This window comes from Carassius carassius, chromosome 21 (assembly GCF_963082965.1).
Source record: "Carassius carassius chromosome 21, fCarCar2.1, whole genome shotgun sequence".
NCBI classification, from domain to species: Eukaryota; Metazoa; Chordata; class Actinopteri; order Cypriniformes; family Cyprinidae; genus Carassius; species Carassius carassius.
Genome location: NC_081775.1, coordinates 25,477,171 through 25,592,220, shown reverse-complemented (window position 1 = coordinate 25,592,220; position 115,050 = coordinate 25,477,171). Strand labels below are relative to the sequence as shown.

General features: G+C 37.7%; 4 protein-coding genes across 6 annotated transcripts; 2 read left to right on the top strand and 2 right to left on the bottom strand.

Annotated features, from left to right (window-relative positions):
* Positions 1-1,329: 1,329 nt before the first annotated feature.
* LOC132097987 (small conductance calcium-activated potassium channel protein 2-like) lies at positions 1,330-34,261 on the bottom strand. Of its 3 annotated transcripts, none has more exons than XM_059504045.1 (9): positions 33,203-34,253; positions 25,453-25,905; positions 20,640-20,735; positions 19,353-19,771; positions 12,785-12,926; positions 12,477-12,587; positions 11,553-11,680; positions 5,455-5,524; positions 1,330-4,329 (listed from the first exon to the last, which is right to left on the bottom strand). In XM_059504045.1, exons 1-9 carry the CDS (start codon positions 33,941-33,943, stop codon positions 4,030-4,032), a joined length of 2,460 nt encoding a protein of 819 aa, XP_059360028.1. In that variant the 5' UTR covers positions 33,944-34,253; the 3' UTR covers positions 1,330-4,029. The 3 variants fall into 3 exon arrangements, with proteins under 3 accessions (XP_059360028.1, XP_059360030.1, XP_059360029.1); XM_059504047.1 differs by lacking the exon at positions 33,203-34,253 and adding an exon at positions 26,872-27,138; XM_059504046.1 differs by lacking the exons at positions 1,330-4,329; positions 5,455-5,524 and adding an exon at positions 8,449-9,028 and having other exon boundaries at positions 33,203-34,261.
* A 6,456-nt stretch (positions 34,262-40,717) lies between these two features.
* LOC132097986 (coiled-coil domain-containing protein 124-like) lies at positions 40,718-47,246 on the bottom strand. Its single transcript, XM_059504044.1, has 5 exons — positions 47,108-47,246; positions 45,971-46,142; positions 42,584-42,767; positions 41,766-41,871; positions 40,718-41,122 (listed from the first exon to the last, which is right to left on the bottom strand). The coding sequence occupies exons 1-5, from the start codon at positions 47,173-47,175 to the stop codon at positions 40,921-40,923; spliced, it is 732 nt and encodes a 243-aa protein (XP_059360027.1). The 5' UTR covers positions 47,176-47,246; the 3' UTR covers positions 40,718-40,920.
* Positions 47,247-49,417: 2,171 nt separating this feature from the next.
* On the top strand, positions 49,418-56,104 carry slc5a5 (solute carrier family 5 member 5). Its single transcript, XM_059504043.1, has 16 exons — positions 49,418-49,536; positions 49,747-50,167; positions 50,665-50,730; positions 50,959-51,010; positions 51,165-51,232; positions 51,366-51,520; positions 51,606-51,746; positions 51,914-52,043; positions 52,943-53,031; positions 53,113-53,225; positions 53,844-53,914; positions 54,014-54,100; positions 54,188-54,390; positions 54,510-54,604; positions 54,712-54,797; positions 55,124-56,104. Exons 2-16 carry the CDS (start codon positions 49,814-49,816, stop codon positions 55,172-55,174), a joined length of 1,761 nt encoding a protein of 586 aa, XP_059360026.1. The 5' UTR covers positions 49,418-49,536; positions 49,747-49,813; the 3' UTR covers positions 55,175-56,104.
* Positions 56,105-56,309: 205 nt separating this feature from the next.
* Positions 56,310-88,686, top strand: LOC132097983 (tyrosine-protein kinase JAK2-like). Its single transcript, XM_059504042.1, has 24 exons — positions 56,310-56,643; positions 58,382-58,583; positions 58,842-58,959; positions 59,944-60,061; positions 60,267-60,412; positions 60,547-60,847; positions 69,461-69,583; positions 69,797-69,954; positions 70,047-70,158; positions 70,422-70,602; positions 78,853-78,977; positions 79,135-79,266; positions 79,532-79,619; positions 79,853-79,977; positions 80,730-80,868; positions 81,059-81,207; positions 81,383-81,533; positions 86,117-86,250; positions 86,500-86,689; positions 86,921-87,045; positions 87,160-87,332; positions 87,807-87,924; positions 88,126-88,239; positions 88,406-88,686. The coding sequence occupies exons 2-24, from the start codon at positions 58,397-58,399 to the stop codon at positions 88,535-88,537; spliced, it is 3,339 nt and encodes a 1,112-aa protein (XP_059360025.1). The 5' UTR covers positions 56,310-56,643; positions 58,382-58,396; the 3' UTR covers positions 88,538-88,686.
* The last annotated feature ends 26,364 nt before the right edge of the window (positions 88,687-115,050 follow it).

Below are 115,050 nucleotides of genomic sequence, written 5' to 3'. Positions count from 1 at the left end.
TGTATAGTTACTAACTTTTTTATAGTTATTTGAATGTCAGAATGACAGCAGGGGCAAGTTGCATAGCCACTGTATTAAGTCAGTCTTAAGAACTACAGTAGTTTGACCAACTAGCATTTAACTTAAGGAAATCAGTTTTACTTTAATAATAATATAACCAATCTGACTTTAAAAAGTTATGAAACAGATGACGAACTTGCAATTGAAATGCATCAGGCTATAGTTCTAACCTCACTTTACAATAATAAAAAGTTGCAAAAAAAAAAAAAAAAACAACTGATTCTTTGTTCTCATAACTCTTAATATTTTTTTTTAATAAGATGGGGATACTGAAAATAGTACCTTTTGATCTTGAGAAATTATAATGAGCTTAACAGCAACATGACCAAGCGTGGTGTTTTATATGGACAAAAAGCACTCAATTTTTAAAGTAAAAAATAAAGTAATAAATAATTTATCAATCCATTTATTCACATCACTTCTGTGCCCTTGGCGGTACTAAGAGTGTCCCCTTTTAGACAAGGGGGAAAACAAACCGGCATGAACAATGTGCCAGGTTTATTTGTTTTGGTTCTTAAATATTAATAAATACTCACTGAGCAAAGCTACTGGACCTGGAAGGAGTGTTGAGTAGAGACTTGCAAGGGGGCAAAGCAGAAAGTGCTTTTTTTTCTTTCTTTTTTAAATATTAATGCAAATGGAATTTGCAGTGAAAGTACAGAGCACTTTTGGAGGAAAACAACTTTGTGACAGAAAAAATTCAGTGTAAAACAGCTTTGTGGCAGAGAAAGTGTGAACAGATAGGGGAAGTTGGGATAAGATGAACCAACAAACTAAACTAACGAAAGTGTAATGTGTGTAAAAAAAAAAAAGTGCTTAGTCAGTTTTCTCCAAATCATCCGAACTCATGACATGACTGGAACGTAGGTATGGAAAGGGATGAATACCTTTTTTAAATGTAATATCACCCCATGCAACCCTTCACTGCATATAAAAAGAAGAAAAAAATCTGTCACAAAGTTTATTTTGTGTTTAGCAGCCTGAAACAAAGAATCATCTTACCTTGCCTTCCCTATGTTTTTGAGAGAGAAAAATTAGGTCAGTTGAATGAGGATAAAAGAGGCAGGGAGAAAAATATAGCTTTTTGATACATTAAATTAATCCCATCAAAAAAATATTTTTTCTTTTCTTTCATTTTTATAAATATTTATCTTTCATTTCTTAATGTACTGTAAGATTACACCACTACTAGGCGGAGCCTGTTATTGTACAATCATTTGAGAAAGTGATCTTAATTCTGAATAGCTATTAATCTAAATAGCATTTAACTGTATTTTGATCATGTTTATGCATGCTGTGCATGTCACTGAAGCGCTTTGTAGCACTAAATTACTAAAACAAGACATAATACAAGTAAGAATATCAATGAGGGTGAGATGAGACACGTTTATCCAGATCACAGCACCCTCTCCTTTGACTGAATATATCAACTTTCACAACTGCATACGTGAGAGATAATGTACAGTTAGAGGGCCATTACAGCAATGTTATTCGCTGTATTTTGCGTGACATTAAATGTCAGAATATCCAAAATGTAGATTAGTTTCTCCTTCAACAGAACAGATTTGGAGAAATTTAGCATTAGATCACTTGCTCAGCATTGGCTCCTCTGCAGTGCAGTGAAAAGACGAATGAGTGAACAATGAGAGAAATAAATGCACTTGTGTTACAGGCTTTAAAGGGCCTTGTACAGAGTGGCCTAAAAATACTGTCCATTTTCTTCAACACAAATGTTCAATACATGGTTAACTGGGAGTAATCCAGGAACTGCTATTCTTAGGTTGTGCACCACATTCTGCGTCATTACTACTGTTGTTGTCTTAAAATGGACCAAGTTAAAGGTTAGTGGATTTGAAACAGTGAAGAATCCATTTAAGAAGTATATAACATGTTCAACGCATACACGACTGATAAAAATACAATGTGACCAGGTAGTTGATTTGTTCATTTATTTCTTTATGTTGGAGCCCAGCATTATGTAGATCAGCTACGGCTTGGTCAACAAGGCCAAAGACACAAAGGCAGTTTGCTGTTTTTCAAACCCGTAATGACAATCACATCTTGATGCTTTCATTCTAAACCTAGAACTGGGAACCAAATTGGTTAATGTAAGTGGTAATGATATCCAAGTGTGGGGTTCACATTTTGTTTAGGTGAATTTCTGGAAGTCTTTGATCAAGGAATGCATGTTTTCATATATGCTGCCACTCAACATTTTGTATATCCTCTACAAGCTATAAAAAATCTAGGTAAATAATAAAAAAGGAATCTCTGTAAAAAATGAGAAGAGAAAAGAAAAAGGAAAAATTAAGAGAAAATCATCCTATAGGTCAGCTCCATCGTCATTTGCATTGAAACGTGTGAGGATACAGTATTCCCTTCCCATCACATCCCCAGACTGTTTTACTGATTGCCCGAGCTTTAAAGACCTTTGGAAGCTCTGCTGGAATCATATTTAATGTTATTCAGCTCCTGTAAAGCACTGAACAGCCTTTCACACCTGCTGGTGGAAAACGTGTGCTGAATATTGTTTATTCCTAAACATCGAATGCATATTATTTTATTAGACCTTGAATGTGGTCAGTTTAATATAAAGAAAATATGCAATGTGGAAACATTTATCAGCTGAATTGGACTAGCTTAAATTTTTAGTCTGAAAAATATCCATTTGACAATACATTTAATCTTTTTGGCCTGTTTTTTTTCTTAATATCTGGCTAATTGTTTATATACCAGTCTTCCAAAGGCCCTTCTCCAGCTTCTGTGAGCTGGACAATTCAACAACAATTCTATGAGCCTTTATTTAATGGATTAGAATACCAGCGTAGTACTTACTTCATACTGTGCAGTATATACTGTTTACAGTACTACTTCTTCCATTGAATTTGCAAACGTGTAGCTGTCGCCACGTGATCTTATAGCACTGAATGTTTAATCCCTTAATATTTAGTATTTTGAGGGTATTTTGGACAAAATTTACCTCTAAATTATTCATTTATTTCTATATAATTAATACAATTATTACAAATAATATTTCATATTATTCTTAAATAAAGTGTTTAATGGCATTTTAACCCAATGATGATTTGGAGATTATATCCCCTCCAAAAAGCTCTGTAGGTTCATATTTTTGGCATTTCCCATTCATTTCCTTTGGCAAAGATCATAAATGTGAATTTTCATTTAATTATGTCTTTTTTTTCATATTGTAAGTGCCACAAAAGTCACCAAGTTTTATACCGTTCTGAAATTCAAACATTTCAAAACATAATATGTTTTTGGTCTGAAATGACCAAGGACCACATGAGGGTTAATAGAATTTTGGGAAAAAAAAATTGTCTTGTTTTAATGTCAAAATGTTTTATGCTAAGAAATACTGCTTAAAATAATGCTGAAAAAGAAAAGTCGAACACATTGCATTGTGGGATATGTTATTCAATGCAATGTTCTCTAACAAATGTCATAGGGCATTTTAATGCATACAGAAAACTTGCATACTGTACACTGTATACAAATATATACTGCAGTAAGAAGTAGTAGCATGCTGGTAAGCTATTCAGAACATAGCTCATATCTGTAATCACTGCCTGTCTGGTGACTTCCTCTCCCTCGCATTTTTTCTTCCTTCTCAGTCCTCGTTGTGTCCCATGGGTTTAGCTCCATTGAATTCTGTTTCCAAACAATCTCTCTCTATATAAATCCATTCCACCCCCTGCAGTCTGAATCCAGTTCATACTATACAAGGGCTTTACAAAAAAGCTAACTTTAAACAGCCATACAATGGCTAAACATAAACCATATCTCTACCATGATGTGTTAATTAATTACATTTTATTCCAGTGTGTTGGAGTTGTCATTCTTGTTAACGTTTTAGTACTAAAAGTATATTTAGCAGTGTTAGTTGATGACGGAGGTGTGTTGGAGTGTGTGTGTAGGTTTAGAGTATGGTTTGGAGTGTGTGAGAGCGTGCTAGCCGCTATCAGAGGACGTGTGTGGTGCAGTAGAGGGTGATCTCCGTCGGTGTACGGATGACGCCCAGGAGCGTTCGGAGGTCTGTGAGGAGGGTCGCGTGAGAGTGAACCCACGCTGGGTCAGCCCGTCCAGCAGGTGGTGCTGTTGCTGCTGTATGGCTTGTGAGAGCAGGCCAGGCAGAGCCTGCAGACTGCTGTTTATGGAGTCCAGTTTTGCCTCTAGGTGACCGATCCGCTTTTCTAGGTCCTCACTGCGCTCCTGAAGTTCTGAGACAAGGTCGTACATCACATTCTGTGTCTGAAGAAGTGAAAAGCACAATAAGTACACACAAAAAAAACTCCACAAATCCTGTGTTGTCCACTGGCATGGAAAGTAAGCATATTTTCTGACTACAAAATTTTTTAAATATTAAGATTTTAACATTTATAATACAATTTTACAAATTAAAAGACACAAAATATGTATTTACACAAGTATGTTGTCAAATAAATAAAACTATGGACCATAAAACTAGTGTCATTTTTTTTCGAAATTGAGATTTATACATCATCTAAAAGCTGAATAAATAAGGATTATTAGGATTGGACAATATTTGGTCAAGATACAACTATCTGAAAATCTGGAATTTGAGGGTGAAAAAAAAAAAAAAAAAAAATCTAAATACTGAGGAAATCACCTTTAAAGTTGACCAAATTAAGTTCTTAGCAATGTATATTACTAATCAAAAATTAAGTTTTAATATATTTACTGTAGGAAAATTACAATATATATTCCTGGAACATGATCTTTACTTAATATCCTAATGATTTTTAGCATATGTTTTATTTGGCTATTGCTAAAAATATACTCCAGCGACTTAAGACTGGTTTTGTGATCCAGGGTCACATACCAGTATATGCAAAGTTGAATTTTCAGTAGCCATTACAGATGATATAATATTAGACGGTACAGTATTTGGTGCTCAAGAAACATTTCTTTTTATTAACCATGTTGAAAACAGCTGTGCTGCTTCATTATTCTGTGGAAACTGTTCATGGAAAAAAAATTATTTCAGGGTTCTTTGATGAATATAAAGTTAAAAAAGGGTTTATTTGAAATACAAATATTGTTATAAGTAACAATATAAATGTCTTTCATTTTACATTTGATCAGTTTAATGCATCCATGCTAATTAAAAGTATAATTTATAAAAAAAACAACAACAACCTTTTGCTGTTCCCAATCTTTTGCAATTTGGTGAACATAATATATAGCTTACAATCATAGTCTACTAAAAAATATACAATTTAAAACAAACCAAATCTAAATTCCATAAAATAAGCACACAGTCCTTTCTATACATGACCTTATTACAAAACAACCAGCATGTACTGTACTTCAAATGTACTAAGGCTTACAAGCAATAAGGAACACTGTACACACCTTTGCTAAGTCCACCAGTGTATTTGCTTGATCATTCAGCTTTCTTTGCTCCATCTTCACACTTCGCAATCTGGCAAAAAAAATAAGGGAGCAGGTGGACAGGCAAAGAGAAAGAGATGGGCCACAAGGAAAGAAGACACACAGATATACAAGGGAGGCAGGAGTTTACAGAGTAAGGAGTGCAAAAGCAAGTGCAAGAGGTTGTGATGGAGTGTCAACGGAAAGAGCAGGGGAGAAGAGGAAGAAACAGAGTTTGGTAATTAGGCTAAAATCTAGGAGGTAAAAAGTGTTCTTCCATTATATGATGTGCCCACATGCAAACATTTACATTCCAGTTCGGTTCAGTCAGACATGCAAACTTATTCAGCCACAGGAAGTAAAATAAAAAAGAAGGGGTCGAAAAGAACAACAATTGAGACATTGTCCTAAAACTCCGTAAGCATACCGTACTACCCCCAAAGTCAAGAAACTGTGCTGCAGAATTTTTTGGATGGTGATCTGATGCATATAGAAACTCTCAACAAAATGTAACGGAAAGGAAGGAAATGCAGTTACATATTATATAGTAATAAAAACATACTGTAAAAAAAAAAAAAAAAGATTTTTAAAAACACATTAGTTTGAGATTTTTGTTGGTTGATTTTAATTTTGTAGAAATGTTTTTATTTATATTTACATGTATATACAATATAACCCAAATTAATTCAATTATTCAATTCATATATATATATATATATATATATATATATATATATATATATATATATATATACATTTATATTTAATATTAAAGGCTTGATTCAGAACTTTTTTTTTTTTATGTAAACTCTCATGCTTGTGGTCAGGGGCTGATTGCATAAAAGGTTTAGACTGGTCTTAAAAGTAAGTAATCTAATTTTGTTCTTTAAGACTGGTCAAAATTGTAAAAATTCAGGTACATTAAAATTTTGATTAGTCTAAATAAAGATAAAATATAAGACTGATTACCCCTTGGTTAACTGCTAGTTGGTTAAACTAGTTTTTAAGACACTGTCTTAATATAGAGGCTGATTTTTGCAACTGGCCCCAGAATTCATGTTTGAATTTATATTGTCAAACAAAACCTGAAAGTCAAACAAGCTTGTTAATCACAGACAAATTTAATTGTAAATCATAAACCATTAACTATAATTTGCTATTTTAAAAACCCATTGTGTTTTTTTTTTTTTGCAGCTGGCAGACAGGCCTACAAATTGACGTCATAAAAAGCTTTATTGTAGCAAGAACGCTGTAAAATGTGTGGAATCACACCCTAAACACTTTGTCAACAGTGTGATGGCATACATTGAAACTCAATAGGATGTAGCAGAAAACATTCATGATATCGTGTCAGACTGGAGCCGGTGTTACTTGGAAACAGATGAACTGATAAAGACACAGAATGGGTGGACACATGGTATGTGGTCCATGGTAATGACAGATGTGCTAGCAGTGATGCATTAGCATTAACCTAATTTCAGAGCCTAATGAATACAGAAAGCGAACACCAGAAACTCTCTAGATACACATAGCTGGGCTTTCCACTATAGGAAGGCTCAAACAAAACCCGGAAAGGAAAGGGGAGATGTCAATGACAGTTTTGTAACTGTAGAACAAGGAATTTTGGCAGATCTTACAACAATTTCTTGACAAAATGCTTGTCAATGATACTCACATGCAGAATATAAAATAACATGATGGCTTATTCAAACATACGTTCTTCTCCAAAGTTATCCAAGCAACCTAAACCAACCCCAACCAGCCATTTGACCCAAACTCTCCCCCTCCCATCGAAAAACAAAAAACAAGTGTGAAAAAACTCAAGTGTGCAAGCTTTATGGAAAATAAAAGGTGGACACTTTGTACTCTTTCACATGTGCTTGAACTGTTTCAAAGATGAACTCTCAATTTTGGGAGGGCCAAAATTGGTCTGTTTGTTTCTGTACCCAGACCTCCATAGTTCCCTGCACTCCAGATGCAACGGTTACCTTCTCCAGAACACAGGTCGATTTGTTGAGTTTATGAAGCATTTCATGTGCAGATATTTTTAGAATTTTATGATTGTTTGCATTAGGCAAGGGAATGTTTACGTGGTCTTGTAAAAGTGTAGGCCAAATACATTATAAATGAATTGTTGTGCTCAGCAGTTGCGCTTTCACTTTGACCGCATACCAAACAGAGGCAGGACAGGCGATTCACATCAGAGAACCTATAACATGGCCAGAAAATGTTACTGCACTTAAAGGATTAGTTCAGCTAAAAATTGTAATTCTCTTCAGCAGTTAATAAGCCTGATGTTGTTCCAAAACTACATGACTGACTTTTTTCTGTGGAACACAAAATGAAACATCTGTATAATGCACTGTTTTTGCACACTCTTTTTGCTACTAATGTATTAATTCCAGTTATTTAAATTCTATAACTAATTAATTAATTTTGAACTGAGGTACAAAAAACATTTTTATTTATGATTGTATATTTAAAAAATAAATAATATTAATAATTTAATAATATTAATAATTTAAATAAAATAATATTAATAATTTAAATAAAATAATTTAGATTTGAACTTGAATTGAGAAACATGAATCAGTCCTGAGTTTTTTGTTGTTAATTTTGATTATGAAGATAAATGTAGATAATATTATGCAGTATTATTATTAAAAAAATTACCTTTTTAAATAAATGTAAATAAATACTTGAACTGAGGTACATAATTAATTTATTTGAGGACTTTTGTCCAGTTAATTTTGTTTGTCAATATAAATGTAGCTAGTATTTTATTTAATGATTTATATTCACTTTAACTTATTAAATGGTCAACCAGTTCATTCAACTCAATTCAGTCTGATTAAAATGAACAATTCACTAATTAAACATCAGTATTTTTCTCATAAACTTTCACGTTCTTGACAAAACAAAAAACAAAAAAACTGTTAAATTAAATATGTCATATGGATTTGGAACAACACAATGTTGAGTAAATGACAAAATTGATTTCTTTTCTTTTCTTTGGTGATTTGTCCCTTTTTAAAGCGAACCTACCAAGGGAAAGAAAATGAGTACTAAATGCTGAAGTTTGTGTCTAAACTTCCCATGCAGTCTAATAACATTCACTTTTGGTATTTCTCTGAAAGTATTTCCATAAGAATGATTTGCAATAGATTTGTGTTTGCAAGAAAACACTGCAGACCAGCAGATTGTATACAGTGGTACGACTAAAAGACTCTAAAAGACTAAAAGTGCTGTGCGAGGTTCTGTGGAAATCTGGTACAGGCTAGATGCATGAATTTCTGACATTGTGGCATCTGATAAATTTGAAGCTGAGAAGATGTGAAGAACCTTTCCCTCCAAGTACCTTAACAGGTTAGTAAACCATTTAAATGCAATTCATCCAAACACCATTAATGAATATCAAAGCTAAATAAAAATGGGGCCCAGCTTCAAACGTTTTCAATGTTCATCATGTTGGTTGATATTGCTGAATAAGACTTATAAAAATGAAAAAGGGTTCCAATGGTAAGGAAAAAGAGAAGACATGACTTACTTCTGAGCTCTGCAGTGATTTAAGGCAAAGCAAATGGAACACAGAATACATTTTTTTTTAAAAACCTCAAGTTGCACACCACACCAAAAGACTTTCAAACTTTTATGACTGACTTAAAAGAAACTAATTCAATTTGCATCGCCAGACCATTTAGGAAAATTTTTGTCATGTCATTTTTTCATAATACTGAACAGCATATATAAAAAACAACTTCTCTATCATTCATCCAGGTTACTGTCTACACTAGGGATGTCACAAAACCAAAGTAATTTCATTGTGCTCCATAAAAGTTTCAAAGCATTAACTAATATGCTATGAAACACACTCTTTTATTTTTCAAAGTGAAATATTTATATAAATATAAACAAATTAAATGAAAGCAATGGCATGTAGCCTTTGAGTATATCTCAATTAAGTAAACAAATAGACAGTGACCAATAAAGAACAAAGAAATAATTAATTAACAGCAGTGAATGGGTTCTCTCTTCTTCTTTGCCAGTATTACGGTTTGATCAATAATAACATGATAATAGGCAGTGGTGCTGCATTTACACTTTAAAGGGATAGTTCATTTTCAAATTAAATTTTGGTATGTTTTAGCTTACCTCAAGGACATCCAAGATGTAGGTTTCTCTGTTTCCTCAGTATTTCCCATTTTGATATTTTTAGGTCCAACCGTTCTTGTCTGTGACTCACATAATGGATGTCTATGGTCACCACCTCAAAGAGCAGGCACAGAGGAGTCAAAATTAAACAATTCCCCATCGTAAGTACACATTGATGACCTAATACACAAAACGAGCGGATTGTGTAAGAAAACGAAGAGTATTTATATCGTTTTTACCTCTTGTACACAACCACGTCCAACTGATCTGAGTTCGCGAGTGCTTCCTGATATGACGTGCGTGCGCGCTCTGGCTTTAGTCTGTGCAAGCGCGGAAAGCGCCGGAAGCGATCTCTCGCGCGTGTACATCACTCATTGTTTACACTTACTGCCTATGGTTTACACAGATTTCGGAAGTATTACCTTTCACTGTGAAGATCTAAACATATTTAGACGTACAGGAAATTGCAATGGAAGACGATTTCAATATATATCAACAGACAACGTTGAATTTTTTTCACAACCATATTTATTTGAAACAGAATACACAGACCAAGTACTCAGGAGCGATCCGCTGCAGCAGCACGTCTTCAAGCCTCAGAGACAGAGATCTCTTCAAAATTGGTGGTGTTTTAGTAGCAAGTGTTGTGAGATGCCAACAGAAGTAGAGAGCATATGTTGTCACGAATGGAACAACTACAAGATGACGAGAGGACATTGACAGTATCACATCACACACCTGCCTGACTGAAGATCCTGATTTTTCTCCGCTGTTGAGACGCAGCGTTTTGCACGTTGTGTTTAGTTTGCCACGTATAAACTGGAGGCGACGTCCAATGCCAGAGGGACCCAATGGCACGCTGTCAATAGAGTGAGTAATGTGTTGTATTTTTATTATAAATGCAACGATTATAGGGTGCATTATAAGCATTAATTTATTACAATTACTGCATTATATTTCAGACAGTGCAGATTAAAAGCGTAGCGTGTGGTAAACAATGAGTGATGTGCATGCGCGAGACATCACATCCGGGGCTTTCCGCGCTTGCACAGACTAAAGCCAAAGCGCGCAAGCACGTCATATCAGGAAGCACTCGCGAACTCAGATCAGTTGGACGTGGTTGTGTACAAAAGGTAAAAAATATATAAACACTGTTCGTTTTCTTACACAATCCGCTCGTTTCTTGTATTAGGTCATCAATGTGTACTTATGATGGGGAATTGTTTAATTTTGACTCCTCTTTGCATGCTCTTTGAGGTGGTGACCATAGACATCCATTATGTGAGTCACAGACAAGAACGGTTGGACCTAAAAATATCAAAATGGGAAATACTGAGGAAACAAAGAAACCTACATCTTGGATGTCCTTGAGGTAAGCTAAAACATATCAAAATTTAATTTGAAAGTGAACTATCCCTTTAAGTTCCAAAGCACTGGACTGATAGTGTAAGAAAAATCTTTTTTAAATCTAGATTTGTTTTTTTGTTTTTTTTTTACATTTACTTAAGTATAATTTACATGAACATCTCACCAAGTCATTTTTAACCAAAAAGTGCATTCAGTCATTTATGCACAAAATTTTTTCTGATGTACTATTTGTGTCCCTAACTTCTTTTATTTTCGGCATCATCAGCATCAAGATTTCATTCCATGATCTGACAGTTAAAACAAGATCCTAAAATTATTTAAAAAGGAAATATGAGGTTGAGTCTATTCAGTCTAAAAGGTTCAATTCTGTTTCCAAAACTCCTTATAAAAAACTTTATGTGAGTAGATTCCCTAAAATTGGAAAGCGAGACCTTGAACTAAATCCAGTTTTATGCACCATAAAATGTAGATTTACATCTCATCTCATATAAAATACAAATGCAGACAGCACACATTGCAAAAGAAAGATGACAAAGATTAAATGTTGCAAAAATACGTACTGGTGAATGGCCTGCAGAAACTTGCGCTGATGTTTCCGGACCTTGGCATGGTCAATCTTTTTCACAAGCTTTGTGTGTTTGTAGATTAGCCATGTTTCCCTGAGTACATTAGCAGCCGTGTTTTTCACCTGTGAACAAATGAAGTCCAGATAAGAAACTTATATTAAATATTAATCTTGAAGGGACAGTTTGCCCAAAAATGAAATTTCTGTCATTAATTACTCACCTTCATGTGAATTAAGATATTTTTTGATGAAACTCGAGAGCTTTCTGACCCTCCATAGACAGCAATGCAACTGACATGAAGAAAATGTTGAATGAAGTCAATATTTTGGTTTTCTTAGTTGAACCACTGACATCACATGAAGCATTTTAATGATGTCCTTACTACCTTTTTGGGTCTTGAAAGTGTCAGTTGCGTTGCTGTCTATGCAGGGTCAGAAAGTTCTCAGATTGCATCAAAAATATCTTAATCTGTGTTTTAATGAAGGATAAAAAAAAAGATCTTACAGGTTTGGAACAACAGTAATTAATGACCGAATTTTCATTTTTGGGTGAAATATCCCTTTATAACATCACTACAGCTAGTGCAGACAGAAAGACGTACAGTATGTTTGGTAACTCACTAAGCCATAAAAAATATTAAAAGTGAATTCTCTTGAAATACAGCCTTAAGTGCTACTACTGTAGTTGTAGACTCTGGAAGGTTCAGGTGAATTAGCGATATGGGTGAGATGTGCTTGCCAGGTTTTGCCTAGAAAATGATCTCATCAAGGGACTGTTGGCTAGTTTCCACAGTTTATGCAGCATCATCATTTGGCCCAAAGTACTTTTTGCAGCGAGTTTGACTGCTCTTTTTAACACTTATTTTATACTTACTTCGTTTTCACTTAGCTACAATTCTGTACATTAAAACATGCTCACTCTTTTGCAGAGTTGAGTGTCCATCATAAAGTTATGGACATGCTTTTCAGCCTTGGTGAGCTCTAGCTTCCTGGCTACGACAGCCACCACTAGGGCAGTGCAACCGGCCCCCTGAAAATACACACAAACACAACCCAAATCATAGCAAAATCACTTTTTAAATGCAGTTCCTCTATAAAATGGCTTCACAGCTTGATTATGTTATGGCTGAGTCGACACTAATAACTGTAAAAATATATGCAGATAAACTTAAATGTAAGACTTGTGTATCATTTGTACATAATTAATCGGGTAAAAGATAGACGCACCATGATTCCAGTAAGGAGACACACTCCTTTCCCACAGTATGTGTTAGGCACCATGTCTCCATAACCAATAGACAGGAAGGTTATGGAGATCAGCCACATGGCTCCCAAGAAGTTACTGGTGACTTCTACTTTATCATGGTATCTGATGAGATAAAATCACAAGAAAATACTGGGATTAATTTGATAAGAAGGGCTAATCAATACCTTACAGGACACATTTTCGAAAAAGAAAAGTCTTCAAAGGTGCCTCCAGTACGAGTTTGTAAAAAAAAAAATTTTTTTTACTACATTTAATTAATATGAATTATGAGGGGGAAAAAAGGTTTCTTTTAGATTCAGGTTAAAATTCAAATTAATTAACTTTATTTACATTTTTTTTTTTTAATTTTGCTACATTTATGTTGACAAACAAAATTAACTAAAGCAAAATACTTTAATTGATTCTTTTACCTCAGTTCAGGTTCAAATGTAAATGAATGAATGACTTAAATTATTTAAGGTCTATAATTTCAACAATGAGAAATAAATATATAACATTACATATAATAAAAGTTAAGTTTACATAAAATGAAATAAAAAAAATACATGTGCATCTTGTATATCAGTTTAGGTTATAATCGAAATTAATTAATTACATATATATACCCATACTATAGTTATAACACTTAAGCTGCGTCCCAAATGACACACTATACACTATGCACTCATACACTATGTACTTATGTACTATGTACTCAACCATGTAGTGTATGAATTATATAAGGTTGTTTTGTCATTCATAATTGTCATTCATAATTGGAGTTTGATAGCCCCTTCCCCTTCATTCTGTAATTAAAGCTGTGTCAGTTGAGTGCATGAAGTGTCCAACATTCCACACTTAGTTTTTACAGTTATTTTAGTGCATCATCCGGGTGTTTAAAGTGTTTTTTTTTTTTTTTGACTTTTCAGTGTGAACGCACTATTCACACTATTTATACTACAAAACATCATAGAATAGTGCATAAGTACGCGATTTGGGGCGCACCTGTAAATACAAACAGTCCCTTTGATTTTTGAGCAGAACTGCACATTGACAGTGTTGCACAGCTCAAATATACAGGAACACTTTGCATTAGGGGTTTTTGAGAAGCCCAATCACATATGAAGGGTAATCTTAAAGGCGACCTAAAGTGCAATATCAAGTATTAAATTCAGCAGCATACATCAATATTCAGGCCTTACCGCACTGGATAAAAAGGTGGACAGCCCAAATATAAAATCTTTGTATACGTAATTTCTAATTTCTAAGTACTGTCCATATTCTGCTCGTAGGAACGAGAGGGCAGCCAGGGCCTATTAGATGGCTTGCTCTTGTTCCCCAGTGTTCTAGCTCAGTCTGGTGTGGAGAATGCGTCTCTGTAAAACTATTGTGGGAGTCACATTCCATTACACGAGCATAAAAAGGGTAAAAACATGCTGGCAGTGTAACCAAATCCAAAGCTGCCATGAACTCAGATGATGCACTGCTCGGACAATATGGGGCACATAAGAGCATTCAGGCAGTCGATTTCAACCAAGTCACTTTAGCATTGTCTCAAATCAAAACACTTCAAAGAGCTTCACTTGCACATAATCACAGAATCTTAAACATAGATTGGACCCATACAGAAATTTACTACGGAAACTGCCAGTTACTACAGTAACTGCTACTAGAATAAATCTGTGATGACTTGGTATTTTCAGGTAAAAGACACTTTAGAAAGTTACCCTTGCAAATTTCTGTAAAGGGAACAGCATACCATCTATGTTGATTCTTCCAGCATTCATAACAAAATGGTCCACTCAGTTCCAGAAACACTTAACTCCAAACACAGAATGGAAAGAATAAAACAATTTTACGAAATTACGAAGATGTCAAAGTTTCAGAACCAGGTCTTCTCTTGGCCTCAAATCCATGTTCAATCAGCATGAACAATATGCCCATGTGCTGACTACGGAGTAACTCTACATTAATGTTCAAATTAATCTATCAGTGAGCGTCCAGCTTCTATGCCCATGAATTTAACTGAGGACTCATTAGCTTGAGTGCTATTAAATAAGGCCAGTCGACTAGCCTGCCGACAAATGATTTAAAGTGAAGAAGTAGCTGCGGCCATTTAGGGGTGAAGCAAAGGGTTCTTAAGGTGCTGATAAAGCACCTCTGCCTACCTCTGATGGATTCATCCACTGTAACTCTTACACAAGACATGAGAATACAGAAAAATAACAAGCTAGCATGACACCTGACTAGCACATTAGCTTAGTTGGTGTCCTCAACACTTTTTCCTCAACCACACTGCAAAAAAATAATTTCTAAATCTGTCTTTCTAGTAACAGTAGATAACAAGATAAATTTATCTGAAAAACAAACACTGTATAAACCACATAAATTTTGTTGGTTTCATTTTTAAAGGAAAATGGGCCATGAAAAATAAACTTCATTGAAGATATGGGCGTTTCAACAACTACGGACAATTTTGTAAGAGTTTTTAAATACACAATTAAAAAGTTAATGGAATTAAAATTAATGTAAAAATATGCCAGTCTGCAGCTGCAGCATTATTTGCATCATGACCAACTAATGCTGCATAACATAAAGTTTAACATAAAGTTTTTACTTAGTGAAGTTATTACCATGTAAAACAAATAAAAATCACTAACACAACCATGCTTTAAATATTGTGAGGAAAAAAAGTGTGAGAAATTAAAGTGCAAAAAGAAAAAGATAATTAAAGGGGTGATTGTGTACTTCAGGTTCATTTTTTAGATTATTTAAATAATTTAAATAATTATTTTCAGGTCATAAAATATGTAAAAAGCATAATAAAAATATCGCATTTAAAAATCTATAATCAAACATTTGTATTTTTCATATGTCAATATCTATTATTTAACAGTTTTCATATTTTTATTTCATTATTATTTTGTTAATTTGTGTATATCTATATATCTATACACCAGTCCTACGCATCATGACCAACTGACAAAAATGTACCTTAGTGAAACAGAAAAAAAAAATCACTATCAACACAAACATGCTGTAATTTTGTGTGGGGAAAAATGTTTAGAATATAATGTTATTAAACTCTATGGTGAAAAAAGAAAAAAACCTGTGATGCATTTATTTCAGCTGTTAAACTTTTTGTTAGTACACAAATTAAACTGTATGCTATAAGTCAGGGTTAAATGTGGCCGTAGTTGAAGAAAACCCATATATACTGTACACTATAGACAATTGTTGTGGTGCAGTGCAGTGAAGAAATAGCAGGTGGATGACGTAGGACATATAGTCTAATGGGTAAGAAGTGGGCGCAGAACCTGGCTAAAGGGCTCAGGATGACCTGATTAGCATAGCTGTGCAGCTCTCTCTATGTTTATGGGTCATGACAACATACTGGATCTTTACTCTCCCCCGAGGTCTAGGTCAAGATGCTATCTTGGTAAGAATAGCACTTTAGAGCACCAGAAATGGTCAAATATTTGACAGCGCTTTAGGAAAAGAACAGGCTGCCATGAACATGATGACCACCATGATGACACATGGCGTCATCGGTGTGAAAATCCCAAAATCCAAAGAATGACTCAAAAACGTAATTACCCAATGCGAAGACCACTCTTTATCAGAGGCTATAAGATGACAGACAATTTAAAGGAGAAAACACATGGAACTGAATTTGGATATAAACAGAATTTGGGATTTCCAGGATGCCAGCAATTTGCCGTTTTGCCAGTATAGCTCATCAAGAGAGATGAACAGAAGCTCAGAGCCAAGTGATAGTTTTTCCTTGCAGATCACAGACTCACTTTGGACCCCTATCCAGAAGCAGCCATGTGGGAGAAACATAGAATAAAACCATGAATAATGAAACACGCACACATCTGCTTGCCACTGATATCACATTTAAAAGCAACAACATTGACCAACTGCGTTGGAAGGAAAGAACTACATAAAGGAATTATTCACTCAAAAAAGAAAAATCTTTCATTATTAACACAATTTCTTCTTTATTTTGAACCCATTAGATGTTCTCTTTTCTGTGGAAGCATATCCTGAGTTCTCGTTATAATATAATAAAAGTAAATGGGGACAAAAACAGCCTGTCAGCTTTTTGGCTCTAGGTTATAATTTTGATCTGTTCATCACTCAACTTATTGAAAGACTTCACAAGACATAGAAATAGTACATGAGTGAAATGAGGCACTTTAATGGTGCTTGTTTTGTCATTTGACGGCCTCATTCACTTACAATATATATAAAAGAACTTCACATATTGGGCCCTATCATACACCCGGCGCAATGCGACGCAAGGCAAGTGTGTTTGCTAGTTTCAGTCCAGCGCCATGTCATTTAAATAGCAAATGCATTTGCGCCCATTTGTGCACCCATGGGCGTGCTGGTCTAAAAAAGAGGTGTGTTCTGGCGCATTGCTATTATAAGGAGCTGAAAATAGACTGTGCCATAGACCAACTCAAACCTGGTCTAAAATCTAAAGTCAATGGCACAATATTTTTTTGTTATTTAAAGAGCGTGTTGGTAGAAAACGAGCAGATCGGTTTCTTCGCTTGAGAAGCGTTCAGCTTTTCCACCAACAAATTCCGCTATCGCGCGAACGCATCTCGCTCTTGAAGGGAATGGGAGGTCACACTCTGATTGGTTTATTGAACGTTATGCCCATTACTTATTAAGAGAATAGGGACAACCCATTCCAAAAATGTGCCCCAGCGCATGGACCGTTTTTCCGTCGTTAAAATAGCAAAAGTGGATTTGGACACGCCCTGAGTGCACCTGCACCGTGCGCTTTACACTTTGTGTTTAGATCGTTAAAATAGGGCCCATTGTGTTCCACACACTGAAAAATATGGTGTAGGATTTATTTAGAAACAAATTTTACCCATTTACTTTTTTTATATACATTTTGATTGAGACATTAACGAGCAATTTCTAAGAGATGGCAAGTAAAACAATAAATTAAACATGAAATGTTAAAGTAGAAAGACTGATATAGAATTTCTTGTAAAAACTACTCCAATAATCTTTGCAACTTCAAATAAAACAAATTAAATAAATAAAAATCTGTAGCACTTTACAATAAAGTTCCAATTGTTAACTATATTTAATGCATTAACTAACATTATACTACGGGGCCATTGAATGCTTGAATCTGATTGGCTTACGAGTTACGAACGTTCTGAGGTGTGCAATTATTTTCTGGGAAATGCATGGCAAACATAGTTCCAGGCAGCTCTCCTGACCGCATTACAGTTCCATATCACTTCACATAGTTAACTGTAATAATGGTCGTGCAGTTTGCACAAAAAGGTGTTGTCAGCGCTGCCCTGACGATTTTATCAGTAATCCTATATAGTGTAGCAACTTAAAGGCTACACATGACATTTCTCGCTAGTGAGGTAATAACAGCGCTGTTTAGAGACGCACAGAGTTAACATTAGCCAAATTCACACAAGCTCTCTCTTTCTCTTTCTAATAACTTCATTAATAACTGCATTAGAATGCTATCATGGCTCAAGCCTCCATTACCAGCTTTAAAATGACGCTTTGGAACTAGCAAAAGAGGCATTGGATAAGATGCGGAAGAAATAGTCCTTCTCACAATAGCTATTTAAGTACAAAAAATGGACGAATCCCTTTAAATATATCATCTGATCGATGTCTTGAGGTGTGGTAACTGTAGAATAAGCGGAATAATTGACTCTGGGCTGTTAAATTATTAGAAAAATAGTTGTCCATGTTAGCTCAGGTCAATAAAATATTAATAGACACAACTTTTGATTTTAATAATGTATAAGCAAATGTTGAAATCAACATGAACTAAGATTAATAAATGCTTTAGAAGTATTTTTCATTGTCAGTTAATGTTAACTAATGTACGTAGTTAACTAATGTTTAAAATTGGGACCTTACCGTGAAGTTTTTTTCAGTGTAGAATGAAAAAAGTGAGTTCATTTTTAGTGGAATATTCCTTTACTTCTCCTAGGGCTGGGATGATAAAAACATGCAGAATCGATTTGTTGATCGATTTTTAGATTTTAAGAATGCATCACGATTCCTCTGGAATCGATTCTGAGCTTAGATTTTAACAGCAGATGGCGCTCTAATCTAGTTTTTATCCGCACACTCAAATGCTCATAAAGAAGAGTGCTAAAGAGTGCTTGTGCGTTCGGCTGAGTCATGTAATTTCACTTCATTTTAGAATGCTTTTATGATGCAAGATTGATGTAAACACAGCCCACTGTGAACACCTTTGTAATTCGCTACAACCTTTATGAATTTTATGAATGATTATTTTAGGTTCAAGTGTGTGTAATGATTTGGAAACGAGCAGAGTACGGGTGTTTCTAAAGCATGCAGTGCCATCTGCTGTTCAAAACTAATCTCAGAATTGGTTCAAGAAAGAATCGCTATGCATTCGGAAAATCTCAGAATCGATGCTGAATCATTTTTCGATTCGCGATGCATCGATTTATTTTCCCAGCCCTAACTACTCCAGGCTCAAACAGTGTTTCTTCAGAAATCAAAGGTTTATCTCACCTCTCACAGACGTGCACAGTCCAGGCAGCAATGATCCATGATGATATACTGAAAACCAGCAGGACTGTGCCTGGGCAGATAGTCATCAAAGTCTTCATGACAAAGCGTGTGTCAAAGTTGATCTTATTGAGGGCTCCGATACTGCGTGACGAGGCGTCCGTAAAGAGCTTACTGTGCAGGAGCATGACCCGGCCAATCAGATACAGCCGCAGGAACATGGGGATGGAGAGGATGATGTCCACGTCTGCATCCGCCACAGACGGGGTGTAGGTGAAGGCCAGGCGGGCGGTCCAGGTGAAGACGTACTGACCTGGAATGGGGTGGATGGCACACACTAGCAGCTCCAAAACGATGAACAGGATACGCTCGTACGTCATGGCTATCCGCCAGTCGTCTGCTCCATTGTCAACCATAAAGAGCTAAACGTTAGACAGAGACAACAAATTTAAAGGGATTGAATGGTGCACACATATATACACACACACACACAAACTATACAGTTCTATCAGGTATATTTACCTCGTTTTAAACACGTTTAGATGCTATTTAATAGTCTAAACTTATGTTATATAGTAAGTACTAGAATATATCATTATATAATAATTACAAAAATATATAAACAAATAAATGTTAATTTAAAATGACAAAATATATATGTCTGTATGTGTGTATATACTCACACACACACACACACACACACACACACACACACGCACACACACACACACACACACATACATACATACAGTATACAGATATATGAACAAATAATATATAAACTGACATAATATAATATAAAGAATATATTATCTGAAAGCATTCTCTGTGGTTTTAGTATTATGACTATAATAGGGATTTCTTTTCTTTTGTTTCAACGAATGCAATGTAAAAAACCTGCAATCAGGAATAAAGGTATTTTAATTGTTCATTCATTCAAGTAATTTGACCATTATCTGATGTTCCAAGTTATTAAATATTGCTCACAAAGCAACTGATTGACAGGCCTGTATTAAATTACATCTCCTATTTGCCATAAGCTCCACTTGTAATACCATCATTAATCAAAATCAGTGTCTTCTCTATAAAGAACTCTTAATGGATAGGTAAAAAAAAAAGCACAGACACTGAATGCAGATATCAGGAAATACAAAAGCCAGGGCAAGTTTCCATTCTGCTGCTACTATAAGTCATTAGGATTTGGCATAAGTGCTTCCTCTGTAATCTTTTAGGCTTGTGTCTCAGTCTCTGCTCTTGTTTATGGCTTCCAAAGCTGAGTCTGCTTCTTACCTGAATCTCTCGTGCGTGGTACATAATGATCAGACAGAGCAGAATTACAGTGGAGAGGCTAATAAGGCATTTCAGTGCAAATGAATATGAGGATTCCTGCAGAGACATTGAAAAAACAACAACAGCGACATTAGTTTACATTTTTATGTTCCTGCAGCTCACTTGTTTTTTGTGAACTTAATTCACCAGAGAACATGCATACTAAGAAAACATTTGCCTTTACTGCACTGTATGTTGCTTTGGATAAGTGTCGGCCATAAGAGTAAATATATGTATAACAAGTGACAGATAAACACCATTTTTTTATGTCTACTGTGGGTAAGAGTCTTGCAAACATGCTCGATGAAGCATACAGCAGTTTGAGGAGTTTGAACTTTGCAGTTGTGATGCATGAAAGCTACCTCTATATAGCATTTCAGTTTTTAGCGGTCAGCATTAGCATTTTCAAGTTATGGAGTCTTTCAAGACTGGGAATAGAAGCACTTGATTTAAGAGTAAAAAACAGGGTTTGTGGTTACTATTACTTGTTCTATATAACCAAAACCACACAGTCCCACTTTCAAACTGGATTTTAAGCATTTTTAAGAAGACTACAACAGTTTAACTGATCCCTTACAAAAATCAACCATGGGTTTATTATAGTAAATGTATAGTAGCCATGTTTTTAGCATACTGATAGATTAACATTTGTGTAACCACAGTTTTACTACACTAAAAATTGCTGGGTTCAGCCCATTGGGTCGTTTTTAGCACCTTTACCCAGGTGCTGGGTAGTTTTTCTGTACTCTAATAGTGCTGTAGAGTTGTGACGTTCGCGAACGAACCGATTCTTTTGAACGGCTCATAAACATGAACGATGGGAGCCGAGTCGCGGCTGGAGGGGAGCCGTTCTTTCTGTCGTTCTTTTTTCCTATGCGTATTTCACACAGATGCACACAAATGAGCTCCTCCGCGAGACAGAACAGTTATAGGGGGAGGGGCGCACCCAGCGCAGGCCAACCCTTTATAGCGTGATGATATTAGTTATTAGTTGTGCATGTTCATTGCAGCCCACTTTGGTATTGTTCATTGACTTGAAGGGGCTGATGTCCTATTTGCAAAGTTTACAGTAGTAATAGTATGTAGTATGTAGACATTTCCATTTTATTTATTCTAATTTTATCTACTTTAAATATTTTTTGTTTTCTATCAAAATGTTCTTGTGTGATAACAATGTTCTTGTGTGAAAGTGTTTGTAGTAAAAGCTGTTTTGCACAGAAATTCATTGCAGCTGGCTTTGTTTTTGATGTTTATTTGAGTAGGTATTGTATGAATAACATAAGTCAACGTAGCTTTACACACACACACACACACACACACACACACACACACACACACACACACTTTGTACTAAAGGTAAATCCAAAATAGTGATGTCACTGGCTAAGCAGAGGGATTTGTGCAACCCTATGGAATATAGTCCACACATGACAAATGAGGTAATAATCAATATTTCAGAATAATTCAAACTCAGATATTGGTGTGTGATATCTGAGTTTTAATTATTTGGCTACAAATCTCACCTCATCATTCCTCCCAGTGATTATTTCCAGGATAAACTGAGATGCCCCCAAGCTGGCTTCTTAAAACTGACTAAATATTTAAAAAGAGCCAAAAGAGCCGTTCTTTTGAACGGCTCTTTGAAAGGAATGGATCGCGAAGATCCGGATCCCCTCAAAGAGCCATAAATCCCATCACTATAGTGCTGGGTTATTTTATTGTTTTACCTCGGAACCTCGGTCTGAGGTTCACAGTTCCTCCGGCATACAGCAGCCCCTTTTCGGTGAAAAGGCATTCAAGAGAACGGTTGAATACACGTAAATTAAAATGCTTATTTTGAATGTTTGTTTTAATATTGTAATATTTTTGTTCAAATGTGTTCTTGCTTATTAATAAATGTTAATCTTTTTATTACTGCTGTTGCCTCTAGTAATTCTGTGTGTGATTATTTGTTTCAATTTAAGCCAGCAATATAGTAATTTTTAAACAATAGTTGACTTCAATAAAACAACCCAGTATAGTAGGTTTTAAAATATTTATCCCATCCAGCTGGGTCAAAAATAACCCAGCATGTGTTCGGTCCAATATTTACCCAGTGCAGGGTTGCCAAATAACCCAAGTTTTTTTGTTGTTTTTAACCCAGCATTTTGCGCTTACAAATACCATAGCTGAACTATGGTTAGTGTAGCATAACCATGGATGATTTGTGGTTACCATGGGTTAACTGTATTAATGTTTTTTGGTTTTATTTGTAGTTAAAGCCATGGCTCATTTCCATAACAGATTAGTCAAGCATGTAAACTCATAGTATTGTGGAAGCTGTAGTTTTTATGTTATAACTTAGGCTTTTTACGTACTTTTACTCATATAATATAAAAAAATAAATAAGACAAAACTAAATACAAGCCTCAAACAGCACGTTTAAGGTGATCTAGTTGCCTGGAGCTCCAACAGCAAAGTTCCCAAAATCCCTCTATAACCAGACGACAGACCAGGCCAGGTTTACATCTTAACCTGGTCTGTTTGGTTATAGATGGATTTTGGCACTTTTCAGTAAGTCAGTCTAGGAGCTCCAAGCCAACTAGACCAAAGGTGCACAATCCTGTTCCTGGAGAACTACATTCCTGCAAAGTTCAGTTCCAACCCTGATCAAATATGACTGAACCAGCCAATTAAGATCTTCAGCAGCACTTCATAATTACAGACAGTTGTTTTTGAGCAGAGCTGAAACTGAACTATGCAGGTAATTAGATCTCCAGCAACGGTATTGAGCATCCCTGAGCTAGACTTTAACCAGCTGGTTCAGACTGAGATTTTTTTTCAGATGGGAAACATAGCTTGTGCTTTTAACTAAATCCAACAGATGTAGCCAATAGGCTACTGATATAACACAAAGTGTACCCTTAAGTCCAGTCCAGTCCCTTTTTCCCCCACACACAATCATGACTAGAAGAGGAAATAACAACAATCCGGTTTCTGTCTTTCAACCTTAGCTCTGGTTCTTACTCTCTGTATGACAATCCTCATTATGAGATCAGTGCAATTGGAGCTCATTAAACCTGACTCTGCTGATACACTGGAACAGGATGTGCTGGCTAAGGCATAAAACTATGCTTTATGGAAAGTTAAAAAAGAAAGCGCCACTCCAGGGATCATCTAACTAACTTCAGGGCCAGCAATTCGCTTAGGCCAAAAGAATCAACAAACAGATATACTGTAGAATCATATGAGAATGACAACTTGTAGTCAATGATTTTAAATGTCAAACCAGCAATTTTAACAAATTTAAGCATTTGTTTTTTTCTAGAACCATATTTTGCACAGATGGCCTACTGTTGTGCCAATATGTCGTTAGTGATAATATACTATCACCATCTTTACTATATGGCAAAAAAAAAAAAAACGTGGCTTGTGAGTACAACTCTAAGTGGAGATCTCTTGCTCTTACCATATAGCTGAGCCATTTAAGGTCCCTAAAAAAATTAAGGGTAAAGCCTAGTAGCTTGTCATTTCCTTTCTGTATAGAAGCTATAGCTTGGTATAAAAGAGTACTTATCTAAAAAATTACACATGATGATATTGTCAAGAGCATGCTATAAAGATTTCATTGATTGATGCTCTCTGATGCCTATATCCATTAAGGAAGTGCACACAAAGAAGCCGATGTCAATGATGAATTTATCCTTTGGTGTCTTTAAACGGTCATACAGTAAATAGATCACTCTTGGACTTTAATATTCTGCAGCATTTAATTAAATGGTATGAATCAAAGTGTTAAGGATGAAGTATGATGTATACATCTAATCTAGCATAGGTTATCTAGCATGAAATCTTGTGATGCATCACTGCCCTGTTGAAAAAGACCATCTTACACAAGCATGAATTTTAATAGCGGTTCAGGTGCTGGTCAAACGTGTGGATAGCATATCCATCTTATTAACTTCTTCCACCTTCTTAACTACAAGTATATGTATGCTGTTTGAAAACACAAACACAACGGCCTCAAAGTATTGGACACTTGGTCTTAAATTGAATAGAATGTCTAAATCCTAATTATATAACCAAACAGTGTTATTTTACAACTAATGTTATTTATATAAAAAAGAGAGAATAGAGCATGACACTTTAAGCAAACACTTCAAGATACAATATAAGCTTCAAAGAGTGTTGTTTTAGTATTATTTACATATGTTTATAGTATTTATTAATGAGTTCACGTTCATATTTATATTCTCAGTTTGCATCTTTTAGTTTAAGTAGTTTGTTCTGTGCTTTTTGCAGTTTCTATTATTATTATTTCAAGCAGAAAAGTGTAACCCATTATTATTTTTTAAAAGATAATACATTTTCAATTGATTTTATTTGGTTAGATATTTTAATATATACTGCAATGAAATAAGACATTTTTGTGTGTGATAATCTGCAAAAAAAAAAAAAAGTAGAATTCTGTCATCATTTACTCACCCACATCGTTCCAAACCTGTATGACTAATTTCTTCTGTGGAACACAAAATAAAATATTTTTAAACATTTTGGTAACTAAATAATTTCCCACTGATTTCCATTGTATGGACAAAAATAAAATGGAAGTCGAAGGGAACCAAAACATTTTTCAATATATCAACTAAATATCATCATCATCTACAGCAGGAGGAAATGAATGCAGGCTTGGTAAAACATGAGGGTGAGTAAGTGATGACTCAATGTTTGTTTTTTGGGTGGATTATCCTTTTAAATGTCCAGAAAACTCTTTGAAGTCATTTAAAACTTTTACCTTTGTATAAACTCCCCAGGAGAGTTCAGTCTCCGTCACCATGACAACAATTCCAAACATTCCAAAAATCAGGGCATAGTCGCTAAGGCGCTTGCGTTTCTCAAACAGCGCCCTCCGGTGCCCAAGCTTATACCCAATGTCCTTGTTCTTCTTATGCGGAGCACTGCATGGTCTTTTCCTCACAAGGTTCTCACTGGACTGCTTAGTAGGGTCTTCCCCGTTCCCTTTGGAGACCACCACCTCCAGGCCGGAAGTGTGCAGGGTCTGCAAAGGCTGTGTCTCAGAGTCCAGCTCTGCTAGGTTCCTCCGGGACGCCCCCAGACTGCCGAGTGGTCTGACTATGCCCCCATTGTACTTGCAGCTGTTCATGGCTATCTGAGGATACTGTGGGCCGCCGTGGGACAGGGAAGGCCGCGATCCAGCATGGCTCAGCCTTTTGGCATCCGGATTCACCTGCCAGAAATGAAAAGATATTTTATAGATTTTATCATTGTCTTTTGTGTCCAGGTCCTTCTGTGCTGGCTGAGGGGCAGAGCACTGCCGATTCGCAGCAATGCTGATTTAGTGGACATTTCTCCATAAAATTAAATGCATAATGCATGTGGGAGGAGCATCGTCTACTGACTGTAACTCCTGAAAAAGCTTTCGGTTAGGTGAAATCAACTATTTACAGTTTCATTTATATAAAAAGCATCACTGGGAAATAATAAGAAAAAATGTAATTGAACAGTGATTTAAAAAAATATACATTTTAATGGAAACACTGAAATTTTCAATTAGAAAAACAGCTGATGGCCAATATATGCAATCATTTCAAAAGATAAAAAAAACTAATACTGTCATTCAGTAAAGATTGCATTAAATTAATCAAAAGTTATAACATTACAAAATATTTCTATTTCAAATAAATTACTGTTTTTACTGTATTTTTGATCCAATAAATGCAGCCTTGGATCCCAGTGTTTGGAATTAGTGAATATTTTATTTAATTGTATTACTGATTAGTAAATGAGACAAAATACTGGCGATAATGCTTGTGAAGATGACGCAAAAAGCCTGCTCACAATAATCTCACATTATTAAATTATTTCTGAATTGAATTTTTATTCTGAATTTATACTGTTCTAATTTTCATGGCAATAAGGATCAGTTTCTGTTATCTAGCTGCTGCTGCTGGGCTGACACAATGCCAACTCATTTGCAGAGACCTACTTCTGTTCTGTAATGTCATTTTCTGATAGGCAGCGCACAACACAGACCCACAGTCTAACCGACTAAAGAGACACCAATGGATTAGAAATGAGAGTAATGACAGCTGTTTGAAAATATATATGCAAACATATCCAACATACACTGCTTATAGCCATAGTTAACCAAAGCTAGTTGTGGGACCACCTGGAAACCTTTTCTGTCAAATACCTGGTTCTGCTGGTTTAGCTGTACCTTGGTAGAGATCATGTTGAATCCAAAATCACTGCTAGAACCTCCAGCATCCTCAGCATAACTCTTTTTTTTATTGGAAAAATTCTGTTTATCCATGTTACTGCACTGGGCTGTACTGACTAGATCTATGCAGAAACTGCTACTAGATACTTAAACTGAGGTTACAAATAATACCATTTAGGATTAGAAAACTAGAAACTATTCTGGTCCCCCAAAAGTAAATTTCTACCAAGGTCCCTCGTGTGAGACATTTCTCTTGGAGTCTTTCACATGGCTTTCTGCTGCCATGGCAACAGATCATTTATATTCGATACAGCTTTTTGTTGGTCTCCCTTTTTATGTGTGTTTTCCACAAACAGACTGTGGGAACATGTCCAAAAGTACAGTCTTGTACTGTCTGTATCCTTTAAGGAACACTGAATATAATTTAATATACTATAATAAACACAAAAAAAGGGCTAAGAATTTGTTTAAAGAAAGTCTAATCTATAAAATATATGTTTTATATCATCTATATTTTTTTGCATATATTGTGTTACTTCAATGTCAATATGATTTCATAAAAAGTAAAAAAAAAAAAAAAAAAAAAAAGAATACAGTACATGGCTAATTGTATGAAAAAAGTAACCTAACCATCAATGCAATAGGAAGTCTTGATCAAAAACCAGGTCTTAACTCCATTACACACAATGTCATTATGTTCTATGAATTATTATGGATTTGTAATGACAGTGGGTTGGAAAAGCAACCATGCAAAAGGACAAAAAGGCCCATTCACACCAAAAAATAATTATATTAGTGTTCAAAGTGTGATACCATTAACAGGCATGTGCTGCAGTTACGTCGTCTGCCACTTTAAAAGCTCATGCTCTTTAAAGCAGGATGGATTCTGATGTTTTTATCATTCATCAGCAGGAAAAACTGTTCTGAAAATGATTCCAATGATATTGTTCCTCTATGCTGTTATCGTTGTAATTGTGTTGTGGAATCTCAGGCTTTTACTGTAGGAAAATACACACACACACACACTGGAGTATATTTGGAGACCTTCTACTTCAACATATTCAACCCTGTAGGCTATTTCAGCTAGAGAGAAAAATATATCTATTGTCCTTGTAACCACTTATGTGTACCTATACTACTTTAAAATACAATGGAGTAATAGACATAATAAAACAGACCCAGAGGTTCAGAACTGATTTCCAACAAGCAGCTGCTGTCTCTCTGATGAAAGAGCTCCAGGGATCAATTGCAATACACAGCAAAGCTCCTGTCAAACTTCCACTCTTTCCAAGGCCAGCATGGACTGCCAGTTGCCAAATGAGCTCTTTTTTTCTATCAATGTCCTGAGAGAGCCAGTAGTCAATTGTGTTATTAGTCTTTCTTCCTGGAAATGTTAAAAAGGTACAATATACTAACATCTGCTCCCAAAAAAATAACATTGAATATTGACATTATCCTAAGGTTTAAATCTATTGTAATTTGCCATTTATTCCTGTGAAGGTAAAGCTGAATTTTCAATAGCATTTATTCCAGTCTTCAATATCACATGATCCTTCAGAGATAATTCTAATATGACTTGCTGCTCAAAAATATATAGAAATATGTTTTTTTTTTGTTTTTGTTTTTGTTTTTTGGAACAATGTAAAAGTCTTTACTGTCACTTTTGATCAATTTCAAAAAGTTGGAAAAAATATATATATTACTGACCCCATACAGATAGATCGATAGTTCTAGTCACATTTATTTAAAAATATATCAGCACAGTTAGTGACACTGATCTATTCTGAAACTCCAGAGGAGGCACATTGATTACTGCATTTTTTAAGCAAAAGTCTCCATTTGCTCTCTATTTAATCACATTGCTGTCAAGAGAACGAATTGGGATATTACAGGGATCTCATTTGTGATTTTTCTTTTCAATGGGATGCACCACAATGTCACTTCCAACATAAATGACAGCACAGCTGCTATATCAACAAAGACGCACAAAGCTAGAAATTCTTTGCATGACCTTATAACTGAAGGCAGTTAAAACACACAGCTGCATGCTCTGAGTGCAATTTTATGCTGATTTGGGATACGTCTACAAAACTGATCATATATCAGTCACAAAAACAACATCTGCTCATCTCCATTTTGATGCAACAGGCTAGGCCTGTACAACGTTGGAATGACATTTTCATTGTCTCAGCCTCTCAATTTCACATTTCGCTTATTTTCCATATTAACCATTATTCTCTTCTGTGCGTGTCAAAGCTGAAGGGCCCTTAGACTTCCCCCTTCCCTGCTCCTTCATTCCCCTCTCTGCACGCTTTGGTCCGTACAAATCCAATTCAGCAAATCTATTTTGACATTGAATTTGCACTCATTCAGATGTGGCATCGGACTCTCTTTTCCTCAGGTCTCTTTCTGTAATGAAATGTCTGCAGCAGACCTGAGAGCTGATTACAGATCCCGCTATTCAAGAATATCTTTTCTAACTGCTCTTCCCTATCAAAATGTGATCTTTACAACCAGACATCTTCCCTCATCGTTTTGCATAAATTTGCACCTCAGGGCCTGTATCATGTAAGAGACAAAATAAGAAAGAATTGTGTGTGATTTGTTTCAGCCGTTGTGATTTTTATGTCAGTTAGCATCTCAAAGCCAGTTGCCTGGCTGATGCAGGACCATGAGAGGTTTGTGATTAGAAATCTACAATCCTTGCTAATGAAAACCACAGAACTTTTTGAACATATCAAAGGAGTTGTAAATGGCATGTGACTAATCATTCTTAACTCCAAAAAATATTTAAGCATGATGGACCCAGTCCCGAAGCCTTCATTAGCAACTTCCCTGAAATTTAAGAAAAAAAAAAAAAAAAGTCAGTTTCACTATTATTATTGCTCTCATCCCAAAACTCATCCTGCAACTTATCCTGCTACAGTACAAACATAAATGATAAATCAAACCTACTACATTTCTTAGTGAATGGACATGTTTTCAGCACAGCAGATGATGGAAAAATAATGTGAGCCTATCTTCTTTGAAAAGATGATTTTATCATTTCTGTCTGTGGAAAAAATAATTAAAGAAATTTAGCATTATAGCAGTAAGCAATAGCATAGGAACAACTTTGTGGCCAATTAGCAATAACATAACAATTGTGCTGAAACTGGGAATACTGGCAAAATTGTCCGTCCAACTCCAGCATCAAAGTAGCAAATAAACTTGATTTTTTACAATGTTTCACATTTAGAACAGATTCCTGCATTATAGGTTAACAAGACTGCATTTACGTCCTCAACCAACTGACTTCATAGCATCATTTTTATCATTTCCCAAGTGAAATTTAGTGTGTGCTATCACATAAATAACTGCAGGGGCACTCATGGGCTAAAAGACAACAAGAACAAAAGCACCGGAGTCAAGATAATTGTTTCAGAATCAAAGTTTTTGGTCACACTATATTTTACAGTGTCCTTGTTGCACGTCAGGTACATATGTAATCATAATAATAAATTCTGTATAATTACATGCAACTAACAATAAACCAACCGTCTTCCTAACTCTAACCCCTGAATCATTGTTAGTTAATATTACTCAGTACCTAAATATATACCGGTAATTACACCGCAACAAGGGCACTTAAAATAAAGTGTAACCAAGTTTGTTGTAGTTGTTTTCATCAGACTATAGAAAACTATAGATATTTAAAAATAGATGAATTATACCTGAAATAGCATAATGTGTTTTAACTGGTAGCATCAATAATTAAAAATAATGTATGTTAGTTTCAGAGCAAACCAAATGGAATAGTTCACCCAGAAAATGAAAAATTGCTTAACATTTACTCACTCGCAGGTCATCAAAGATTTAAAGTTGTTTTTTTAGCATCACATGTGAGCCGTCAGAATAAGATTCCAAACAGCTGATAAAAACCATAACAATAATCCACACAACTCCAGTTCATCAGTTAACATCTTGTTAAGTGAAAAGATGCATGTTTGTAATAAATGAATCTGTTATGAGTCTGGGTCTCCCCTCTGACTTCTCCTTTCCTTTTCCTCCCTCTGCTGGTCATTACCTCACTCTTTCCCTTTCCCTCTTCAGCTGTTTCTCATTTGTAGCCTTTTCGCTGATCCGTTCCACCTGTTCCCTCTCTAACTCGCTTGCTATTTAATGTCCTCTGTTTTCTTGCCAGTTGTCGGATTATCTCATCGGAGTATGATGCTGGTGGCTTTCTACAAACCCTGCTGTATCCGTCTTGTCTTGTCACAGTCCTGTCAGGTTCAGGTCAGCTACACCTTATCACTGCCTATTAACCTCTCTTCTACTGTGTCCAGCCCTCCCGCTGTCGAGGATCTACCTGAGCAGCGCTCAGAGCATAGCAGCCGCCCAATACGTGGGGACGAGAGGTCAAGGCTCCGCTAGCCGGTCTCCCCGTTAACCTGCTGCATTCCAGCCGTTCACTAAATCAAGAGAGAGCCACTGACCCATTCATCGAGGACCCTCTACGGAGACCGTCCCGTGATCTATCCTTTGTTCTTAGCTATTTGCCGTTTCTGTTATGAGTGACCGTTTCCCTGCATAACCTGCAGCAACCTGTGTTCCCGTTTACAGAGACTTGTGTCGTCGCTCTCTCAATAAACTCTTTCATTGCACTTGGATCCTAGCTCTTCGTTATTACAGAATCCATCATTATTAGTATAAACACACAGTTTTTCACTTTAGAAGATGTTAATTGATAGACTAGAGTCTTGTGGATTATTGTGATGATTTTATCAGCTGTTTGCACTCATTCTGATGGCACCCATTCACTGCAGAGAATCCAAATGATGTAAAAAATAATTTCTCCAAATCTGTTTACAGATGAAGAAACAAACTAGTCTACATCTTGGGTGGCCTGAGGGGCGAGGACATTTTCAGCCTTTTTCTTTTTTGCGTGAACTATTTCTTTTATAACCTATACTAGGGTTTGACCTAGTCTGACATAGTTCCAGTAGACACAAACACACTTCATAGGCATTGCAGAGCTCTCGGCCAATTTCAGTTCAAATACACAGAGACGAGAGAACTCAGAGAACTCCGGCCAATTATACTCCCCACAAATTACCCTTGATTAAGCAGCAGAATGCCAGCTGCAGAGCAACAACACTGAGATTCTCTCCTCTGCCTGCTCGCTCATACTGATCCAGTCACTCCCTCAGCATCCACAGCACATCCCAGTGCTTTCACTCCCTCTCATGCACAATCAAGAAGAAGCCTAACTGTAAACTCTGCGTAAATATTTACATAATTACAACCCCCTGTGGAAGGAATTCTGCATAAATATGGTTTTCCTAAAAGAGTGATTTGTACAAACAGCTAAATGTGTTTTCGAGCTCCCAGGGTAATATTACTTCCTAACAATGCTGTGCATCAAACAATGAATACAATTACAAATTAATCCAATGCCACAGGTAGAACAATCACTTATTTTTTTCTTTTCTGTTTTAGAACAAACACAATGCAGTCAAACACAAGAACCAGTCAAGCAGAGAAAGAAACAGAGACTGACGCAAACAACGGGAAAGACTTATGCGAGATTTCATGGGAAGAGATCGCTGATGGGTTTTACCTCCATCTGCTGTGCATTGTGAACTAAACTGATACTAATGTCTCTCCGTTCTGGCAGTGATGTCTAAACCATCATGAATAATACAGGCCTGAAGTACATGTTAGTGCCACTCAGGGGGGCTTTCCCTTGGCTTGCACAGGCAGAAAATGGAACAGCAATGCAGAAACAGGGTCGACTCTCCCACAAGGAATGAATGACACTGATTTGCCTTTCTGCCTTGCTTTTCTGGCCCCTGCTCCTTTCAGGCGACGAATGCGTAGGCATACAGATAGATAGATAGATAGATAGATAGATAGATAGATAGATAGACTCATTTTAATCTGTGACACATAATGAGGCAGGTTAGAAATATTCAGGTAGACTACATATAAATGAATGAATGATGCAGGTGCAGGAATGAATGAACGTTTCATAATGCTTACTATTAAACGCCATCATGGGAATCATAGACAGCCTGTTGCAAGCATGCCCCCCTTTCCATGCTTTCGAGATTAAGACGAATACCAACACCTAGCAACTAAAAGGAAGCTCTCTGCATCCACATGGCCGAAATTTGGTGTTAAAAACGGCAAGCATTTTCAAACATGACCTCCCAGTATTGCGCTGCCTGCGTAATCGGGCGCATTGCTATAACTGGCCACCTGTTAAGCATAAACTTCATAGAGTGCATGCATAAACGATGCGCATTTCAACGAGTCGGCTTACCTTACAGCCTTCGTGTCCGTGTTTATTCTCCTCGAGCCATAAGCGACTGTCAGAAGACAGCGGGCTGCTTTTACTCCGCGGAGAAACGGAGTTCCTGGCTCCCTGGCATCTATCAGGCGTCCACGCTAGATTCCGCTGCTCGCCTGATTTCAAGCTGTCGTTGTCACGGTGCTGCTGCAGCAAAGACGACTGCTGGCTTCTCGGTTCCGCGGATGCCCTCACACAGCAGTTGGGTAGGCTGTTCCTCAGCAGCCGCTGCTGCTGAACCTGTAGCTGGAGGGAAGGTGGAGGGCTGTGATGCTGCTGCTGCTGCTGCTGTTTCTGCAACAGCTGTTGTTGCTCTAGCGATCCGCTGCTGCACGAACACTGATCTTGTTGGCAATTCGCAGTTTTGGCAGACCCTCCAACACTCTGCTGCCGACTTAGGGAGGGTTTGGAACAGTCTGCGAGACTTGGGATGCTCCTTTGGCTTTTGACTGGTGCTTCCTGACTGAAAGGGCTGGGCAGGGTCTCTTGGCTCTGCTTTGACAAGGGGTGTGCAGTCTGTCTAGGGCCACCCCTGTGCTCCGCGTGGTGGTGGTGGTGATGGACGGCACCCGAGTAGCGATGCTGCATACCCGCCTCACCTGCGGCGGAGTGCCGCTTTGCGTTGCAATGATCCTGCACTCTTTCGCTGCGCGCATCGCCGGTGGAGTCAAGAAGGCCCGTTTCATTGGTAGGTTTGACCAAGACAAGCCTCATCACGTCACTATGGAGTTACAGGGAGCCCCGCCTTCATGTGACAGTCCAAGTGTTTATATGAATGAGTATATTAACAAAAGTGCTCAGTACGCGGTTGCGACTTGAGGCGGGTGTGGGCAACGCATGCGCGCCGCATTAGGGCTAAAACCCTCCTAAAAGAAATCGAAACAAAATATTAGAGCGTCTTAGTTCAAGCACATCGTCTTATAACTGGGTGTGCAGCGAACAAACGCTAACAAATAAAAGTTGTGTTCGCCTGAAAGTGTAACTATGGCAACAGCAAGCAGCTCGAGCGATTCCACTGCGGTAGATTTGACGCATGTAAAGGGTGAGAAGAACTCATCACTTTAAGATTTAGATATCACTGAAAACATTTGTGTTTGTTAAAAAAAGAAAAAAAAAACGGAAAAAAGGAATCTCGGTCGAATACGTCAAGATCTATTTCAATTAATTCAAAATCGTCGATCATGGTGCCCATCTAAAACGTCCATCTACTTGGGTGGTAATGGCTTAACGGTGAAGGATCTAAGTTGCTAACACAAGTAACACAAGTAGCACTAAAGGTGACTCGGGAATTGGAGAATTACTGAAATCACAATCCTGATCTGGCAACATGTTACTCATGGCTTTTATATGAAGTTGGTCAAGGTGAATTGTCAATGCAGTAATTGTTTTGCATGAGATGTATCGGCAACTTTGGGCATTTTAATAACATAAAATTGAAACACTTCGTGTAGAAATTAAATTGTAATCAGTTTAAAAAAATTGAAATTAAAATCCCATATAATATCATTTTTGCAATAATGAAAAAAAGCCTTCTAATTATTAAGTTTTTTTTAAGAACAAGTTTGTTACAACTTTCTGTGAGCTGATCACATATCTAATCTTAATAGCCAGGTCAATTTGATGGTCAGGTTGTCATGCATCTCCAAGTGACCTGCAAAAAGATCAGAGAATAATTACACATCGGTTGAAATGAAATTATTCTGTGTTCTCAAACTATAAGCTATGCTTGTATTCTATTTTATTCATTCTGTTAGCACGTGCACCTAAACCAATATTTAAAAAGCCTTGAAACTCAAGAGTAAAGTTGTTTAGATTTCAGGATAGTAGTGTTGGTTTTCACAGGACTGAGTGCTGATGTCAGTGAGGGTGATGCCAAAGTTTGGAGCCGAACTTTGGAGTGGATCTGGGGCACAGATGAAGCAAGCTGGTAATTTGATCTTTTTCATTAAGTAATTAGTCCTAGAGACCTGTATGGGATCCTGGGCAGAATGAAGTATCATTTGCTTGCTGGTTTTAGAGACAATGTTGCTTACAACCACATTAATTATTCATTTCCCTTTCACACTCCATGTTCAGAGATGTAAGTGTGTGGGATTGCCTGCTGAAATGACCCCAGTGAGTCATTTGGAAACAACATTTAAATTAAGCTAAGAAAAAAAAAATCATCTTGTTCCAGTTGTCAATGCCAGAGTCAGTTGTTAAGTGAGGTTACAGGCTGAATATTTCTGGCTGAACACCAGAAAGGTATATTTGATAATGTGTTTAACCATTAAACAAATTTTACATCTATATTCAAATGATGAATAAATAACACTTAAGGTTTAATTTGTTAATAGTCATACCCGGTTAATAAAAAAATACTTAAACACTTATAAGGTCCTGTTTATTAACATTAACAACCAATAAGCAATATTTTACTGCATTTATTAATCTTTGTTAATTAAAATCAGTTCCTTGTTTGTTCATACTGCATACACTTTTGATAAAAAAATATATTTCTAAATGCAGTTAACTAATATTAAAAAATGCTTTAAAAGCGGTTTTACTTATTGTGAAATGTTATTAAAATACTTATAAAGCATTTACTAATGTTAATATCTGCACATACAAATACATTTGCACTCCTTCAAGTTATACATCTTAAGACTAGTCAATGCAAACAGTACATTATAGTTATAAATGCTGTTAAAAATGTAGTTTGTTATTAGTGCATGATACATAATGCATGTAAACACACTGAACCTGACTGTAAGATGTTAACGAAGTACTACTTGTCATTTTCAGCAGACAGAATCAGTAGAACTGTCCACAGTCATTTCTGTTAAATTAAATAAAACAATCTCAACACATTTCTGTAGTCTGATATCAGAATCAAACCTCCCCGGAGGGACCAGATTGAAATTTGTAAAATCACTCAGGGCCTGGAAACGGCACACCATACAAACAGAGCAATTTTATGGGCCATCAGGTATTAATCCTGGTATCACTTTTACAACAGTAAGGCCATCTGTTTTCTATTTTAACCTGTACAAGAGAGTGAACATAAGTAATTATTTTAGCAATCAAGCTGACAGCTTTTATATGAAGGCCTCTCAGTGTGCATTATTTATGCATCTCCTCCTGCCGTTCCACCTGTTCATTAAACTGCATTTGAATGTCTCGCCCACAGCTACGAGGAGGTTACACACACTCTAAATATAGATTTTTTACCTTTAATTGCCTTTCTGCTGATCTTGGATAATTTTCTTGGGAAAAGAAAAATCCAGGCCTGAAGAAAAGCAACACTGCCTTAAGAACAGTGGCACAAATTAATAGTTGTAAACACACTAGAACGGTTTGTGTTAATGCAGATTCATTTGCATAAAGCATACATGTCTGTAAATGGAAATGTGTTATTATATTCGATATCAGGAACATAGAAATCAATTTACAGTTTAAATAAATTTATTTAGAGTCAATTTGAACAATTAAATGTGTAATCTCAAGTCAGCCTATCAAACTGATTAATACATTTCTGAGAACTACTCTGGAAAACATGTTGGTTTTCTGTTTGCGCTAGGCTAACTGTGTTGCCATTGCAGATGCTCCTTTGTATGAAGAAACACATGTTCCTGTCTAACAGTGAGAGAGAGATGGAGAGGCCCTGTCACAAGCAGATGAGTGGTTATTACTTTACCCTTGAAGGGGGGGGGGGGGGGGGGGAGCGGGAAAAAGATTTCACGCTAATTTGTGGGATGACACCTTAGCCATTTACAATATATATAAAACAAACAGACCATAACACCCTTGATAACACTTTGGCCCTTTTAAAACACAATTTTGAGGTAGCTTGTGATTTAATATCTCTCTGTATACCATAAAACAGATCAAAATTGGTGGATAATAAAACTAAATAAGAGTGAATGGCTTGCGTGTCATAAAAATTAAATATATTTGTTCCCCACACGTCATATATAATAAAACACAGCTGTTAGTTAATACAGTTATTGTGATCTGCTTCGGGCAAACAGTTTGTTGAAATACTGAAATAAGAGTAAAACCTTCCATTTAAAGACAATGTCTAAAATAAATGACTCAGAATGTAATTTTATTTTTTTCTAGCATTTCCTCAGGAATAACACCTGTTGATTAGAACTGTAATTGCTGAATTATCTTTCCAAAAAGCTCAATCTCAAAAAGCCCAATAATTGTAAACGGAGATATCCTTACCTTAAAGCAGTGTCTTTGTTTCCTTCGGCAAGCATGTTAGACTTGGGTCCCCTAACATATGTGAGCTTTGAGTGATGGGCGCTTTTTCGAGAAAACGGGATGTAGTTATCAGACATGCAGCTTTTTCCTCAGACGCTTGTCAGATGTAGGGGGCCGACCGGTCTCTCTTTGAGACGCATAATTAGGATGCAAGCTGAAGAAAGGACAACCCAGCTTGATAAGGGTTGGCATGCAAATGGATAAAGAGACAAAGAATCAAGCAGCTCCGAAAGAGAGGGAGAGCAAAACACTATAGGTTACACAGACAACACACTTTCTGCTTTAAGTGTTGGGTATCATTATTGCTTCCACTGCTTGGGTTGGCTGAGGTAATCCAATACATTGAGGTCCGCAGATGAGGAAATAGAGGGGAGAGAAATTTGCGATTGATGCTCAGCAGTTCAAAGGCCTTCCCAAACCCTCTTATCTTTCCCGCCACAGAGGCAGCTTAGATAAAAGAGCAACCAAGTGTTGGATGGAAACATGGATCCGTGAGATGTACATGTACACAACCAGCAGGGTTCAGTGTGTTAAAGATTGTGTACGGTCCTTCATTCATGCTTAATTTTAAGACTGCAGTGAGGAGGATTGATTTTAGATTGATAGAGGGTTATTTTAAGGTTCTTTTTAGAAATGCTAGAAGGACACCATACAAAATGTGAGAAAAATACAGTGGGGTACAAAAGTCTACTAAAAAGGGTTACAAATTAAAATGCTTCTGTTTTGCCCTTTTCTTCTAATTTTAATTATAAAATATGAACTGACATTTTTGGTTAATGTTTGTCACTAAATAATTATATTAAAACAGTATTATTAAAATTATATTAAAACACTAAACTTAGCAATGCCAATGGGACATACTAACAATTTTTCTAAAAAATATATTTTCTATTTTAAATGTAGGAAGTATTTATTAGTTTTGGTTAATATTTATCATTAAATAACTTAGCAATGTTAGAGGGTTATGGCAAAAGATTTGGGTTTGGGGTTGGGTTTGGATTCGTTTAGGTGCATCAATCCATTAAATCACTTATTGTACAAAACCAAAATCTTTTCATTTTATTCTACATTTATGACCAATAGGACAAGGACACGTGCATTAACTGTGCAAAATCGCTTCTGATAATTACTACCTTGATCTAGAAAGAATATCGGCAGACTTTGCATTTTGTGGTAGGCAGATGCAGACTGTCATCAATCAGTGATGCTCTGAGACCCTGCAGATAAGGGAACTCCGTGCTATTTTAGGCCTGATGCTCTCTAAGACAGCAGGGTCTCTCCCTCTTAGATTCATCATGCTGAGTATCAGCTATTTTATTCAGTTTGATCTTGCGAGAAGACCACTCATTCAGCAAAGAATTTTGCACTTAAGAAGCCCGTTCTCTGAAACGATCTTAATAAAACTATCATGATGAACCAGTGCTGCTAATAAAGATTAGCCAAATATAGTCACTGCCCTTGAGTGCAGGAAGGGCATGTTTTTTAATTAACACTCTCAGTGGGTCACAACTAATAATGTGCAAATAGGCTTAAAAATAAAACGCTATTCTTACGTGATTAATATATTCGCTTTCAATCACCCTCGCTCTGAGATATTTAGGTTGATTTAACCGCTATTGTTTCACAATTGTGTTTGAAGTCTTCAGAAATTGCCATTATTGTTGTTTAACAGGCAGTTATGTTAGAGCTATGAAAAGGACACATTTATTAAAACATTCTATGGGGGAGTGATGTTTTAATGGAAGGCAAGTAAACGAAAGAGGTTATCGTGTAGCACAATCTCCAGATGACCTACAGTTCTTTTATTCTGACACTGCTTGATGACACATTATTGCCATAAATTACCTAAAGAGTGTTCCTGCCGAGGATAAAGGTGGCCACTGGAAATTATCCAGCCTGCAGGCTAATTTCCTTTCCTTCCGGAACGTCCCACAGGGGTTAGTGACCGTTTATGTCCGTTGTTGTGAATCTGAAGACTTTATTAAAAGCAAATCAACCTTCATTGTGTCTGAAGTATCAGTAAGCTGCATGGACCTTTTGAATATGGTTGAACAAGGGAAAATATGTCATCAAGGATTGCCAGTTTCAATGAACATGGTATAAATGATGACCTGCAACCCTAAATATTACATTTTATTTTTAATGCATTTTCTATTTTTGCAACCATGTTAACAAAATTTTGCTATTATAGCTGCATGATATTTATAATTATCTAGTAATATATTTATCTAAATGATAAAAAATTTAAAAACAATATATTAAATAAACAATTACATATATAATTACAATTTTATATTTCATAAAATTAAATAATGTAAAATATCAATTTTAAATAAATTATATCATATAAGTAAATAAATAAATATAATATGTAAAATGCTTATATATAACATGGGATCAAGTACTCATTTGGTGCAACATATTAGCTGGTTTGGGACCAAATGTTGGTTTGTGGTTCTTAGTTCCTTGTCTTATCAGTTTTTTTTTCTTACCATAACTTGGGTATCGGGGTTGAGCTCAGCTTGCTTTTGCAGTCAGCACAACAATATTTGTTTAAGAGCAACAAACTTCTTCCTGAAAATAAATGAAATAAGAGACCACAAAAGTAAACTGCAGCCACAACTGCCTTCCACTGTACAAGGACTTTTCTTTTAAAGGAAAATACCAGCAAATGTAATGATAGCTGTTTCTTCCTTCCTTTTTATTAGATTTTTTCCCCCCAAGAGACCACTGAGAGTGTTTGTTCTGATGCAAAGCACAGCACAGAGTATGTTGGCACTGGCGGACATGTGTGTATGGGAATCCAACAACTATTAATCCACTCAGCTTTGGGATGTGGAGACATTGTCCCATACGAGGTCCAAAAGTGTATTTCCAAAAACAAAGGGCCATGTAAAATTAAATCAAGCAAACAAATCTCTATCCATATTATCTTAATTTAGAGAATTTATCAGATTATCTTTCTCTTCTCCATAAATATCAACCCAGAAGCTGAACCCTAATGATCATCACACAGACACTAAATAAATAAAAAAATACTTGCCTCAGGTTAACCACACTCCAGCTCATGTTCCATATATTAGATGGAGATATTAATAAATGAACTCAACACAGCAGTAAAACATGTCGTGGAGGAAGCATGTTCTAGTTGAGATTCCACTCTTCGTTCACTCAAAACCAAACCGAGAAACTTCCCAGCAGCTCTTGAAAGGCCATTGTCTAGCAGATAAGCGAAATAGGTTGTATGCTGTTCATAAATCATCAGATATTTATTGAATAATTAGTTAAATAATTCAAGTTTGTCTGTGAGTTCATGTATGGTGAGGGGTGTGAATAGATCAGCAGTTCATTTGTTAATTTTGTGTCCAATTTTATTCGTGGTGCATTTTTGTATTTGTTAGGATCTGCACCGAGGGTCAGTCATTAAGTGCCATTGTGATGGTTCACTTGGAGTTGTAGGCAGCCACTCGCTGGTTGAGGGGGTTTTCTGGAGACTTTGTCCACTCCTTCTTGAGCTGTTGTTTTAGCTGGGAAAGACGCATATTGGGGTTCTCCATTTTAAGGCGCGCCATGTTTGCTTCTTCAAATGCAGCATAGGCAGCTTTCATACGACGCTCAGGGTGTCGATCCAGGTCTTCCTTAGTGCTGAAAAACAAAGACATGAACCAAATGTAGAACAACATGCATCTTTAAGAAAAGGCAAAAAAATTATTTCTGCGCCAGAACCGGTCAAATCTATATAGTGAATGTGTTAAATTATGTTCTTAGCCTTTGCTTTATGTGACTGGGTGGCCCAGAGAGAAAATTATTTTTTTGCACAACATGGGATTTTTAATTATAAATCTCCCCCAAAACACACTGGGACCCTGATTTGGAAATGTTTTATACTTCCAACAGCTCATTCAAAGGGTTAAGGCTAGAAGGGACAGAGCAAAAACTACTGGGTATGTGCACATCAATACAGCAGAATTTGTACATATTACAACATAAAATCATTGCCATAATTCCTCAACAATAAATCACAAGAAGTCGCTTGTGTAAATAAATAAATAAACGCCTGGTATTAACTGATTGCAAACTGCTCTGAAACGGCGGGCCTATAGAACGTGCACTACATACATTAAGACATTTTCTAAGATGTTTTTAGATCAGCACTTAAGAGCACAACAATCTGAGAATTGTGACTCTTACAAATGTAGATTTTTTTCAAATGTATACTGTATGTAATGTTTGTAAACAAGAGTCTCCTAATCAGTCCAAACATGTCTTTCTCTAGAGAACAGAATACCTGAGAACTGCGATGGCATCTTCAATGGTTCGGGCCTCAACCGTGCCTTCTTCTGGAACTATCTGATTGACATTCTCCTCAAGCGGCATCTCCAAGTGGCTTTTCTCTGTAGATTCGAAAGGAAACAGAAGACTAAATGACAAAACCAAAAAGGCTTAAATCAAAACAGCAAAACAAATGACACACTTTTACGCTAGTGGAATCTCATCGTGTTTTATTCATCAAATAAACAAAACGAACACTGAACATAAAAATGGCATCGAACACAAAAACGGCACTGTATTAGGTAGGAATTTTGACCAGCAATACAATTTATTTTGTTGTGACTCCTGTTGTAAATTCTCTTCGATGTTCTGAAGAAAAATGACAGCCTTCCCTCAAGAGTTAAACCCTACCCTTTTCTTAAAATCAACTACCAGCATTCACCTTCATCCAATGAACCATCAGTGGATTGAACCAAGTCCATGCTTGTCAATTTTTCCTTTTTCAATAATCTGTTTTATTCATTATAATATGAACTACGTTTCACTGCGACTTTAACTTGTCAGGGTTTCCTTAACAATTGAAATGATACAGTATGATAAACAAATAGTATAACAATAAAACATGGTATAAAATATGTTAAAAAAATAAAAATAATGTTTTTATGCTTATTAAGCGTTAATTTATCAACATGCATATGTAGTTAAAATATATAGATGGCTTTTTTTATAACACAGGGTCACTGCCTAAAGCATTGAAATCTGCCACTTATGAGGTTTTGTGATGGTTAGCATGTTGCCTTTGTAGGAAGCGCTCTACATTGGATTGGACCTTACCTTTTTCCTTGGTTTCCTTAACATTTTGCCCACTTTGTAGGGTCTCCTCTATCTGGGCTCGAGTCACTTTACTGGGGGCTTCTTTTGTCTGTTTACCCTTTATCATGGCATCTTCTTCCTCTAAGAGCCTTTGCTTTTCTCTCTTCCTCTCCAGAGCCTCCAAACGCTTTCTCTCCTTATCATCCTGTACACACACGCGCACACACACACACACACACACTCTTTTAAATTACAACTGGGCCGATGTTATCGAAGCAGCCTGATGGTCATTAAGCAAATGTAAGTGTAAACTACAGAGCAGAGTAAAGAAATTAGAGATCTCTCCGGCGCGCTCAGAGTCACTGTGTCAGCGCGGCAGGTAAGTAATGGTTACTAGGATCAGACATGGTCTTAACTGTCCACAGCCTAACCACCCAGCCACCTTCCTGTTGATAACATCCGCAGAAATGGTGACACAACAGTAAGGAGAGACGCATATTGAGATGACACCTTCAGATGTCGAGCAGAGGCTGAAATGTCATTCGCGTGACACAGATAAGCCGCACGACAGGCCGCGCTCAAGAGCAAACCAAGATACGCTCCTCTCTCTTGACATTCTCACATATCTACCGGTGATAAATTATATTCACCGAGCCCGATCTTCACAGAGTCCCTGGCAGTGGCTGATCTCTAGAAGATGTAAAGGATAAATCAGTGTTTCCAGTGCAGGTGAGCTTGCTTGAACACACACAGCGGCCCCAGTGATATGAGGTATAATTAGCAGAATGGCTGCAGTAGGATAACAGCAGCATGGGTCTGATAGGCCGGCGGGGATCAGATGGCAGCAATGGGAGGAAACAGGAGGAAAGGAACAGGGTGTGAGGAGCTCTTTTCCAGAGCGCATTACCAAGTAGGCAGGCACATCATGCCAGCGTTGTGGATGCTCAATACATATGCCAACACCGGCTAAATAATGTATGAAAAAGAGGCAGGAGAGAGCCGGGGAGGGAGAAAAAAGGCACCAGTGGCCACCAGAGACCTTTCAAATATTTAGACTACCAAAATATATTCTAATAATTAAAGTGTTGAAATAAAATCATTTTAACATATAACTCATATATAAATACACACACACACAGCACTTTGCCATAAGCTTCTCCCCAATAATATCCAAAGAAACAGTTTAAACAAACAAACAAAAAAAAAAAACATCAACAATTACTTACATGTCATTCAAACCTATATGCATTTCTTTAATCTGTGGAACACAAAATAATTTTGAATAATATTAATAACCACACAGTTTCAGTTCCCACTGACTTCCTTCTTTTGTTGCCTATTTGATGGAAGCTAGTGTAAACCAAAACAGGTTTTTTTGTTTGTTTTTTTTACATTGCCCAGAAAAAAAAAGTCAAACAGGTTTAGAACAACATGAGGGTGAGTAAATAACTATTCTTTTTTGGGGAACCTGTTATTTTAACAAAACATTAATGCGAGAACTGAGTCATTATGATGCAGTGCAGCTTGCAAATGTGTAGTTCACCCAAAAATAAAAATATTCTGGCACCATATATTTACCTTTATGTCATTCCAAGTCTTTCTTTCAGCAGAACAAAGAGCAGATATTTTTTGGGAAGGAAGGGAGGTATTTTTATCCAGACAATAAATAAACAACATCAAACCCAGCTGACTTACTGTATGGACAAATTTGTCAGAATATCTGAAGATAACAGAAGAAAACATCATACAAGTTTGGAACGAGATGAAGGTAAGCGAATGATGCCAAAATATTTGTATTTTTGTATGAACTATTCCTTTTAACACATTTGCAAGCTGCATTGCATCGTACTGATTCAGTTCTCAAAGTAATTGTTCAATTTGTTGGCAACTGTTAAATCGTTTATATTATTCTAATTAAGATTATGATTAAGATGATTAAGAGATATGATTATGATGATTTATTACAACAGGGCAGTCAATAAATTAAACAACACTTTCTTTCACTCGAAACCTTTATTACATGTAGACCAGTTGCAATCTGGTCTGCTGACACTGAACATGGCATAAAATAGCTTAAGAGACATAATAAACAGCCAATCACTGCATATCAGTCAATACATTCTCACATGGACCTTATCCAGGCCTAATGTCAAGATCAAGCTCCATTACTGACAACGAACGCTCATCAGTATGGGGCATAATTGATAGAGGATATCAGAACTTGCTTGACGGTGTTACTTTAACCCAGTCGGCTTCGGCTTTCGTTTTGTTCGTGGGGAGCTCATTTCCTGAGCAACCCTAAACCTGACTTGCAAAGTATTAATCTGTGTGCTACTCAGACTCACATGTCGGCAGCTTTAGTGAGGAAGACAGCTGTGTCATTTAGATACAAGATTAGCAGCCAACGGCGGGCATGTTAGACAACATATCATGGAAAACATGGGCGTGGACAGAATCAATTTTCTGTATGTTTAGTACAGAACTCAAAAATATTTCCATATTATCATGTCAGTTAGGACCAGGAGGCAAAGATTGTCTTTTTAACATGGGAAGTAGCATCGTTCCACTTTGATGCTTTGCATGCTTTATATGCTACAAAATGGATTTATAATGTTACAAAAGTTTTCTATTTTAAATAAATGCTTTACTTTTGAGCTTTTTGTTCCTCAAAGAATCCTAAATAACAATGTATTACAGTTTTCACAAAAATAATAAGCAGCATAGCTGTTCTGAACACGGATAATAATACGAAATGTTTCTTGAGCACAAAATTAACATACAGGAATGATTTCTAGAATGGTTGCTGAAAATTCAGCTGTCATCACAGGAATAAAATGTATTTTAAAATGTAAAAAAAAAACATGTTTGCTGATCAAATAAATGCAGCCTGTGTGCACAAGAGCCTTAAAAAAACATTTAAAATTTTTACAAAGCCCTTATTTTTTACTTTAGTATATAAATGCAAAATATTTTATATATTTTCATAAGAGATTTTTTTTTTACAGAGACAAATTTTATTTTGAAGAACTCAAAATGACCTTGAGTTGCTGTCATTTACCTGTGGCTTCTAACAGACCAGGTACTTCTCTCACCAGGTACCACTGACTAATTCAATTACAAATTTTTCTTTTTTTTAATGGAATGGAGGAGCGGTCTGCAAAGAGAAAGATCTTTACTGCCACCTTGTGTTTATGCTAAACTCCATACACAAGGCACTATTGTACTTTATTTCACCTCTGATTTCCTAGAAGGTACTGCTAAATTGCTGTGGTCAATAGAGACAAAAATCTAAATCACAGTACTGATACATTTCATGAAATAATATTGAAGGCCTGCTGGAATTATTTTATCATTTGACCCTGAAAACATATCAGTTGTCATGCTCTTAAGAACATAAATTGACCCTACCCTCCTCTGCTCTTTCTTCATGACATGTTTGTTATCATCTTGCCAGAGCGCGTCCTCCAGCTCCTTCTGTTTGAGTGCATCAGCGACTGCTTTGGCCTCAGCCTTCCGGGCCTTCGCCGTGGCCGATTTGGAATTCTCACCCTGGAATTTCTTCGGCATTCCTGGGACTTCCCTGCGGAGGTAAGGTTGAGTTAATGACCATAATGAAAGTGTCAGAATAGGTGCTGAGATCACATAGGATAATGATGTGTAGTGTATAAACAGATTCTAATGAGAGAAAGACAAAAACTAAACGGGTGGTAATAAATGACCAGAGACTGAATCATAATTTTCATTCAGGACTAGATTGAGGATTATTGGACTCTCTATTGGGGTTTGAGTATCTTTTGTTACATAGTTTTCGAGAAATGTATGTTCATGAGTAATACATTTCACAGTAAAACACAGACCTCAAATAACAGAAAAATTAAGGAATTCAGAAGGCCCTTGTTCTAACAGTATTAACATAACCTGGTATTATTGGAGGGAGTTAAACCCCAAATATTTATTTTACAGTAACTTTACTTCCAAAAGAGAAGGAAATTTTGGAAAACAGTTTCCTTCCAGCAACAAGCAAAGAAAAAGAACGTGTGATACCAATAAAAATCTGTCAATGTCTATTTATCTATCTATCTTATGTCTGTCCAGCTATTTATTTATCTATCTATATAGATAGCTACAATTTTAATAATTATGATTATAATTGCGTGTATATATGTCTATACAGATATAATACACAAATTCACAACTGATGTTGATGTTGTTGTTGTTTTTAGTCCTGACAGCACACGTATAATTTGACTCGTGGCTAGAAGATTTAATTCTCTGAATTCCATAAAATAAAGTCTTTTTAAGGGAAAATTCTGGATCTGCAGCAACATTTTAATTCTACTTTCCCTTTTCAGGAACATTCTCGTTAGCTTTTTTGCTAATCACTCTGGATTCAGAGAATGACCGTTTTACGTTCAAACTTGTATCTGACACAGTCATTTGAACATTGAAAGCAGATATAGAGGAGGATGTCTTAAAAAATCTCGTTTTTTTTGTTCAAAGTCATTTTCATACACCGAATCTAATATATAATGTAATAGCACGAACCTTTTCCTGTGCCAGCCTGCTGGGGTGTTGTTCTCTCTTCTTCTCAAGCTGCCGCGACGCAGTTGCATGGTTTCTTTTAGCACCACCTGGAGGCTCGACGGTCATCGTGCAAGTATAGGTCCGTGCACGCGGTAAACAGCGAACGGCACGCATCACACTTGTGGCCCGTTTTTTCGTACGTAGGCTAGAGAAAAATCGAAATATGTGTGATACCACACAGAGACACTGTTATCAGGTTATTTACTAGTGATGGCGAGATGAATCCTTATGAAGCATTGGCGTTTTTCATCCAAGTGGTCCACAAAAGGGTTAATTTCTCGAGGCTTCGTTTGTTCACAATAGCACCTGGTGGCCAAAGAGTATAAAAACAAGCAGATACATTACAGATGACCTGATGTGATCTATGATTACATTGTTTTGCGCCAGAAATAACGGTGAAAAAAAAAGCATGGACTAATCTATTTATATGAATATAATGTGTATTTCTTAACGGTTTAAAAACATAATATAACATAACTGTGTAATAAACGCATTGGCTTGAAATCAAGTCTTTGCTCATAATAGGCAAAAGGGCCAGTATTATATGTCTAAAACTGGAAAGTGGCTGAGTTTAACAGGGCAGATCGAGGACTGTGAATTTACAAGATTCGAACCGCTTCCTGGCCAAGCGAGACTCCGGACGTCATCAATTACATCATTGCTCTAAGTCTAAAGAGATACAAGCCTCGATACGCAACCCTGTTAAATCAATAATTTCAAGATACTCTGATATTGATGATTTATGTTCTTTTTGTAAAAATGAGAAAGAGGCGTTAACACATTTGTTTTTTGATTGTAAAATTTCCCAAAAGTTTTGGAAGGAATTGGCGGATTTCATTTTTTTCTCTTGTAAAGGATAAATACTATTTTTCTTTAAAGGATATTATTATGTACTATGAAAATAATGTAAACAAAGGTCTTGAATACATTGTTAATTTATTCATATTGCTGGCGTAATTTTATATACATAAACAAAAATGTTTAAACTCATCCCCAATATTTAAAGTATTTTTAGTTGAATTTGATTGTTTTATATCTTCATTGAAATTGATAAAAAAACAAAGTCATTAACATGTTTAAAATATTATGAAACTTTCTTTAGATCCCCTGTAACTAATTAATGCCATTTTATATTACACTGACTGTCCTATGCTGTGCTCTGTACTATGTATGTTATTTGTTCTGTTCAATAAAAAAAAAGCAAGCTACAAAAAAAGCCTCGATACGCAAAAAATAAAATAAAAAATAAAATAAAAATAATAATAATAAACCAAGCCTCGATACGCGCTTTATATGCCATAAGGTGAACTAGGAAAAAGAGGCTATAAGGGATTTTTATAAAGTTACGTTCATTTTTATTGAACCAAATGTAATTCCATAGGGTACTACTTTTTAAATGCATTTTTGCATAGACAGCACCATATTGGACTTTATGTTAAAAGTTCTCCAAAAATATTGTGCAGTTTTTTGTCACTATCCAGAAATGTGTATAATTGTGAATTTAAAAAAAAAAAAAAAAAAAAAAGGAAAATCTTACGGTGCTGGTTTTGATTATAACTATATTTATATTCATTACTGAAAGATATTGGGATTCTCGAAACACGGTCCGAAGTCTCGGCGGTCGGCACAGAACATAACTGGGGTCCAAAAGTCTTAGTGTTACTGGAATCAAATTCAATATGCCTTCAATGATTTATTTTAATAGAATTTGCAAAACAATTTCAGTGTAACTTTTTTATTTATTTAAAAATGTATCTTAAGAGCATAACATTTAGTTTGGACTTGTTATCCAGCATTATTTGAGAATTTTTAATTTCAGTGGACTCAACAAAATCTTGACTTTTAGTTCAGACATATTTTTTTTACTTGTTTGACCTAGAAATAGTACAAAATCTCAAATATTTAGTCTATTTTTTTTTAGCTACATTGAAAAATAAGATTTTCAATAAGAAGTCTATTAGTCTATTTTTTTAGCTACATTGAAAAATAGGATTTCAATGTGATCTCAGACATTAAAAGATAATAAAAATAGAATAGTTATATATACAGTATTGATACTTTGCTAAATTATATTAAGGTACATCTCTATGGTGTTGAATAACTCCGCCTCTGCTATGTCAATCCCAAAACCCCTCCTTTCATATACTGTATTACTTTAATTCCTAATTCCCCTCCCTTCAGACTGCCTTCGATTATCCAAATTATGAGCCCAGAAAAAAAAATCCAGCTCTGCTTGAATGCTCAACTCACTTTCCACACTTATGAGTGATAGTAATATTTAAGCCAATACTGTTTTCTATCATGGATGAGTTTATTATGTGTTGGCCTGTGGAATTTGGTCTTTTCAAACACTCATAAACTAATTTTGCAGGTTTTTGTTTTGGTCAAAGGTAAGTTTTTTTTATATTGAAATATTGTGTAAAGAGATAGAAAAATTGATATCTTTCATTTTGTACTATTTCTGTTTCTATTTTGTCGGTTCATCTGTTCTTACCTTAAATGACACCGTGCACTGCATGAGCCTCAGTGTTTGAAAGTCAAGAGAACATAACAGGGGGCTGATTGAGAATGCATTGTGATTTCTGGGTTTGTTGTTACAGCTGAAAGCATCTTGAAGAGAAGGACTCCACTCATTTAAGCTCTGACTGAGTCCAAACAGACAGCACTATGGCTTCAGACTCTGATAGACCGGGCTTCTGTTTGGTGGACTATGTAGTATTTGCTGCTATGCTGGTGGTGTCGGTGGGCATCGGGCTATTCCAGTCTCTGAGAAAGACCCCAGGACGCTCCAACGTCGACAGCTTCTTCACAGGGGGAAGGGGTTTCTCTGCTGTGCCGGTTGGACTGTCACTCTGTGCCAGCTTTATGTCAGCCGTCCAAGTGCTTGGTGTGCCATCAGAGGCATATTTATATGGCTTTAAGTTCCTCTATATGTGCCTGGGACAAGCGCTCAACTCCCTCATTACTGCAGTTCTGTTTGTTCCCGTGTTTTATCGGCTCAAAATCACCAGCTCATGTCAGGTTTGGCTTTTGTACATTATGTTCTTCTAGTAGTTCAGCTGAATAATTTTATATAAATTCTTGCATACACACACACGCACATATATATATATACATACTGTATATAAACACAAACATGTTGTACATACATGTTGTTTATACATACATTTTACTGTATCACACTTCAAAATGTGTCTATACAGTATTTTAGTTTTATTAGTTTTAATTATTTTAAGGGAAATGTTGCTTTGGCAGCTAGCTGAAATTATTATTTTTATATTTTATTTTATTTCAGATTTTTACTACGTATAATAACTCTGATACAGTGGGGTCCAAAAGTTGAGATCACTAATGAATCTCATTCTATTTTCTAATTTAATATGCATTTAATATGCATTTTCTGTTTTTAGTATGTATAGCATGTGCTTTTGCATGTACGATGTACCCCACTGTGTGTGTGTGTGTGTGAGAGAGAGAGAACACCAGGTTCTAATACTGTAAATGTATTTGTGTCTCAGTATTTAGGAATGAGGTTTGGCAGAGGGATGCAGCTCTTGGGAAGTTTACAGTTCATTGTAGCCACAGTAAGAGCAACTCATCATCCAAATTTAAATGTAAATAAATATAATATTTTTAATAATATTAAAACAATACCATAAAATGTATTTGTAGAGTACTGATCAACAAAGCTATGAATATCACTTGTATACTTTCAATTCTAATATTTAGTTTGCACAAAATGAGCATATTATTTTTATTAAATTTTAGTTTTAGATTTGTGTAAGACTAAGATTGTTTGGTTCTTTCTGTAGCTCCTCTATACTGGAATAGTGATCTTTGCTCCTGCAGTTATCTTGAATCAGGGTTAGTGAAACTTTTTAAAAATGGTTCATTGCTTCACATACCTATTGCATCTCAGTTCATCAGTGAACAATTTGGAACCCATACGAGTGAATGCAAGGTTTTTTTTGCACTTTTGTACTGTTCTCCACAATCTTTTCTTCTTTTCTGAATCAAGCCTCAGGCCTAAATATGTGGGCATCTCTCTTCTCAACTGGACTCATCTGCACATTTTACACGACAGTGGTAGGTGAAATCTTTCCAGATCTGAATATATACATAAAAAAAATCAGTGCCAATTTTGCTCAGTGATTTGAATTTATGATTATGACCATGCAAATATTTGTAAACACAACATTACACTTGTGTTTGTCTGCAGGGTGGTATGAAAGCTGTAATCTGGACAGATGTGTTTCAGATTGTAGTCATGCTATCTGGGTTCATTGCAGTCTTCATTCAGGGCACCATTTTGGCAGGAGGGCCTGCCAGAGTTTTGGAGATCGCCAACAATGGATCCCGCATCAATTTTAATGAGTATGAACAATATCAAATGTTTGGAAATCGGTTAAATACTCAAGTTAACTAAATGTTTATTTATCATTCTTCTTCTGTGTGTTAGTTTTGTTATAGACCCTCAGAAGCGCTACTCGTTCTGGAGTTTCACAGTGGGTGGCACTATGGTCTGGTTATCCATGTACGGAGCCAATCAAGCTCAAGTGCAGCGCTACATATCATGTCGCACTGAGAAACAAGCTCAACTGTGAGAGAATAAATCAGTAAAATCTTTTTACCATCTAAAAATAACTTCCAGTTTTTTTTTACCATTAAATTTCTCCTAATAATGATAAGATATAGTAATGGTCTGACATGTTTTCAGTTCTCACTCACTGAGATACAGATCCACTGAGTGTCACTCTTGTGCTGCAGGGCGCTGCTGGTTAATCAGGTGGGTCTGTGTTTGATTGTGAGCAGTGCAGCCACATGTGGCATTGTGATGTTTGCTTTATACTCCAGCTGTGACCCACTGAAGACCGGCAGGATATCTGCTCCTGACCAGGTAAATCAAAACCTACATAAACAGAATTACCTATACCTACTACTACTAACAACTATTTGTATGTTTTTTAAATAAATTTATATTATAATTCTTACTGGTTTATTTGTGGCTGGAACAAACCTTTTCTGTTTTAAATTCTTTTGTTATTGATCTATTGAAATTTAAGAAAAGAAAAAAAATTTGCTGAATATTTTAGTAACCCCTTCAGGGCATTCAAGATGTACGTAAATAAGTTTTTTTCAACCGATTTGGAGAAATGTAGCATTTCCACATTTGCTCAACAATCTTCTGCAGTGAATGGGTGCTGTCAGAATGGCTGTCCACACAACTTCGGTTAACATCTTGTAAAGTGAAAAGCTGCTTGTTTTTAAGAAACAATTCCATAATTAAGGTTTTTAACTTTAACCCATAACTTCTGGACAAAATACCAGTCATTAATCCATAATAACATTTTAGTTAGCAGTTAAAAAGTCCATCCCCTGTTAAAAATCCATCAAAATATTTGTTTACAACTGTTGTCAGAGTCCTGATTCAGATTTTTTTCTGAGACACATTTTTCACTAGAGAAACAAAGTTGGAATTGCCTTTAATATTGGATTTATTTACTGCAAACATGCAGCTTTTTACTTTACAAGAAATTAACTGACTGGAGTCGTGTGGATTGCTTGTGGATTATTGTGATGTTTTTGTAATCTGTTTGGACTCACATTCTGACGGCACCCATTCACTACAGAGGATCCACTGCTGAGCAAATGATGTAATGCTAAATCTTTTCTGACTAAGAAACAAACTCATCTATATCTTGGGTGGCATGAGGGTGAGTAAAATTTCAACAAAAATGTCCACCTTTGGGTGAAGTTATCGTTTTAAGCAACCCAGTTGTCTTATTATTTTCACAGTATATGCCGTACCTGGTTTTGGACATTTTCCGTAATCATCCAGGCTTTCCAGGTCTTTTTCTAGCCTGTGCCTACAGTGGAACTTTAAGGTGCTTGAAACTATCAGAACCTTCAGTGAGATGTTGATTACTGGTACAAGTGGAATAAACCACCCGCTTCTGTTTCCACAGTACTGTCTCCACCAGCATTAACGCCATGGCAGCTGTTACTATGGAGGATGTAATGAAGCCATGGCTAATCACTGTTTCACAGAGAAAACAGCTCTTGCTCTCCAAGTTATTATGTATGGTCAAAAGCAACAACTTCTTCCCTGTGGTGCAAGTAAACATTAGTAACTTACATAGCCCCCAAAGTGCTAGCAATGGCTTACATTGCATGTATTCAGATCAAATATTGCTTTTCACTTAATTATAGATCAAATCTGAAATATATTTATTTGAAAGTAAGATGAAAATAAGATCTTTCATATTATTCACTTTTTCATCTTTCATACGTGCTTTTGTCATTTTTATTCGCTTTTTTAATATTACGATTTAGCGTTGTTTTATTTTACAATTTCAATCTAATATATTTATGTAATATATTATATAATTTTATTTATATTAAAATATAATTATGTAATGTCAGTATTTGTTGTGCTGCCTTCATATAAAAAAGGTCTCATTAAAAAAGGTATAATTTCTTCATGCTAAATAATTCTCTTTATTTGAATTCATGAATTCAAATTGTAATGCATCAAAACTATTGGTGAGACTTGTTTTTCATACATAGCTGTAACTACATATTAAAGTATAAGATGATTCTGTTTTTCTGCAAGTATCTGCTGATATCAATTTGATAATGTTTAAAAATATGACTACAATAACAACTCATTTCACAATTGTTTGCTTGTGTAAATCAGCACTGTTGTATGGGCTTGGCTGCATTACAATGGCTGCGCTCTCCTCCCTGTTGGACTGGGGGGTCCTTCAGGTAAAATATGAACTACTGGAATAACTGTGGCATTTTAGGCAGAATGCATTTCAGTCTATGTGCCTGTGCTCTAACCAGCTTTTTCTCTAATAACCTCAGGGTTCATTCACAGTCATGGGGGTAGTGAACGGTCCACTCCTGGGAGCATTTGTGCTGGGCATGTTTGTTCCAGCCACAAATAAACCAGTAAGACTCCATAAACATAACAGTCCACCATGTAATTCTATTGCTCCACTCGATGAATAGCAGTTTGATATTTCTCATATCTTATAGGGGGTGTTCTCAGGTGTGGCTGTGGGATTCTGTCTGTCTCTATGGCTTGCTGTTGGAAGCACAATTTATCCTCCTACACCAGAAATGATGGGTGTTTTACCCACCAGTGCTGGTAACTGTCTGGCAAGTAATGCAATGCTTAACAGCACCATTACAGTCACTGAATCTTCTATCTTGCCATCATCAGTCCCTCAGGATTATGGGTGAGAGTCAAAGTTGTATTACATTTTATAATGACTAAATTTTTGTGTGACTTTAATGACTGACAGAATGTTTATGTAAAATATAGCACAGCTTTCTTTTTTCAACTTAATTCATACAGCCTTCAAAATATCTATTCGATATCCTACCTGTACTTTGGAGCCCTGTCAACTAGTGCAGTCGTGCTGGTAGGTGTGGTGGTTAGTTACATTACAGGTGAGAGAAACTCACTTACACTATTGCAAATACAATAATTAAAAGGAATTAAAATGTTGACAGATGTTATACTTTACCTTCAAATGACAATGTGTCATATTATACAGGACCCACCAAGAAGGATTCTATCAGTCCTGGTTTGTTAAGATGGAACTTGGAACAAAAGACATGCAATGCATCCGGTCATAACTTGGTAAGTTTCATGTTCGTAACAATTAATTTACTTTTACTTGCATCCCTGTTCCTACCAGGTATTTTAGCATTATTTTAATACAATTATAGTATTTATTAATATTTTATTATTTCAGGTTTTATTTTAATTTTAGTTTTTTTGTGCTGTTGTAATTTGTATTAGTTATTTGTGTTTTAGTTGTAATTTTATTACTTTAAGTTATTTCTGTTAGTTGCCAAAGCATATTTCTAATTGTATTTTTAATTTCAGTCTTTATTTCAGTCTACAAAAACTATTTTTTAGATAACAATAAGAACACTGCTGAAATCATATTCTTGTCTCTACAGAATGAAGCTACGACAAACAATCCCACAGAAATCCTTCTCAGTCCGAAATAACTTTTTGCCACTGCTGATAAACATGATATATTACTGAACAAAGGTGATGTTTAGACAGGTGCGGGATTGGCAAGTTACAAGTTAGGTTTCTATTTTCAAACTAAATTTTAAAGAAATACTGCATTAATTGATGAAATGTTGAACAACTTTACTGACATCATGCAGACTCTCATATCAAAAATGTTATCTCTGTTTTGATTGACCTTACTGAATACCTAGCCGTCATCACCTGATTCGAAAGATGATCCATTGACCTATTAAACAATAGTGCCTTCTTTCATAGTGCAAAATCATGCACAATAGGTTTCTGTTCATCATACACCTGCATCGCACCTGTATGTCAGTTCACTTTCATTCCTGGCCAAGTATAGAAGAGAAGAAAGCATAAGCATGCACACTAAAGAGATCTGAAAGTAACTTAATTAACTGAATGCTTTTAATAGAGATTTATCCTTATGATTCTTTTCTAAATTATTAACTGTGAAAGTATGTTTGATTATTAGTTTTAGAGAATACGTAGCCTGAAATGATTTAACAGTCTACAAAGATCCTTTTTATTGACCATTTATTGAACAGATTTTAACTATACCACAAAAATAAATAATGCATTTCATTTGTTTGTGGCAGACAGGGATATTATTTATGTGTCTAAAGCTATAAAACAAGGCTCATTATTGGTATATTAATTCTTAGCATTTCTTAGCTCTCGGTTATGACCTAGAAAAGTCACCTGAATGTGCCAGAAAGCCCTAAAGAAAAAAACTGAAAGTCATCAGAATCCAGATGAATTTTTGTCAGTGTTTGTTTTAAACCAGTACAATTCATGCATATTTTAAATATTTGTATAATTTTTACCTGTATCGCATAGAAAAGCTGTTTAATGATGGAGTGCCCCATCACATTCACAATAAACTGAAATGTTAACACTAATATCAGGTGCGCATAACACTTTCTGATGAAAATGTTTTAAATAAAAGTTTCATATAGCACTTGGTTGTATTATGCCAAACGGAAGAAAACCTACTCGGTTTTTCTCTGCAGGCGGAAATAACAAACCCGCTGCTCACTAGCAGAGAAAGAGGAAACCACAGTTTCACCCTTCACACGTAAAGAAAGCAACAAAACCAGCAGCTCCAGCAAACACCCTCCCTCTTTTGCTCTTACACACTTAGAAATACACTATGCTTGCACTTCATGCAGAGATGGGCCTGTGTTCAGTTTATGACCTGGTCACAGGTCTAGAAACCGAGATGCCAGATGAGGCCGACCAGTAAAGAAACATCAAGAGGTGTTGATCTAGCTAAAGCAGTCTGGAAATTAGGTTTTTCTGTGGTTTGTCTCTTGCCGGAAACTAGTCTCATTTGACCCCTCCCACCAGAGGTTCACAACAGCCAAGCCTGGACGAAATTTACGCAGCACTTCGCATCAACATGAACAAATTATTAAAGTTTCTTCTTAAATAACTTCAGGTAACACCTCTCAGTTGTCTTTATTAGAATCGTAATACGATAAAATACCTCATAACTGCCATTTCAGAGCATATGCCAGTGGAAGTCACGTGATTATGAGTGTACATTTTGTGAGTGTGGTGTTGTATGTTTCGTGTTTGTCTGTTTGTATGTGCTCAGATTATTGGAATAGAAACAGAAGTATTTCTGTAATGGGATGAAATTATCCAAACCAAACCAAACCAAACCAAACCAAACATATGTAACCTAAGTTTAACGTCAAATTCTTAATGTATATTAAATTCTTTACTCTTAGTGGCTTAATATTGGAAATCTCTGGGAAAACACCCTTGATTCAGTTTGTTACGGAAAGTACAGATCGCCAACATGAGAAGGATGAGCTCACTTCGATCAAGCATATGACCGCCACGGTTCCAAGAACTGTTGTTAACAATAATCCACTGCTTTACAGTACAATGCTACCACCTTCAGCTTTGTGCATTATTAACAGTAGCCATCAAGTTCTGTTGAAATCAACATTGTTGTATTTATATTTGGGGTCCCAGAGACCCTAATGGTTTACGTCTTAAAGTATTAAAATTGAACCTTCTATTGAATCTCAAAGTGCATACACCTTTTCAAAATTGTGCTTTTATCTGTTATGCAAAATAGAAACATTGCTTCTGTTAGGGGTCAGTTTTCTATAGTTGTGGGGCTTCTGAAAACCACAGCAGAAGAAATTGAACTTTTTTTTTCTAGAATGTGTGATAAAGTGAAAATTGTATTCATAATCAGCATAAGATTAGCAAAAGTCAAACAAAAAACTTAATGTTAATTTAAAACTTGTTTCAAATATAAAAATAAGTACACTGAAAAAAAAAAACAGATTAGTAAGTAGATTTACTTAATTTTTATTTTGCAAGTTTTTGCACACATACATTTTAAGTAAAATTTACGTATTAAATTTAGTAAAATCTACTTGACTAAGTTAGGTACATTTAGCAAAAAAATTGAGTAAATTTAACATGGCTAATTAAGAGTTTGAGTAGCGATCTAGTTACTCTGTTAAATACACAATACTCAAGTACATTACCCTCAGTTACAATTTCTATAATTTACCCAAACAAGGTAGCACTGGATAACAACCATGCTATTAAAGAATGCGGTTCACTTGCACACATGTAAGTAAGCAAGTAGACAGCTTTGAAGATAATGTGTCCACTCAATATAATTATTACCCAAATGAACACAGAGACGACAATCAGTGGATAGTGTTTGAGTATAAATGGGTCATTTTGAGTATAAAATGAACTCCAGATATCACAAAACAGTAAGTTACTGAACCTAACGACAAAATCAATCGTAAAACCGTGTAAATACAACTCAAACAGTGAAACTTATAACCTTTTTAATTATTCATGTCCCAGTGCATGATGGGGAAAACAGGATCATAACTTTGATATTTACTTAAAGAATCCTTGTAAACATAACAAGCAATTCCAAGTCCATCTTTAATTTGTACAAGCTTAAATTGATTAGTTATATAGAATTTACTTTTTTTTTATTCTTGCCTGAACTAAACTATTTAATGTAGAAATTACATTTGTTTTAATAATTTTTATCAGTGTAGCTTTGTTTTTTTTCTCAGGAATAACCTTTTGTCTCATTTTAATTACATTCTATTTTGCGCTATACGAACGGTCAATGAACACCTCCATCTGTTGAGAAGAAATCATCTAGTTCTTTTTGTCCAATCAAGATTGCGTTGGTGATCATGAGTGAAGAGGAAGAGGTGCCCTTGATGAAGAGCGAAAGGGCTGGCAGTCAGAAGTCCAGCTGTGACTCTGCCCTGCAGGTTCACCTGTACTACAGCCCCAGTTTAAAATCAGAGATCATCTTCACCATCCCCAACAGACACATCACAGCAGAGCGCGTGTGTGTGCTTGCTGCTAAAAACAGCGGTGAGACACTAACACACTATCAAACACAAATGCAATTTAAAGGCTTTTTTGCAACATAATGCCACATGATGCATTCAGTTTGCTGATAATTTGCTGATAAATAAAGTCAAGGTCTGTCTTTTAGATGATTCAGCATTTCTAAAGCATAGAAATTACAGTTTAAACAATCTGCTATGTCTCTAATATTATAATTAAATACATTTAAAAGAGTTGTGCACCAACCTTACAACAACCTGAATGGAATATTTCTGTCTTTAGGAATTCTTCCTGTGTTCCACAACCTGTTTGCGTTGGCATCAGAGGACCTTTCATACTGGTATCCACCAACTCATGTGTTTAAGAATGAGGAGAATGTCAAAGTTCACTACAGATTGAGGTAAAACAGCTGAAATATTCATATATTTTATTTACAAAGAGTTTAATTTTACTGAATATTTGGAATTCTAATCATGCCACTAATTTTTATTTAATCTGCAAATGTCTGTAAACATTTTTATTGTTTTTAACCCTTCGCCTGATCCAGACAAAATGTTTAAAGTAAATTGATCATATTATGTTTTTAAAACAATGATAATTAATAAGTGAAATAATCATAAAGTCTAAATTTTAATCTCTGAATATTTATCTCCAACATTTATATCATTATATCAGTGTTTACATCAAGTGTGATGTCATTTCCATTACAAACAAAAAACGTTTGCACTAATAAAGTTTTTTCTTTTCTTTAAAAGTTTGTATACAGTACTTGCTTACCAGGAAGACAACAGTGTAAGCAAAGAGCATATATAAGATAAATATGATACATAATGTGCTAAGAAATAAAGAAAAAGCTAAGTTACATAACACTTTATGTGGAAAATATGAAACACAATAACAGAATATTTTTCCAATCATTTCATCAAATTGTGCAAAACAAATTATGCAGATATTTTTAATTGTTTATATTTAGGATACACAAAATACTATATTTAATTAGATTTAATAAAACAAAGGATGAGGTTAATTCCATTTCCATTACTGTAATTTGCACTAATGTCATCAAAAACAATATATGTTCTTATATGTAAAAATTAAAGAATTCTTCTGTGATGCACTGATGTGCATTGTTAGCCATTGCATTGTCACTGATAATAAAAAATAAATTATTAAAATTCAGTTTTAGTAACTGAAATAAAGTTGAAATAAAATAATTTCTTAAAATTAAAATAAACACTGAAAAAAATATTAATTCTATTATAAAATAATTAAGTAAAATAATAGTGGACAGATTAAATACTGAAAAAGTAAAAAGAACTATCCATCTGTAATTGTAAAGCTTTTTTTGCTTTTTTTTAAAGCTTTTTTTCTTTGTTTGTTTAAGGTTTTTCTTCTCAAGCTGGTTCGGTCACGGGTCCAAAGCATCGTACCGCTTTAGCCTCAGCAGAGGACGAATCTGTGCTGTGCTGGACTACTGCGTCATTGACTATCTTTTTGCTCAGGTATATACCATAGAAGACAACAATCTGTCATTGCTTTCTCAAGAGGCAACATTATTTGGGAAGCAATGAATGAATGGATTATGTGCCTCTATTCTGCTAATGTATAGTAAATTATTGATATGATTCTTAATATTTAAGGTTCCATAAATTATGGTAACTCAATTGTTCAGAATCATTTACCTTCCCATCTGTCTTTCTGTTTCAGTCCCGCAGTGATTTTGTGTCTGGACGTGGCGGGATTTCTCCTGCTTTGAGTTTGCAGCAGGAATGTTTGGGAATGGCAGTGCTGGATCTGTGGCGTATGGCTAAAGAGAGAAACCAGAGCCTTGGTGAGATCTGCAATACAACAAGGTATGATAAATACAACACGAGAAACAGAAAAATTATCACATAAATGTATGGATTGAACTATACGTTTTTCTGTAAATTCAACATATATTTTAAACGTTCAAACTTCATTAACCATCTCAAAAATCCCCTTCCAGCTACAAGTCCTGCCTCCCAGAGACCCACAGACAAGATATACAGCGTATGAGCCGTCTAGCGCGGTATCAGATACGAAAGACGCTGAAGCGTTTCCTAAAGAAGCTGGGCAGGTGCTCGGCGGGTGAACGAAGCCTGAAGCTCAAGTACCTGATGGAGCTGAGTGTGGTGGAGCCCAATTATGGCTCAGAAAGCTTCCTTTTGCATCACTCTGGATGGTTAGAGCAGAGCGAGCGGCAGAGGATCAAAGCCTTGCGAGTGTTTGGAGAAGGAGGGATTCAGATACAGACCAATGACAGCCAGGTAGAACTTTATACAAAAGTTCAGTAAACAAGAGGTTCATTTTAATTTTGCGTCACTTACATTTTCCAGTTAAAGTTGACTTTGTATTTTTGTGCCGTCAAAAAAAAAAAAAGTTCCAAGCAGAGCACCGGTAGACCGTTGCTGAATGAATCGATGTTTTTGAATGAATCTGTTGAATTGAATTGATTCACTGATTCACTGATAAAAAATGAATCAGCCACTTACCCAGTAATGCAATCACTTGTCGCCACCTACGGGAATTAACTGGAACTAGCTGTTGTAGTTATTTAATACATATTAACGATATAAAGTTCACAAGTTCAAAACAGAGCACAAGTAGGCCGTTGCTGAATGAATTGATGTTTTTGAACGAATCGGTTGAATTGAATGGATTCACTGATTTACTCATAAAGAATGAATCAGTCAATATACTTACCCAGTAATACAGTCACTTGTCGTCACCTACGGGAATGAACTGGAACTAGCTTGTTGTAATTACACTGTTAAAAAAAGTTCAGTTAAAAAACGGAAAAAGTGCTGGTAATTAATTACCAGCACTTTTTCCATTATTGTACGGGCACTTCCGTAAACCTTAAAACGGATATTTCCGTAGATTTACCCGAGTTTTTCTTTACCATTGACGGACACTTCCGTCAAACCTAAAATGGAAAATTCCGTATTTTCCGTAAATTTTTGCGTTATTGTACGGGCACTTCCGTAAACCTTAAAACGGATATTTCCATAGATTTACCTGACTTTTTCTTTACCATTGACGGACACTTCCATCAAACTTAAAATGGAATATTCCGTATTATTAAAGTACTCAATCCGTACCATTTGCGGACACTTCAGTCATCCTAAAATGTTTAATTCCGTACAGTTCTCTATACCGTTTATCATCAATAAAGCACAAATGTAGAATCACAAAAATTATTTATTTCCTTTAACAGCTGCCAGTGCTTTAAAGTGATTGCACTTTTTGTGGTGAATGAATTGCAATATTTACATTACAACCATTAAAACATTCAGAACATCACCTTCACATTCAGAGCAATTTTACATACATAAACCAGCTGTTCTCTCAAAGAACTACAGCCATGTCCTTTAACAGGGAGCTGCCAAATCTAGCAACTTGTTAGCACCCACAGGCTGACAGGCATTAATAACAAATGGATTTGTTAAAGACATTGACAAAATAAGACAATAAAACTGCCAGCATTGCTGTTGCTGTCTCACCTGTCAGTGCAAAATGAGGAGCCCCCTCCAGGAGGATGCAGAAACCTACACCTCCAACTCCACATATCACACCGACAGGCAGAGCTCTGCAACCAGTGTCTGACCTTTCTACAAAAAACAAATAGAACATTAGAAGTATTACATTATACAAATTTTCTATAAAACATCAGTGCAGCAATAACAACCATGACCTTAGAAGGATGATTCTGTGCAACATGCCATAAAGAGATTTCTGCAAAAAATAAAACTTAAAACTTACACCTCCAACTCCACATTGACAGGCAAAGCTCTACCTGGAATGACAAATATCGCCCACCTTCCCTCCCCCTTAACATGGGGGATTTGAAACTGCAGCATGTGTGTTTTGGGCATCTAGTTAAAACATCTGAACTCACATAATACTGTAAAAATCTGTATTTCTACTCCCAAGCCCCATGTTTTTGGATTTGCCTGTGTGTGTGTGTACATTCAGTCCAAAAAGGTATTTTCTGAGCTTTGAGAACAGCTCAAATGGCCCACTCAGATTCCTTCTGCTTGCATTCAAATTCCTTCAGCTGAGAAACTAGCTTGCACACCTGTGGAGGAATGAAGTGCCGTTTCTTCCCCTTCTTCTCTGCCTTGGAGCCTCGATCAGGAATGATCCCAAAGAAAACTCTGAGAAAAAAATAATAATAGTGAGATTAGGGCTGCAACTAACGATTATTTTGATAATCGATTAATCTGTCGATTATTTTTACGATTAATCGATTAATCGGTTTATGTACTTATATTTTAGTTTTTTCCATTTTTTCCCCAGGTAAATTATTAATAAATGGTCTTTATCATTCAGCATAGATTTAAGAGATTTTAACCATTTTGCACTGTCATATCCTCATCAAAAATATACCTGGAGTTGTTTTATTGTGTTAGTAATCCTTTGTCGAACTCTTCTGCAATCAGAACACTGACCCATACTCTAGCCAATTTCACAAGGAGATTTAAAATAATGTTTTCACCATGGCAGTCCTTAGAGCTCCTAAAGTAGTTTAACATCCTGAACAAAGCTTATTAAGGAATCTTTCAGAACATATTTTCACGAAGAATAAGGATAAAACAGAATAAAATTGCAGTGCATTGTATTTTATTATTTACTGGGAAACAGCTTTATAGCTTTTGCTGTGAAATTGTAAACAATCCTTCAAAAAAAGTGCCAATGGCATGAAACCTGAATGGAACTCACAATTTAAAGTAAAATCCATCAGAAGGTTGTCCAGAAAAAAAATAGGACACACACAAAAAACCTGCTGTGTGAAAAAGAGCAGTGAATACTTAGAAAAAAAAAAGTGCATTTCAAATATCTACATTTACCTCTCTCATTCAGTCATAATTAGGCTGCACGACTGAATTTTGAACTGGTAAACGACAAACTGATCACAGAACATGTTTGTAAAGCTTTAAATGTTAACAGTTAAAAAGCAATGTTATCAGCTTTTACGACTAAACATTTGCAAACAATATTGTACTGGAGAATCTGCACAAATGAAAGTCTTAGGGGCCGTTCACAAATCGCGCCTAAAAACGCGTGGAAAACGCTAGGCGCACCGCTTTCTCCTTCTTTCCAAAGCGCTCGCACAGAAGCGCCCCTGAGGCGTCTGCCTTTGATAGCCAAACCATGACGTGCTCTCTCCTTGAAGACGCGGAAATTTCAGCAAAGGATAAATGGATTTGCAGCTCAAAAAACTCGCTTGCAGTAGCTCTGCTACTAAGTTTATTTCAAAATGGAAATCCATATACAACTATGATCAGCTGTTCCTTTCATCTTGACTGAGCTTTTAACGTTGTTACGGGAAAGGATGAAGCTGATTGGTTAGTTCTTGTCACATGACCCGCGGTGCGGTTGCGGCATTCTGAAAAGTTTAAATGTTTTTAACTCGATGCGGTGCGGTGTTGGAAATAACGAACTTGAGCGCGCAAAAGACGCGATATGTGAACGTCCCCTTAAACAGTGCAGTAGAGCAGAGTTTACAGGTTACTCTTCTTTTTTAAAGGCTCAATGTAAAGTACTCCCACATCACGCTGAATGCTGCAGACATAGACATCATATGATTTCTATGGCTGCAGAGACGCTGTTCGGGAAGCACGTGACAAAACAAGGCCAGCTATTGGCTATTCGCTACTTCTCCTGTTGTACTGGCTGAGTAAAACCTCCGGTGGCTCATTACTGCCACACTTTGGTCACCGCAGATTTGAAATATGCACGAAATGAGCCGCTTACGGCAAATAAAAGTTATTTAGCAACGAATCGATGACTAAATTAGTTGACAACTATTTTAATAATCGATTTTAATCGATTAAATCGATTCGTTGTTTCAGCTCTAAGTGAGATGCAGACAAAGTTTGCACATGTAGTGTGGCTTGACAGGAGTGGAGCAGTTCAATAAAATCATACATTTGTTTTCTTCAATATGCCCCTATGTATGAACCTCTCTATCATTCTAGTTGACCATCTGTCTAGTACCCAATGTTGTTGTGGTGCTGGTGCCAGTGGCTAAGCTTATCAAGACACATGCATTAAGACTGCGCATATACAGAATTGTTTGCAAGAAGTCTGCTTATCACCAACACATGACAGCATGCATCCTCAACATGTGTGCAGGGATATTATAAATGCACAGAACACAGAAGGGGATAGAAAACACAGTTGACATCGTACTATCAAAAGGTGAAACAGCACATTTAAACATGGACTGTCCTGGGGGTTCCTCAAACATGGAGTGGAGCAACTGTGACATACAGTGCATGTTACACATCAAAGTATTAACATTTGGGCATGAATCCAGCATGTATTATTTTTTAAATTAATACGTTTAGTCTTTGCTTCTGGAGGGGGTCCCTGGAACAACATATTTTGAGGTTGGAGTCTGCAGCCAAATACATTTCAGCTTGTGTGTCTTTGACATGAAAAGGTTTGACCACCATTGACATAATCTGGTCTCAGGTGCTAATGGTTTTAAAGAGATAGCTCAAACATATTTTGTTTCAAGTAACCATTCTAAGAAAAATATGTTTTTGCTCCATTTCCCAACTAGAATCATGTTATGTTTGTTTTGTTTTTGATTGACTTGGGACACTATGTAAAGCAAAAAGCATGTTACCTGCCATTTTAAAAAATATGACACATTTATTCCAACAATAATCTTCAACAGGGAGCTACGAAATCTGCGAACAAATCCATATTCAGGGGGATCATAAGCCAATAACAGCTGATCTAAGAGCTCACAGCATGTGACGACACATTTTGAGCTTGTACATCTCAAAGGGGTTTGGTGTAGATTGACAAAAAGCAGGTCGGGTGCAGAAAGGCATGGCAAAGTCACATTTACAAAGTATTTCCAAACAATGAGTGCTTACCTTTGCATGAATTCGAGAGTAAAAGCCATCTCCGGTGGGTATTGGATGTTGCAGACATAAAACATGGAGAAGACGTAGCTCAAGGCCACAATGGGAGAGGTGATGTGGTCATTGACAAGTAACCCATCAAGAGCAATCTTGAATTGCTTGTCACCTTAAACACAGATAAAAAAAAAAAAGATAAAGAAAAAAATAACAATTCTGAGCATCATGTACAAAAAAAAATAATCCTATATTTTAAGGCAAGCAAAACATTTCTTTAATAAGACAAAACAACAGCTTATAAAACAGCTCGCTGAGATACAAAAAATATTTAACTACAAACCTCTGACTAGGATGCATGGGGTCACTGGGAGTTCGACTTCAGGATCTGCAGAGATCTGTTTTGGTGACAGACATGACACATGAATTAATGTTTCCAGTGCACACAAACCTGCTGGCAAATTGACTATCTGCTAGTGTCTTCATCAGACAGAGGTAGCCATTAAGCACAGACATTAATGTAAATAGTTTATAGAGAGAGAGTTTATAGAGAATATCAGCAGCTCAATTAGGGGAATCTATACTTCATACTGTGATTGGTTACTTGGTTCACCACTGGATGGAAATAATTATCATGCACACAGTTTAAAATTTACAACATCTACCTCTTTTTTGTCGAAGAGTTTATAAGAGTCTTCCTTGAAGTATTTTGCAATGCCACAGATGAGCTGTATTGGACCTTCGCCCGTCTTCATCCCTTTGGAGTCAAGGAAGTCATTGATCCCCTTTTCTTTTTTGGAAAGTTCCTGTTCAAGGTTCAAGGTGTTAATTTTGTACAGGTACCTAAGACTAACACTCATTTTCGTTTGGCCTCCAAAAAATGCAGCTATGGAGAGAATTTTGAAAAAAAAAAAATTCTAATCATTTCATTTTCATTTGCAACCTGTTCTGTTTTGATCTCAAATGTTCTGCTTTTTTGGTTGCCACTTCCTGATTTTTGGTCTCAAATCTATTCTATTTGATTGTTCATCCAATTTATTCTATTTGATTGGTTGCCAGTTTATCTTTTTTGGTCTCAACTCTCTTTTTGGTTGCAATTCTTTTTTTGATTGATTAATAAAGACAAAATTCTCTCCATATGGAGCAGCACAGCACAATCATAATAATAACAGTAACAACACACCTGTGCCAGCTTGTTTTGTACAGAGAAGCCAAGGAGTTTAGATGCATGATCAAACAGGTGAGGAACTTCAAACAGGAACGGCCACTTGTCCTTTACAACGCCAATAGCGGTATCAGCATCGTTGAGGATTTCACGCTGAATGGGATATGTTTCAGTCATCAATTTTCGAACAGATGACTCCTAAAGATATGAGGCAGTTAGTCAAACAGTTGAACAGTTAGTCAAACTAACCAATTAAAATAATAAAACAGGGTATCAATTTCAATAGACTATGGGCGTAGTGATGTCAGACGATCTACAATTTCACAATGTGTCCTACAATTTCACGTGTCCTTACAACACAAGAAAATAATGGATGATTGCAGACCCACCTGAAGATCCCTGGTTTGAAAGGCACGTTTCAAGTCATCTCGTTTAGACAGCAGGTCTTATCTACACACAGTTCCCTCAATGATTGGATCCCACGCCACACATCCATACAGATCTGAATTTCTGGGCCTTTTCTTTGTTGAATTTTCACCCCCTGCTCGCCTCTTCAGTGAGCTTTGTGCCTCTTCATATTTTCAATTCGGTGTTCCAGCTGACGAAAGACAGTTTCAGAACCATCTTTTGCAAAAGGTTTGTTTCCAAACGGCTCAGTCAGCTTGAAGGAGGCAGGATATTGTCCTACAATCATACTGGCGAGTTCCCTCAGCTTTTGTCTACCAGGTCTTCCTGGGTGTTTGTGGAGGTAATCTTCAGCGACGATCCGAACCATCTCTCGTCTGTCTTTCCCCATTATGTACTTTTCACGCAACTCATCCATGACTTTTGAGGGAAATTTGTGCCATGGTACAGAATATGTGTCTTGGGATGGGGAGTCGGCTGTCTCAGGTGGTGTTGAGGGCAGCTGAAACCTCTGTGGCTCAGGTGTTGATGAGGGGCCAGGCCTGGTGAACTGGGGTGGAGCTTGTGAATCTATGGATGACATGACACACATCTCCATAAATTAAACACATCACAATTGTTACGAATCAATTAATACATTGGTCCTCAATGTCCAGTTTGGGTCCACCAGGAATACAAATGGACCTAATTACGAAAACCAATTATAGAGTAGTTATTGCCATGTACAGCTGATGGCAACCTTTTTTTTTGCATTTTTTAATCAGCCTTTGTAGTCTCAGAAAACTTGCATTAAAACAGAGGGGAAAAAACTCACCTGCTTCCAATGCTTTGACAGCTCTGACGAATCTTTTGCACTGAATGAATGGCAGAGTGTCTTTAATGTCCTCCGGGTCCACAAGGCTCAGGTCATCTACAGAGAGAACTCCTAATTCCTCCAGTTTAGCCATGAGTGTATCCAATGAGTGGATACACTCAGTATCCAAAAAATTGGCATGAGTGTATCCAAAAAATTGGCTTTTGACGTACTTACGAAGCGCAGGCGGCGGGCTAATGCTAGCGCAGCTAGCAGCAAACGTCCACTCACGCTTCAAAATTACGCGAAACGCACACATTCAGATGTCGACATGAAACACACACGACTATCAACTGCCTATCGAGACCAATTTAATGTACGAGGGGGAACAAAAAATGGGCTTTTGACGTACCCAGTACTTAGGAAGCGCAGCCGACATGCTAATGCTAACGCAGCTAGCAGCAAAGGTCCCGTGCTCAGCTGCGAGCCACACTACCCTGTATAGCTCCGGTTGGAATGCTGCTAAAAACCTAGAAACCTTCGAGATAAAATTAACCAACTAATAATTTGTCCTACATTTCATGGGGGAAAGGCGACTGTCTGGCGAGGGGTACCAGAACAGAACGCCCGCCATGCAGACGTAAATGAACAGAAAACGTGCTTATCATGTGTTTAACATGTTTAACTCAATATATTTTGTTTGAGAGGTGGCACTCCATTCCTATTCTCATTACACACAACCAACCTGTTTCCAACTTTCCATGTGTCTCGCAGAACTTCAGGCTGGCACTGATCGCACTGAATGTAATGGCGTCGGAAAATTCTGGCTGGGGGAGAAAATTCTACCCATACTGCCTTGCGCAACAGCAAACTTTCCGTATTTCACAAAACGGAGCGAATCCGTAGCAAATCCACGGTAAAGTGACCCCTAAATTTACGGATTTTTTTAACAGTGTATGTAATAGGCCTACAAATAAAACTATATAAAATTCACAAGTGTTTTAATAGAATAAAATGTTAACTGAAAAGTTATGAGAAATTCAATTTCTTAGCGGTCTTGCTTATTTGAACTATTTTTGATGCTTTTAAGTGATCTGTTCAAAATTTTGACGTGAGTGCGATTTTTTTCAAATAATTGTATGTTTTTATTCAGCAAGGATGCATTAAATTGATCAAAAGTAACTCTAAAGACAATTTTAGTGCTACAAAAGATTTGTTTTTATTTGTCAACTAAATGCTGTTCTCTTGAACTTTGAACTTCCTTTTATTAATGATAATGTTGAAGAAAATGTATCATATGGTTTTCCACATATTAATATTATGCAGCAAAACTGTTTTTAGCATTGATAAGAAGAAATGTTCCTTGAGCACCAAATCAGCATATTAGAATGTTTTTTTGAAGAATCATGCAACACTAATGACTGGAGTAATGATGCTGAAAATGTAGCTTTGCCATCACATAAATAAATTACATTTTTTAAATATATTGTAAATTAAATGTTTTTGATCAAATAGCCTTGATGACTGTAAGAGACTTTCAAAAATATCAAAAACTCTTACAGATCCCAAGCTTTTAAACAGTAGTGTAGGATAGTAGATTTGCTCTCTGTTATTTACTGGACTCCCTCTTGTATGTTCACAGGAATGGCAGACGTTTTGTGATTTCCCCCAGATCACAGACATTAGTATTAAGCGTCTTTCTCAAGAGCAGATGCCCCTGGAAGGAAGGGTGGTCACTCTCACACGCCAGGACGACCAGTGCATGGTAGTGGCATTGCATAAATATAATATTTTTTGGTGTATTAATTCATAAACACATTAGACAAGGAAGTAATCTTCCTCACAGATAGTATTAGTGCTAGTGACTAATTTGATATTATGAAAGTATGATAAATTCAAGCTTTGTTTTTTTTTTTAATTCTAGATGATATAGGAATTCATTTTTAATGGTGTGTTTTTTTTCTCTTTCCACCAATAGGAGGCTGAGTTTCAAACTCTAACTGAGGCTCTTTCGTTTGTCTCTCTGGTTGATGGGTATTTTAGATTGACTACAGATTCGACTCACTATTTCTGCACAGAAGTGGCCCCGCCAAGCTTGCTGGAGGACATACAGAATTACTGCCACGGCCCAATAACGTACTACAAAATATTTCATATTTTACCATATGGTACAATTAGATAGGAAATGACTAAGTAATGAGCACAATTTGGTTGTGTGTTTTCTGAAGGTCAGAATTTGCGGTGCACAAGCTTAAGAAAGCCGGAGCCCAAAATGGGATGTTCCTGTTACGTCACAGTCCCAAGGACTTTGACAAGTACTTCCTCACTGTTTGCATACAGGTACCAGCCTTGCTGGACTCATACAGACACCAGCCTTTGGGTTTCAAATATCAGGAAGTAAAAAAAAAAAAAAAAAATGCACATGACTCATAACAAGCTTTAATCTGATTCATGAAGAGCTACTTCCTATTTATAACTTCTTAGTATTATTATAATTTGAATTTTGACTCAAATCCAGCATGATCTTTCTTTAGTTTCACAGATAAAATTGTTAATGACTAGTCTCTGTTGTTATGTTTCTTTACTTCTGGATGTTCTACCAGACTCATCTAGGGGTGGATTACAAGGACTGTCTGATAGATAAAAATGAGAAGTTTAGCCTGGCTGGGATCCGCAACTCATTCTGTAGTCTAAAACAGCTCACAGATTTCTATCAGCACAGTACTCTTCTCATGTCAGACATCCCTGTCACGCTGGGCAAGTGCTGCCCACCCAGACCAAAAGGTAGAACATTTTGGTGCAACATTTGCTTTTTGGATCTTAATGTTTATCATTTATAAAAAGCACAGTTAATTTTATATTTTTATATGAATCATTTGTATACATTTTTTATACATAACATATTTGATAAAATAAGTGAAAAAATAAACGATTTAAAATTATAATTTGGGAAAAATAACTTTAAAGAAATGGCTGTTTCTTGCTATTTTTCATATTTTATACATTTAATGTTTAATAAACTAAATTGCATAAATAATCTAAAATCATTAGGGAAATTAAAAAAATAATAATAATCTAAAACAATAATTTTAAATTATTATTATTTATTGAAATTCGTAGCTATTTCATGCTATTTTTTTATACATATCAGATTTAATAAAATAAATGGTATAAATAATATAAAATAATAATTTGGACAAAATAAGTAAATAACATCACCATAATAATAATTAACAAATAATAAATGATTTTAAATCTTAATTTGGAGAAAAATGACTTTAAAAAATGGTATTAGTGTTTTATTTTTAGTTTGCTGTTTTATTGCTATTTTTCATATTTTATAGGCATACATATAATGTTTAATAAACTAAATTGCATAAACGATCTAAAATAATAATTTGGAAAAAAATAACATTTAAGAAATTGTGGTATGGTTCAGTCTTATAAAGAGGAAGGAGACCGGGGTCAGGGTACGGGGCTCGTGGGATACTTTATTTAGTAAATAATAAAACTTCATGGTCCGTTTCTACGTTGCACTACTGCAGTCTTCGTGTCTCTCTGTCTGCAGCTCTCCAGCTCCTTACTCCCAAAAGTCCCCGTCTCTCTCCTTCTCTGTCGGTCCTCCACCGGCTTAAATGCCGGTTCACCACACCAATCACTGTAACGAAACCCAGGTGTTAATCGTCTTTCACTTGATCCACTTACCACCGCTCATCTCCTCACTCTCTCTCCCGTTGCAGACCGCGCTGAACCACGCCACCCCCGCCACTAGGGCTGTAGTCAACCAAAGAAATGCTTAGTCGACCAAAGTCCTGTCCTGCGCAACAATCAGTCGACTAAAAAAAAAAAAAAAAAGACGTGATGTTTTGCATTTTGATTGAACATTTATTAAAACAATTGTCATAGAGTATTTATAAAACAACAACGAAAAAACATCAATAATACATAAAACTATAATGATAATACAATTCTTTGAAAATTAAGTGATTTTTTTAAAATGCAAAGTGAGGAGCTCACGTCTGGCCACTGACCGGATCCCTTCAGTAATTCCACCGAGAGCATGTTGACAGCGTTGTCCGTTACCAATGACACCCGCTTCTCTGGTGGAATGTGGTAAGCGTCCGCGATTGAGTGACATTTTCTCCCGTGTGCGCTGCTTAGTTTCTAACACAACGCTATTCATTTTACAGTCCGCAGCGATAAAATGGACTTTAACTGTCATGTATGCCTCCATTCTAAGCGAAGATCACAAATCAGATGCGAGACCTACAGCCAGGGAGGAATGGAGTAACGGTCTTGTCGTTTTTTTTTTTTTTAAATGCAGCCAGACAAAAGATTAAAATTCCTTGGACATTTTGTCGACAAAAGCCAAAACAAGTAGCGTTCTAACTGAATGAATACAGCAAACCGTTACCTATATTCCTTACTGAGCGCGAAGCAGCAGTGCAGCCAGCCACAGGTACGGTTCCCGAGTGTTCACGTGGTGCGCTAAACTCTGGCGCTGTTATGTCTAAATTAAAGCATTTAAAGTTTGGGATAAAACATAGGCTAATTATATTTTAGAATGCAGTAATATATAACTGGTAATAAAAGGAATAAATATCAAGGAGTAAATCAATGAAAATTTCTTCATTGGTGAAAAAAAAATATGCAACAGGTCGACCAGTATAAATGTCAGTCGACCAAGACGTCATCGACCGATTAGTCGACTAAAGTTGACAGCCCTACCCGCCACATACCCCCACCGCCCGACTCAGGCTGGGGAGCCATCCTTCATGCGGTGGAGCCACTGGAGGGGCGCATGGTCCGAGCAGTGGGTGATCTCCCGGCCCAGGAGGTAATAGCGAAGGGTGAGAACCGCCCACCTGATGGCCAAACACTCCTTCTCTATGGTGCTGTACTTAGTCTCTCTCTTTGAGAGCTTTCGACTAATGTACAGCACAGGGCGGTCCTCCCCCTCCACCTCCTGGGACAGGACCGCGCCCAGCCCCCTCTCCGACGCGTCAGTCTGCAATAAAAAGGGGAGAGAAAAATTAGGAGAGTGCAGGAGCGGCCCGCCATACAGGGCAGCCTTAACTCGAGTAAAGGCCTGTTGGCACTGCTCCGTCCACTGGACTGTATCTGGTACCTCCTTTTTAGTGAGGTCAGTCAATGGGCTGGTGAGGTCCGAATAACGAGGAATAAACCTCCTGTAATATCCCGCCAGCCCCAAGAACTGCCTCACCTCCTTTTTGGTCTTGGGCCTGGGGCAGTTCGCAATTGCTGCCGTCTTATCAATTTGGGGACGCATCTGCCCCAAGTGGAAGCCCAGATACTTTACCTCCACCCGCCCAACTGCACACTTCTTCGGGTTGGCCGTTAGCCCCGCCCATCTCAGCGCACTGAGGACCGCCCTCACATGCTCCATATGCCGCTGCCAGTCCCCACTATAGATGATAATATCATCCAGGTAGGCCGCGGCATATGCAGCATGGGGTCGCAGCACTCGATCCATGAGGCGCTGAAACGTAACTGGGGCCCCGAACAAGACGAAAGGAAGCATCACAAATTGATGTAATCCAAACGGCGTGGTGAAGGCTGTTTTTTCTTTGGACATGGGAGATAAGGGGATCTGCCAATATCCCTTTGTTAAGTCCAATGTCGAGTAAAAGCGAGCCGTACCTAACCGATCGAGCAACTCGTCAATCCGCAGCATTGGATAAGCATCAAATTTTAAAATTAGAGAACCATAGGTTATAAAAAAAAAAAACTTTTGTCCATTGTTAAATGATAGTTTAATGATGCGACATGGCATACGTTAAAATGTATTTAAGCCAAGTTTTTTAAAAAGAGCTTAAAGAGTATTATGTATAAGCTAACATTTTGTCACACCAGGGGCGTAGCCATAATTTCAGAAGTGACAGAAATGTCAAATACAATAATTTTATGTATGTAGCCTATATAATATTAATAATAATAATAATAATTATTATTATTTTTTACAAGGAATTATCTTCTTTTTTAATTACTTTTAATTAGCTGTAATAAATCAAATACACTGCTGGACAATAATCAATCATTTGTAATCGATATTTTTTTCTTAATGGCAATTTTATGATTGTTTCATATACTAGGCTACATTTAATTAGCAATTATTTACATTCTCTGCACAGAATAAGGTAGAAAATATACTTTATAGTTCTTGTACTGTAATAAATGTCAATTAGCACTCCGTCATTCATAAATTGTTTGTGGGTTTCATCAGTTCATTCTGCTTTTATTCAGTTTAGCTGCAGATATAGCCTGGCACGTCTATGAGAGCGAGATCGCTTCTCTTTCAGTGTGAAAACGTCTTCATCTCTATGTAACTTTTCCTCTCCATCAGCGAATGATTCTGAGAGAAAACGTGCCAGATGTCTGTTTGCTAATGAAACAAACGCTAGGCTACTTTCATGCATATTATCAGATAAATCTTGTGCTATTATTTCAAGGTCGTTGTTAATGCTGTGGTTAATTTTAAAAGTTTCCTTCATATATTCGGTTCATTCGCATTGTTTAAACACATTTATCATTCAGTGGAACTGTGCGTATGATTTAGACACTTACATTTCTGCTCCGTCCATGCAATAAATACAGCTGTCTACGGCTCCGGTAACTCCGTCGGTGAGATGCAGAGAGCCATTGACAAACTACAGAAAAGTAAAACTACTTCACGTTAGCATTACTGGCCACGAGTCCTACAGATCACAAGTCAGCTGCGTCAGAGACGGACGGAGCACGAGCGCAATCCTGTGACAGTCTCAGGGTGTATTCACACTAGGCACGGTTGACATGAACCGGGCCCGGGTACGATTGTCCCCCCTCCCCACTCCCCCTCTGGCCTGCACTCACATAGGGTTTCAGCATTCGTGCCGGAGCACGCTTACATCATTATGGTGCGACGGTTTCGGGATAAACAGGAAGAGCGGCGCTCTCTGAACACAATGGAGTCCATCGCTCGGTTTTCTTTGGTTTTCTTCACCGTCGTTTGGTCCACGGTGGTCCACAGCCCTCTCACAGCCCTCTCACAGCCTGTTGTTAAACAGATGTGTCGCCTTAGTCGCGCGAAAATTTTCACGTAATCGTGCTGCTCGTATGAGGAGGTTTGCAAGGTACCAGCTGAGCTTTTGGAGCGTCGCAAAACCGTGACGCCACCCGTCCTGTTCCGTGCTCCAGCACGGTTAGCGCTCACACTGCATGCGAACCGCGCCGAGTCCAACTGAACCGTGCTCTGGCCCACCTCTTCCAAGCGGGCCAGGGCCGGCCAATCGAGCCGCGCCCGGACACGGTACGGAGCACTCACACTAGTCAAACGAACCGCGCTTTGGTGGTCAAACGCACCCGGGCACGGTTCAAACTGGCTAGTGAAGCGTGTGAAGGACAGATTAGAGGCACGATTCACAAACACTGTTCAAGGTCTCCATTAATTCATGCGTGTAGTAATTTAATGTGTATACATTTTGAAAGCATTGAATCGCTATAGAAATCGGGATTCATTCGATTCTTAACATTTTGAATCGATTACTGTCCAAGATCGGCGATTCACGATTCAAAAATCATGTTTCAAGATCGATGCATATGAATCGACAGGGTTTGTAATCGATGCATCGAGAAAACGAGTGAATCGTTACACCCCTATGTGTGACTCCTCGATTACTCCCATCCCCAGCATGGCCTCTAATTCAGTCTGAACTACTTTTTTCTTGTGTTCAGGCAATCTATATGGCTGGCTGCGAACTACGACACCCGGCTCTGTCTCAATATGGTGCTGAATCAGGTCAGTACGACCAGGTAGGGGCGAAAACACGTCCGCAAATTCTACCTGCAAACGCCAAATGTCAGTGAGTTGCGAGGGCGAGAGGTGATCCCCTCCCAGGGCCAGTGCGAGGGATTTTTCTTTAGTGATCGCTTCTGGCCCGAGATCCTCCTCCTCACTCACTGCCGTCATTAACAGCACTGACTCCTCCGCGCTCCATTTTTTAAGGAGGTTGAGGTGGTAGATTTGCCGTGAGTCGCCTCTATCTGTTCGTACTTCCTTTTATGCCGGCAGCCATATCACCCTGGAGCCCAAGACCGGTTTCCCACTGAAGCCAAGCAGGGCTGAGCCTGGTCAGTACCTGGATGGGAGACCTCCTGAGAAAACTAGGTTGCTGCTGGAAGAGGTGCTAGTGAGACCAGCAGGGGGTGCTCACCCTGTGGTCTGTGTGGGTCCTAGCGGCCCAGTGTAGTGATGGGGACACTATACTGTCAACAAGCACCGTCCTTCGGATGAGACGTTAAACCGAGGTCCTGACTCTCTGTGGTCATTAAAAATCCCAGGATGTCTTTCGAAAAGAGTAGAGGTGACCTCGGCATCCTGGCTAAATTCGCCCATTGGCCTCTGACCACCATGGTCTCCTAACAATCTCCATGTCTACTGATCGGCTTCATCACTCTGTCTCCTCTCCACCAGTAAGCTGGTGTGTGGTGGGCGTTCTGGCGCACTATGGCTGCCGTCGCATCATCCAGGTGGATGCTGCACACTGGTGGTGGATGAGGAGATACCCCCAGACTATGTAAAGCACTTTTCGTAGCTTAGCCCCCCGGTTATACAGCTGGCTTTGTCTGTTCTGGGCCTGAAGCAAATTCTCCATAGAGAGCCGCCCCAGTGTATGAAGTTTTGCTCTCAGGTCCAGGACATATTGAATTTCATTCTTGTCTAACACCCCCCGGGGCTGGCGTCCATAAAGAAGCTCGAAGGGGGAAAACCCCGTGGAGGCTTGGGGGACCTCGCGCACAGTGAATAAGAGGGGTTCTAGCCAACGGTCCCAATTTTTCTCGTCTTCTTGTACGAATTTCACGATCATGGTTTTTAATGTGCGATTAAACCGTTCGACCAAGCCGTCCGTTTGTGGGTGATAGAGGCTGCCCTCTCGGTGCGGCGTGGCCATTCCCTGGACAGGGCCTCGCGCCCCGGCTGCAGGCTCCGTCCCCATCCTCCAGCGGGGGGCGGGCCTCAGTGGCCCCTCCCAACGGGACCTAGGGAGAGGGACAGATTTCGGGGCAGGGGGAGAGGGAGAGGCAGGGGAAGAGAGAGAGAGAGAAACAGAAGGAAGGGGCTCACCGACCCCGGAGCACGCTGCCAGCTGATCCTCCACCAATTGGATGGCCAGATCCAGTGATGCTGGGCGGTGGCACTGGACCCACTGGGCGGTCCTCTTCGGGAGACGGGAGATGAATTGCTCCAGTACCACCGTGCTGATGATGGTCTTGGCGTCGCTTCCTCCGGCCAACAGCCATTTGCGGCACGAGTCCCGGAGCTGCTGTGCCGAGACAAAGGGTCGGCCCGCTTCGGTCAGTTCCAGCGACCGGAAGCGCTGACGGTGTTGCTCGGGGCTGAGGTCGACCCTCTGGAGGATGGCTCTTCTAAGGTCGGCATAGACCAGGAGGTTCGGGATGGGCAGTTGTTGTCCGGCCTTCTGGGCCTCCCCCGACAGCAGTGGGATCACCCGGACGGGCCAGCTGTGCATCGGCCACCCACATGCCTCAGCCGTTCTTTCAAAAAGATCAAGGAACGCCTCTGGGTCATCGGTTGGCCCCATCTTCGTGAGCGGCATGTGGGAGGCGGGGGCCGGCACTGGGGGAGGCCGACCTCGTCTGACCTCGTCCGACCCTCCCGGTCCAGCAAGCTCCGGAACAGCTCGCGGTCCTCCTGCTGGGCCTGCATCATGGCCTGGAACCAGTGTTCATGGTCGGCCCGCAAATCCAGCAGGGCTTTGTGGTGTTCCTGATGCAGGCCGGCGAGCGATGTTATGATGTCCGCAAACGGCGATCCCGATGGTCCTGACGGAGTTTGCATGGCGGAATCGTTCTCCTTCCTCCCGGGTTTCAGCACCAGTGTGGTATGGTTCAGTCTTATAAAGAGGAAGGAGACCTGGGTCGGCGTACGGGGCTCGTGGGATACTTTATTTAGTAAATAATAAAACAAATAAACAATTGTGCCAGATGCGCGTGCACTTCACGGTCCGTTTCTACGTTGCACTACTGCAGTCTTCGTGTCTCTCTGTCTGCAGCTCTCCAGCTCTTTACTCCCACGAGTCCCCGTCTCTCTCCTTCTCTGACGGTCCTCCGCCTGCTTAAATGCCGGTTCCCCACACCAATCACTGTAACGAGACCCAGGTGTTAATCGTCTTTCACTTGATCCACTTACCACCGCTCGTCTCCTCACTCTCTCTCCCGTTGCAGACCTCACTGAACCACGCCTTCCCCGACACAGAATTTTTTTTTTAAGGTGTTTTTTTAATTGTACTATTTGTAAAAAATTTTTTTTATAAATTTGGTTAATAAAATACATTGCATAAATAATCTAAAACTATATTTTTTTATTATTATTTATTGAAATTATTAGCATATTTCATGCTATTTTAACATTATTATATATATATATATCAGATTTAATCAAATCAAATGCATGAATAATCTAAAATAATCATTTGGACAAAGTAAGTAAATAACACCACCAAAATAACAATAAATAACAATAAACAAATAATACATTATTAAAAATTATAGTTTGGGGAAAAAATAACTTGAATTATGTATTAAAATGTATTATTATTATTATTATTGTTGTTTTATTTTTATTTGGGCTGTTTTTTGCTATTTTTCATATTTTATACATATCATATTTAATAAAATAAATTGCATAAATAATCTAAAATAATCATTAGGAAAAAATAACTGTGCTATTTGTTACATTTTTTATAAATATGGTTAATACAATAAATTGCATTATCTAAATTATATTATAATTATCTTGAAATTATTATTTTTGAAATTATTAGCTATTTCATGCTATTTTTACTTTTTTATACATATCAGATTTAATAAAATAAAATAATCGCATAATTGCATAAATAAATTGCATAAATAATCCAAAATAATCATTTGGACAAAATAAGTAAATACCATCACCAGAATTATCAGAGTTGTACTTTTTTAGGCTTTTTATTGTGCTATTTCTTGTCTTTCTTGCAGAACTTACCAACATGATCATCCTTCGTAACAGCAGTATGACTGAGATGCCCAGTTCCCCCATGTTACAGAGACACAAACCAAGCCACATGCAGTTCCACATGATTAAACACGAGGACCTCACCTGGGTACAGTTATACATTCTTAAAAAGAGTATACACATATGTTTTAATAATGTTAAAGTCATCTCCACTACTTTAAGGGCATAAAACAATTTATTTGTATTTATTATTTTCAGACTGTAAACACTGACTAAAAGCAAATTTAATTTCTATCTCTTAACAGAGGGAAAGCTTAGGGCAAGGTTCCTTCACGCATATCTTTAGAGGAAGTAAGACAGACCAGCGAGACGGAGTGACACACACCACAGAGGTTCTTCTGAAGGTCCTGGATGCAAACCATAAAAACTGCTGGGAGGTGCATTTTCAATCATGAAACATATGCAGAATATGTTATTTGCAATAAAAAGACAATACCAAATGTGGATTTTGGCATAGAGAATATTGCATTTCCCATTACATGCCAATCCATGACAATGATTGGGTTGATTAAGAATACTGTAGTTTTAATAAATGAGAGATTTAATAAAAATGTTCAACAATGACATGTAATATTATTTGACTGGAGAGAAGAATATTTCTAGCCATGTGATTAATGATGCAATCTTACTGCTGTTTTCTAGTCTTTTTTTGAGGCGGCCAGTTTCATGAGTCAAATTTCGCACAAGCACCTTCTCCTGGTATACGGCATCAGTGTGCACAAATCAAAAAGTAAGTGTTTTACACTTGTAAAAGCACTCTTAACAAAAACTCTTTTATCAAAGTCTAAACACAAGAGGGCAAACCCTAAGAAAGCGATTAAAAGTCTGTGTAATGACCTCAGCTCTTGGAATCTTCTTGAACTCTGAATGGGTCTAGAGGGTCATTGGTGATGCTGGTTGCCTGACAAAGTGCCTGTGAATACAGTCATGTCAGTAAAGTGTGTCCTCCTCTGACCCCCACAGACATCATGGTGCAAGAGTTTGTGAAGCACGGCGCACTAGACCTGTACCTGAAGAAGAGCATGTCTGTGTCAGTCAGCTGGAAATTAGATGTGGTCAAACAACTGGCCTGTGCTCTCAACTTCCTGGTGAGAAATATTCATGCATGATAAATTTGGCTGTTAATTATAATACAGAACTATATCAGGACTGTAACTGTTATGTTTTAATTTATTTATTCAATATTGAACATGAGTCAATATCCTCCTACATGTTGATTATATATATATATATATATATATATATATATATATAAATTAGGGCTGAAAGAAGTAAAGGCTTAAAGAAGTAGCACTAGATTACATTAAAGGTTGAAAGATTTACAATCATAATAAATACTTAATTTTTTTTTGCCATTTTTTTTTTTTTTTACAAAATATCAAAACGATTCATCATTCAGTCATTTTTAATTCACTGAAAAATCAAAACATTAATTTAAAATTTATAATATTGGTTTTAGTGCTTTAATTTTGTTTTATCTATATATTTATATGTTTTTATTTAATTTTTTCTTCTTTTTTGTGTGTGGAAATTGTGATACTTTTTTCATGATTCTTTGATAATAGAAAATTCAAAAGAACAGAAATAATTCAAAATAGATTTTAAATTTCAGAAAGTCTTTACTAATTTTAAAGTCTTTAAAAAAATAAAAATAATACTAAAAAATACTTGTTGAACCAAACATTTGAACCAAAAGTTGCAGAATCAAGAATTTTCAGTTAAAAGCTCATATTGATTGATTTCTGTACTGAATATTTGAAGGGAAGCATCCCATCCCTTGTTTCTAAAGTTCAGTAGTAGTTAAAAAGTCGATTTTTTTACTTTTTTCTGCCATATACAGGAGGAGAAGAATATTGCACATGGAAATATTTGTGCAAAGAATCTGCTGTTGGCCAGAGAGGGAGACCCTTCCTCTGATAACTCTCCCTTCATTAAACTGAGTGACCCTGGTACCAGCATGGCCTTGCTGGGCAAAGATGGTAATTATATTGATCAGATGAACATTAAACTAATTTAACAAGAGTATCTGATAACTTCTAGAATCTTTTATATTTTTAAAAGAACAATCAACAGAGAAACAACAGATTCTTTATTTAGCTCTTATTATGGATTATAATACACTACATGATTATGTGTAATGTATTAATATGCACATTTATGTAAATCCAGTGGTGTTAGACAGAATCCCATGGGTGGCTCCGGAGGTACTGGACACACTAGAGATTGAACTGGAGTGTGACAAGTGGAGTTTTGGGGCAACGTTGTGGGAGATTTTCAATAATGGAGAAGCTCCGCTGCAGGGCCTGGACCTCATACAAGTACACACACCTCACATGCGTAGATACCATGAATATACAAACATACTGTAAATTAACTGTAAAGGATGTTATACATTCTAGATAAAAAGTCAAAATCATTACACGTATATGCAAAAATTGTGACTCCTCCATGGTACTGTGGTACTAAACAGCTGCTTGCTTTATTTGAATCCAGAAGCAGCAGTTTTATGAGCATTTCTCAACCTTGCCTGCGCTGGAGTGGACTGAGCTGGCCGACCTGATCGCTCAGTGTATGCAGTACCAGCCTGAGCTCAGACCATCCTGCAGAAGCATCATCCGCCAGCTTAACAGCCTCATCACTTCAGGTAACACACAGATGTTTGCTATCTGCTCGGTTCTGGTCCCATGGACAGAGAAAATAATGTGGCTTGGTTTTAAGGCCAGTTAGCGCCCCCTTGAGGATGATAACGTCTATTTTTTTAATTTCTATCAATGTTATTCATCAGGTTTATTTTCTTTACAATATTACAATGTTAATTTTTTTTTATTCAATTCAATTCAATTCAATTCAAGTTTATTTGTATAGCGCTTTTTACAATACAAATCGTTACAAAGCAACTTTACAGAAAATTAAAAATAATAATAATAATACAAGACGTAGTCAGCTAGATGATGAACTATCAATATTATTAATTAATAGTAATTATATGATGCAGTCACACATGTAGCAATAATTGTTAGTTCTGTTTGTTGATTCAAGGTTAGGATCATCTGGGGTCCTCTGAGGGTCAGCATCATCTCTTCTCAGGTGTTCTGGATCCAGACTGGAGCTTGTGTAAATCCTAGTTACCACGGGATGTAAATCCCGTGGCAAAACATAGAAACAAGATAGAGACATCATTAGCATAGCTGCTGATCCAACAAAGTAAAATTATTTTAACCCAAGCTAAAGAATAAAAATGCAGATGCAACTACACTCACAATTTAAGAGATACATTATTCGAATGCTTGGCGAAAGAGATGCGTTTTTAATCTAGATTTAAACAGAGAGAGTGTGTCTGAACCCCGAACATTATCAGGAAGGCTATTCCAGAGTTTGGGAGCCAAATGTGAAAAAGCTCTACCTCCTTTAGTGGACTTTGCTATCCTAGGAACTACCAAAAGTCCAGCGTTTTGTGACCTTAGGGTGCGTGATGGGTTGTAGCGTGGTAGAAGGCTAGTTAGGTACGCAGGAGCTAAACCATTTAGGGCCTTATAGGTAAGTAATGATAATTTGTAACAGATACGGAACTTAATAGGTAGCCAGTGCAGAGACTGTAAAATTGGGGTAATATGATCATATTTTCTTGACCTGGTAAGGACTCTAGCTGCTGCATTTTGGACTACCTGTAGCTTGTTTATTGACGAAGCAGGACAACCACCTAGAAGTGCATTACAATAGTCCAGTCTAGAGGTCATGAATGCATGAACTAGCTTTTCTGCATCAGAAACAGATAACATGTTTCGTAGCTTGGCAATGTTTCTAAGATGGAAGAATGCAGTTTTTGTAACATTGGAAATATGATTTTCAAAAGACAAATTGCTGTCTAATATAACACCCAGATTTCTGACTGTAGAGGAAGTAACAGTACATCCGTCTAGTTGCAGATTGTAATCTACAAGATTCTGTGTGGTGTTTTTTGGTCCAATAATTAATATCTCTGTCTTATCTGAATTTAATTGGAGAAAATTATTTGTCATCCAATCTTTTACATTTTTAACACACTCTGTTAGCTTAGATAATTGGGAAGTTTCATCTGGTCTCGTTGAAATATATAGCTGAGTATCATCAGCATAACAGTGGAAGCTTATTCCGTATTTTCTAATAATATTACCAAGGGGCAACATGTATATTGAAAATAGAAGGGGACCTAGGACGGATCCTTGTGGCACTCCATATTTTACTGATGATAAATGAGATGACACCCCATTTAAGTAAACAAAATGGTAGCGATCGGACAGGTAGGATCTAAACCATCTTAGAGCCTGCCCTTGAATACCTGTATAGTTTTGTAATCGATCTATGAGTATGTCATGATCTATGGTGTCGAACGCAGCACTAAGATCAAGTAAGACTAGAAATGAGATGCAGCCTTGATCTGACGCAAGAAGCAGGTCATTTGTAATTTTAACAAGTGCAGTTTCTGTGCTATGGTGGGGCCTAAAACCTGACTGAAATTCTTCATACAGATCATTTTTATGCAGGAAGGTGCTCAATTGAGCAGACACAACTTTTTCTAAAATTTTAGACATAAATGGAAGATTTGAAATAGGCCTATAATTTGCCAGTACACTAGGATCTAGTTTTGGTTTCTTAATAAGAGGCTTGATAACCGCCAGCTTGAATGGTTTTGGGACGTGACCTAAAGATAACGACGAGTTAATGATATTGAGAAGCGGTTCTTCGGCTACAGGTAACAGCTCTTTTAGTAATTTAGTGGGTACAGGATCTAATAAACATGTTGTTGGTTTAGATACAGTGATAAGTTTATTTAGCTCTTCCTGTCCTATATTTGTAAAGCACTGCAGTTTATCTTTGGGTGCGATGGATGAAACTGAAGTGTTAGACGCTGTAGAATCTACATTCGCTATTGTATTTCTAATGTTATCTATTTTATCAGTGAAGAAATTCATAAAGTCATTACTATTTAACGTTGGTGGAATATTTGAATCAGGTGGCGTCTGGTAATTTGTTAATTTAGCCACTGTGCTAAATAAAAACCTTGGATTGTTTTGGTTATTTTCAATGAGTTTGTGGATATGCTCTGCCCTAGCAGTTTTTAGAGCCTGTCTATAGCTGGACATACTGTTTTTCCATGCAATTTTAAAAACTTCCAAGTTAGTTTTTCTCCATTTGCGTTCAAGACTACGAGTTACTTTCTTGAGAGAGTGAGTATTACTGTTATACCATGGCACAGTACGTTTTTCTCTAACCTTTTTCAATTTGATGGGGGCAACAGCTTCTAATGTATTAGAGAAAATAGTGCCCATGTTGTCAGTAATTTCGTCTAATTCATGTGTATTTTTGGGTACAAATAGCAGTTGAGATAGATCAGGCAGGTTATTTGCGAATCTGTCTTTGGTGGCTGGAACAATAGTTCTGCCCAGACGGTAACGCTGAGACATATAGTTAATATCAGTTATACGCAGCATGCACGATACAAGGAAATGGTCTGTAATATCATCACATTGGGGTACAATATCTATAGCAGTAAGATCGATTCCATGCGATATAATTAGATCTAGTGTATGATTAAAACGATGAGTGGGCCCGGTGACATTTTGCTTGACTCCAAAGGAGTTTATTAGGTCAGTAAACGCAAGTCCTAATGTATCATTTGCATTTTCAACGTGAATATTAAAATCTCCCATGATTAGCGCCTTATCAACTGTAACTAGAAGATCTGAGAGGAAATCTGCAAATTCTTTTAGGAATTCTGTATACGGCCCTGGTGGTCTATACACAGTAGCCAGAGCAAGAGATACATTAGATTTCTTTTGCATGTCTGACAGTGTAACATTTAGCAAAAGTATTTCAAAAGAGTTAAACCTGTATCCTGTTTTCTGGGTAACATTGAGAATATCACTATATATTGTTGCAACACCTCCTCCACGACCAGTCTGACGGGGCTCATGCTTATAACAGTAGTTTGGTGGAGTAGACTCATTTAGACCAAAATAATCATTTGGTTTTAGCCAGGTTTCAGTCAAGCAGAGTACATCAAAACTATTTTCTGTGATCATTTCATTTACAATAACTGCTTTGGGTGTGAGTGATCTAATATTTATGAGCCCAAACTTTAAAAATTGTTTTTGTTCATTTACTTTACATTTTTCTGGTTTAATTACGATAAGATTTTTTCTAGATCCTACATTATATTTTGACCTCACTATTCGGGGAACAGACACAGTCTTAATAGTTTTTACAGCACAAGTACTTTTATCATTTAAGCGGGTGGAACAAAACTCATCATAATAGTTATTAGAGAATTGTCTTACTAGTCACATGGAGCGAAGTGTCCTGGAGATGTTGTCAGAGAGCAGCTCCGCTCCGATTCTGCTGGGGTGTAATCCATCAGCGCGAAACAGCCTAGGACGCTCCCAGAAATTTGAACAAAAATAATTTTTTTTTATTAAATGCATGTTTTAAACGTATTATTATTTTCCACTATTTTCGAAATTTGTTTTATGCGTCTCTTATATTATAAATATGAACTATCTACATTTTAAATACAAGTATTAAATAAAATGTAAAATTGTAATATAATATTAAATACATAATAATGTATTAGAATATCTTTTTTACTAATGTTTACATTTAAGTAATACATTAAAATACTATTTATGTAATTAATTTGCTTTATTTGTTAAATAAATGCTTCATTTTTATTTTCCCAGGTTTATTTTTATTTCCAAAAAACTCTTTATTCAAAAAACTATACTCAAAAAACTTTTATTGAGGGTCAAAGGGCTTAATAGCATGTTCCTGTTTATGTGTGTATATATATATATAAATACACCCGAATATAAGATGACCCCCCTTTTTCCAGATGTACCTTTTGAAAACCAAATCTTTTTTCTCTCTCTCTCTCTCTCTCTGTAAAACATTTTTTTTCTTAAATTATTTTCATATTGCATATTTTTCCTATTTTATAATTTTTTGTTTTGAAAGTATGCTAAATTTTGGTCAAATGTACCAACAATAATCACATTTAAAAGTATACACTTTTTGATAAAAATAACAGGAAGCCCATTTGAATTATATAACATTTAGTCCATCCATTTCATAGTAGCCTAGTCTTCAAATCTAGGTACTGTCTTATGATTCATGCATCTTGGCTAGATTTGTCCTAAATATATGAGAACCATATGATCTCCCATCATTGCAGTTCTAAACTTCATTCTGTAGATTATGAGATTCTTCATGCGACTGGCACACTTCCCAAGAGTGATGGCTTCTGGAGAAGACCGAACATGTTCAAAAAGCAACAACAGGATGTTTTTGAAGAGAGATACCTGCGATTCATCTCTATTCTGGGAAAGGTACAGCAACAACAACAAAAAGCACAGAGAATCTGGTAATACCATTACAATTATAAGTGTTTTCTTCACCTAATGAATTAGTTGCAGTTTTTTTTAAATTTTCATTTAAAATATGATGCACTTTGCTATTTCATAATTCAGCCTTGCTTTCATAACTAAACGTGATGATTATTGGTGCAACTATTGATTTCCAATCAGAAATGAAGAGAGAAAAATGAAGGTTTAAACTGCGTGCATGTGTGTGTTTAGGGTAACTTCGGCAGTGTTGAGCTTTGTCGTTATGATCCGTGGGGCGATAACACTGGAGATCTGGTAGCTGTCAAGGAACTTCAGTCAAACAAACAGGCCACCGTGGCAGACTTCCAGAGAGAGATCCAGACCATCAGCTCGCTGCACTGTGACTATATTGTCAAATACAAGGGCATCTGCTACAGCACTGGTCAGTCTACTTTTAATGATAACCTATCAATTTCCAATCAGCATGCATTCTGTAAGAAGAAGTCTGTAGAAAAATGGAAAATGCACTGGTAATTTCCTGCCAGGAAGTTCAGAGACATTTCCTTTAACCCTAAAACACAAAACAATACATATAGTATACATACAGAATAACTGAAATATGTATAAAGCACCTGTGAAAAGGCAAGAATCTTTGCTTTTACACTCCTCACAGGCCGACTCAGCACAAAACTGGTGATGGAATATCTTCCATACGGCAGTCTGATTGGATATATGGAGAAGCACAGACAGAACGTGTGCACCCGAAGACTATTGCTCTTTGCCTCACAGATCTGTAAGGTACAAATAGACTAACCAACACTAGAGAGCTCACACAATCCCTTTTCTTATCAGTTTATTGATTTGTTTGTGGAACTTTACACACCTGAACAGCACTGTAACGTTCTTTTGTAGGGTATGGAGTACTTGCAAAGCATGCGTTATGTTCACCGTGATCTAGCTGCTCGCAATATCCTAGTCGCCAGCGACACTCTGGTGAAAATAGCTGATTTTGGGCTGACGAAGATCATTCCAGTGGATAAAGAGTACTACCGTGTTACACAGCCAGGAGAAAGCCCTGTTTTCTGGTAATGTCAAGCTCTTGGTAGTTCAGGCAGACAACACTATCAGTGTGGATTTCACCCAACAGTGAACATTTCATACAAACCAACAACCCAGCTAACAAAATATGTTCTTAGAAAGTTTCCTAAAAGTAATTAAAAGGTTATCTGTGAATGTTCTCTGAACTAAAAAAACATCCAGATTTAAAAAGTTTTAGAAACGTTTTTTCTTGGTTATGTTAAATAAACATAAGGTGTGTCTGGATGTTTTTTTATGTCCGCTAATTTTCCATTGTCGTTAAGCACAGTATGTTAAAGGAAAGATTTAATTTGATCATTTTGGGAATGTTAGTTATGAACCCGGTGATTATAGATTTAATGAAATGACGTTTTTCTGGTCTGTGAATGATTCAGTGTTGGTTGACAAATGCAAAGTTTTTATTGTTTGTCATCAATGTTTTGTTTCAAATTATTTGTTGTTTTGTGTCCTGTCCTATTAAGGTATGCACCTGAATCCATTTCAGAATTAAAATTCTCCCACAAGTCAGACGTATGGAGTTTCGGAATTGTTCTGCACGAGCTGTTCTCTTACTGCGACATCAGTCGAAACCCCAAAAGAGTGAGTAAATGAAGCGCCATAATAATAGTGCTACAACTGTATGAGTACAGTGGTGGGATGTAGTGACTGTATGACCATCTCTTTGAGAAACCACCAAAAAAACTCCCTAAAAATAAACATTCTGTCATCATTGACTCAATTTATGTTGTTCCAAAACTTTTGATTTGTTAAACCTGCTTTTTTGTAAATTCTTTGATGCAGTTGTGTATCCAGAAGATAGGAAGTTATGTCCAGAGTCCATCCATGGCCATCCACCTTGTTAATCTTCTCAAGGATAACTGGAGGTTACCAGCTCCATCTCAGTGTCCACCAAAGGTGAAAATAAGAATAGATTTATATTAGTGCTTTTGAATGGATCACATTAACCAAATGAATTGAGTATAGAAAAGAAAGTTTATGCATAAAGCATGTTACCTAAAGTACCTTACAAATATTAGGTAAAGTAGCTGTAAAAAATGTACTGATATAAGTTTTTTTTCAGGTGCACAGTATTATGATGCAGTGTTGGGAGTTCAACAGCGAGGACAGACCAAGCTTCTCCTCTCTACAGGACCTGATTGAGAATAGTCTGTTAGATGAAAGAGAGGGCTATAAGGGGTCAATTCAGAGTTAGCTTAAACAGATCACTGTATTTTCAACATATATGTATATTTGATATATATTTGAGTATTTTAGGACATATTGCAGTAGCTTTTTCAGTGTTGTGCTTCCTTTCAAAACATAACCAGATCAGCTTGTATATTTGCCCAAACATTTACAGAGCTAGCACTAACCATATTCCTTATTAAAATGCATAGGCCCTCATCTGTTCGACTTGCAAATATATAGTCAAAATGACTAGTGCATCACCTTTGGTCATTTTTTTTTTCTTGCGCCATGCAATGCAGTTGATTAAGATGTTCAGTTGTTTCTGTATATTTTTTAATAACATTTGCACAAACGAAACTGGGCTAATCTTACACCACTCAGCAAATGAACATCAGGTTTGTTTGGATCTGTTGTCTTAGACTTTACCATTGTTGTTAGACACAGTTCCTTATCACAATATTATTTTTTATCACAGAATAAAAACAAATGATAAAAAGAGAGTCACATATATAATTTAATATCAGTTACCTCACATAAATCATTTTTACTTTGTATAAAGCTGGGTATTGTGGGTTTGTGTAGTCAGGCAAGATCATGAAAATGGGCCTATTGCTTGGTTTCTGTTCACTGTACCTTGGTAGTTGACAAGTAATCATGAACCATTTTTCAAATATAAAGACTTATTTACAGGGTTATTTACAATAAAGATCCATTAGTTAACTACATTATTATCTTGAACAGTGAAAAAATGTTTTGAAAGATTTATTCTTTTAAAAAAAAAAATTTTTTTCATTTAACATACCTCTTCCTTTCCCTTGCCCTGTAGGAAACACAAAACTACCAAAAAAAAGTATATTTATTTCATATTAAATGTGACATAATGAAAATCTGGCTTTTCCAGGTTTTAAACAGTGATGGTCAGTAGCTTTATTTAAGTACATTTTTCAAGTATCTGTACTGGAGTCGTTTTATTTTGAGTAACTTTTACTTCACTACATTCCAAATCATAAGATTGTATTTTTTACTTCACTAAAAAGTGAATAGATCTCTTAAAAGTAGTGTGAACGCCTCAATTCTTTCTGGGACATTTCCAGACTCCCTGAAAACTGCAGTTGTTAAGCCACTTCTGAAAAAGAGCAATCTTGATATCACCATTTTGAGCCAATATCAAATCTTCCTTTTATAGGCAAAATTATAGAAAAGGTAGTTTTTTATCAGCTGAACAAATACTTATACTCAAATGGATACCTGGACAATTTTCAATCTGGATTCCAACAGCATCACAGCACAGACACAGCACTAATTAAGATAATAAATGATATTCGCTTAAATTCTGATTCTGGCAAAATATCAGTGCTGGTATTACTAAATCTCAGTGCTGCATTTGACACTGTTGATCATAACATACTTCTACAGAGACTGTAAAACTGGGTCTGGCTTTCTGGGAAGGTACTTACTTAGGTCATACTTAGAAGGGAGAGGTTATTATGTGAGTATATGAGAGCATAAGTCTAAGTGGACATCCATGACATGCGGAGTCCCACAAGGCTCGATTCCAGCACCACTCTTGTTTAGCCTGCATATGCTCCCACTTACTCAAATAATGAGAAAGAACCAAATTGCCTATCACAGCTCTGCTGATGATATCCAGATTTACCTTTGATACCTTGATAAAGCACGTCACGTGTCATGCACAGCGTCTCGTCCACTCGCAGTCTCGCATGCGTGACGCATCACACCTGCTGTGCGTGCTGTACTCAGTGCTGGACTGGGACAAAAAATCGGCCCGGGAATTTTTGCCCAGACCGTCCCACTATATGATCATAAACACCACCCATCTTTGCATGCCCTTAATTATATGCATACCAACTCCTATTCATTAAAACCACTAATGCCGTGTAATGAGTGAGTATAGGAACGAGTGAGAGTTAACAGATGAAATAAATCAAAATGTAATATTTATTAATACAGTTGAACTATACTCCACAGCGGTGAATCCTAAAACAAGCTATAAGCGGCTCTGGCATAGCAATACCAGTGTTTCTTACAGGATTTTTGTTAAAACTATGGTGGTGTGTCCTCGGTCCTTCTAGGGGGGTTCAGGGGCATGCCCCCCCGTGAGAAAATGTTGTGCATTTTAATGTTAAATTCATTAATCTGGTGCACTTTGAGAGTTCAAAATTAAAAGCTCCAACCCATATTCAGTGTGCAAATTAAACAAAGAAAAAATCAAACCTCTTTTAGTTACAGTGTCGATTTACATTACACCTATACATAATAATAGTTATAATATTAATCCAATGACAGTAATAGCCATATTTTTTAAAACAAATGCACAAAAAATAAAGGAAACTTTCTTAATTAGTTGTACCAATTTCTATACTTGAAAGAGATAAGCACATGATCTTTTATTTTGATGCAAACTCCATCAAGCTTTTATTTTGGCGGAAAACATGGTTTACAAACGCCTCTTATTAAATTTCTAGTGAATTGCGGTAATCGTCAACTATGCAGATGTGGAATTAATTAATCTACACTCATGACATGGCCTAAGTGTTTTGAAAGTAGTTATGCTTACCGCAGGCTCTACACTTTCTCATCTCTCTCCTGATCCTCCGTCCTCACTATCATCATCTGCCACAGGAGCTGATGAAGGTCAGAAAACATATATTTTGACACAGTTTACAGTGTCTGCTTTAAGGGCCTGGTTCTATTTTTTCACGCTATTTATCTGCACATTCCTTGCGTTTCTTCTCCATCTTTTTTTTACAGATACACACTGACACTGCTGCCGCTCGCTCACTCGTTTAAAGTTGTGATTGGGCCAGCCCAGTGTCAATCAAGAAAAGAGCCAATGGGCCGCTGATCTACGTGTTTCATGGGCTGGTCTGTCAGAAAAAAAAAACTAACACTGACTTTGACCAATGCATTACACCAGCACAAACCCAGCGCCACCAATTAAGCAAAACAAAACAAAACGAATGGGCCGCCGATGTACAAATTTTATGGGCCGTTTAAAAAAAAAAAAAAAAAAGTATGAGCATGAGATATCGGCCCAAAAAGCACGTTGGCCCACCGGGCAAATGCCCGGTATGCCCAATGGCCAGTCCAGCCATGCCTCAGTGGCTCTAAGCAAAGAAACAGCACATATAAAAGAGCCTCACCAGGACCTGTTTCTGCCCTTAATGCAAATAGATATGGCATATTTGAGTGGGAGAGAGAGAGAAGGATAAACAGAGAATGTGCTTTCTATACATAATAAAACATAATTTTGTGGCAAAAACATGGAAATAATTAGTAGTGTTTGTGCTGTTGGTTACTGAAATCATTTGGCAAAGTGAATGGGAATGTGTTGTCACAGCGGCAGTGCATTCTGGGAATTTACGTATGGGAGCTATGTGCAGACTGCATAATATTATGAATGTAGGCGTTTAATATTATTTAATGTTTATATTATTCTACTTAAGATCATGTTGGAGTGGTTGAGGCTAACTTTACATCGTACCATTGCCCTTTACACGGCAGGTTTGAAAAACATGCTTTTTTGATGGTTAGAAAGCTGAAAAAGCAGAGTTATTTCTGCAGACATCGATAAAGAGTATGCCATAGCCCTCATCAATGTCTGCATTAAATACTTTTGCTTTTAATTATTGCTATGTTGATACAGTAAGCATTAATCATTCCAATTCAATCTTAAGTTGAATCATAAACATAAAATAACCTAAAATGTCTGCATTGCATTCACGGAACTCGAATGAAAGTTTAAACTGAATGGTTTAAAATAATAATAATAATAGTAAACGTTCTGCTTCTTCTGTGGTGATTTGCATGTGTTTTCACTTTTGAGTGTGACCTAAAACATGGCATAGATTCCCATTCTCTATTGAATCTGGGGGTAATCTATTGGACTGTGGCTGTTAAATGCGGCCCGAGCAGACATAATCAAAACCTTACTGGCTATTTTAAAAAGGGGGGCAGGGCTGCTCGATTTGTCCCGCCCTCTCTTCCCGTTTCAGTTGAAATTACATCAACACTTAGAATAACGTTGCTTGTTTCAAGGCACTTCAGGCACTTTCAGCCTCAAGTGACACATACAAACTTGTTCAGTACTGTTTAAAAGAAACATTCCTATAGTTGGCATATAGTATATATTCCTATAGTCTGACACTACAGAATTTACAATAGTTTTTTTTTTTTTTTCTCGATTTAATGATGTGTTTGTACCCCTGTGTGTGTGCGTGTAACTTCAGGTCATCCTCTGTGGGTTTCTCTCTGAGTCACCCATCTCTTCTCCGAAAAAAACTCAAATTGTTTGCTCAACTCATTTTAGTTTTTTTTTTTTTTTATTATTTTTTTTTTTATAAAGTCAGCATTTATGTCTTAGTAGATGTGTTCTTTTTTGTGGTTGGGGAAGTCGTGGCCTAATGGTTCGAGAGTTTGACTCCTAACCCTAAGGTTGTGGGTTTGAGTCTCGGGCCAGCAATACCACGACTGAGGTGCCTTTGAACAAGACACTGAAATGAGAGTAGGGAAGTACAGCTATAAAGACAATGGTTTTGACAGCTTCTTAGAATTTTGCTTATTTTAAAGCGCTTGTAAAGGAGCGGACGTCAGCAACTGCACCGTGTGCATAATAAACAGAAGGTTAATTCTGTGTTGGTATAGACAATAATATACAGCCGTTGCCAAAAGTTTTGAGAATTACATAAATATTAGTTTTCAAAAAGTTTGCTGCTAAACTGCTTTTAGATCTTTGTTTCAGGTGTTTCTGTGACGTACTGAAATATAATTACAAGCACTTCATACGTTTCAAAGGCTTTTATCGACAATTACATGACATTTATGCAAAGAGTCAGTATTTGCAGTGTTGGCCCTTCTTTTTCAGGACCTCTGCAATTCGACTGGGCATGCTCTCAATCAACTTCTGGGCCAAATCCTGACTGATGGCAACCCATTCTTTCATAATCACTTCTTGGAGTTTGTCAGAATTAGTGGGTTTTTGTTTGTCCACCCGCCTCTTGAGGATTGACCACGAGTTCTCAATGGGATTAAGATCTGGGGAGTTTCCAGGCCATGGACCCAAAATTTCAACATTCTGGTCCCCGAGCCTCTCAGTTATCACTTTTGCCTTATTGAACGGTGCTCCATCGTGCTGGAAAATGCATTGTTCTTCACCAAACTGTTGTTGGATTGTTGGAAGAAGTTGCTGTTGGAGGGTGTTTTGGTACCATTCTTTATTCATGGCTGTGTTTTTGGGCAGAATTGTGAGTGAGCCCACTCCCTTGGATGAGAAGCCACCCCACACGTGAATGGTGTCAGGATGCTTTACTGTTGGCATGACACAGGACTGATGGTAGCGCTCACCTTTCCTTCTCTGGACAAGCCTTTTTCCAGATGCCCCAAACAATCGGAAAGGGGCTTCATCGGAGAATATGACTTTGTCCCAGTCCTCAGCAGTCCATTCACAATAATTTCTGCAGAAGATCAATCTGTCCCTGATGTTTTTTTTTTGGAGAAAAGTGGCTTCTTTGCTGCCCTTCAGGACACCAGGCCATCTTCCAAAAGTCTTGGCCTCACTGTGCGTGCAGATGCGCTCACACCTGCTTGCTGCCATTCCTGAGCAAGCTCTGCACTGGTGGCACTCCGATCCCGCAGCTGAATCCTCTTTAGGAGACGATCCTGGCACTTGCTGGACTTTCTTGGACACCCTGAAGCCTTCTTTACAGGAATTGAACCTCTTTCCTTGAAGTTCTTGATGATCCTATAAATTGTTGATTTAGGTGCAATCTTAGTAGCCACAATATCCTTGCCTGTGAAGCCATTTTTATGCAACGCAATGATGGCTGCACGCGTTTCTTTGCAGGTCACCATGGTTAACAATGGAAGAACAATGATTTCAAGCATCACCCTCTTTTAACATGTCAAGTCTGCCATTCTAACCCAATCAGCCTGACATAATGATCTCCAGCCTTGTGCTCGTCAACATTCTCACCTGAGTTAACAAGACGATCACTGAAATGATCTCAGCAGGTCCTTTAATGACAGCAATGAAATGCAGTGGAAAGGTTTTTTGGGGATTAAGTTAATTTTAATGGCAAAGAAGGACTATGCAATTAGGGATGTCCAGATCCGATCACGTGATCGGAAATCGGGCCCGATCGCGTGGTTTCAGACTCGATCGGAATCGGACGTAACCTCCCGATCAGGACTCGGATATATATATATCATGGCTGGACTGGCCATTGGGCATACCGGGCATTTGCCCGGTGGGCCGACGTGCTTTTTGGGCCGATATCTCGTACTCATACTTTTTTTTTTAAACGGCCCATAAAATTTGTACATCGGCGGTCCATTCGTTTTGTTTTGTTTTGTTTAATTGGCGGTGCTGGGTTTGTGCCGGTGTAATGCATTGGTCAAAGTCATTGTTAGTTTTTTTTCTGACAGACCAGCCCATGAAACACGTAGATCAGCGGCCCATTGGCTCTTTTCTTGATTGACACTGGGCTGGCCCAATCACAACTTTAAACGAGTGAGCGAGCGGCAGCAGTGTCAGTGTGTATCTGTAAAAAAAGATGGAGTAGAAACGCAAGGAATGTGCAGATAAATAGCGTGAAAAAATAGAAACAGGCCCTTAAAGCAGACACTGTAAACTGTGTCAAAATATATGTTTTCTGACCTTCATCAGCTCCTGTGGCAGATGATGATAGTGAGGACGGAGGATCAGGAGAGAGATGAGAAAGTGTAGAGCCTGCGGTAAGCATAACTACTTTCAAAACACTTAGGCCATGTCATGAGTGTAGATTAATTAATTCCACATCTGCATAGTTGACGATTACCGCAATTCACTAGAAATTTAATAAGAGGCGTTTGTAAACCATGTTTTCCGCCAAAATAAAAGCTTGATGCAGTTTGCGTCAAAATAAAAGATCATGTGCTTATCTCTTTCAAGTATAGAAATTGGTACAATTAATTAAGAAAGTTCCCTTTTTTGTGCATTTGTTTTACAAAATATGGCTATTACTGTCATTGGATTAATATTATAACTATTATTATGTATAGGTGTAATGTAAATAGACACTGTAACTAAAAGAGGTTTGAATTTTTCTTTGTTTAATTTGCACACTGAATATGGGTTGGAGCTTTTAATTTTGAACTCTCAAAGTGCACCAGATTAATGAATTTAACATTAAAATGCACAAAATTTTCTCATGGGGGGGCATGCCCCCAAACCCCCCTAGAAGGACCGAGGACACACCACCATAGTTTTAACAAAAATCCTGTAAGAAACACTGGTATTGCTATGCCAGAGCCGCTTATAGCTTGTTTTAGGATTCACCGCTGTGGAGTATAGTTCAACTGTATTAATAAATATACAATTTTGACTTATTTCATCTGTTAACTCTCACTCGTTCCTATACTCACTCATTACATGGCATTAGTGGTTTTTATGAATAGGAGTTGGTATGCATATAATTAAGGGCGTGCAAAGATGGGTGGTGTTTATGATCATATAGTGGGACGGTCTGGGCAAAAATGCTCGGGCCGATTTTTTTTCCCAGTCCAGCCCTGATATATATATATATATATATATATATATATATATATATATATATATATATATATATATATATATATATATATATATATATATATATATATATATATATATATATTCTCATTAATTTTTAACACATCTTTTGTTATGCGGTGGCACAGAGTTAGACCCTTTTGACTCCACACAGAAACAGCAACGCGTGCGGCATGACATCACTTTGTTTTCAAGAGCTGGTGTGAATAAATATAGATTCAAACTCAAAGAGACATGATAGTTTGCGCATGACCCGATATTTCATTCGGACTCAGGATACAGCGAGATGAACATCACAGAGCGCTAAACTCTCATGCAGTGTGTGTTTCATTCATACTCGAAGCCGGAGCGCGCTCTCGCGCTGATATCAGGAAATTACTAATATGGACAAAAGCGTCCAGCTATGCTGTGGTGCGCACAGGAAAACAGAAACTTATGCAAAAACGAAGACGTTAATATACGATCACGACAATAAATTGTTCTTCAAGTCATCTCCAGCAGGTGATAAATAAAGTATGAACAATGCAGTGCTGATTGACATAGTATTTATAACAGTATAGAAACTATTCTGCATTATTATGTGATAAACAGTGTTTGTAGTATATAAACAAATCATTATTATTTGTTATTGTCCAGCGTTTATAGATTTCTAAGCCAATTAAAAGCTAGAAATTAGAAAAAAAAATAAAGTTGCCTATACTACCAGTCAGAAGTTTTTGAACAGTAAGCTTGTTAAGGTTTTTTTTTTTTTTTTTTTAAGAAGTCCCTTCTATTCACCAAGCCTGCATTTATTTGATCCAAAGTACAGCAAAACAGTAAGATTTTGAAATATTTTTACTAGCCTATTTAAAATAGCTGTTTTATATTTGAATATATTTCAAAATGTAATTTATTGAACATCCTGGATCTGTTTTTTCGATCTTCTTTATTCTTTTTTTATGTATTATAGAAGTATCGGATCGGGACTCGGTATCGGCAGATACTCAAAATCAAATGACTCGGACTCGGACTCAAGGACAAAAAAACCTGATCGGGACATCCCTATATGCAATTCATCTGGTCACTCTTCATAACATTCTGGAGTATATGCAAATTGCTATTATAAAAACTTAAGCAGCAACTTTTCCAATTTCCAATATTTATGTAATTCTCAAAACTTTTGGCCACGACTGTAATCATGGCGACCCGAGTTTGATTCCCATCTCAAGGTCCTTTGCCGATCCCTCTCCCCTCTCTCATAGGTGGAAATCGCGGGGGGGTCTGGACCCCCCCATCTGAAGGTTGTCCCCCCCTAAAATATAATTGAAATATGTGTATTGTAAATAATATAATGATAAATAATTAAACTAATTGTGTAAGTAGTAAAACAATACAAATGCAAACGGAGCAACAACAAAAAAAGTTTTAAACATCTCGAGCTCCCCCTGCCTTGCCTTACATTTCTTTGGTCCACTACCTGCTCCCCTTTTACCTCACCACCACCGACACACACACACACACAGTCCGGTGCGAGAAAACAATGTGTTTTAGTAGTCGTGGAACTCCATAAGTCAAGCTTACTTTATTCACATTAAAGCTGCAGTCGGTAACTTTGACGCTCTAGCGGTTAATAAACAGAACTGCTTGCGTCTTGCGGAAGAACATTGTAGCCGGAGCTACTTCTCTCTGTTTATGTCTATGAAGAATCGCGAAGGTCCCGGGTTACTCCGCCGCGGTAACCCCGAAGCAATGTAAAATAGTCAGAATATAAACACTTATTATAGATGTACCCTAGTGATTCAGGACAGGCTAAAAACACGGTTTGGAAAATGGATTCATGGTGTACTCTCTTATTATATACATTTTGTAAATCTTGAACACAAAAAAAGTTACGGACCCCGCAGCTCTGATTGGTTGTTTCTTACCGGTAGCGGTCGAATTTCTGCAAATGGCAATAGGGAGGAGCCAGAGGAGCTTGATTTTTTCACAGATTGTCTGTCTCATATTGTACTGTCAGGACATAATGACAGGTTTCACAAATACATTTTTACAAAGGTTACCTACTTCAGCTTTAAACATCGGATGACGTGATTATTTTCTCTTTAATATAGATGATGCCAATTCATTAATAAATCGTGTCCAAAAATATTATTGCGTACCAATTTACTTTTGTTACCGATGTAGTCTGCGCTGTAAGCGATTATAACGTTTACCCTTGTTGTATACAGGCGTTTACCTAGCTTGTTTATTAAACATCACAAATATGGTTTCAGTACTGTACAGTCGTGGCCAAAAGTTTTGAGAATTACAAAAATATTGCAAATTGGAAAAGTTGCTGCTTAAGTTTTTATAATAGCAATTTGCATATACTCCAGAATGTTATGAAGAATGATCAGATGAATTTGCTTAGTTCTTCTTTGCCATTAAAATTAACTTAATCCCAAAAAAAACTTTCCACTGCATTTCATTGCTGTCATTAAAGGACCTGCTGAGATTATTTCAGTAATTATCTTGTTAACTCAGGTGAGAATGTTGACGAGCACAAGGCTGGAGATCATTATGTCAGGCTGATTGGGTTAGAATGGCAGACTTGACATGTTAAAAGGAGGGTGATGCTTGAAATCATTGTTCTTCCATTGTTAACCATGGTGACCTGCAAAGAAACGCGTGCAGCCATCATTGCGTTGCATAAAAATGGCTTCACAGGCAAGGATATTGTGGCTACTAAGATTGCACCTAAATCAACAATTCATAGGATCATCAAGAACTTCAAGGAAAGAGGTTCAATTCTTGTAAAGAAGGCTTCAGGGCGTCCAACAAAGTCCAGCAAGCGCCTGGATCGTCTCCTAAAGAGGATTCAGCTGCGGGATCGGAGTGCCACCAGTGCAGAGCTTGCTCAGGAATGGCAGCAAGCAGGTGTGAGCGCATCTACACGCACAGTGAGGCGAAGACTTTTGGAAGATGGCCTGGTGTCAAGAAGGGCAGCAAAGAAGCCACTTCTCTCCAAAAAAAAAAACACCAGGGACAGATTGATCTTCTGCAGAAAGTATAGTGAATGGACTGCTGAGGACTGGGGCAAAGTCATATTCTCCGATGAAGCCCCTTTACGATTGTTTGGGGCATTTGGAAAAAGGCTTGTCCGGAGAAGAAAAGGTGAGCGCTACCATCAGTCCTGTGTCATGCCAACAGTAAAGCATCCTGACACCATTCATGTGTGGGGTTGCTTCTTATCCAAGGGAGTGGGCTCACTCACAATTCTGCCCAAAAACACAGCCATGAATAAAGAATGGTACCAAAACACCCTCCAACAGCAACTTCTTCCAACAATCCAACAACAGTTTGGTGAAGAACAATGCATTTTCCAGCACGATGGAGCACCGTGCCATAAGGCAAAAGTGATAACTAAGTGGCTCGGGGACCAGAATGTTAAAATTTTGGGTCCATGGCCTGGAAACTCCCGAGATCTTAATCCCATTGAGAACTTGGTCAATCCTCAAGAGGCGGGTGGACAAACAAAAACCCACTTATTCTGACAAACTCCAAGAAGTGATTATGAAAGAATGGGTTGCTATCAGTCAGGATTCTGCCCAGAAGTTGTTTGAGAGCATGCCCAGTCGAATTGCAGAGGTCCTGAAAAAGAAGGGCCAACACTGCAAATACTGACTCTTTGCATAAATGTCATGTAATTGTCGATAAAAGCCTTTGAAACGTATGAAGTGCTTGTAATTATATTTCAGTACATCACAAAAACAACTGAAACAAAGATCTAAAAGCAGTTTAGCAGCAAACTTTTTGAAAACTAATATTTATGTAATTCTCAAAACTTTTGGCCACGAATGTACATAAAAACAGTAAAAACATAATCAGAAAAATCAAGCCTTGTGCATTGTAGGGAATAATATTCTGAATATGTTTACAGTTGGTTTGATACCTTTATCTCAAACATTGTTTTTCATTTAATGGTTTTATATTATTGCATACCTTAAAAGTTGTAAAATTATTATAAAACAAATCAAATGTAAATTCCAAAATCGGTTGGTTTTATAGTACGTATAATGTCATGTAGTTAAATTGTTTAATTTATATGGTTACTTTTTCTCTCCAGAAATTAAGCCAAGTGTAAAGGCATATATCTGAGTTAGTTTGGGCTCAAAACATTACAGGGACAAAGAGTTTAATTGGTTTGAATACGAATGTCTACTGAATGTCAAGCTTCAAACTAACTTTACCTCTGTGACAGACACTGGATCTCAAAGTCGTGCTGCTTATCAAGACATCGTGATGACCAGTGCAAGCAAAGTAGCCAGCTCACTGATTAATCATTAGTAGAAACTTTCAAATGTCACCAAATGTATTTATTCTGAGTTTCACAGTAAAGCACACTTTTCTTAAGATCAATAAATAAAATGTATGTACGTGTGTTTGCTATGAAATACATTTGCTCAAGGATAGCAAAACAAACTGCAATAAAGTGATTTAATAGAGTAAAAGTGAACCTAGCTCCGTAGGCCTATATTATATTGATCCAGCAACATGTGGAACTCGGTTAAATCTGTAAAGTTCATTTTAAGATACAGAAATGAGGATGTAAAACAGGATGTGCAATAAATTGGCCCTTTTCTCAAAAGTAAGATGGAAACTGAACTGAAAGTCGGAAGAGATTTTTCAGTACACTTAATGAACTGCTTTTGTGTGGCAAAAACTCATCACATAATAAATTGCACCTTTCTGCTAAATTTCAAAATCTTTTAAGCATTTAAGATCCTTTAAACAATTAAGCATTATAGAGATAAGTAATGCAAATTAAAAGCCTCAAAGTTTAACAAACGTTTAGAATTCCAAACGGGTAATTTTTATAAGTATGTGCTTTTATTGGGATAGGACAGAAGAGAAACAGCAGTGATATACTCCACAGCGGTGAATCCTAAAACAAGCTATAAGCGGCTCTGGCATAGCAATACCAGTGTTTCTTACAGGATTTTTGTTAAAACTATGGTGGTGTGTCCTCGGTCCGTCTAGGGGGGTTCGGGGGCATGCCCCCCCATGAGAAAATTTTGTGCATTTCAATGTTAAATTCATTAATCTGGTGCACTTTGAGAGTTCAAAATTAAAAGCTCCAACCCATATTCAGCAAATTAAACAAAGAAAAATTCAAACCTCTTTTAGTTACAGTGTCTATTTACATTACACCTATACATAATAATAGTTATAATATTAATCCAATGACAGTAATAGCCATATTTTGTAAAACAAATGCACAAAAAAATAAAGGAAACTTTCTTAATTAGTTGTACCAATTTCTATACTTGAAAGAGATAAGCACATGATCTTTTATTTTGACGCAAACTCCATCAAGCTTTTATTTTGGCGGAAAACATGGTTTACAAACGCCTCTTATTAAATTTCTAGTGAATTGCGGTAATCGTCAACTATGCAGATGTGAAAATAATCTACACTCATGACATGGCCTAAGTGTTTTGAAAGTAGTTATGCTTACCGCAGGCTCTACACTTTCTCATCTCTCTCCTGATCCTCCGTCCTCACTATCATCATCTGCCACAGGAGCTGATGAAGGTCAGAAAACATATATTTTGACACAGTTTACAGTGGCTGCTTTAAGGGCCTGGTTCTATTTTTTCACGCTATTTATCTGCACATTCCTTGCGTTTATTCTCCATCTTTTTTTACAGATACACACTGACACTGCTGCCGCTCGCTCACTCGTTTAAAGTTGTGATTGGGCCAGCCCAGTCTCAATCAAGAAAAGAGCCAATGGGCCGCTGATCTACGTGTTTCATGGGCTGGTCTGTCAGAAAAAAAAAACTAACACTGACTTTGACCAATGCATTACACCGGCACAAACCCAGCGCCGCCAATTAAGCAAAACAAAACAAAACGAATGGGCCGCCGATGTACAAATTTTATGGGCCGTTTAAAAAAAAAAAAAAAAAAAAAAAAGTATGAGTATGAGATGTCAGCCCAAAAAGCACGTCGGCCCACCCGGTATGCCCAATGGCCAGTCCAGCCATGGCTGTACTATTCAGTAGAATAAGTGCAACATGGAGCTTGAAGAAGCAAAGAAAAAAATTAAAACAGGAGAATTAACTTTGAGCAAGTTTGGAGGAAAATCGGAGGTATGGAAACAATTTAAACTCGTGGGGAGTGACAACATATGTGTTGGCTTTGTCTCGTGCATTAAATGCGGCACGCATATATATATATATGTAGCTGGGGTTAGCGGGGCCCCGGTGCAGTTTGTACCAGTGGGCCCTGTTTGAAAGTGTTTAATTTGTATGTTCGTTCTGTTTATTTGTTTGTGCTATTTACACAGTGTTTACATTTTTTTCAAGTTTGTGTCACAGTTTATTTGCTCTAGTTTAGAAAATGGTAATAAAATCTTACAAGAACTCAGAGACTTTCAGAACAAATTAATCTTAATATCATAATATCAGATAACTTTGATAGAAAGATATGTAATGGATTACAATCAAACGGAAACTTCAGACAACTGTCAATACTTTGTTGAACAATTACCAAGCAATGATTATTTTTGTTCAGTCTGTGGTGTTATAAAAGGTTGCATTAGCAATTCTGGAAAAAGCACGTAAGCAAAACATGGTGAGGTCAAAGTGTGGTCTTTGGTCCCAAAAATTATTTATTTTTTGTATCAATTTCACTAATCCACTTTATGAAAGTTTATTTGGGTATAATATGCCACAGTTCACTTTATTTTGCTATACTCACTTACATAAATTCATTATAGTGCTCTGCACGTACTAGTAATAAAAAAAGAAAAGAAAACATTATCAAAAATGATATCTGGTGTCTGACTAATTGTTGGTTTGAGTATGCATTAATTCTTGTTAAAACTACAAAGTAATTCAGTCAAGAGCAGGGAGTGATTTTCTTTCTTTCATTATATTGGATTAACATTACAGCAGCTAGTAGCTAAATTAGGCGCGGTCACTTTAAGAGACGATGAATTCATACACATCCGATTTTTTCTCAACTGTTTACTTTCACTTTAGAGAACCGATGGTTTTTTCGAACATACTTTCCAAGACGAGTATTTTGACATTTTTTTTATGTATTTGTCGTACAAGAAAAAAAAAAAAACAGAGCAAAAACAGACAAAGTGTTTTGCCCGCCTCTATCAGCGTGACCCCTGAACAACGAAACACAGCGGCTGCTGAATTGGGCTCTTTTCTGTTTGTTTAAACAGCGATTTGTATTTACTCGTTCAGGTGCAGGTGGAACTTCGCGGAGAACTTCACAGAAGAGAGCTCTGTTCAGTGTTGCTGTCTATGGCATGATATTGCGGACATTATTCAAAAGGCATTGCAAATTGTATTTGCAATTGCGTTTTCAATTTGTGGTCGGATAAAATGTGACATAATCCAAACGCAAATGCAAATCGCGCATTACCGTTTTCCTTTTCGATTAAGTGAACGCACAGTGTCTGCCAAATTTAAAATGGAAATGCAAAGTCCGTTTGCAATTGTGTTTTCCATTTCTTACGAGCTATGAGCCTGTCATATTTAAATAGCAATATTAATTACCACATTTGCCTTTTCACTCTCTCTGCACTGTGCATGTAAACTGCCAAAACTCAAATGGAATCGCAATACCTTTTGCATTTGAATTTCCAACGTCTACATGGAAACCTGTCAATCAAGTGACAGGGGTGGGGCCATTTTATTGGGCGTGTTTGCATTGGGAAGTGACGATCATACTAAAATGTACCATGTTTTTACTAGGGTAAATATGAGTTAACGATAGTGTTTATAATTAAGCCACAGTAGCCACAAATGTACAGTTGTCTGAGACGTTATGAAATGTTCTTTAATATCATGAACCATAAAATGTAGTCAGTGTTCTGCTATTGTTTATTTTCTTTTGAATAATGTCCGCAATATCATTCCATAGTTTAAATTGGCAAGGCTTAAAACACGTGGAAATTATAAGCTTTCGAGACGACATGCAGCAGTGGCCTGTCAACTGTCCTGGGCGTCTTTTTAGACTGGCTGACATTGAGATCGCCGGGAGAGATCACCTAACCCCCCCCCCCCCCCCCCCCCCCTAGCCATGGGCCCCTATAATCGTCACCACCTTTCACCCCACTAGCGACGGCCCTGCTATCATTTAAAAACATTGCAAGAATTAGATGTTTAGTTTCTAGTTGAGAAACTTGTTCATGCCTTAATCACCAGCAGGGTGGGCTATTGTAATGGGCATATCACACCAGTCCTCAGGTCCTTACACTGGCTTCCAGTTACATTTAGGATTGATTTAAAAGTACTTTTACTCATCTATAAGTCACTCAATGACCTAGGACAGAAATACATTGCAGATATGTGTTATGTTCTGTAATTTATGTTCATGGATTGCAATACGGAACCAGTCCGCTAGGGGCTGATAGAGAGATTTGTACAGGTGGGGAGGAGGAAGGAGAAGAAGAGTAAAGTAAAGTGAAAGTAGTTGAAAACAATGAAGCTTCTCGTTTGGTTTGGCCAAGGATCTTTTCACAGGATCTTTTCACAGAGCTCAGAGGCGCTACCGTGTTCTCCCAAATTGATTTGCAAAGCGCATACCATCAACTCCCTCTCCATGAGGAGAGTCAAAATTTGACTGCTTTCATCACACATGATGGGTTATTCAAATTCACAAAGGTTCCTTTCGGGTTGGCTTCAGCGCCCTCCACCTTTCAGAAAATGATGAAAACTGTACTTGAGGGTTTACCAGGAGTACAGAACTACTTGGATGATCTCATCGTGTATGGCCAAACCAAAGCCATTCACGACGCCAATCTACAGGCAGTGATGACGCGACTCACAGACATTGGTCTAAAACTTAATATGAAGAAAAGCAAATTCGGCCAGAGCAGAATTCGGTATCTAGGCCATGATATCTCAAAAGAGGGACTACATCCTAATCCGGACTCAGTTGAAGCCATTGCAAACGCACCTGCACCAACCGACCTACCTTCATTACGGTCCTTCTTAGGACTTACGTCTTGGTTTAGCAAGTTCATCCCGAACTATGCAATGGTAGTAGACCCTTTGCGTGAGATACTCAGATCATCTCAGAATGGATTTACTTGGACGGAAGCAGCTGAGGCGAGTTTTCGAGAGCTAAAGCAACTGTTAGTCCACAGTCCAGCCTTAGCTTTATTCGACCCCTTCTTGCCAACATTTGTGTCCACTGATGCTTCCGATTATGGCATTGGAGGTGTCATCTCTCAACGGCACCCGGTTACCTGATTCAGATGCTGGTCAGGAAGAGGAATTAGGCCTTGTAGCAGAGATTTCAAAGGACCTTTCAAAAGCCATTCCTATGAAGGATCTCCTGGAAGCATGTAAATCTTGTCCAGAGTTGTCCAAGCTGCATGCCCAGATCACACAAGGCTGGCCTAAATCACAGAAACAAATGGATCCAACGATCATGGCGTACTTTCAGATCAGGCATGAGTTAGCTGTGGATGATAAGTACATCTTGAGAGGGCAGAGACTAGTGGTGCCAGTTGCATTGCGCTCTAAATTAATTCACTTAGCACACGAGGGGCACCAGGGAGTGGTACGAACTAATCAACGGCTAAGAGACTTGTACTGGTGGCCTCATATGGACTATGAAGTGCATTCGTCCATTGCTTCTTGTTCCGCCTGTCAGTCCTGTGACAAAACCGCCCGGACGTGTCCAGCTCCATTGCAGCCAGTGGACCTGCCAGATGGTCCATTTCAGAAAGTCGCAATAGATATTGTTGGACCTTTTGAGAGAGCCACTCAGGATTGTCGGTTTGCTATTACGATGGTGGATTATTATAGTAAGTGGCCGGAGGTTGCATTTACCTCAAATGTTACAACCAACACTGTTACAAAGTTTCTAGCATCTGTGTTTGCGAGAGAAGGTAACCCACTCACATTAGTCAGTGATAATGGCCCTCAATTTGTTTCTTCGGCATTCGCTGATTTCTTGACTGAAAGAGGAATAAAACATATTCGTTGCTGTGTTTACTGGCCCCAAGCGAATGGTGCTGTGGAGAGATGGAATCGTGTTTTAAAGAACTGCATCCAAGTAGTTGAAATGCAACAACTTCCATGGAAGCAAGCAGTCACAGATTTCCTCCTGAACTACAGAGCTACACCGCACGCGACCACAGGTGTATCACCTTTTGAACTGTTAAGAGGGAGGAAGATGCGTACAAAGCTAAACACTCTACCAACCACAGCAGCTCAGGGTGAGAAAGGAGCAATGGGCATACGTGACCGTGTACATCGGGTTCAGCAAAAGATGAAACTGTACACCGATAAGAAACGTGGAGCAAAACCACCACCCTTCAAGTGTGGAGATCGGGTACGTGTAAGAAAACCTATGCATGTACCGAAGGCTGGAAGGAAATTCACTGTTCCAATGTTAGTGAATAAGAAATTGGGACCGAGCACTTATGTCTTGAGTGATGGGAAGAAATGGAATGCGGCTCACCTGTCTCTGGTTCCAGAAACCACTCAAATGACATTAGAGAATGCTCATGTTAATCCCGGAACAGAGAATGTTGTGTATGAGCCAGTTAAGAGCACACGGGCTAGACAGCCTCCAGTATGGTTAAAGGACTATGCTACAGAGTAAAGGGAAATTGAAAGGAAAAGTAAATGAAAGAACACTAGAGTTGTAGTAAGGAAGTAACCGAAAATATATGGTGAATGTGTTCGTATGTTATTCATATGTTGGTTAACTGATAGTTTAAGATACTGAAGAAATTTATAGTTATAGACAGAGTTCATAAGTGGATGGAAACAGGGTTGAATAATTCCACTTGTTAAAGAGTCTTTCCTAAAGAAAGAGGGGAATGTTATGTTCTGTAATTTATGTTCATGGACTGCAATACGGAACCAGTCCGCTAGGGGCTGATAGAGAGATTTGTACAGGTGGGGAGGAGGAAGGAGAAGAAGAGTGAAGTAAAGTGAAAGTAGTTGAAAACAAATGAAGCTTCTCGTTTGATTTATTTCTTTTGATTACAAGTCTCAACATTACAATATGCTTACTCATCTATAAGTTTTGCTTACTTCTACATTGCAAACATTGCTACATTTTTTTACAAAACATCCCATGTTTCGGTAGTGACTGCACATTTTCGGTAGTAACAGTTATGCTTTAGTAGGCAACCACATCACATTACAGAATTTTTTTTTTTTAATTGTTCGGTAGTGAGGCTCCTTAAAGTTACACACATTTTCAAACTATTGAAAACAATTTGTCTTAATGATGAGACCTATCTACTCACACCTTGTAGCTACATTAGAGAGGGGGACACAGGAATAATTCCTGATCATAAATGTAGGGGTGTAAAATCAGTCTCAGCCAATGGACTAAAACAAACACTGTTTTGGTAGTGACATGAAAAATGCAGGATACGTTTTTTTAGAATTTACAAAGAAAATGTTCCTTTTTTTGAGCTTCACTTTTAAAACAATTAAAAAGATACTTAAAAACAGTGGAAGAAAAATAAAATTTCAATATTTTCATAAGTTGAAATTTAGGGGTTAGGGTTCCCTGTCAAGGGAACTTCGAACTGCGTCCTCTTAGGGGACACTATGGGGAACACCTCGTCGTGACCCGTCTCTGAAGCATACTTTGAAAAACGCCAACGTGTTGGCCGGCGACAGCCTCTGACGTCACTACCGGCGCGACTATAAATACGCATCCGTAGGACCCGTCACTTATCTTCTTCCTCTTCATTGACTGTTTTGTTTGAAGCGTGCATCTGAGAAACGACCACGGTAAGAGCGATCTTTCTTTGTTTATCATGGCATCCACTAGCAAGGCGTTTAAACAGTGCGTGCATCTGTGTCGGTGTTATTTGACACCTGATGACACACAGAGTCTTTGCGTCTCTTGTTTGGGCAAAGAGCACGCGGGCGATGTCCTTGAGGGGCCGATCTGCGTGCATTGTGAGCGTTTTCCTATGAAAAAGCTCCGCTCTCATTTGTCTCTCTTTTCGAGGAAAGAGGGACAGCCATCTGTCTCCCGCGGCTCAGGACCCGCCGCTGTTGAGGCACGGAGGAGAATGAGCTTGTGGGGATCACAGGTGGATCTCGTTGAGGAGTTTAGAGAGGGACTTTCCTTTTCACGCTTTTCGGTGGCAGACGAGAGTGAACTTCAGGAGGAAGATGTTTTGTCATTAACCCTTTCTGATACTGAAGTTAGTGCTCTGCTGGGTTCTACCCAGGAAGAGAAGGAGATGTCTGAGGATGTTGAAGAAGCTGAGGCTGAGCCTTCTCAATCCTCCTGCCCTGCGTATGGGGAGCTGTTAGAGGTTATGGATCGTGCCACAGCAAAGTTAGACTTGCTATTGAAACGTACCAGCAAAATAACGCCGTGAGGTCGCCTTGATGAGCGTTATTTATCTGACCATAGCCCTCCAGCCCAGGTAAGCCTTCCATTCTTGCCTGATATACATGCAGAAGTCGAAAAAGAATGGAAGAGGCCATTTTCTTCTCGCATCCATCGGTTTCAGCATACGAGTTATGCTAACATCGAGGGCATGCGCGAAAATGGCTATGAGAAGATGCCCCCTGTAGAAGAGACGCTGGCTAGCTATCTCTCTGTGGGGGAAACATCCTCTCTTAAATCATCTAAGCCCCTCCAGGATACATCCCGCTTAAATGGCAGAGCATACGCAGCAGCAGGTCAGGCGGTGGCTTCATTGCACACGATGGCAGTGCTTCAGGCCTATCAGGCTGACCTGTTGAAGGACCTGGATAAAGACAAGGGCCTTTCAGCTGACCAGGTGGCCGAGCTGCGCCGCACCACAGTCCTCTCTCTCCGTGCTACCAAACAGGCCGCCTCCGCCATGGGTAGGTCTATGGCTGCCATGGTAGTAATGGAGAGACATCTGTTGGTGAACCTGGCAGACATCAGGAAGAAAGAAAGGGGCTTTCTTCTCGATGCTTCAGTCTCGCCTTCTGAGCTTTTTGGTACCTCCGTCGAGACGGTGGTCGAGAAGTTCAGGGAGACAAGGGTGCACTCAGCTGCCTTTAAATCCTTCATTCCACGAAGGTTCAGGTCCGAGCCCAAACAACATCGGGGTCCTGGCCTGTCTCGTTCTGAGGATCAAAGACGGGCACAAAAGGCTAGTGTCGCGGCTCGCGCTCCTCCCCCACCTGTGGGCAGGGGCAGGGGCAGGAGGCATCGTGGGTCACAAGATGGCGCCGCACATGGCTGCTTCAGTGCTTGGCTCTCCAGTGTTTGTACTGTTTTTGTTCGTTTTTCCTGTTTTTTGTTTAACAAACACGATCAGTTTCACCAGGGATGAACTGCTGAACATTCGGCAGAACACACCACATGATATTTTTCCGGATTTCTATTATACAGACGTTTTACTGAACATTGTTATCGGCGGAGCAGCGGCGCTGATCAAGTGCTTCAGGACGCGCAGACGGGGAAAGCGAGCGGGAGCGCTCGTCAGACTCAGGAAGCGCGGATTTCGAACGCCGTTGCCTAGCATCCATCTGGCAAATCTACGCATTCTACCCAACAAAACGGACGAACTCCTTCTGCTCTCTCGGACAAATAAGGATTTCTCTCACTCTGCTGCTCTGTGTTTCATGGAAACCTGGCTGAATGACGCCATACCGGACAGCGCACTCCATCTGCCGGGCTTTCAGCTGTTCAGAGCGGACCGTGAAGCAGAATCAACGGGGAAATCGCGGTTCCTAGCTCTATCTGTCAGTGGATCACCAGCTTTCTGACAGATAGGCAACAGTTAGTGAGACTGGGGAAATTCATGTCAAACAGCTGCTCCACCAACACTGGTGCCCCTCAGGGATGTGTTCTCTCCCCTCTGCTCTTCTCCCTCCCTTTAGAGGACTGCACCTCTAAAGACCCCTCTGTCAAGCTCCTGAAGTTTGCAGACGACACTACAGTCATCGGCCTCATCCAGGACGGTGACGAGTCTGCTTACAGACAGGAGGTTGAGCAGCTGGCTGTCTGGTGCAGTCTTAACAACCTGGAGCTGAACACGCTCAAAACAGTGGAGATGACTGTGGACTTTAGGAGAAACCCCCCCTGCACTTTCCCCACTCACCATCATGAACAGCACTGTGGCTGCAGTGGAGTCATTCAGATTCCTGGGAACCACCATCTCTCAGGACCTGAAGTGGGACAATCACATTGGCTCCATTGTGAAAAAAGCCCAACAAAGGTTGTACTTCCTTCGCCAGCTGAGGAAGTTTAACCTGCCACAGGAGCTGCTGAAACAGTTCTACTCAGCCGTCATTGAGTCAGTCCTGTGTACTTCAATTACTGTCTGGTTTGGTTCAGCTACAAAATCAGATATCAGAAGACTACAGAGAACTGTTCGGACTGCTGAAAGGATTATTGGTGCTCCCCTGCCCACCCTCCAAGAACTGTACACATCCAGAGTGAGGAAAAGAACTCAGAAAATCACTCTGGATCCCTCACATCCAAGTCACCCCATCTTTGAACTTTTGCCATCTGGCCGGCGCCTCAGAGCCGCAAATACAAGAACAGCAAGGCACAAGAATAGTTTCTTCCCCCAGGCAATCTACCTCATGAACAGTTAAATGTTTCCCACTTAAACTTATGCTTATGCAAAAATGTGCAATATCCTTATATTTATTTGTTACCCCTCCATCCTAGAACATTCCTGCATCTCACTCAATCCTATTCCATTATCATTTATAGCACAATTGTTTATACACTTATTTATTTGCCAATTTGTAATTCTCCTGTAAATTGTTTTTTTTTTTTTTTGTCTGTGTGTTGTTGTCTCTGTTTACTGGAAGCTTATGTCACTAAAACAAATTCCTTGTATGCGCAAGCATACTTGGCAATAAAGCTCTTTCTGATTTCTGATTCTGAAGAAGGTAAGCAGGACCTGAGGGATGTGATTCAGACGAGGCAGCATTCTTGTCCGAATCGGAGCGATACCTAGGTAGCTACTCATTCCCTTTGTATGTTTTTAACTTCTGCTCTTATCCTCCCTTGCCTAATTCCCCTGTAACCACCAGCTCTCCACCTGATCGAGGTTAGGTGGAAAAAAATAGGTCTCATATGCTGGACCTATAGTGTTTTTGGTTGGTTCTATATTCATAATAACCACCTTACTGATGGTCCGGACTATAAGGAGGCACCCCATGAGCGGGGTTCCAGTACAGGAGAGTGGGTGAGTATGTAACCCTTTTCTGTATATACTTATGGGTTAAATTGCTGGTGGTTATGTGTCTACTAACATTCTGTGAGTCTCTTTTACAGTGCTCAGTCGTGGCATCTACTAAACACCCGTCAGCACCGACCTTCCAGCCTCGTGCTCTGGTATTAGGCGGCCGAGATCACGGGCTTCTGCGGGAGCCTCGCTGATCATCAGAACTGGCACGGCACTGCAGGAGATTTCATGAATGTCTGGCCAGGTCACCCTGAGGGGCCTACTGGCCGCTTATATGAGCTGTCACATCCAGTGGGAAGGTGGAGGTGGTAGTTACAGAATTCTTCCTGTATATACTGCCTCAGGTGATGCTCCCCTCGCCAGAGGTTTGTAAAATTGGAGCTTGCCTCTCCCGTGCGGTTCAGCGCCTCTGCAATGCTTAGGAACCTCTAAGTACACACGCTACGCTCTGTGTACTTCTTAAAGTGGTAAGTGTGCACGCAAGACTCTGCACATTTTTCTGAAATCATGGTAAGGGTTACGCGCTCAGCTTCGTTCCCTTTTCGAGATGGTTAGACCTTGGTTCCTTTGGCTCCATTCAGCCGAAGTTCATTTGTTTATACACTTTAAGCATTGCTTCCCTCAACGTGAAGGGATATTGGGGCGGTTCTCGCGGTAGTTTAACAGCGGTCCCCTTTCCAGAAAGGGTCACGTGTGAGTACGCTACTCTGAATTCGGAGTTTTCCTCTCATATGAGACTGCGTTCTCTGTTTTCCACAGAGCGCTCAACCATTAGTTCCACAGATCGAGTTGATATTCTCAAAACATATTTTTGAGATACATCATTCCATCTGTGAGCTGCTCGTTCAGAGTGCCACGAGAACCCCTCCCTAGAACAGTATTTAAAAAATCCTTGCTATGGTAAGTGTGCACGTGAATTCTTTGCGCACTTTCTGAAATCCACACTGTGGTAAGTTCGCACGCTGATGCTCTGCGTTTTTTCTAAAAATCCTTTATGGTAAGGGCTTTGCGCGGTTGCTTCGTGCCCTTTCTTGAGTTGGTGAAAAGCCCCGTTCATCTTGGGCGCCACTCCATTTATGTATCTTTGAATACCTATCTAAGCAGGGTATGGCTACCAGGGATCTGTTGAGACAGCTCCTTCAGCAAACTTGTGCGAGAGCAAGCGGTAGCCCCTGTGTGACAGGCAAGACCTTGTATAAATACTGGTTTCTTAGCCGTATCCCTTTAAAGGAATCCTTCTGATTCCAAGCCTTTAAGCTCTACCCCGGGCCGAGGCCCTAACAAATAAACTGGCTATGCAGCTTAGGCCTTTGGCCGTAAGGGATAATGTCACAAACAGCCGTCTAAACGTCCCAGGGGCAACTCCCATGGAAATGGTAGAGTTGGTACTTAGTGTTTGCCATGTTCTGGCCTGCACTCCCCTCAGCATGGCGGCGTGGGTATACTGTTCCCCATAGTGTCCCCTAAGAGGACGCAGTTCGAAGTTCCCTTGACAGGGAACGTCTCAGGTTACGAATGCAACCAGGTTCCCTGAGAGGGAATGAGACACTGCGTCCTCTAGCTCCCTGCCATGCTTCGGACGCAAGCTTCACGAAGAAGATAAGTGACGGGTCCTAGAGGCGCGTATTTATATTCGCGCCGGTAGTGACGTCAGAGGCTGTCGCCGGCCAACACGTTGGCGTTTTTCAAAGTATGCTTCAGACATGTGTCACGACGAGGTGTTCCCCATAGTGTCCCCTAAGAGGACGCAGTGTCTCGTTCCCTCTCAGGGAACCATGGTTACATTCGTAACATGAGACGTTTGGGATAGCCACCTCCCAATTACTAACCAATAAATGATGATTTTTATTAAGTAGGCTATATTAAGTTAACCACTACCAGTAAAACATCTGTAAAAAATAAATACAGAACATTTGTAAAGATTTTTTAAGAGTGTGTATAGTGTGTGTGTGTGTGTGTGTGCTTACATGACACTTATGTAAAGGGTAAAATGCTTTGTTTTTCAAAAGACAAAATCATCTTATAAAGCAAAGATTTCTGGTATGATTCTGTTTCTACATAGGCATCAACACATGCCACACAAAATTAAGGGTGATGTTCAGCCTGTAACAAGAAACCAGAAGATATACTCAACCTGCTTCCTCAACACATGCACACTTGTCACAGATAAGCGAGTAAACAATATTTCTCCCATAATCTAATCTCCTACTTCCTCTCTGAAGCCCGCCCCCCCCCCCATGGGAAAATTTATTATCATTTTTTTTTTAACTTGGCACATTATGACTGTATGTATGAAGTGTTGCCTGGCGTCTGTGTCTTTAGGCGTATGATGAGCTTACGTTTAGTAATTTTTTGTTCTTTTCCAAATACAACATACTTGGTGCCAGTCTTTAGGCTGCTGATTTCTTGCATTAACTGCTGCAAGTTCAGAGTGTTTTTTTTTTAAAACATGGTGAGAACTTCTCAGCAAATTAAAAACAATAGAGAGAGTCACATATTTAAATATGTCAGTCATAATAAACACGCTTATAATAGCTGGATCTGGCAACACTTTGTTTCGCGCTCTCGCTCACAACTCTCTTAAGAATCAGTATACAATAATAACTGAAAACAAGATAATGGAAAAATGTTGTGTTTGTGGCCTAAACAGTTGCAGATCAGTAGCGGACTGCAACTGTGTCCTGTGCGAAAGTGCTGCTTCTGCAACACATACAGACTGCATACGCACTGCAGACGGAGTAGGATATGTGTGAAACAGGTGTTAGATCTGAGTTGGAGTGTAATATTGGCGAACACTAAAGGCCTATGTTATCAGAGAACTTCCTAGCATGAAGAAAACGTCCAGTGGTCTGTAATTATACGTAATTAACAATTTTTTAACTTAATTACTTCATTTAAACTTTAGTCATTCATTTTTATTGTGTAAGATTGCCGTGTGGTAATTATAGTGATAAACTAGCAATGTTAACATTTGAGTGCTAACTCTTAAAGGATTAGTTCACTTCTGAATTGAAATTTCCTAATTTTGAGGAAAACATTCCAGGTATTTTCTCTATATAGTGGACTTCAGTGGGGTTCACTGGGTGGAAGGTCCAAATTGCAGCTTCATTGCAGTTTCAGAGGGCTCTACACGATCCCAGCCGAGGAAAGATGGTCTTATTTAGCGAAAAGTTTGGTCATTAAAAAAAATAAAAACATTAAAACATTTATATACTTTTTTACGAGGCATTGCTGCCACACGCATATTATTTTTTCCACTTACTTGTTGTAATAACAAGACGTCATCTTTTCTCATTAAAACAACATCTTTTCTCGTAATAATGAGATGTCTTCTCATTAAAACGATATCTCTTCTTGTAATAACAAGATGTTTTCTCAATAAGATGACGTATTTTTCTTGTTATAATGACATTTTATGTCATAAAAACTATATGTTTTCCTGTTATTAAAGATGTTGAATTATGTGAGCGATAAGTCCACTCTGCTGTTGCAACAGTCTGACATAAACGAGGATCTGCATGCTGCTGAAATTATTTAAATAGCCTACTTAAATTTTAGTTTATTAATTAATAAATTAAATTTATTAATTTTAGTGGCATATTTATTAGGATTAATTTCCAATCTGTCTACAATATAGGGCCATCCAACTCAGACACATGACTCTATAGGCTATGATCAGATCAAAACAGTTATTTTTGAATAATCGACTGTCGCCTTAATATTTCTTTATTTGAATGACTGAAGTTTGATTTAACAACCAATCGAATTACGGAAAAAAAAAAGAAATAAA

Bases quoted from the DNA above. Each gene is read 5' to 3' on its own strand.
- LOC132097987 (XM_059504045.1), bottom strand. From the start codon at position 33,943: ATGAGGCTTGTCTTGGTCAAACCTACCAATGAAACGGGCCTTCTTGAC. The intron at 25,906-33,202 runs GTAAGCCGACTC...CATTTCTGGCAG, and splicing joins ACGGACACGAAGGCTGTAAG to GTGAATCCGGATGCCAAAAG. The intron at 20,736-25,452 runs GTAAAAGTTTTA...ATGTCTCTGCAG, and splicing joins CCTGGGGAGTTTATACAAAG to GAATCCTCATATTCATTTGC.
- LOC132097986 (XM_059504044.1), bottom strand. From the start codon at position 47,175: ATGCAACTGCGTCGCGGCAGCTTGAGAAGAAGAGAGAACAACACCCCA. The intron at 46,143-47,107 runs GTTCGTGCTATT...TTACCTCCGCAG, and splicing joins GCAGGCTGGCACAGGAAAAG to GGAAGTCCCAGGAATGCCGA. The intron at 42,768-45,970 runs GTAGGGTCAATT...GTGTGTGTACAG, and splicing joins TGAAGAAAGAGCAGAGGAGG to GATGATAAGGAGAGAAAGCG.
- slc5a5 (XM_059504043.1), top strand. From the start codon at position 49,814: ATGGCTTCAGACTCTGATAGACCGGGCTTCTGTTTGGTGGACTATGTA. The intron at 54,391-54,509 runs GTGAGAGTCAAA...TAATTCATACAG, and splicing joins TCAGTCCCTCAGGATTATGG to CCTTCAAAATATCTATTCGA. The intron at 54,798-55,123 runs GTAAGTTTCATG...TTGTCTCTACAG, and splicing joins ATGCATCCGGTCATAACTTG to AATGAAGCTACGACAAACAA.
- LOC132097983 (XM_059504042.1), top strand. From the start codon at position 58,397: ATGAGTGAAGAGGAAGAGGTGCCCTTGATGAAGAGCGAAAGGGCTGGC. The intron at 79,978-80,729 runs GTGAGAAATATT...TGCCATATACAG, and splicing joins CCTGTGCTCTCAACTTCCTG to GAGGAGAAGAATATTGCACA. The intron at 86,690-86,920 runs GTCAGTCTACTT...CACTCCTCACAG, and splicing joins GGGCATCTGCTACAGCACTG to GCCGACTCAGCACAAAACTG.